This window comes from Polypterus senegalus, chromosome 3 (genome assembly GCF_016835505.1).
Source record: "Polypterus senegalus isolate Bchr_013 chromosome 3, ASM1683550v1, whole genome shotgun sequence".
NCBI classification, from domain to species: Eukaryota; Metazoa; Chordata; class Cladistia; order Polypteriformes; family Polypteridae; genus Polypterus; species Polypterus senegalus.
In genome coordinates, this window is record NC_053156.1 from 65,329,472 (window position 1) to 65,473,650 (window position 144,179).

Here is a 144,179-nt window from a genome sequence, read left to right on the forward strand (position 1 = left end):
CTAGAAACCTGGTGTGCAAATAAAAGCATAGCATTTGTGAACAATTGGGATGATTTTTGGGAAAGGCCTGGATTTTTCAGAAGAGATGGTCTTCATCCTAACTGGAGGGATCTTATGTATTATCCCAAAATATGGCAGCAAAACTGCCTGGTTGACTGATTAGAGCACCATCCAGGCCGCAGTCATGTGATCTTAAATCACAGGCTGTTGTTTATCCCACCTGTTATTTTCCTGAAGCTGTTACCCATAATCCCTGTTGTGGGGCATCCAGTAAATTTAGTCTTGATACAAACCATAAATTAATTGATAACCAAAAAATAAGGTGTATAATTAGACCAAGGAATAAAACCAGACCTCCACCAGGGGCATCTGTAATAGAAATTTAATTCAAATTAAAACAAAAAATATATCAGCAGTTCAGAAAGAACCATGCAGTTTTAAATGCTGTTTATTGAACATTCGCTCTCTTGGCACTAAAGCTGTTTTGGTAAATGATATTATATTAAGTACAAAATCTGATCTGTGTCTTCTTACTGAAACCTGGCTTAGTAAATATGACACTGTTCCCTAGCTGAGCGTCACCAGATGGATACTCGTTCCTTCATAAGTCTAGAGATTCTGGTCGAGGAGGAGGCCTTGGAATAATTCATTGTAACAAAATGCAAATCACTCCTAAAAATTTAGGCAACTTTACATCCTTTGAGGCATTCATTTTAAATATTAAAACAGATTCCAACACAATTATAGTGCTAGTCTACAGACCACCAGGGCCATATTCATTGTTCATGACTGAATTTAGCAACCTTCTGTCTGATTTGGCTATAAATTATGATCACGTAGTTCTGATGGGGATTTTAATGTACACATTGATGTGGAAACTGACACTTTTAGCAAATGTTTTACTTATTTGTTAAATTCAGTAGGATTTTGTCAGATTGTCAAAGGTCCAACTCATAATCATAACCACACATTAGATTTAATTATAACTTACAAAGTTGAAATTCAAAATTTAAATATTACTCCATTAAAAGTTATTTCCGAACTTCTTAATTACATTTGATTTAGTTCTGCCCATGCCAACGCACTCACAGATTAAAACAAAGACAGTGTGACATCTAGATTGTAATTCTGCTTCAAAATTTATAGATACCTTGAGTAAGTCGAGTGTAATTGTGGAAAACCATTTAGATCAGTTAACATCAAATGTAAACGTGGAAAACAATTTAGATCAGCTAACATCACATTATAATGTGACCTTGAGAGATGCTCTGGACACAGTGGCTCCCTAAAACAAAAGTGATCAAAGCACATAGAAACTCTCCCTGGTTTAATGAAAACACTCGAGCTCTTTAAATTAGAGTGTGAAAACTGGAGCACAGATGGAGAACAACAAAGCTACATGTCTTTCAAATTGCATGGACAGAGAGTGTTAAATAAATATAAAAAAGCCCTCTTTAAAGCTCGCTCAGAATACTATTCTACATTAATAGATAGCAATAATAAAAATCCTAGGGTATTTTTAGAACAGTGGCTAAATTAACAAATGGAAATTCAGATCAACAGTGCAAAATACCAACAGATATTAGCAGTACAGACTTTATGAACTTCTTCAATGAGAAAATTAAAAATATAAGATCCCAGATCTCAGCATCACAGTACAAACCAAATACTAGCTTAGCAGACCCTGTCTCACATTGCATTCAGCACTTTAATAATTTTAATCCTGTAACTGAGCAGGAAGTCTTAACTTTAATTTCTAAAATGAAGCCCACTACTTGTTCCCTAGATCCAGTGCCAACAAAACTAGTAAAAGTGCAATGGATGTTCTTGCAGCCTATTCTAACCATTATCAATAGTTCATTATTGCATGGCACAGTACCTGATGCACTAAAAGTGTCAGTCATTAAACCTTTACTTAAAAAGTCAGACCTAGACCCACACATACTAAATAATTATAGGCCTATTTCAAATTTACCATTTCTCTCTAAAATACTAGAAAAGTAGTCGCCAGTCAGCTTCAGTCACACCTTACGCATTACAATTTATTTGAGAAATTCCAGTCTGGTTTCGCACTGGTCATAGTACAGAAACACTAACACTAAATGACATTCTGATATCCTCTGATGAAGGAAACTCCACTGTAATTATGTTGTTGGACTTAAGTGCAGCATTTGACACCATTGACCATTCTATTTTACTGCACAGGCTAGAAAATGATGTTGGGCTTACAGGCGCTGTGCTCGCTTGGTTTAGTTCTTATTTATCAAATCGATTCCAATATGTACAGAAATGTGCTGACAGTACTCCATCATTATACACAGAAGTTCAATATGGTGTCCCAGGGCTCAGTACTGGGACCTTTACTGTTTTCACTTTACATGCTTCCACTGGGATCTCTCATTAGGAAACATAATGTTAATTTTCACTGTATGCAGATGACACCCAGTTATACCTTTCATTTAAATCAAATGAAGTTTCTCCGATGTTGTCTTTAATTAGTTGTGTTAGTGAATTAAAGGAATGGATGAATGAGAACTACTTGTCTTTAAATACAGATAAAACAGAGATGTTAATTGTTGGAGGGAATGACGCTGATCACAGCAATATTTTGTCATCATTTAACTCAGTTGGAATCCCAATTAATTTTACTGAATCAGCCCACAATCTAGGAGTTATCTTTGACTCTAGCATGTCATTTAAAGCATATTACAAAGTTGTCCAAAACATGTTTTTCCATCTTAAAAATGTTAGGAAATTAAGGCTTTCTAAATAAACAGGATTGTGAGAAATTAATTCATGCATTTATCTCTAGTAGGATTGACTACTGCAATGTGGTGTTCACTGGCTGTTCAAACTGTTCTTTATACAGCCTCCAGTTAATCCAAAATTATTACAAGAACAAGAAAATAGGAACACATAACTCCAGCTCCCGGTTAAGTTTAGGACAGATTTCAAAATCCTCCTTTTAACATATAAAGCAAAATATAAAGCATTAAATAGCCAAGGCCCCGCTTACTTGTATGAACTTATCATGACTTACAAACCTGAGCACATTAAGATCTCAAGATGCCGGTCTGCTTATGATTCCAAGGATTAATAAAATAACAGTGGGAGGTCGTGTTACAGGGCCCCTAAACTGTGGAATGGTCTTCCTGCTTCCATAAGAGATGCCCCTTCAGTCTCAGCCTTTAAATCCCGGCTGAAGACTCACTACTTCAGTTTAGCATATCCTGACTAGAGCTGCTGATTAACTGTACAGACTGCATCTCTGTTGTTAGTCATTAGCACTAAAGCATAAGTAACATGATAGTTATAATTGGATACTAACCATCACCTATTCTGTTTCTCTTCTCGGTACTCAAATGTGGCATTGGTGCCACGCCCACCTGCCAAGTTGTTTGCCTGCCTATGGTAAAGTCATCCCTGATGGGGGATCGCAGGAATTGTGGGAAAGAGGGGTCTTTTCATCGGATTAGCGCAATTTCAGCTGTGGAATGGCCAAATGGGAGAGGCAGCTTGATGTATGAGGTCTCCAGGTCTCTAAACAAATCCAAATCATATTATGTGGTATCATCTACTGTTAAATTCTGTTCTGTACTTCTAAAATTTTTATTTTTATACTGTATTGAGGATTTTTTCTGTTCTGTGTATTGTATTGTATTGGTTTGACCCCCTTCTTTTTGACACCCACTGCACGCCCAACCTACCTGGTAAGGCGTCTCTCTTTGAACTGCCTTTCCCATGGCTTCTTCCATTTTTTTCCCCTACAAGGGTTTTTTTGGGAGTTTTTTCTTGTCTTCTTAGAGAGTCAAGTCTGGGGGGCTGTCAAGAGGCAGGGCCTGTTAAAGCCCATTGCTGCACTTCTTGTGTGATTTTGGGCTATACAAAAATAAATTGTATTCTATTATAAGACGATGACGGTGCCTCAGTTTGACAGGTGTAACTCCTCATAAAAACACATTGGCTGCTAATATAGCCTGGGCAGTTTGCAAAACATGCAGATAGGCCTAACTCACCAGTCCCTGAATCTCTGCCGCAAAAGGACCAAGATTCTCCCATCAGCCTGGTCCATGAGTGCAAGTGTTGTTGTAACCTCAGGGATGATTCAATTCAATCGAAGCAGCGCTCACTTGCATCGAGAGGCCACTACAGTTCTATAAGGTCCTCGGCCCATTTTCTATAACTTTTAGTGCATCTCCTTCTAAGGCCACCACCAACTGTATTGTTGGCTCCCTTGGGGACCAACCATTTGCAGCAGCTGAAACTTTGAATCATGCCTAGTAAATCTCTTATGGTCCAGTTCCATCAAAACGACCCGTTTTTAACTTGGGTAATACTATCAGTATAACCGTCTCTCCACTCGGCACACCATAATGTAGTCCACTGGTCTCAGCTACTGACCCCAGCTTTCTCCAAGTCACCTTCTGAAAGTTCCATTATCTTGACATCCAGGACATAGGATGGTGGTTCTGGCCAGCCTTTTTCATTCATTTTAACCTAGGTCACTTAGTCTGCAGATCCCACTGCTGACACCAGTGTAATGACCTTGCTGTATAATGGAGAGCACAGTAGGGCAAAGAAGTGGTTGCAGAATAGTTTATTCATTATAGTCCAGGAAGATTACACAAATGTAAAACAAAAATGAAGGAAATTGAATTAGAACTATTTACAATTAGCTCTAAATCTCTCATTGAAAGAAAATTCTGGCTCCCTATACAGAAACATGCTCGTACCTCATCTTTATATCCCACACCTTCCTGTCATTCCCCCAAACCATCCAGAAATCCCCGCCTCCATTTCCAGTTCCTCCATTCAGGGTACCACCCCTTTCCTCATCAATTATATCCCTGACACAGTCCTCCATGCAGGCTGTATGAGCTCCCCACTAGACTCAACAATTCCTTACCATCTAGGCTTCACCCCAGGCCGGAATGCTACAATATACAGTATTATTACCCAATAATAACAACATATTTTATTCATATAGAGCACATTAGCTCACACAAAGCACTTTACAGGTACTAATCCTTAAATCAGTTGCATTCATTTTACATGACAAGACACAGGCAGGTTAAATAACTTGCCACAGAGGCTAGAACTGAACCTTCAGTCTTGTGGCTTAAAGTCATCTCTTCCTCTGTTATACTATTCCTAGTTAAGAACTGGGAGCAGAAAAACACATTTTAATTAAAAATGGACTACAGCTGGATATGAGTTGCTGCTGGTCCTAGTGGCTTTTACTAATACCCAGATGAAGCCAGTACTGTAGTCCACCCGAGAACAATGGATTCTGCAAAGCTTCTATGCTGCCATCTACTGGGAATTATTAAAAAAAATATGAATGCTTTTGGAGAGAAGGGGATGTGAATTTTTTTCTCAAACTAGAAGTACGTTGCCGTCTTTTGTGGAATAATTATACAGTGATTCACTGCATTTGTTGAATAACTGTGCAAAAATTCAAGCTTAGAAGAAAAGCAGACAGAAATGTATTACTCAGGATCCATTTACAGTATATTGCATTGTACTTAATAGCTTAATTTTGTTTCCACAGCAGCTTGGACAAACAAATGCAGTGACTTTAGTGAGAACAGGATATTTTTCACATTTGTGCTGGACTAAAATGAGTAGGAACACTTTCAATTTTTTTTTTTTTTTTCTAATTTATGGCTTCTGAGAGAATTTCTAGCATGTACACTCAAAGACCTTTTCCCAGTCCAAAATGCTAAGATTTAGATTTTGCTTATACATTTTGGTCTTATTTGAACCTACATGTTCATCAAACAATATAAGTAAAAAAAGGGAGGGCTTAAGAAATATTGATATGTTCTGGTTTTAAAAATATTTGAATAGTGCACTCAGAAAAAGACAATCAAAAATGATAGAATTGTTTGCTGTGACAAAATGAGAACATTAACAAGTTATATGTTTTGTGAACAGGAGTTGGCTTATAGTTAAGATATTTAAGTAAGGAGGTCCTGATTTAGCTGGTCAGGTGTTGGATAGCTTTCATCTCATTGTTTGGCTGCTGGATAAGGAAAAAAAAGTTCTCTGAATGTTAAGAAAAACAAGTCAACTAAACTTAAGATAAAAGTAGTAGCAGTTTTAATTGATTACTAAGCAGTTGAAAAAAAAATCTGCAGCCATGGCTACCCTACAGAATCCAGGGTTAACCACCTTCCTCGATGCAAAATGAAACCTCTTCTACTTCAGTTGTGTTACGATACACAATTTCTCAGCCATTTTTTATTGAACTGGTTTGATCCAATTCAAAGCTGCAGGGACACCTCTCATGTTGCTGTTCTCTGTCCTGGATCCCACCATGTTGGGACCCCATCTTCCTACCTGCTTCCTTGGTCTCTCTCACTCTTTCTCCAGGTTCGCATTTCACCTTCTTCAGCTGCCAAAGTGAAACCATTTCTTGGACCTCCTCTAGCCCTCCATCCTACTCTGAATAAAGTAGTTAGCAGTACAGATGTAGCCTGACTTGTCCTCATCTGTTTACCAAATCACTCACTTCACTTCACTCTCACTTCACATCACTTCACTTCTATTTTACTCCTTCTCCCTTTTATTAAGTCTTTACACTCAGCTGGTGCCTCCTAATTATCTTGCAGCTGCTGCACAGAAATCATCATGTAACACAAACAGATGTACTGTATGTCCCCACACCAGTTTAAGCCACACAGGTTGTGCTGCCACCAATAAAACCAAACAGTTAAAACTATTCATTTCAATTCATACCCCCTTCATTGTCTCAAAGTATTGGCGGATACCTTTATCCAAGGAAACTTATAATATCAGGGAGATACATTTGATTACTTCTTACTTCTGATTATTTCTTTTTCTAGTTGAAGCACAAGCAGGTGAAGTAACTTGGTCATGGTCACAGTGTGTCAGAATTTAAACCCAGGACCTCAGGTTTTGAAGTCTAAAGCCTTAAGCACTGTGCCACACTGCCTGAAATAGATCATTAACCTAAAATGCACAATTTTTACAATGTGAGGAGAAGCCCAGGGAGAATACACCAGACACGAGGAGAGCATGCAGACAGCAAATGGACAGGCTTTCAAGCACACCACTCTGGTGTGCTGGCCACTGTTCTGAACCAAGAAAAGCAAAATTGAAGTACTGTTTTGACCATGGTTATGGTGGATTAGAATGAATACTGTATATGAATGAATGGGCCCTGTGATGGACAAGCTCCTCGTAAGGGGTTTGTTCTTGTATAGCTCCATCAGCCAACCAACATAGAACCAGATTAGGCTGTTTAGAGAATATTATTTTATGTTACCTTACAGTGCAGTACACCTTTACATTTTTTTATGTTACTTTGTGTTCTTAGATGTTTTTATCAGTCACTGCATGATAACGTGCAGTGAACACACTTGACTTCAGCATTCATAGTTTTATCCTTTTTCTCTGTACGTTTAGCATTCGTTTGCTCATAGGTTGATGTGCTTGCAGCTTCCTGATCAGCTCTTCTTTTCTCCACTCTAGCAACCCGCTTCTTTTACAACTGATTAAGTCAGTGTTTGTGTTGCAATTACTTAGTATGTTTTCTTTAATTTTTCACTAAAGCTGGCACTTAAGTCTTCAATCTTCCTCAAGAATGATTTAAGATATAAAGAGTTAGGGGAAGTGACGGCGAAGGTGGTAGGGAATGAGAATGGTGCCCGTATGCATGTGCCGCACGGCCGCCCTGCTGGCCGCTGCCAAGAGCTGATTTTACAATAAAATAAAATAAAAAGAAGAATAACCTTGGAGGTCAATCATCACCCCGAAAGCGAATAGTAGACATCACATAATATATGTGTACCAAATTTTTGGTCAATAGGTCAAACGTTTTGTGAGCTACAGGTGATTTAAAATCCTGGACAGACAAACAGACAGCCACATTAGTGTATTATATAAGAAGATTTCAAGTCTCTTTATGTGTGTACACAATCTTTGTTAATAAGGCCTCAGGTGTGGACAGATAGCAGAGGGCTGTCTTGTAGTGATGACTGAAATAAGTGGTTCAGAACTGAACTGACACAGACATTTTGGTGTTTCAAAAAAAATAATAGTAAAATAAATTGCATTTCATATTGAGTGAAATTCATGCCATTGACACAAGAAAAAAATGTTTAGTTCCTCTTTGGAACCGTTTACATCTATGAATTCCACATATGTCTTCCATTTCTTTTTAGTACTTAAATAAAGATCTGTGTTGAAAAATAAAACAAAATCATTTGACTCATTTTCTAATTCCAGACATAGACATCTCTATTGTGCCGCCAGATGTGTTCTGATGCAATGACCCCGACTTTGCCAATTATGATGACAATCTTGGCAACTGCAATCCTAAAGGGGCATATGAGACAGAAAAGAAACTTGAAGCTTCGAAGTGCTTTGGGACTAAATACCTGTAACCCCTTCTGCAGGAATAAAGAAACAGCAAAGGGCAGTTGTTGGCTAACACCATTGTGAGTTGGGGCAGGGGGCAAGGGTGGCAGTTTCCCATATAGTGAAATTTTCCTGTGGAGAAAACACAGCCTTGTGAACAATGAGCTGTTTGGGTATGTGGCAGCACATCACATTTAAATAAAAGCTCTTCATGTCTGTGGTCATGTGAGTGAGAGGCAAAAATAAAATTAAGATATGCTCACTTGAAGTTCAGAATGCATGTAATTGCATTGTGCAGCTGTAGAAAAGAACACAGATAAACATAGAAGTGAGAATAAAGATTTTGATAGACAAATACACTTGGTTTTCAACCAAAAAAAATCCAAAAAATGCTTTTTTAGTGAGAGTTGCATTTCTCAATTGCAAAATCACCTATATGTGAATTTTAGTGTTAGTTTTCTGAGGCTGTATGCAAATTATTGTCTATACTGTATAATCTTTCATGAAAATACCTTTTATTAAAGTGAAGGCAACTGATCTATAGTTACCAAAATTATATATAGTAACATTTTATTCACAATAAAACAACGTTTGCTAGATTCCAGCCTTTAAGAATTTCTTTAGTTTTGTAATTATGTCTGAAAAACAGTCATTAAACACCCTGAGGGCATTTTTCAACAATCTTCACTTGAATTTGGGGGGGGAGTAACCCAAAATAAACCTTTATTATTCAAAAAATAAAGGCAGGACAGTCAATTTTTCACTAAAACCTGACAGAAATCTTCCCAAATGTGATAGAATCTGTATTTGTGTCAAGTTTAAACATTCCTTTACTTAGAAACTGCTGCTAAATTAGGAAAATAAATAGGCACTCACAGGATTATTTTCAAATTTTTCTTTTGTGATACAGTATTTTTTATGCACAAGTAATGCCAGGGCAGTTTTTTTTTTTTACCTTTGAGGCGTTCCAGACATGTCAACACTACCTATCTAAAATTTCATGTTGATAACACAAAGAATTAAATAATTACAGCATTTGATACCATGGGTCCCCCTCCCATATTCAAAACCTCTCCAAATGGATATCAAGGTTTAGAACAATTTTATTGCACATAGTGAATCCTATAAAAATCATTATTGCATAACAGTGAATCATATAAAAACTCCCATCCCCTAACACACTCTTAAATCTAAGTACCCTCCTAGCCCACCTACACATTTACATGAAACTATTTAGATTGGTTGCTCCTGATTCAAATTGTGTATTTTTCATTATGCACACCCTCAGCTGCAGCTCATTATGTTCATATAGACCACATCATATCATTGGAGACGTCACAGTCGCTGCCATCCAGCGGTATGAGGTTTCCCGAGTGTGTGACCTATTGGGTCAGAGCTAATGGCCCAGAAATGTGAGGTGGTACTTGGTAAAGGTTGCTTAATGACTCCTCTTATTTGGATTGATGCATCGTACAATAATGAGCTTGGACTTGTTTTGACCGTGTGAATCTACTGTAAGTACTGAAGTGTCACTTATAGATATTTGCAGTTGTTTTGTGAAGTAATATGTGAGAGTACACAAAAAATAAGAAAAGCAGTCTATAGCTCGCATTTGCTCAGTTGGTGGGAGGGTTCGTAACATTGTTTAAAATCCACTGATCAAGACTTTTTGATTCATACATAACACTTGGGTAGACCTTCTACAGAATAATCAGTATGATTTAATCACATATTTTCTGTGACATTTTATGAAATACCACACGTATAATTTCAAACCAGATTAAAAGTCAACTGTAAACATTTTAACAATTTGATTACTAGGTGTGTGAAGTCAATACCCTCGCTTGCAAATGAGGTATTGCTTGTGTCGGTGTGTGACATACCTCACCTGTATGATATAGTGACAGATTTTTAAACAATCGGTCTGCCTGGTACTGGGCTGCTGAGGGTGTAAGAGGTTTTTTAAGGCTTTGTATATCACTGAGGTCTTTGAGCATTCTTGAATAAACCATCTTGTTCTGTTGTTTAATTTAGTCCTCTTTAGTTATTTGGTTATTTTCTTATCTTAAGAGTGCTTTGAACACTATAGTGTTAAAATCACTTAGAATTTTTTAAGTATTACTTTATGCTGTTATATTCCGCAGGAGGAAACTTCAAAAAATATGTATGACCTTTTCTGCAATGTTTTTCCTCCGTGCTGTTCTTGTTGAACTTCAACTCTTCCTTCATTGTCCTTTTGCTGTTAAAACTGTATTTTGGGGATAACTAAACTCCATAAAGGCAATTTTTGCATCTGTTATTCTTTAACCAGGTATGTGCTACCAGACATTTGTGTGAGGAAGTACTTTCTGGCTTCAGTCTTAAATGTGATTGCTCCTCATTTCCAGTTGTGTTCTCAAGATCTGATCTCACAAGTACATTATAGAGAGTGAATATAGTGTCCATTGAATTATACTCAACAGTTTTTACAATATAAAATAGCATTTTACTGTTTATATTGCCTCTTGACATTGCCTAGATCGGGGTGTCCAACTCCGTTCCTGGAGGGCCGCAGTGGCTGCAGATTTTCATTCTAACCCTTTTCCTAATCAGTGAGCAGTTTTCACTGCTAATTAACTTCTTTTCCCTTCATTTTAATAGCACTGTTTTTTAAGGATTCAGTCCTCTGAATTGATTAAATGGCAGCTAAACAGAAATGAGAAATGAAACAAGCCAAAAGATTAACAGCTAAATCGGGGCTTCAAACTTCAGCCAATTTAACTCCAACCACTTTCTTAATTAAAAGCCGGTTCTTGCTATTAATTAAACCTGTTATTTAATTCCATGGCTTGTTGCTGTTCTCATTCTGCCACAGCAGACATTTCCAAAACTGTTGATTTTCTGTTTTTTCTAAGAACACCGTGAAAATGTTTTAGTGACCTGAGCAGATTTAACTTACTGGGACCTTCATCTCACTTTATTTCAGATACGGTGGTTAGCTGGTCAGGTGGTGACTCGTTGTGTGACATTATTGTTTGGCTGCTAATTAAGGAAAAAGAAACAACTGAGAGGTCTGAGTCACGTTAACTCAGAAAGTCTTGTACCTTCAAAATAAATTTTTCTTATAGAACTGTATTAAAGCCTGCTTGACAGTTTTAATAACTAATGTTTTGCTCAGGAAGGTAAACTTGGTTAATAAATATTTAAATAGAACAGTACTGTAAACACACTGTATTTTACTCTATCTTACTATAATAGTAATTATTCATTCTGTTTCTTTTTTTAACCCTTCAAAAGATTTTTTGGATCCCAAGTTCCCAATCAGTGTTTTTTGTTGTTGTTGCATGTATTATGTATCTTGTTTCATTATGCAATATGTTATTGCATGAAATATCAATATTTTGAAACGTATAAAAAAAGTACAGTATACCTGAATGACCCTATTTAATGATTTCATAATTTTAGTCTAAGATATTGACTGAGGCAAAAACTATATTATTGACCTGCATTTCAAGGTTAAACAATAAGAATTTAGAAAAAGACAAAACTGAACTATATACATTAACTAGGTAAGATATCAGTCTTACTTTTTACCATCCACCATGGTTTATTCATGTTTCCTTCTTCTGGGTTGTTCTGTTGATCTTCAATATCATTTTTTCACATGATGTCACATCTCGTCCTTTCTTACCTTGTCTTTTTCTTTTTTGTGAGCTGTGTAGTCAATGATATTGCAACAACTCTGGAAGTGTGAGAGATGGAGGAAAAGATTCAGCCACCTTACGTGAAACTGTTGGTGTGGCCCTAAATAGGACCATTGGCTTCTTCAGTAACAACTCAATCACACTGACAGATTTTCTTTGGTGTCACACACTCTGAGTTGCTTTATCCCCTCAGCCTGCATGCACACATGCCATTCAGCTCTGCCACAATCTGCTCATCTAAGGTCAGAAGCAATGCCAAACTCTTGCCCTTCAGGGTAACACAAACTCTATTCTCTGGGACATTCAAGGGGTGTGAGGCAACCTGTTCTGTCCAGTGAAGACAGCCATTTATAAGCATGGTTAAGGGGCCCACCAGCATTAGTACTAAACTATTCCTCTGTTTTGGGGTCATTAGTAATCTCTATCCCACTGCTGACATCACTGTAACAACCTGGGGGGTGCAAAAGATGGAGGAATCGATTTATCCGCTTTATGTCAGACTGTCCTGGGCATGATGTTAAACTGCATTGTACCCTGCAAGTGGTCCTACAACTTGCAGAGAAATCTTGGTGGTTGGTGGCAGGATTAGCATTCCAGCCACCATAAAAACTTCATGCAGCTCCTTTCTGCTCCCTGTGGGAGTAGTTCTACTGCAGCCGCTGATAGTAAGGATGTTTGTATTATGATGGGGAATGGAGGAAACCCTCTGGAATCTCATCCCCAGAAGAGTCAAAACCGCTAAAGAGCGAAAGGAGTCAGGCCTGTTGGGAATTGGAACTGGTGTGGTGCTGAGGTGTTGCTAGGCCATTGAGGTGGCCCATCTGAGTAGGCACGTGGAACATCTTGTCTTTCTGGCAGGATGATCATCTTCCTCTGCTGTCGGAGGAGCTTTGTAAACTCCATATTTAGTGGCAGCACTCTCTGAGGTGCTCAGACCTGGGACTGGCCAAACCTCTGCAGGTGGGTACACATTTCATTGGTCTGGTCACTTTGATGACTGTCATACTAAGGGACTAGCTGTTGCTGTGGCGGATTGGCTCCTTACAATGGTGTCCAATGTCACTCCTTTCATTGAGTGTATAATGAGACACAGATTAAGGCACACTCTGGGTGCCTTGTCTGTGGTCTCAGTGTATGTTCCGACCTCACTGAGTGATGACTTGGTGAGAGAGACATTTTAGTAGCATCTTTGCTTGGTGGTTGATAGGTGCCCATGAGGTGATACTCCTCTGGTCATGGGTGACTTCAATGCGGCCACTGGCTATGAGGATTGTGTTGGTCCCCATGGGTCTGGCAAACATGGTGAAAGTGGCTCCGCGTATCTTGACTTTGCCGCATTGTTGGACTTGGGATTGCAATGCTGGTGGAAGGATATTAAACATATCCTTGTGGGCAGATGCTGGAGGCTCTTACAGAACTGCAGGGTGTACAGAAGTGCCCAGTTTATGAATTTTGAACACAGAATTGTTGTTGCTACTCTTAGGACCCAGTAGGCTACCACCTACTAGAAGAATGAGGCTGGACCTGGCTAGACTACAAGATCAGGCTGTTTCTAATGAGTTTGCATGCAGTTTGTGTGAGGAGCTTGAAGACTTGGGTGCAACTGCTGATCTTAATGTGATATGGAAGACCTTCCATGACAAGACCTTGAAGGCTGCTGAGGGATTTGTTGGTGTTGCTCTTGTTCCCAGAAAGAGGTGTTTCATCTCACAGGGAACTCTTGTCTATACTGGGAACTGAGGACAGTTGTGAGGGCTCTTAGGGCTGATAAGGATGTGTTTGTTAGATGAATATATGAGCAACTGACACACCCTCTATTGTCTAGTGACCCATATCCTGCTTACAGAAGAATCGAAGCATTAGTCACATCCGAATCTGTTCCTCAAAGAGTCACAATCAGGACAAGTGATGGAATGGTCCTTATGGATGATGCTGCAATTGTGACCCACTGGACTGGCTACTTTGAGCAGCTGTTTAAAGCTGATCCTCCGGCTAAGAAGTTGGACATTGAGACTGACCCCTCAGTTAGCCGTGAACCACCCAGTCTCACTGAGAACCAGCTGAGGGTAGGGAAGGCTGCAGGGATCAGTCGTATCCAGTGTGAAATTCTCCAGGCCAGTGGTAAGGCTGTGCTCCTTTCATTGCAAGCAATTTTTGCTTTGTTTTGGGAGATGGGTTTCAACCCAACTGACTGGAAAAGAGGACTTGTCAACCCTGTCTGGAAAGGGAAGGGTGGTCACCTGGATTGTGGTAACTACAGGGGGATAACACTGCTGTCAGTGCCAGGTAAGGTCCTTGCTAGGATCTTCTGACACTCCAATAAGTTCCAATAAGATCTGTGATCTCTTGTTCACCTTACAGTGACTGGAGCAGTCTGGTTTTACGCTAAAGAAGTCTACCATTGACTGCATCCTAGCAATGAGGGTTCTTATGGAGTGCAAACGTGAGTATCAGCAGAGTTTCTTTGCAGCCTTTGTTGATTTTCATAAAGCATTTAACTCAGTTGATCGAGGGGCTCTGTGAGACATCCTGAGACTTTGTGGGATCCCCCCAAAGTTGCTAAATACAGGATACAGTATATGTGAGTACTGTGCAGAGTGAAGGCAGAACCTCTGCGCTTTTCCCAGTTGTTTTTGGGGTATCTCAGGGGTGTGTTCTTGCTCCTACTCTGTTCAATGCTTGCATGGACTGGGTGTTGGGCAGGGTGGTATGGTCCAGCAGCTGTTGGAAATCTGTTGGTGAAGACGGATTCAGTGATCCAGACTTTACCAACAATGCTGCGATCTTCGCAGAGTCAATGAAGGCACTCATTGGGGCTCTTGAGAGACTGAGCAAGGAGTCTGAGTGTCTGGGTTTGCGAGTGTCTGGGATAAAAGCCAAGATCCAGGCCTTTAATGACTGCTTGGGCACAGCCATCAGCAATGTGATGTCTCTGGAGAGAATGTTGACCTTGCTGGCCTTTTCAAGAAGTTTACTTAGCTTGGCAATGACATTCATGTCTCTGGTGATGATGCTTCCTATGACATCAGTAGATGGTTTGGGAGAGCATGAAGGGTCATGAGGTTTCTGGAAAGGGGTATGTGGCACTCCTGATACCTTTGCAAAAGCATGAAGGTCCAAGTCTTTAGAGTCCTAGTGCTTCCTGCTTTACTATACGGTTGCAAGACATGGACCTGAGAAGAAGACTGGACTAATTTGGTACTGTGTCTCTTCATAGAATCCTTGGGTACAGTTGGTTTAACTTTGTGTTGAACGAGCGTTTGCTTACGGTGTCCCAAATGAGGCTCATTATCTGCCTTTTGTGGAAGTGTCAGTTACGGCACTACAGCGTAATTCCCCATGAGGGTGCTCTGGCTCACAGGATCCTCATGGTTGAGGACCCAAGCAGCTGGACCGGGCCAAGGGGATGCCCACAAAACACCTGGCTGCTGCAGATAGATGGTCATTTCCTTTGGGGTGAATGGACCATGTGTTTGCCTGGGGGGTTGCCAACTGGGATCCTGACTTGTTTTGTCATGTGGTGGGTGCGGCAATGAGCTGTACCAGTGCACCCATTTCCATGCTCATATCAAGATGTATAAAAAGTAAACTTGGAGTAACACTACACACATTTTCACGGCAGCCTCAGAACATGCATATGCATGTTTCTGCTTGGTTTTGTAAATGGGCAGCACCCAGCATCAAAGCAGGGCTACTGTTTTGTGTGGTTTCCCTTTCTTCATTAAATACACTGATATTACTTGCATATCATTTGCAAATTTAAGGTACTTGCATGTAATCAATCTGTAAAAATATAATGGTGTAAAGAATGGCCAAACTATTCCAACTATCATGGCTGCTTTAGCATTCTTAAAAGACATTGTAAATGGAAGAATTAGAAGAGCGTGCATATTTAGAGATAATACTGCATTCTTATCCCATGATGATGACTGGCTTCTAAGTCGATTTAAATTAAAAAAAAAAACTATACTGTTTGAGCTTTGTGCTGAACTGGGGCTAGCTTTACAAAGACAGACTTTGAGGAATTGTGTCTACCTGTTTCTTTGAAAGTTCTATCCATTCGCAGGTTTTTAGCCACATGACCTTTTCCACATGAACTGGCTAACAGACTGGGTATTTCTCAGTCATCACTGAGTCACATCATGCTAGCTGTATGGGATGGTATTATCTGTTTGTCATTCAGATATACAGTATAAGATTTCCATACACTGTAGTTGAAAAAGCAAACATCAAAGCATAATTCGCAGCAACATCTGGTTTTCCAAATGTAAACGGAGCAGTAGACTGCACACACATTGCTGTTAAGGTACCTTCAGATAATGAATTTGCTTATGTAAACAGAAAGCATTTCTACTGTATTAATGTGCAATTTATTTGTGATGTGAAAATGAGTCTCAATGTTGTGGCGAGATGGCCTGGCTCAACTCGTGATGCATTCATTCTGAGAAACAGAAGTGTTGGGAATAAACTTGAAAATGGTGTTGTGTGTGGCTGGTTTCTTGGTAAGATGATATTTAATATTATCCCATTGGTCAAAAATATAATTTATCTGTATGATGTAACCATATAACACGATTAATTAGGTGACAGCAGGTACCCACTGAAGACATGGCTTCTAACCCTGTTCACCAACCCACTGACATAACAAGAGCAATGTTATAATGACCTCCACTCTCAGGCTTGGGTGTTGGTAAAACACTGGTTACAAGTGTTTCGCTAATAATTGCAGCAGCTTGCTGCTTAAATGGTGTGAGCCCTGGAATTCTGCTGCATTCTCCAGTGGTGTTGACACTTAGATGGTGGACTGCAATTTGCCTTTTCATGTTGACTTTGATATCTAACCACTTCTATTTTATTTCGGGCACTGTGTGACTTTCTGAACTTTTGTGTTCCTCAGCTGCACTATGCACTTTCTTTGCTTATACCACTACTTAAACCACCAAATATTATGTTTTCCATGCCTCTGCTTCACTGAGCAGGACATCCATTTCACATTCATTGAAATTCTTCTTTTTTACACATCCTGTTGCCATTGTCTTTTAACAAAAAACTGAATGGAAGGGGCTATTTATATTGATTTGCATATTCAAATAGAAGAAATTCTAGGAGGAGCATAAGCATTAAAATTCAAGTAGATTGGGATTTATAAAGGGAATATGAGTAGAACTTTACTTATGCACAATTTTATGTATCTGAATTTTTCATTTCTTTGTCCATACTCCATGTTTTAGTGTGAATTCTATACAAGGCGTTATATATGACACCCGAGGACTTTACCTGTGCATTATGGTTGTACTTTGTTATAGCTTTCCCTTGAAAAAATAAATACCCTACATTTGTTTCCAAGTTCCAGGCCTTTGGAGACATACAGTATGCTATTCTGATTACAGGGCCACAGTATGACCCTCAAATAAGGACTTTCAATTTGTATTTTATAGCTGACTCTCTAGAAGTGGAAGATCCAGAATTCTCTATTGCGTTATAAAACTGTCTTTATAGTTCTAATGTGCAACATTTAGTTTTACTATTTAATGATGTTTTTTAACACAGCGTTTCTCAACCTTTAAGTATTTGTGACCCGAGTTTTCATAAAAGTTTTAATCGTGCCCCCCTTAAAATTTTTTTGAAATGTAGATGCATATTTTATTATACCTATTTAACTTTTATCGACATTTATCTAACTCTATATTTATTGTTCTAGTATCAGAATGTACTGTAGTTTAAGTTAATTTGTTTTGGTTTCAACAGATTTTTTTTCTTGTTTTCTTTTTTCACATCTTTGCGCCCCCTTTTTGTTACTTCGCACCACCCTAGGGGGGCCTACCCCACAGGTTGAGAACCACTGTTTTAACATGTTATATTGTTTTGTGTTCAAAAGCATTACATAGGAAAACTTTGAAATCACTTTTTTTTGGTTTGGTACCTTCTGACTTCTGACCAGTATGAGAAAACCCCCATATATGATATACCATTTGACAAGTCTTGACATCCAGTCAAGATGTGTTGAACATTTTGGGGTTACAGCTTGTTTTTTGCCCTGTAGACCTGAAAAACCCTACTTTTCCCATTTTTGGACCATGTTTTGAGCAGGAAATTACACCTTTAAGATAACCCATCAGGTGTCTATGGCAACATGATCAAAAGAACTTTGTGGAGAACAATTTGTGCATGCAACATCAACTTATCCTAGGGGTTCGCCCTTAATAGGATATGAGGGGTCAAAGTTACACCTTTCCACAAAAATTCAAAAAATAATGGATTGGTAATACATGGAGTGTTGTTGTATAAGGTTGCTGATCATGTATTTAATATTTTTAATATCTGATATTTTACTGGTAGTCTACATCCTCTAAGAGCCACTCCCAAAAGGTCAAAAATGAGTAATTTCAAACATAATCATATCAGGTATTGTTTGAGACTATTTCAGGGTCAGTGGTTACAAACATGATGTTATTTTTGATCTTAGGGATTTAGTCCTTAATGGACCTCTATCAGAGGGTGAAAAATGTCAAATTTCTATTAAAATTGAGAATATTATATTTTAAATATTTAAATTGAAGAACACATTTTAATATTTTATATATTGGATTCAACTATTCTTTTGTTTATTATGTACTTTTACCTCATGAATTAAATCATTACATTTCTTATGAACACTGTGAATTAGGGTAGCTTATGTTACTCGGGCTTTTTACGTAATTATTACATAAACGTCTACCTATCCATTTTCTAACTAGCTTAATTCAAAATCATTGTATCCGGTCCGCTTGAGTCTGTTTTGGCACAAGGCAGAATTAAAGTAACCCTGGACAAGACCCAAGTTCATCAAACGATACACGCACGCATACTGGGCCGATTTACCACTGAAAATTAACCTTACGGTGTTATAGTACTAAGACAATTAACTCGAGCTAGTTCAACACCATGCTGCCCTACTTTGGTTAAAACTCACTTTTAAAATAACGAATTTCCTAAAACGTTTGAGAAGTATTCTTTGGTGGCAAATTACGTCTTATACCTGGAAGCTTGTATTAAATGTGAACGTAGCTCCGCCACACCTTTTTTAATACTGTGTCACTGAAACTCGCCAAAGTGTAGAGATGAAACTGCGTCTGAAGACAAGCAGCGTATTGTTGCCATGACAGCATGTTCGGCACTTTCCGGAAAGCAACCGCCAACGAACTCTAACACGCATGCTCAACGCGCATTCGCCCCGCCTCCCCCTCCTTCTTTCTGCTTCGCTTCACCGTATAGTGATGGCTGAATCAGACTCCAGGAATTAACCTGTTTCGTCCAATACGGAACCACCGCAAAGAAGTCTGAGAGACGGATACGCACGAAGTGCGGAGAACTTGGGCGGAAGACAAGATGGTAAGGAAGAGTTTGGGTGGCCGTATTCGGGGTTCCGTTCCCCTTTGTCACACGAGGAGCCGGAAGCGTGACCGTGCAGGTGAGTCCGCAGGTATCCTCGCGCGGTTTGGCAGGTGAGCGACTTAAAATAGGAGGTGGCAAACCCATGGCTACGGGGGTTGGCACTTAAGGCTTCAAGGAAAGTCGAACAGAGAGAAGCCTGGCCAAACAAAGCTGCGGTTCGTTCTTTTATACCTTGGTCGTGGAGTGTAACTGGGCTGAGTCGTGTCGACGCGAGAGATACATACCTTTATTTAAAGGGGACTCCTAAACTCGGCAGCATTTTCTGTCCCTTCACTTCTGACGTGGGCATGCGGAAGGGGAAGGATTTCTGATGAGGCAGTAGCGGCAGGTGCGGTAATTGTTACTTGAGTTGACAGCTTTTATACAATCGGCAGTATTAGTTCAGTAAACTTAGCTTTTGAATGAATACCATTTTATCGTGATTACTTTGTAGCTTTTTTTTTGCTGAACATCTCCTCGACACACTTTGCGAACAACGATATCTGTTAATCTTGGAAGTGTAGGTCGCGACTTGAGATCACAGAAGGAACACGTAGGATCCTGAATATAAACACCATGACCACTTTTCTAAGTATTGTCACCAGTTAGTTATTCATCGTTCATGGCAATTTTTTGACCGTGCTGCTAGCTGTATTTCATAAAGTAACGAAGGACTTGCATTCAGGCTTGGTTTTAACTTTGTTCAGTTTCTTATAGTCCAAATGTTTGGTGTGCAACATTTTCTAAATTCCATTAACTTTTATAGAACAATTTCATTTAGAACACTTGAACACTGAGGTTTCATTGTATGTAGTTAGTTGACAGATTGCATTTTTTTCACTTATGGTTTTATATCTTCATATTTTTTGTTTATTTTTAGTTATATACTTACGTTGAAACCAGCTTAATCCATTGAATAGATTCAACCCTGACAACACAGGCAACAAGGCAGGAAACACCCTGGAGTGGCTAACAGCTTAAAGCAGGGCACACACATAAACATTCACAATCACGCACGCTAACCTCAGCAGTACACCAACCAGGCATTGTTTTGGGGATGTGCCCTTGCAACATCTTTACAAAAGTGTTGAAAAATGTTTAAAAGAATTAAGCATGAAAAGAAAAGCATTTGATGTTATTTGCAGGTGTATCTCTTCAAATCACAGTATTACAGTATTTAGCAGTAAATTGTATCAAATACTTACATTAACACTGTAGCTTATACTGCATCTGCTAAATTGGAAAAATAAAAGTAAAATATTTTACTCCTGGGTAAAGGGGAATGATTGTGAAAATGGGAAATGTTAAGCAAGTCTTTATTTGTAACTATAGACCATAACCTCAGATTAAGAAAGTTGTTGAGGTGAAAACCAAGAGAAAGTGTGTTGCTTCAGGCCAAGATTGAAACATCTGTATGCTGTGTAGATGACCAGACCAGAAAACCCTATCATTTGAGTCATGTCCAGTATATTTTAACTCTAGAGCCTACAGGAATGGGTAAATTAAAGGATTACTCAGGACTCCAATGCTTATGTTTTAAAGTAAAGAACAGTTTTTCAAAGCTGTATGGAAAGAAAAGCTATTATAAGGATTTTGAGGTTAATAAACTTTTTTAAACACAGTGCTATTGTGTATATTAAAAAAAATCTCCTCTTAGACTTATTCTCAATAAGAGTATAATCCACCTTACGGTCAGAGCTTCTTGCTGGCAGTTAGCATTACTGTGGAGACCTTTCAGGCTTCATGTCCCTGACCTTTCCAATGTAAATTTTAAAAATTGCTTTAGGTGCCATTGTTTTATTGAAGGTGAGATACTGTAGATAACAGAGGACTATATATTAACAAAAGTTCTTAAACTTGATTCAAAGATCCAAGTGTGGGTAGGATATTATGAAGAAATAGAAAAAAAAACCAGTTCAGAGAGCTGATATTACCCAAAACGATGTTGCCTGCTGAGTATTATGTTGGTTTGCTTATTACCCATTATAATCTCCTGGCTTTGTCCTTTTAAAGTCCAGGGGCCTCATGTATAATACCGTGCGTAGAACTTGCACTATAACATGGCGTAAGCACAAAAGCCGAAATGTGCTTACGCACAGAAAAATCCAGATTCAGGAATCTGTGCGTACTCCAACTTCCACGTTCTTCCGCTACATAAATCCCGATCAGCGTGAAAAGTAACGCTCGTGCACGCGCTTTATGTAACACCCCAACTCTTCCCAGAATTACGCCTCTTTGAATATGCAATTGAATATAAATCGCCCTTAAGCTCAGCCTTCTGTGAAAAGACAATGGGAAAAGCACAGGGGAAAATATAAGAATTTCAGCGAATACCAAGTGGAGGCAAAGGAAAAACATACTATTTGTTCAAATAAACCGTGGTATAATCACCAAAAGGAATTTGATTTGAGTGACATAGCGTGTTGGAGAAACTTGAAAGCTCACATTCGCAAAATCGCACAGTGCCAGAAATAAAAAAGAATTCACATATCAAAGTCGCCATGAAAAGGCGAGTTGTAGCCCACTGTCTGAGTGTCATATGAAAGCTTATTAGGGTACAGAGAAAAAAAGGCACACAGTGGGGAAAAAGCACGAAATGTCAACTTCAATCTCGACATTTCCACTTTAATCACGTAGTTTATTTTGTCATTAAAGTAGATCATAAACTTCATCTTAAAATCGTTTAACCAGTTTTTCAAATCACATCGTAATTAAAGTAGCACGTTAAATGCTTTGTTTTGAATTTGATCTTCTATGTGCTTTATGTGTGTGAATTACTACTTGCTTCTTAAACTGGCTCTCTTCCTCCAACTGGACACAGAATCCATTACATTCATGATATTACAGCTCTCTGAATAACTAAAATACTGAGATGTATACATGATATTATTTTTATGATGATAGGAGTTAACGCACGTTATTAAACATGTGTTTCACTTCGATGAAATAATTTATTGCAGCAGTACTCAGGGGTTGCTCTAGGCTTGTGGTGGCACTGGGCAGAGGAAGAATCGGTGGCTCCTTCAGCCGCCAATGTCAGTAAGGTAGCTTATGCACGGTGGATGGCCACGTCCATTGCAGACACTGCATAGCCGCCTCGTGCTCGTGACACAAGCATTTAACTTTTGCCGAAATTTGTTGTTGCGTTTTTAGCTGTGTTGTTATTTTCTCTTTCTGTTTTATATTCAATATTTATTGGCGTAGCCGCCACTGCAGTCTTTGCTTTTCTTTCCCCAAATACCCAATCACCACACAATCAGCTCTGTAATAGAAGTTAAGCCATCTGTAAGCTTAGAGCGCCGATTTTTCAAAACGTTTAAAGAACATTGAAATATCTTCGTAGTACATGTTTAATTATTCTATCCTTCACGACACTCCCAGTGAAGAATATAGATTATTTAAATGAAGTTAAAGTTTTATCTGTATAATATTATAAACATATTTTGCTGCATTTCACCTTAAAAATGATATCGTCATCATATGTAAATACGAATCTGTACAGGAAAGGCTTTGAAACGTTTTGCCATGGCTGAGGTAGCGTGTACTTGATGCTGTATACTCATAATTCTCTTTCCGATCAGCTGCTGCTGTGATTTTCACACTCAGATACAGTGATATAAATACTCCGAGTGGTGCAATGAGAGTAATATGGAAAAAGATGATCCGCTGTGGCAACTCCTAACAGGAGGAGCTGAAAGAAGAAGAAGAAGGTGTAGTGAGAGTAACAACGCTAAAGCAGTTATGGTATTTGGAATACTATGGCTAATCCCTGGACCATTATATTGTTACAAGTTAATTACAGTCAGATGCGTTACATTAATAAACAATATGTGGTTAGTTTCAGTGTATTTATAAAGCCGCGTCAGGAAAATAAGGTGTAGCCACACAGGAACAGTAACATTGCTTTGATGCTGGGTGCCGCCAGTCTGCAAAACTGAGCGGAGAACTTGCGTACGACGAGGTATGAGGTACCGTGGAAAAGTGCGTGGCTTTACACAAAGTGTAGGTTTTATACATCACGATTTGAACGTGGAAAAGTTCTTACGCAACATTTCTGTGCGTACGCACCGTTTATACATGAGGCCTCAGGTGAGGTCAGTAAAAGATAAATGAATAAGTAATTTTATGTTCCAAAATGGTGTTCCTATGGGCATACTATGAAATTTAACCAGTAATAGCTCAGTGTGATGTTAAAGATCATTCAGGCAAGTTGCTTTTTTTTTTTTCTTCAAATCGCACTGCACTAGGTGCTGTACTCATATAAACATTTAGAACTTGCACTATTATTACAGAGTCTGTATGCAGTATAATTTTAAATGGTACATATGTTGTCTCTAAGGAGGTATAATGCTCTGAAAAGTACACATAAACAATTGAAAGGTAAATTCATATGGAGGTCTCGATCAAAAGTGTGAGCTTGGAATGCTAGAGACCAATGCTTGCCGATAGCTTATGTAAGGCAACTCCAGATCAAGGCGTCCCTTGTCAAGCAACTTGGTTCCAGAGGTGAAACACTTGTAGTATGTCACAAACTCCAATGTTAATTTCTTCTCTTTCAGTACCAAAACAATAGTCAGTATTACAAGATCCAGTTTCTACTGTCTAGACATAATCTATCTGAAGCTCTCATACATATGTACTTTATTTAAAAGGCTTTGACTCTGCCTCCCAGGTGCAGAGCAGCAAGGAGGGACTTTTTCTCTCTCTTCTTCATGTTGAACCTGATTGGGCTTAATGAGTAAGCTAGGATAGCTTGGTATAAGCAGTGAATACTGCCATCCTACCCAGGGTCTCCTCAATAAAACTTTGTGGATTTGAGCATGATAGTATGTGTATGCCAAAAACCGGAAAATGTGTACATCGGTAAAAAATCATATTTAAAAAGCCTGGCATATGCAGTTTATCCTTTGTAAATTACAGTCATCTTATAAATGTGTATATGTGAATGTGCCTTGAACCCCGCCTGGTTGCCATCCAGAAACAACTATACAGTTAGTCGTCGACTTACGACCTATGCATCTTACAACCATTCAGCTTATGACCACTACGACATCTCGCAGGCACATGACAGTTTTTGCTGTGCCAGCTCCATATGCCGTGACTCATTCACCTTGATATGAGTTTATTATTACTGCAGCGGTTTCATCTACTGTACATTCAGTTACATTTGTCATACAATAACTACAGAAAAAAGGCAATTGATCTCAGTCCAAAAATGAAGTTGACCAAGCAGTATGAGGGAAGTGACTTCAAGTTATCCCATTGTAACTGGTGTTCACCACACATGGTGTACTACAGCGCCCTTCCTTTGAATCCTGTTAACCTCCAAGGCTTCAGCATTGTTACTCACAATGTGCTACTTTGTGCAAAACTCCATGAAGGGGTAATTAAACCATATTGAACTCGTTTATCTGTTAATGTTTATTATTAAGAGGCTGAAATGTTAAAACAAAAAACATACGAGTGCTCAAACTCTGTGGGTACAATTATTCTTCTCACGGTTAACACATTGAACACTGGGAGAGGCTTACACTGATGACATAACACAGACAAAGAAAGGATTCATGAAGCTGTTAAAGGTTCTGCACCGATGTGAGCAACAGCAATAACAAAATAAAATAGGATAGAAAATCTATGCAGTGTGCTAAAAAAGATAATAAAAATGAATAATAAACAATATGACTTAAAGGACTTCTTATATAGTACCATACATAGGGTCAGGTTTGAATACATATACCAGTCTGTCTTATGTCCAAATCTACAGTGGTGTGAAAAACTATGTGCCCCCTTCCTGATTTCTTATTCTTTTGCATGTTTGTCACACAAAATGTTTCTGATCATCAAACACATTTAACCATTAGTCAAATATAACACAAGTAAACACAAAATGCAGTTTTTAAATGATGGTTTTTATTATTTAGGGAGAAAAAATCCAAAACTACATGGCCCTGTGTGAAAAAGTAATTGCCCCCTTGTTAAAAAATAACCTAACTGTGGTGTATCACACCTGAGTTCAATTTCTGTAGCCATTTCCAGGCCTGATTACTGCCATACCTGTTTCAATCAAGAAATCACTTAAATAGGAGCTGCCTGACACAGAGAAGTAGACCAAAAGCACCTCAAAAGCTAGACATCATGCCAAGATCCAAAGACATTCAGGAACAAATGAGAACAGAAGTAACTGAGATCTATCAGTCTGGTAAAGGTTATAAAGCTATTTCTAAAGCTTTGGGACTCCAGCGAACCACAGTGAGAGCCATTATCCACAAATGGCAAAAACATGGAACAGTGGTGAACCTTCCCAGCAGTGGCCGGCCGACCAAAATTACCCCAAGAGCGCAGAGACGACTCATCCAAGAGGTCACAAAAGACCCCAGGACAACGTCTAAAGAACTGCAGGCCTCATTTGCCTCAATTAAGGTCGGTGTTCACGACTCCACCATAAGAAAGAGACTGGGAAAAAACGGCCTGCATGGCAGATTTCCAAGATGCAAACCACTGTTAAGCAAAAGAACATTAGGGCTCGTCTCAATTTTGCTAAGAAACATCTCAATGATTGCCAAGACTTTTGGGAAAATACCTTGTGGACGGATGAGACAAAAGTTGAACTTTTTGGAAGGCAAATGTCCCGTTACATCTGGCGTAAAAGGAACACAGCATTTCAGAAAAAGAACATCATACCAACAGTGATGGTCTGGGGTTGTTTTGCTGCTTCAGGACCTGGAAGGCTTGCTGTGATAGATGGAACCATGAATTCTACTGTCTACCAAAAAATCCTGAAGGAGAATGTCCGGCCATCTGTTCGTCAACTCAAGCTGAAGTGATCTTGGGTGCTGCAACAGGACAATGACCCAAAACACACCAGCAAATCCACCTCTGAATGGCTGAAGAAAAACAAAATGAAGACTTTGGAGTGGCCTAGTCAAAGTCCTGACCTGAATCCAATTGAGTTGCTATGGCATGACCTTAAAAAGGCGGTTCATGCTAGAAAACCCTCAAATAAAGCTGAATTACAACAATTCTGCAAAGATGAGTAGGCCAAAATTCCTCCAGAGCGCTGTAAAAGACTCATTGCAAGTTATCGCAAATGCTTGATTGCAGTTATTGCTGCTAAGGGTGGCCCAACCAGTTATTAGGTTCAGGGGGCAATTACTTTTTCACACAGGGCCATGTAGATTTGGATTTTTTTTTTCTCCCTAAATAATAAAACCATCATTTAAAAACTGCATTTTGTGTTTACTTGTGTTATATTTGACTAATGGTTAAATGTGTTTGATGATCAGAAACATTTTGTGTGACAAACATGCAAAAGAATAAGAAATCAGGAAGGGGCAAATAGTTTTTCACACCACTGTATTTAGAACTGGCCCGTCGGAACTGAATGTGGTTATAAATCGATGACTACCTGTATATGGACTGTGCTAATCAACATCATAAATAGGCAGTCGTAATGCTACAGACCTTTGTCGTCTGGTGGAGCAGCCTCACACATGACCCATCTTGATTCTCTGGTGCGCACCACAACTGAGTGCACAGGAGCATGCACTGCATTATAGCTCTTCTCTTTTTTTGAGTGAATCGGGAAAAGGCATAATTAGCCAGTATCCAAGCGGGTGGACATTATCACCTGCCAAATGTAATGACCCAGTTTGTTATAATGAATAATATAGGCCATATGAAACATTGAGGGGTCAGCCTGTTACCTTACCAACAAGCCAGACATCACATGTAGCACCTTCAAGCACTTTCAGGCATCTGGCAATGCTAGTTTGCCTAAAAATACCCGTGCTTCGCAGCAGCGAAGTACTGCCTTAAAAGTCTTATTAAGAAGAAAATTAAACCTTTTTAAACTGAGGGAATATGTACCAATAATTATTTGTTAAGGATCTCTTTGTTTACCACATTGTGAGTTCGGCCCTCCGGTTGTAATATGACCAAGCTGTGCGCTGAGCTTACTCTTGAGCATGCAACATACAGTTGGCCATGTGAACAGTAATCTTGTTTCAAATCTCAGAGCTTGGATTGCTGCTGTCATAATCGGTTTGAGTTTCATGGTTTGTTTCAATTACGACAGTATTTGTAGGACTTGTGTTGAAGAGACATTCGGCATCTGTCAAGCGTTGTAAGTATACAACTAGTTTCATCGATAACTTCACATCCAGCTTTTGAGAGTTTAAACATTCATAAACATCAAAGTGTCCACTACTGAAATCGTCATCTGTGAATCTAAGATGCTTAAGAGGCATTGGTGGTTGTCCAAAGGTGTATTTGGCCATTTCGGTACACTTGAAAGCGACAACCGAACAATTCAGCGGCAGCCATCAACTCACATGCAGATGCATAGGTGAAGGGCTTAAGCATTTCACTCTTCTAGTGCTCCTGTGTAGAATAATTATCTCCTGTACTGTCATCAGTCCACACCTTGAACCTGTCCCAGTCATTCAGTACATAAGACACAATGTTCCTCCGGATATCAAGAGTGAGCCTGATATGGCCGTGCAATCCTCACACGGTGACTGAGCTGCAGGCTATGGACGTATATATGTACGTAAGTAGGATTCAGTTAGCGTTGGGAACCCACGTACCAAATTTCTTGAAGATGGGCCCATAAGTAACAAAGACTGTTGAAAAGTTCAATATGGTGGCCGACAGTGGAATCATACCACCGAAATAATTACCAAATTTCAGCCTTCTACCTACACTTGAATTTGGAGAATTAGTGACGTTGGAAAGTTTAATATGGCAGCTGACAGTGGTGTCATACCACCGAAATAAGTACGTACATTAGTTTCGGTTAGCGCAGGGAATCTGCCAACGAAATTTCGTGAGGATGGGGCCATAAATAAGAAAGTTCAACATGGTGGACCTTGTTGACCGTTATGACCGTTACGCGTAGAATTTCGAAATGAAACCTGCTTAACTTTTGTAAGTAAGCTGTAAGGAATGAGCCTGCCAAATTTCAGCCTTCTACCTACACGGGAAGTTGGAGAATTAGTGATGTTTGGAAAATTCAATATGGCGGCCGACAGTGGCGTCATACCACCGAACTAAGTACGTACATCGGTTTCGGTTAGCGCAGGGAAGCCGCCTACCAAATTTCGTGAAGATGGGGCCATAAATAAGAAAGTTCAACATGGCGGACGTTTTTGACCGTTATCGACCGTTATGACCGTTACGTGTAGAATTTCTAAATGAAACCTGCTTAACTTTTGCAAGTAAGCTGTAAGGAATAAGCCTGCCAAATTTCACCCTTTTACCTACACGGGAAGTTGGAGAATTAGTGATGAGTGAGTCAGTCAGTCAGTGAGGGCTTTGCCTTTTATTAGTATAGATATACATTACTTTCAGTTTTAGTTTTAGTAGTTATACAGTAGTATGGTTAAAGAGCTACTATGGAGTTTAGTTTTGTGTCACTTTCCGACAGAACTGTATACTTTATAGGTTTGGATTTAATACATTTTAAGTTTAATGTTAGTGGAAGCACTAGGTGGTTTACTATCTAGTATTGTTTTTGGCTGATAAAACAAGCATAATCAAAACCAGATGCTGAATATGAAAAATGTTACACAATTTTATAATTTGTTTCAATATTTTCTATGTCATTTGTGCTGAACAAATGTGCTCCGACTGTTGGTACATATCATCTTTTCCTTTTCTTGTCCAGAATGGGCCTATTTGTGATGAAATTTAGGTGAATTTTAAGGTTTGAGGGTTTTTACTTTAAATGTATAACAGCACACAACATATCCTGCTCCAAGACAATGTGCTTACAATTAATGCCTTCAATACTGTAAATCTCCAATACTGTTCATTATTTTCTACCAGTCATATTGATCTCTGATTCCATCTCAGGCACATACAATTTATAGACAGCATTTTGCGACCTGCAATCCTAAAAATATATCAAAATCAGAAAATAGACTGTACTGTATTCTTAGAGGTGTTATCATGAAAATCATCGCGGCTTAGGAAGAACAGGGCTCTTAGGCTTGAATCAGTGTACAGACACCGCCTAGCTGTATTGAGAGAAATAAAGAAAAACAAGCATGTAGTGTTAAGGATAGGAGTAGTGAGGCTTGAGTAAGGGCAGATAATGGGAGTATGGATAGCCATGAAATGACAAAAACAGCATCTGAGATTAGGCACGATATTTGCATTTTCTAAATTCACTTATCCAGTACAGGATCGCAGGAAACCTGGAGCTTATTCCAGCAGCTTTGGATGCATGTCAGGAAAAATCCCTAGACAGGGTGCCAGCCTATTGCAACAATACTACATATATGCAATATGTATGACATGACTGATGTTAAGAACAAAAAGAATATGACATTTCAACAGTCTAGGTTTGAGAGAGACACCTGACACACAGACACCTGAGAAATAAACTGAAACGTTACTCACTCGTGATTTTTCTATCCATATGGTAAAGGTATCTTTGACCAGCACATTCCGAGTTCAGGTGTTTGAATTACATCATTATATACAAGAAGCACAAAGAAATGCAGCAGCTCATCATAATGGACATCCAACTAATGCAGCCTGGAATTTAGTTTAGTGTGTGCTGCTCAATTAATTGCTGTGTACATAATGTATCTTGTACTCAGTCAGAATTACAGCTAACATGCTGTAATTTATGAACAGATTGAAATTCTGTAAGGGATTAGCTGTATTTAAGACTTCTCAGTTGAGCCCCAGAGATGTAGTGAATGACAGGTTTGAAAGTTGCTGAGTACATTTAAAACAAAAACATTACTTTGGTATGCTTCACTAACACTTGGACCAGAATCTATTATGCTGTCACTATCAGCTCCTGAAGAACTGTCATTATTATCACAAAGTAAATCACTTTCTTTGTCAAGTGCTTTATGCACCCATATTCAGCTTGCACTGTCACTGAAAATGCTGTGTCAATACCCACCCTCCATCACCAGCCACCATTCACTGGATGACTATATGCGGTCAGCTCATATTGGATGACTTTCTGTTTTAGAGTTAATAGTCACAAGTGTTAAAGACTAGCAGTAGAAATGTTTATATAAAAACCAAATTTGAAATTCATATAAATATATTTTCACTAATTTCGGGAAACCTTCAGCCAAGGTTAGCCCTTGCATAAGTCCGGTTGTTACGAAAACTAAAACTATTTTTTTATAAATAATTATTGTATTTTAGTTAGTCTTTTCAGCTAATTTAATAGTTTCATTTAGTTTTAGTTTTTCATTTTAGTTTTGTTAATTATTTCATTTCAGTTTATGAAAATTATTTTTTATTAATAGTTTCAGTTTAGATTTTAGTTTTCGTTGACTATAATAACCTTGGTGCCGACATTCACTTCTGCCTTCCTTATCAGGTGGTCCCTGGATTTCCGTCAGTTCTAGCGCCAAACAAGTTTTCTCCTGCTTGTATCCAAGCCTTGAGAGTCAGCTGCAGGGCATTCTTCTCAAAGAGACCTGTGTCAGAGAAAGCAAAGGGGAAGTCAAGCCACTTCTTGATATAATAGCTGTGCAATTGATCCTGCTGACAGCAATTGATGGTACCTTGCTCACTTTAAATGGCCATTTCACATACTGGTAAAGTGTGTACTGATAACACAACACCTTGTATTTCCCTGGAAGCAGATAGCTGTCGATCCTTTCTGCCAACTGTTTCTGCACCAACTTCCCAACCTTTTTTGTCTGACAACTCTGATGTATATTGTCTCCCAGACTTCTGATAGGTTGATATGCCAACTGTGGGATTTCTTTGCCTCCAACAACAAACACAACGTTATCCTTCCTGATGCCCTTCCTGATTGATAGGCCTTGAGAACTGGATGAGTTGATCTTCATCCTCACCCATGTGGTCAGGTCATCAAGCAGTTTGATCAACCTTGTTGTACAAGGGGCAATCTGGAGGATACTAGTGATGCTGACCATGCAAATTCTAAGAGGAGGAAGCCTTTCACCAGCTGGTAATTTCATGCCTCTTACTACCTGTCTAGCTCCAATGAGAATTACTTCAAAGACAGCCACAAACAGTATTGGAGAAATGGCTCATTCCATAGCAATGGCAGCTTCCAGTTGTCGCCAGTCCTGTCATAAAGCCCCTTACAGCAAAGCACATTTGAAAGTTGAAATAATGTTAGTAATGCTTCTTGGCACTTGGAAAAATTCTAGAGCAAATTCAATCAACTTGTGTGGCACAGATCCATACACATTTGCCAAATCAAATCAGAATTGCCATATTGAATACTTTGTATTATCTTATTGGGTGTTTCCTGCTGTGCAATTACTATTGTTTATTCATGCAGAGCATTACTTTAAAATACAGCACAGTAGAGTCTCGCTTATCCGACATAAACGGGCTGGCAGAATGTTGGATAAGCGAAAATGTCGGATAATGGGAGGTGTTAAGAAAAAGCCTATTAAACATCAAACTATGTTATAATTTTACACATTACGAACCTAATACAGTGGAACCTCGGTTCATGAACGTCTCTGGACACGTACAAATCGGGTTATGACCAAAAAGTTCGCCAAACTTTTACATCTGTTCACGACTACACACTAGGTATATGAACGAGCCAGTTTCCATTTCGGTTTGTGCGTGCTGATGATTTCCGCACGTGTTCAGTCTCTCCCTGTGCATTCTCTATAGAGAGAGAGAGAGAGACACAGAGAGACACAGACACAGACACAGACACAGACACAGACACAGACACAGACACACACACAGACACAGACACACACACACACACACTCACTCTGACAGACGCGCGCGTAAGCGTAAGAAAGAGACACACACACGCGTGCGTGCGTGCGTGTGTGAAAGAGAAACATAAACACACATGCGTGAGAAAGGGACACACACACACACACATGAGAAAGTGACACACACACACACACAAGCACGCGCAAGAAAGAGACACACACGCACACGCGAGAGAGAGACGCACACACACACACGCACGCACACGCGAGAAAGAGACGCACACACACACACACGCACGCACACGCGAGAAAAAGATGCACGCACGCACACGCGAGAAAGAGACGCACACATACACACACACACGCGACGCCACGCTCAAAGCGAGAAAGAGCGACGCATGCGCTGCGCTGGCGCGAAAGAGGCACACGCACACGAGAAAGAGGCGACGCTTAGCAGCGCTTGTAAAGAGACGCACGCACATTACAGTTTTTATTAAAACTGTATCTGATTGCCCTTTTCATTAATGTAGTAAATATTGGAAAAATTTCCACTAATTAGGTTTTTACTTTTGTTTCATTAGGGCACAAAAGCATTTATTGGACTTCGTATATATAGCTTTGTATCAGATATGCCACTATGTAAACGAACATTAATATTTTTAGGCTATATCACCAGTTCTTATACGCACCATGTAGTGAGAACCATATTGAATTCCACAGTTTGTTTTGTTGCAGTTTAGGGCTAATTCACATCAATTGTAAATAAACCTGAAATGTCTAGTTGCAACAAGTTACAAGTCGATATGTGCTTAATGTTAAACTTTACATTAGTGTCCCACAACATTTTGAGCTCTTCTTCTTAGGTTTTCTTAATGCACACAAGTTATATAATGGCGCTTTTCCACTGCATAGTACAGCACAGCACGGTTCAGTACAGCTCACCTTGGTTCGGCTCAGTTCGGCTCTGTTTGCGTTTCGACTGCAGTTTAGTACCGCTTTAGAGTGGGCGGGATTATTCACGTGTGGTTATAGTTGTGCCGCCTCTACTGCCGTGACATCATCGTAAACGCGCCACAAACAAACACACAACAATGGAGCATATCGACGGAATGGTGTTCTTCATTCTCGGCATGTGGATGTTTTTAACAGCAAGATGAAGGAGTTTGTTTCAAAAGAGGCAAGCTCAAAAAAAAAACTTGGATCAGGTTCTAGACTTGCTCTGATTTATTGATAATTGTGCACATTTTTTATGCAAATTGTGTCATGTTTGTACCTATGAGCATGCTTACTTTTTTTTACCTTTTTATTTAATGTTTCATGTTATCCCGTGACTCATCTATACTAATAAAAGGCAAAGCCCTCACTGACTCACTCATCACTAATTCTCCAACTTCCCGTGTAGGTAGAAGGCTGAAATTTGACAGGCTCATTCCTTACAGGTAACTTACAAAAGTTAAGCAGGTTTCATTTTGAAATTCTACGCTAACTGAATCCTATTTATGTACATATATACATCCATAGCCTGCAGCTCGGTTACCATGTGTGCGTCCCCCATCCCCACACCTCCCACTTAATTGGCTCCCTGCCCATATAAGGCCGTCTGTCGCTCCGATCTCTTCATTCCCTTCCTTGCTTCGCCATGGTATTCATGTCTCCTTGATGATAACTGCAGCCTTTTTATTTAATCCACGGCTTTTCCGCTGTTTTATTGTGCTGATAACTGCAGCCTTTTTATTTAATCCACGGCTTCTCTGCTGTTTTATTGTTCGTTTATTATGCTTACTAGCCAACCCGCGGCGTACCATACGCCGCATAATCAGGCCGGTTTTTTATTGAATTTTAAGCACAGGGAGAAAATTAACATTTGAAACACCGGTAATGTAATAAATCAGCAAGAAAAGCAACATTGTAACAATGCACGGAACGAACCAACACACAATCGTCCGTGACTGAAAACCGGCGGATCGTCCTCGCGCCTTCTGCTGCCAGACAGAAGGATGGGGGTTCACGGCACGGAGAGTGGAACGGGAGGAGAGAAGGACGTCCATTCAGCTCCGTCCGTCATGCTAGTCTGCTGATTTCTCGTTCAGTATGTACTGCCCGGTCACGTGCCCACCTCCAACTTGTCACTTGTGTCGTCGTCTTTACACAGTCCAGATGCACATGTGACTGACGTGGACTTTTCATTGCTCTGTGCGGTTTTGGGCGCTTTTCTATATATAATCCACCAAGACACCTGACCACGGTAGTAGCGAGGTGGGAGGGGGGTGCGTAGAAAGTGCAGGAGCATCTAAGAAGACGCACGTTTGTCGCGACGCAACCAGTGGGAGCGTCAGGACCGATCCGGGGTAGACGGCCGCCTTTGTGCGAATGTGGTTTCGCTGCCCTACGTACCTATTTTCTATTATGATATTACGGATATTACTATTACATGTACTACTTCAAACAGGATTATGACGGTGTTAGGGTTAGAGTCGGGATGTATAAATAAAATTTAATTTCAAGCGATTAATTTCAAATCAAACCAGCCTAGATTAGAAAGCGGTTTATTTAATCGTTCTAGCGACAGGCAGCTCTGCACACAGTGACAGTCAATTCAGAGATCGCCGCAGCTCCGCTGTCTTTTGCCGCTTCTCTTGACTCGCAATCCCGTTGAGGAGCGTCGCGCGTCTCACATGAAATCTATCACCTTCGCGACGCAACTATGAAATATGCAAGTTGAGCGTTGACTAAGGGACTACACACATTTAGAGAGCGTGCGTAAACACATGGTAAGCAATGGAACCGTTCAGACAGAGCGTGCGATGAGCGGCGACCATCAAAGGCTTTTCGCCGCTCGCGAGCAAATCGCTATGTATGTGGAGTCCCTAATAGGCATCAACGCATCGACTACAATACACGCCACTTTGTCAAACTTTGCTCACTGCAAACGCCGCCGCTGCTATAGTCGCCGGCGGCGCTCAGACTTTAAAATTCAAAGGCGGACAGCCGCCGGTCGCAGCGTCGCCGGCTGCTGCGATCTCCTCAACGGCCGCCTTTGAGTTTGGCCCCACGCGTGCGGGCACGCGTTTTGCCCGTCGCCAGGATCGGCCCTGGGGAGCGTATGAGTTGCACTTAGTGGGAATTCCACGGTTTGCAGCCGAATGGGGCTCAACGGCTTACCCACGCCGGGTAGACACACGGTCAATGTCATGCATAATTATTTATTGAATGCTAAACACTTCTGGAAAGACACCGTTGTCTAAAAGGGAGGGTTTGAGGATACAACAGAAAGTGAATGAAAAGATGGAACTGTAGACTTTTCATTGCTCTGTGCGGTTTCGGCTGCCTTTCTATATATAATCCACCAAGACACCTGACCACGGTAGTAGCGAGGTGGGAGGGGTGTGAACAAAGTGCAGGAGCATCTAAGAAGACGCATGTTTGTCGCGGATGCGAATTGCTGTATGTAGCGTGTAAAACAGTTTGCCATGGAGCACGTGGTGGAGCGTCGTAACGAAAACTTAGTTTTAAAGACTGCTCACTTCATTGTGTTTTAACCTCAGTTGTAAAGGATTGTTTTAAGGATCCCATGGGATACCCCTCGCAAACCGTTTGACACGCTGCACCATAGAGTCGGACGTATTCATGTAATCAGCGTATTGTTGAGCAGACTGTATAATAATGCCTCTGTGACTAAGAACAACGGACACCACGTCACTGAAGTTATCCCAATGTTGGCAAACAAAGCTAAGAGCCATGTCACGAAGTTTGAGAGCAACAGTTTCGTCAATGACATTTCTTCAAAAAAAACCCGACTGACAGAAACAAACAATTACCTGAAGCAGGAATTTCCATAACATTGAAAGAATTGTTGTTTCCATGAAATACATTTGAAGCGGCAGCCATGGAGGGCAAAAGAATAGTCAACGTGGCTCACAGCTGGTTTGGACCGGAGCACAGACCAATGCGAGTGAGTATGTGTTTGATGAGCTGTTTGATTTGGCGGGCAGTGGTCTGAGGTGCGTTCCTGAGCACGTGGGAGGAGGGGTAGAGTTTCTGGGCGGGCTTCGTTGTTCCTTTCGCATGGTTTTCATGGTGTCGAAACCAAAAGAATAATGAAAAGTCAACGTGGCTTAGGCGTGCATGTGGACTCCTAGCAAAGGCGAAAGAGGCTAACTGGGTGGTGGTGAGTTTTGCGTCCGGGCACATGGGCAGGCAGTGTGAATGCCTAGAGAGCGAGGGATGCGGGCCGGTGAAAAGGAGTGTTGGTGGGTAGGAAAACGTCTTCCGTGTTCCTGCAGGAGCATCTAAGAAGACGCATGTTTGTCGCGGATGCGAATCTGTATGTAGTGTGTAAAACAGTTTGCTATGGTGCAAGCGGTCATGCGTTGTAACCGAAAAATCGGTTTTTAAAGACTGCTTACTTCATTGTGTTTTAACCTCAGTTGTAAAGGATTGTTTTAAAGATCCCATGAGATACCCCTCACCTGCTGCATATGGCGATTCACCTCCGCGAGAAACTCGCCTCTATGAACAGTCAACGTAGCTCGGAGGTGCATGACATTAACCTGCCCTGCACCGCATGTGGCCTCCTCGACAGACGAATATAAATGACGCCACTTTTTCTGTGTCCTCGCGTCCGACTTGGTGGGCGTGGCCCTGCGAGTTGTCGCCGTATCCAATGGAGTTGGTGGGCGTGGCTCCTTCCTTCGTGCGCCATAGGTGTCTCACTTGTCGGCGGCTTAGTGAATCCACGCCCCTTCCGGCGTGCTTTTCATGGTTGTCTTGCCTTAGTGAATTATATATATAGATAGTTATTGTGTAGGTATTTTAGAGGTAGTTTACATTGCTCAGGTACCCATTACCGTACCCCCATTAACATGTCTATCGAGGTGATCACCATCGATCAAAGAACTGTCACTTGCCGAGTGGTTTCAATGCCCGGAGATGCTGCCTGCCTTTTCCATTCTCTGTGTTACATATTGCACGACCATATCAGGCTCACTCTTGATATGCGGAGGAACATTGTGTTTTATGTATTGAATGACTGGGACAGGTTTAAGGTGTAGACTGATGATGGTACAGGAGATAATTATACTACACAGGAGCACTATAAGAATGAAATGTTTAAGCCCTTCACCTATGGTTCTGCATGTGAGTTGATGGCTGCCACTGAATTGTTCGGTTGTCGCTTTCAAGTGTACAGAAATGGCCAAATATTTTACACCTTTGGAGAACTGCCAATGCCTCTTAAACATCTTAGATTCACAGGTGACGATTTGAGTAGTGGACACTTTGATGTTTATGAATGTTTCAACTCCCAAAAGCTGGATGCAAAGTTATCAAAGAAGCCGGTTGTATGCTTGCAATGTTTGACAGATGCCGAATGTCACTTCAACACAAGTCCTGCAAATACTAACGTGATTGAAACTAACCATGAAACTCAAACCGATTATGACAGCAGCAATCCAAGCTGTGAGAAAACAGTAAAAAGGAGGGATGTCAGACGTCGTGGTACATTTTCTGATGCACCTAGACAGAAACAACTTTGTGACGCTGCCGCCAAATACTCGCAGAAAAATCCACAAGTTAATAGACACGCTGTCGCTAAATATTCACAGGCAAATCCACAAGTTCATAGAGACGATGTCACTAAATATTCGCAGGCAAATCCACAAGTTCATAGACACACTGCCGCTAAATATTTCCAGACAAATCTACAAGTTAATACCGGGAATGCCTGTTAAACATCTTAGATTCACGAGTTGCGATTTGGGTAGTGAACACTTCGATGAATGAAACCTGTTATCTTTACAACGGTTGACAAACACGGAATGTAACTTGAACACAACACGTCCTCCAAATATGAACCTAATTGAAAGAAATAATGATAATCAAATCCTTGATGACAGCAACACTCATAACAGTGACAAAACAATTACATTGACAATCATGTTACATTATTTTTAAAATGTTTCCTTTTCTTTTTCATAACTTCTTTAACACACTACTTCTCCGCTGCGAAATGCGGGTATTTTGCTACCTTTGCTATAAATGAGACACTGTAATTACCAACATCTAAAGACTAACTTGACTACCACATCATGCACAATTTCACCTCATGCACAGTAGTTTCTGTAGTTAGATCTATTCTGTCACATCATGTTAATACCTCATACAAACTGCTCCAGGTTTTTCTTGGTGCTGCACTGAGATCACCTTTTCCAAAGGATCCCAGTCCAGTTGTTTTAGTCTGCTCTTGAGTATAATTGGTATGCTCATATCTATCTAAAAGAAATATACTTTTGGAGAAATTGTACCAAAGTTTGAAGAGGAAAAAAAAAACACACCAAACAAACTAGGCATGAACTAGGCATTACTCACTAAATATGGTTACAGGTATTCTTGTGTGTACTGAATTAGTGACATATCCATATTTATATTCAAAGATACTATTCTTTTTTATGTAATTATTTTACATGATTTAAATATGGAGTTGTACTTTTACCCACCAAGTCACAAATTTGTAATTTTTGGCTCCAGCAAAATGACCTGTGACAAATTTATTTTTGTTTTTGGAAGTGAGTACTTTTGCTTACTTGCCCACTGTATATTTTACTAAGGATTAAGATACTCTTTTGCCTTTGTTTGGAAATGGAAAAAAGTTTCATTTGATCTGTATCAAGACTAAAAGGTTGGGAAAACTGTGAGACTGGTGGTTATCGAGTTTATCCTTGATACAAGTTTGGAGAGAGAATGTGTGTCACATATTAGAAGAAACCCTGTTAAAGGCCTAGCAAATTGCGCAATGGATCCTGTGTCCTAGATTTGAATCTTGCACACTCTGTGTGTATGGAGTTTGAATGGGTTTTCACTTTGGGTACTTGGATATTAGAAGTGAAATGTTATTTTAAAGTTCTGTAAGGTATAGCCTATAACATATGCACTAAAGCAAGCTGTAGAACTTGAACTTCACTTACAATAAGTGTCTATAAAGTCTCAGTAAAGCAAAGAATAGAAGAACATCAGTACCCACTGCCTACAGCACAAAATTTGTTTGCTGATTTTGCTAGGGGTAACCAGTTTAACAAATTAGATATGTCACATGCATGTCAGCAGTTGGAGCTGGATGATAAGTTAAAACAATAGCTGGTAGTAAACTGCCATAAAAAACTACTGTTTCAGCAGATTTTCATGTGGAGGTTCTAATGCATGTGAAAAATATGCACAAAATGAAAAAGAACCATTATTGTTAATGTTTAGAGTAAAAAAAACACACACACTGGATAATTTATATGGTCATAAATTTGCATTTCTTACAGACTAAAAATCTCTTTAGCAATTCTGGGTCTTTAAAAAGTAATATCTGCCTTAGCCAGTGCTAGAAATAAAAGTAGTTCAGAATTTCCCCAGTGTATAACTATATCATTCAAATCATGAAATCTGCAGAGAATGAAACTGCTGATGTTTTGTCAAGATTGCCTTAGAAGCAAAAGGAGAGCTTAGATATTGGAACTTTGGACATTTTGATGATTTCTAGCATAGCAGAACTTCCTGTGAAAGCTATAAACATTGCAAAATAAACCAAAAATGGTCCAGCTTTATTGAGAATTCTTGATTTAACATTAAAAGGGTGGTGACATAAGATGCAGAATTTAATGTTTCAATGTTGTTTTAACCACAGGCATCCACTCTCAAATGAGCAAGGATGCAAACTGATTATCATGAGCACTTACTTGAAGAACTGCATGAATCACACCCTGGAATATGTAGGATGTAGCTCTAGATTATATAAATAATTTGTGGTGGCCAAATTTGGACAGTAACTCAAAAAAGTAAGTAAATATAATGCTTGTCCTGCAGTATGCATCTGGACAATACCAAATTGAACATGTCATAGAGTAGACTTCTTGGAGAAGAACCAGAAGGATTTGTTAATCCTGATTGATAGTCATTTTGAATGGCTTGAGATTTTTTCTCTGACTAGGCTGATGATAATTCTGACAGATGAGCTGTTGAGGAGGACTTTGTTTGCAGCGTATGGACTTCATGTAGTGTTGATATCTGATATTGGACCACAATTTGTATTCTGTACATTTTAGAGAATTATGCAACTAAATGGTATTAAACACACTTTATTCCTCATTCCATTGCTGCTATATATAAATGGTGCAGGTAAATAAGGTTTATATCGAGTTTTCTTATAAAGTATATAAGCATCCTTCACTTGGTTACAAGTTGACCACCTGAAGAATTATTTCTTTTAAGAGAAATTCAGACCAGACTTTTACTTCTTGTCGCATCTTGTGAAAAGATGCAGTTTGATTAAGAAACTGGAAATGGGAGAGGAAAGTGGATTAGTAGAACTGTTTGCAGAAAAGAAGGTCCAGGAAGTTTTGTGGCAGGGTCATTTGGATCATCTTCATAGAGATGAAGAGACAAAAATTAAAACCAGGAGCCTTAGACTTTTAGTTCACCACCTTCAGTGAATGGCATAAAATCAGTAACATCTGATATTCAGGATAGCCAAAGTAATCCATTTATGTTGAGTCTTTCAAATGATCAGACAACTGAAAGTCCCATTACATGTGGTTCAAGAAACTGAATGCACAAATTGCTGAAACAAGAAGCAGGGCCACCTGTACCTTTAAAGCCCACAAAGAGAGTGAAGGCCTCCACTGAAATTTATTAAGGTTAATGTTACAGAAACCCAATTCTCTAAAACCAAAATTACCCATTGAGCTGTGGGTTCAGCTTTGGAGCAGTTTACCTCCATCCTGTAGATAAAGACTAATACATCTTAAACATGGGAAAAAAGGACTGGTAGACTTAGAGCAGGAAAGCTAGATGAAATAATATGGGAAGGGGCATGTGCTTGTAAAATAAGGATTGAGCCAACAATTGCAAAGGTTTGGACCTCCAGCTGGTAATTCCGTATTTAATGTTTGTGTGGTTTTTTTTTCATTCAAAGCAAAATGCAAGAATAATTCCTGATTGGTGATAAAATGTGACCAGGAACCCTCTGGTGGAGCAATGAAAGAATTGCAAGAGCATCTGCACTGCTCAGTCTCTTCTAGTCAAATGACACCTGATTGCCTCTTTTTACTCCAGTTGGAAGGAAGAGGCAGAGGTGGAGACAGGGCACAATAAATAATGAAAATTATTATTTCCATTCTAAAAAAGGAAATAGAGACTGTGAACAAATGTTCTAGCCCTCTAGTACACCCCCTCCATACTCATAATATTGTGTAAAAGACTTGTCAATCCTGTTTGTTCTGACAGTGTGCATTTAAAAAGAAGTTTGAGTTAGGAAAGGGTAAAAAGCTTGTGAGTATGAGGTGTAAAGAGCAGTGCAATGAGTGATACCTTAATCTTTTTTGTTACTTTATTATTGATAAATAAAGTTCCCTGTTTTTTTCATCACATTCTGTGATTGTTAAAAATATAATAGAGGTGAAACAATATGAATCGTTAAGTGTTGTGATTGTGACACCTTAAAAAGCATCTATGTGAGATTGTGAAACTTATCAATTTTAAGTACCAGGCCATCGACAAGAAAAAGTATACATTCATTCATATTTATCTCGAGCTCAGAACACTTATGAAAATTGTCCATTATCTATAACACATAATAATAGAATACTCCAAGTAACAAATATAGAGTTGCATGCCTTCTGTTGCAAGTGTATTGTTATGGTTTTTATCATTAAAATACTAGAAACCTCTCAACGGCAGTAGAGAAAAAAGAGAGTGGCCTTGTATTCATAAGAATAGCCTAGTTTGTTCCATGTGCATATTGAAGTTTAAGAATTAGAATGCATTTTAATCCACGCTGTGACTGTGGTGCTGAAGAAAAAAAAAATCCGAATGTATACATTTTGTCAAATAGGTTTTCTGAATCTAAGGATAAAAACACTATAATCAGTAAAGCTACTGCAGTTTTATAGTAGTTTTTAATAGAAATGAACAGATTCCTTAACTATAATTGACAGGACCTGTGATTTTTTTTTTGTGAATGAAAATGATTCCTAAATGAGAATTGTTTCAGTGTCATTTAGTGTTGTTTTATATGTTCAATGGCGAAAGTACTGTTTAATATCCTAACATAAATAGTTATGAATTAATTTAATTAAACCTCATGATCATTCTTTGACAGAAGTGTTGTTGCAGACATATTTAAGCACCAAAATCAGTTTAAAACATATACATTATAAATTGTAGTTGAATAAGCTTCTTATACTGTAATGCATAGCTGTGCTAGAAAAACTATTTTTTTTCAAGATATTTCTCTTTGGAGCCAGCTATCGTGGCCAGGTGTGTTTTTTGACCTTTTAATACTTATTACTTAGGGCATCCTACAATAATTCATTGCTGGTGTCTATATTTAAATGCAATAAGGTCCATTAATGTTAATTCTAAGGCTTATAAACCTTTGTTACATCAAGTTCCATTGCCAGTAATAGCAACTTGGTCAAGGAAGCAAATGGAACAAAAAGTCGATGAGTAGGATATGGCTCATATTTTTATGAATTCTTTTTAATGAAAAACATATTTCTACAGGTAAATAGTCAAATGAGCAGCTATTATAATGTCATGCTATGTGCCAAAGTAATTTGTCTTCAGCTTTGATTTAAATGCTGAGATTAATGGGCTATCCCTTATCTTTTCAAAGTGTGAAGCCCTGTAGCTAAAGTTGTATCTTCTACAGTAGACATTTCTATCCCTAGAATTTTAAGAATGTTTAAAATTGCAAGAATTATCAGAAATAGAAGTTGTGCTGCTAGCACATTTTGAAAAAGGAAAGGCTTGTATATATGGATTGTATTATATATATTATATATACATTTATATTGGCTGTAAAGTGTGCTTGAATATTATTTTGTAATTTATCATTTTATTTCTGTCTTGATAATGAATACTGTTAAAGAGAATATATAGAACAGGGACAGAAAGGCATTTTGTATTGATGGAAGATTATTGGGTTAAATTAGGATGAGATTTTTGTAGTTTCAGTAGATGTATGTAAGGATTTGTAAAAACCTGCTATTAAAATTGTGTCATTCTAGTTCTTTAAAACAACATTTTACCACCTTCATGACTACATAGTGAAGTCATTTTAGCAGTACTGTATATGCCAGAGAAAAATTGTTTTCGATAACAAGCACATTTATTGGTTTAATTAAACCAACAGTTTACTCATAAATCAGAAAATAATTTAGTCTCCAATTCTACGATTGTACATTAAATTTTTTCCAGTATCATTTTTTAAGTGCAGAACAATTCAAAAGGGGTAACATGCAGTCATAAAATCCTATACAATGCTTAAATACTTTTTTTTCCTTTTGAGCTAATGATTGATTTTTCCAATAGTAGAAAAAAAAATTCTAAACTTCAAATCAGAATAACAATACCATGTATCTAAAAAATGTAACAGGTCAAGACACAGTATGGCTTTAGGAATTTCTTAGTTTGTTTCCTTTCCTAGTCAATACAAGTTTTCATTTGGAGATTTAAACTACTAGATGAAAGAGCACAATCAGGCAGGCATGTCTCATAGTAACAGTGATATGCAATATTGAAACATTTCCTTGTATCATTCCCTGTATCCTTGATTATTATTTTACAGCTGTGAATTTTTAGGTCAGGGTATAAATATACTGAGTTCTATTAGAATAATCATTCAATATGGTGTTAGTGGCACCTTAGCATTGAAAATACAGTAAAAATGCTACATTCACTCATTTATTTTATTACTTTTTTTATTCAAATAAATCATAACCGCAGTGCTGTGAAAAGTATATGCCCCCTTCCTGATTTCTTATTTTTTGCATATTTGTCACACTTCAAATGTTTCACATCATCAGACTAATTTAAATATTAGACAAAGATAACCCAAGTAAACACAACATGCAGTTTTTAAGTGATGATTTTATGTATTAAGGGAAAAAAACTATCTAAACCTACATGGTCTTATGTGAAAAAGTAATTGGGATCTCACCAATTTCCCCTTCCTAAATCATGAAGTAACTGCGGTTAATCACATTTTTTGGAATGCTGAGTTCAATTTCACTAGCCACACCCAAGGTGAGATCCATTATCCACAAATGAAGAAAACATGGAACAGTGGTGAACCTTCCTAGGAGTGGCCGGCCTATAAAAATTACCCCAAGAGAGCAGCGACAACTCTCCCTTGAGATCATATAAGAACCCAGAACAACTTCTAAAGAACTGCAGGCCTCACTTGCCTCAGTTAAAACCAGTGTTCATGACTCAACCATAAGAAAAAGACTGGGCAAAAAAATGGCATGCATGGCAAAATTCCAACTTGAAAACCATTGCTGACTAAAAAGGACATAAAGGCTCATCTCACTTTTGTCAAAAAAACATTTTGATGATCCCCAAGACTTTTGGGAAAATATTCTGTGGACTGACAAAACAAAAATTGATCTTTTTGGAAGGTGTGCATCCTGTTACATCTGGCGTAAAAGTAACAGTATTTCAGAAAAAGTACATCATACCAACAGTCAAACATGGTGGTGGTAGTGTGATGGTCTGGGGCTGCTTTGCTGCTTCAGGACCTGGACGACTTGCTGTGATTGATGGAACCATGAAGTCTGTTCTCTACCAAAAAATCCTGAAGGAGAATGTCCGGCCATCAGTTTGCGACCTCAAGGTGAAGCCCACTTGGGTTCTGCAGTAGGACAATGATCCAAAACACATTAGCAAGTCCACCTCTGAATGGCTTAAAAAATAAAATGAAAGTTTGGGAGTGGCCTAGTCAAAGTCCTGACTTGAATACAATTGAGATACTGTGGCATGACCTTTAAAAAGCGGTTCATGCTCGTAAACCCTCCAATGTGGCTGAATTGAAACAATTCTGCAAAGAAGAGTGGGTCAAAATTCCTCCACAGTGATGTGAAAGACTCATTGCCAGTTATTGCAAACGCTTGATTGCAGTTGTTGCTGCTAAAGGTGACACATCCAGTTATTAGGTTTAGGGAGCAGTTACTTTTTCACATAGGGCCATGTAAAATCAAATAAAACTCATCGAGCTGCTGATTTGACTATGTGCCAAAGTAATTTGTCTTCAGTTTGGATTCAAATGCTGAGAATAATTTGACTCTTCCTTTTTAAAGGCTAGCATTCCAGTCTTCTCTTTCTGTGGTAAAATCTGTCTTACTGCTCTCTGTTTACAGGATGTTTGCAGCAAAAAAAAGACATGAACTGGCTCAACTGCCATGATACCTCATTTTAAAGGAGTACTACAACTAATTTAACATAAAGCCTAGAAAAACGCTGATGTAAATTTTTTTTTTTGTGAGTTGCCAATTTAACATTCACCAATTGAATCTTTTGTAGTGAAAATCGGCTAATTTAGATTGGCAACTGATTGATTGGATCATCACTAGTTCTATATCACAGGGTCAGAGCAAGCTGGAATTTGTTGGACACAAGGAAGGAATCAATCCTGTGTGGTTTCTTACTTGCGCCTAGTCTGTCATACTGGAAAAATTTGAAGCCAATTAACCTAACATATATGTATTTAGAAGTGGGAGTGAACCACAATACTTGGAATATCTATATGGTTCAACAAAGATACCACCACATAGAATGTTCTTGCCCATATCAAAACAGTTCCGAGTATTACTTTAAATCGAGCTTAAAATGTGTGCCATTAACTTAAACATTTCATCCCTCCATAAGCACTGGTAAATATGACATGGCTTAAAGGATTTCCACAAAAAACTTGTAGCAAAATATTCTGTAGGGTACAGCCAAGTGCCACCACAATTGTTGCTTTCCTACTGTTATGAATTTGTTTTTTTTATTTTTTTTTGAAAGGTGTTTCCATATAAAAGTAAGAATCTGTTGACAGAATGCTTTGGAACATTTACTTCAACATTGCACTGTCAGAGGTTTTATGAACAATGGATTACCATCCTGTTCAGGGTTGCCTGGTAATGACAAAAGCACTCCATGGTTCTGAACCAGAACAAAATTTTTTTGTGACATTTATGGATGTATGAATACTTTTGATGGTACTGAAGGTTTGAGGAAGTATCTGGACTATTGTTATAAAGTATACCCAGGACATACATTTGAAATTCAGTTTAAGGAGAAAGAAAAGATGCAGTAATTGTCAGTGGAATAAGATTTAGATGTGCCTTTTGTATGTTGTGCTTATAAACTAAATTGAAGTTTTATTTGGAAGTATACACACTATTATTATCACTGTCTTAAGTCCTTAATCTGGATTTATCCAAATTACTTTGGTGCTCCCATTGTCTTTCTTTTGAATACACAGACAAGGCTTGAGCACCAAGAATGCACAACACTCCCTCACTTTTTATCTTCTTCATCTTTCAAGGCCTTTCCCAGGCAGTCTGATGCCAGGAATCTGCCCATGGTCTTTCTCTTAGTGATTTTTACCTTGTGTAAATCTTACGGTTAGACCTTCAGGAATCCTCATTAGATTCCCAATCCACTCTAACTGTCATCCCTTAGTCTAGTGCAGTGTTTCGTTTCCCAACCTCAGTCCTGGGGGCACATTGTGGCTGCAGGTTTTTGTTCCAACCAGATTCCTAATCAGTGACAACAGCTGGTATTATTTTTCTTTTATTCTACACTAGCAAAATACCCGCACTTCGCAGCGGAGAAGGTAGTGTGTTAAAGAAGTAATGAAAAAGAAAAGTAAACATTTTAATAATAACGTAACATGATTGACATTGTCATTGTCATGAGTGTTGCTGTCATATATATATATATATATATATATATATATATATATATATATATATATATATATATATATACACATAAACATATATATACATATACACACATATATACAGTATATATACATATACATCCACATATATACATATATATATGTGCACAAAACCACGCTTTTATCAAGGCTTCCGTCGGGTAGTCTTTTGAAATGAAATTTTCCTCCAATCAGTCGTAGCAACGCGCTTTCTTCCTACTCTAACTTTTGTAGCTCTGATGTGTGCATCAATGTAATCGGTGTACCAGGAAATCATGCATTGACAGAAGTTCCCCTTTGCTTGGAATGCAAAGTGTGATTAAATGCGTTATTTTTTAATGCGTTATGGAGCACATGCATTGAAGCTTCTCAGCTGTGCTTGTGCTAAGAAAAGGAAACATTTTAAAAATAACGAAACACGATTGTCAGTGTAACCTTTTGTAAGTAGTGCCTAGAGGATTCAGAGTGTGGAGAAACTCTAGAGACAGCGTGTGTATTAACTTGTGGATTTTTCAGTGAGTATTTGGTGACAGCATCACAAAGTTGCTTCTGCAAGATTGGGTTAGCTGCGGAGCTCAGCTCAGAGTGAAATGAGGTGAATGGGAGGGGAGATGATGACATGACTCCCCCACCCGCCTTAACTGTCAATCTCTCCACAAGCACAGTCTCTCAGAATTTGCATAAGCACAGCCCTTCACCAGCAATTTTAACTTAGTTACAAAGTGATCAAAACTCTCGTTTATATCCTGCGTCCTCTCATTAAACTTGTATCCCGCATTAGCCGTGGGCATGACAAGCGTCAGCATGTCTATGAACTTAATTTAAACTTTAGGTTTACACCGTGCTTTGTTTCCGAAGTAGCTGCACTCATGAATATGGTTGTATGTATCACTCGCTCGCTACTTATTGTTTCGATGCCTTCTCAATTGTATAATGCACGTTTCCTTCAGCGCTTTTTGGAGCTCTTCCTTGTTTTCAACGTACTGCGTTGACAGTCAGTTCACGTGATTACATGGGAGGTGTGATGATGTCACACGAAACTCCGCCCCCCACGGCCATCGAGCTCAACTCCATTACAGTATATGGAGAAAAATAGCTTCCAGTTTTGACCATTACGCATAGAATTTCGAAATGAAACCTGCCCAACTTTTGTAAGTAAGCTGTAAGAAATGAGCCTGCCAAATTTCAGCCTTCCACCTACACAGGAAGTTGGAGAATTAGTGATGAGTGAGTGAGTCAGTGAGGGCTTTGCCTTTTATTAGTATACAGCATATATATATATATATATATGTATGTGTGCGTATATGTATATATGTAGATATGTATGTACAGTATATGTATATATGTTTAAATATGTGTGTGTATGTATATTGTGAACGGCACCCGGGCACAGACAGGCGGACATGTTGTTTCTCAAACCACCACACGTTTATTTACAATATTTTACAATTAATTGGTCACAAAGACCCCCAAATAATGGTCACAAAGACCCCAGTCTATTTGGTCACCCAGACCCAGTTTAGTGCACAATACCCCCAAACAGTCCTGGCCACAAATGCCTTTCTTCGGGCCGCCTCCACTCTCCTCTTGCTTCGTCCTCCTTCCACCCGACTCCAGCCTCGAATGAAGGGAGACGGCCCCTTTTATACAAGTCCCGGATGAGCACCAGGTGTTCCCGGCATTCCTCTCTTGGCCACGCCCCAGCGTGGCGGAAGTGCCGGCTGTCCTCCCGGCTGCTCTCCGGGCGCCGTCATAAATCTTCCCCCCAGCACTTCCTGGTGTGGCGGAAGTGCTGGGGCAACAAGTCCCCAAGGCACTGGGGTGCCTCCTGGCGGTGACCACGGGCCCCTACAGGGAAAGGCTTCCATGCCCTTGACCCGTGGCCCCCAAAGCAACCCGGAAGGCAAACCCCACGTGATCCAGGCAGGGCTCTGACCCTTTTCCGGTCCCTCCTGGCGTCCCGGCCGGGTCATGGCCCCTGGCATCCCTGACAATATATATATGTATTTGTCTGTATATATGTGTGTATATGTATATATGTGTATATATGTGGATGTATGTGTATATATGTATATATATGTATATGTATATGTATATGTATATGTATATATGTATGTGTGCTGTCATATATATATATATATATATATATATATATATATATATATATGACAGCAACACTCATCACTCACAACAGTGACAAAACAATTACATTGACAATCATGTTACGTTATTTTCAAAATGTTTCCTTTTCTTTTCATTGCTTCTTTAACACACTACTTCTCCATGTGCGTATTTTGCTAGTATATATATATATATATATATATATATATATATATATATATATATATACAGTGGTGTGAAAACTATTTGCCCCTTCCTGATTTCTTATTCTTTTGCATGTTTGTCACACAAAATGTTTCTGATCATCAAACACATTTAACCATTAGTCAAATATAACACAAGTAAACACAAAATGCAGTTTTTAAATGATGGTTTTATTATTTAGGGAGAAAAAATCCAAACCTACATGGCCCTGTGTGAAAATGTAATTGCCCCTGAACCTAATAACTGGTTGGGCCACCCTTAGCAGCAATAACTGCAATCAAGCGTTTTCTAGCATAAACCGCCTTTTTAAGGTCATGCCATAGCATCTCAATTGGATTCAGGTCAGGACTTTGACTAGGCCACGCCAAAGTCTTCATTTTGTTTTTCTTCAGCCATTCAGAGGTGGATTTGCTGGTGTGTTTTGGGTCATTGTCCTGTTGCAGCACCCAAGATCGCTTCAGCTTGAGTTGACGAACAGATGGCGGACATTCTCCTTCAGGATTTTTTGGTAGACAGTAGAATTCATGGTTCCATCTATCACAGCAAGCCTTCCAGGTCCTGAAGCAGCAAAACAACCCCAGACCATCACACTACCACCACCATATTTTACTGTTGGTATGATGTTCTTTTCTGAAATGCTGTGTTCCTTTTACGCCAGATGTAACGGACATTTGCCTTCCAAAAGTTCAACTTTTGTCTCATCAGTCCACAAGGTATTTTCCCAAAAGTCTTGGAAATCATTGAGATGTTTCTTAGCAAAATTGAGACGAGCCCTAATGTTCTTTTTGCTTAACAGTTGTTTGCGTCTTGGAAATCTGCCATGCAGGCCGTTTTGCCCAGTCTCTTTCTTATGGTGGAGTCGTGAACACTGACCTTAATTGAGGCAAGTGAGGCCTGCAGTTCTTTAGACGTTGTCCTGGGGTCTTTTGTGACCTCTCGGATGAGTTGTCTCTGCGCTCTTGGGGTAATTTTGGTTGGCCAGCCACTCCTGGGAAGGTTTACCACTGTTCCATGTTTTTGCCATTTGTGGATAATGGCTCTCACTGTGGTTCGCTGGAGTCCCAAAGCTTTAGAAATGGCTTTATAACCTTTACCAGACTGATAGATCTCAATTACTTCTGTTCTCATTTGATCCTGAATTTGTTTGGATCTTGGCATGGTGTCTAGCTTTTGAGGTGCTTTTGGTCTACTTCTCTGTGTCAGGCAGCTCATATTTAAGTGATTTCTTGATTGAAACAGGTGTGGCAGTAATCAGGCCTGGGGGTGGCTACAGAAATTGAACTCAGGTGTGATACACCACAGTTAGGTTTTTTTGAACAAGGGGCAATTACTTTTTCACACAGGGCCATGTAGGTTTGGATTTTTTCTCCTAAATAATAAAACCATCATTTAAAAACTGCATTTTGTGTTTACTTGTGTTATATTTGACTAATGGTTAAATGTGTTTGATGATCAGAAACATTTTGTGTGACAAACATGCAAAAGAATAAGAAATCAGGAAGGGGGCAAATAGTTTTTCACACCACTGTATATACACTGCTCACAAAAATTAAAGGAACACTTTAAAGAAACACATTAGATACATCAGATCTCAATATGAAGTTGGATATCTATACAAATAACGACAGGGCAATGTCTTAGGAACAAAAGGATGCCAAGTCTTTTAATGGAAATAAAAGTTTTCTGCCTACAGAGGGCTCAATTGTGTAGACACCCTAAAATCAGAGTGAAATGAAGATGTGGCAGGCTAGTCCATTTTTTCAAAAACTTAATTTCTGCTACTCAAAATGCTTTTCAGTATCTTGTGTGGCCCCCACAAGCTTGTATGCATGCTTGACAACGTCGGGGCATGCTCCTAATGAGACGACGGATGGTGTCTTGTGGCATTTCTTCCCAGATCTGTATGAGGGCATCCCTGAGCTGTTGTACAGTCTGAGGAGCAACCTGGCGGCGCCTAATGGACCGAAACATAATGTCCCACAGATGTTCTATTGGGTTTAAGTCAGGGGATCGTGAAGGCCATTCAATTGTTTCAATTCCTTCATCCTTCAGGTACTGCCTGCATACTCTTGCCACATGAGGCCGGGCATTGTCGTGCATTAGGAGGAAACCAGGACTTACTGCACCAGCGTAGGGTCTGACAATGGGTCCAAGGATTTAATCCTGATACCTAATGGCAGTCAAGGTATCTTTGTCTAGCTTGTAGAAGTCTGTGCGTCCCTCCATGGATATGCCTCTCCAGACCATCACTGACCCACCACCAAACTGGTCATGCCGAATGATGTTACAGACAACGTAACATTCTCCATGGCTTCTGCAGACCCTTCAACGTCTGTCACATGTGCTCAGGGTGAACCTGCTCTCATCTGTGAAAAACACAGGGTGCCATTGGTGGACCTGACAATTCTGGTATTCTATGGTAAATGTCGATCGAGCTCCACTGCGCTGGGTTGTGAGCACAGGGCCCACTAGAGGACGTTGGGCCCTCAGACCACCCTCAAGAAGTCTGTTTCTGATTGTTTGGTCAGAGACATTCACACCAGTGGCCTGCTGGAGGTCATTTTGTAGAGCTCTGGAAATGCTCATCCTGTTTGTCCTTGTCCAAAGGAGCAGATACCAGTCCTGCTGATGGGTTAAGGACCTTCTATGGTCCTGTCCAGCTCTCCTAGACTAACTGCCTGTCTCTTGGAATCTCCTCCATGCCCTTGAGACAGTGCTGGGAGACACTGCAAACCTTCTGGCAATGACACACATTGATGTGCCATCCTGGAGAAGTTGGATTTCCTGTGCAACCTCTGTAAGGTCCAGGTTTCGCCTCATGCTACCAGTAGTTACACTGACCATAGCGAAATGCAAAACTAGTGAAAAAAACAGTCAGAAAAGATGAGGAGGGAAAAATGTCAGTGGCTTCCACCTGTTAAACCATTCCTGTTTTGGGGGCCATCTCATTGTTGCCCCTCTAGTGCACCTGTTGTTAATTTCATTAACAGCAAAGCAGCTGAAACTGATTAACAACCCCCTGTGCTACTTAACTGACCAAATCAATATCCCACAAGTTTCATTGACTTGATGCTATACTCTGATTAAAAAGTGTTCCTTTAATTTTTTTGAGCAGTATATATATGACAGCAACACTCATAACAGTGACAAAACAATTATATTGACAATCATGTTACGTTATTTTCAAAATGTTTCCTTTTCTTTTTCATTACTTCTTTAACACACTACTTCTCCGCTGTGAAGCGCGGGTATTTTGCTAGTAGCATTATAAATGCAAGTTGCAGTTTTTTTATTTATGTATATAGCTTAGCTTGAAGCAAGGTCCATATTAATGCAGTTTGCCTAAATGATGGTTCAGTTGGTAAAGATGTCATCACCATGTTGCACTTGTTTTATTTTATTTTAATTTGGTGAATACTGTGTAATGCACCTGGGCTTGAAGTCTTCAAGTAATAGTGCAACTCTCAGTAATAATACAATTATTTATTTTATTGTTATTATTTACTCCGGTAGGCTGGCGCCCTGCCCGGGGTTTGTTTCCTGCCTTGCGCCCTCTTTTGGCTGGGATTGGCTCCAGCAGACCCCCGTGACCCTATAGCTAGGATATAATGGGTTGGATAATGGATGGATGTTATTATTTATTAATTTAAATATTATGCAGTTTAATAATGCTAAAGTTGTTTAAAAAGTCACTTTAACGTGTCAGTGGACAGAGATTGTTAACATTGACAAAGTAACATTTACAAAAAATATTTACTATTTATTCCTTTTCTAAGACATGTTCAGTGCAATACAACTTTTGAAAAGCACCTCTGGATATTTTACTAAGTCTAAATGCCTCTTTGGATGGTTAAAAATATGTTGTCAAAATTATAGTTTATGTTTTTGCAAAATTTGTTCAAAAAAAAGGTTCTATATATTGACTGCATCTGTCATGCAGTGTGATTCCTTCTCTTCATTAGTGCCACCACCTTAAAAACTATCACTTTATGGAGACATGCAAACCTGTATAAATACTTGTGTGCACATTAAAATATTTTTTTTATGTACAATGCTCATGACAGTGGAATAGGTTATTCTTAGTCAGTCTACTGCAGTAATTGCAGTGGAAAATTTGGTTAACATCCACTAATGCATGGGAAAAAAATACCGTCGAATACCGTGAAACCGGGATAATTTAGAAAAATACTGTGATATAGAATTTTGGTCATACCGCCCACCCCTAATCTACAGTTTGCTTATCATGACAGCTTGTCCACAGAGGCTGCCCTATTCCTTGTATGTCATACCTTCCTGTCACATCTATACAATACACTGCTTTTCCCAAATTTTTATTTTCTGTAGACTACAACTCAGCATTTAACACTGTTGTACTTTCAAAGCTGACCACCAAATGGATTCTGTGACTCCCTCTGCAATTGGATTTTGGACTTCCTAACGAGCAGAAATCAGCATATGTGTTTTGGCAGTATCACATTCTCCACACTGGCACTCTAGGGTGCTCAGCTCCCTTCTGTGTTCCTTGTTCACCTGTAACTATTTGGCTAGACACAGTTCCAACTCCATGATTACATTTTATGATGATGCCACCATCATAGGCCTGAGCACAGATGACCTTAAGTGGCACAACACATTTTGCCTTTTGTGAAAAAAGCTCTCCAGTACATCTACCTCTTCAGACTTATGAGGACAGCTTGCATTTCGGCATCTCTTTTCACTAATTTCTATAGAGACATAATGAAGTCTGTCCTGTCTGGATGTATCACATCCTGGTACGGGTACCTGCTAGGCTCAAGACTGTAAAGCAGTACAGAGGATGTTGAAGGTCACTCAGAAAATGCCGACACTCAGTTGCCTTCTTTTTAGGAAATATACAACACTTTCTACCTTAGAAAGACATTGTAATTAAAGACCTTAGCCAAAGTACAAGACCATTCTCGCTCATAGCAGTAGACTTCAGAATAGGTTCTACCTTCAGGCCATATTAATAAAAAGGCAGCTGTAAGAATTCAAATATTGTAATATAACAATTATTATGTATAAAGTTATAATACTTGCTAAGACATATTGTGTGTGTGTATATTGTGCCTTTTCTTCAAGTTTAGAGGAACTAAGTGATTTACTGTTTTTTTGAAACATCAGTTACATCACAGTTTGATACAAAGAAAACAGTAGTCAAGCACTAGAACTTTCATGTTAACGTTGTATGTTTTTTGTCTTCATTTTGATATACAGTACACTTAACAAACATATTTTTTTGCAAAAATTGTGTTTACTATGTAAATAATAAACTTCTATAACCTCAAGTGCTGTTAGTGCTTTGATGCTTGTAAGTATTTTAAATAATGGTGTTTCTTGACAATATACCATGTATATAGACAGAACCCTTTTAGCTGTCTAGAAAAGTTCCCTTTGTATTTTTTAGTTGCATATTTTGTTCCTGACGCTGTAGATAGTGCAGTACTATATAGTGTAGACTCATAAGTTACATCCTTTACTGACACTTTGCCACTCACTCTAATTCATCAATTTTATCAAAGTGGCTGATGGGGATATGAGCAAGACTGCAATAAATATCAGAAGTAATAGAAGTAGTATTGTCACGTTTACGATGTACAGTGAAATTCTTACTTAATTACCCAGCAGATGTATTCCATGTTGCCAGTGCCCTGTGCCATTATAAATAAGAATGAAATTTATAATGCATACCTTGATTTTACTTATTAGAAAAGACAAATCAAATATAAAAGATGAAAGATATGTTATAGCTTCTATTCAAAGGTTTTGACTAGGGCTTCTCAATTCTAGTTCTTGTTTTGACCTTTGCTTTGCTTGTTTTTCTAACTTTAGATTATTGGGCATTCACAAACATATTTTTTGACTTCCACTATGTTTTGACTTGTCCCTCTGGCCCCTTGTTTTGATTGCACTTATTATCTTCTAGTCTAATGCTTCTTTTTAAAAAACATCCATGTGTCAACTAAATTTGAGGATCATGTATATCTGGATTGTTTGCTATAAGCACTATTACAATTTCAAAAACAGACTTTTAATGATAATTAGCAGGCACATGCTTGGAAAATAGGTGGTGTGAAGTGCACCTTCCCCTTTATAATATTCACTGTCAATAAGTTATTGAAATATAAAAGATGACTCTTATGCGATTTCATTAAAGTCAATTTATGAGTTCTTCAAATAAACTAGAATACACCATTCAGATTTAACAGATCTTTTATAATAGTGGAAAAGCATAAAGCATTGAACTAGTTATAGAAAAATAAATGGCTAATGTGAACTAACAAGTGTCCTTTTAAACAGTATTCCATAAGGATTAGAGCGGTTAGATTAAATCAGTACAGAGATGTTTATGGATTCTTTCATGTCAATTCAAGTTTGTGAATCTGGGCATTAAAAATTGACTTTCCAAATCTTAAAGTAGTTGATAAATCTACTAGTTCATTAAATATGTTAAGTGATTTCCCTACACAAAAATTTGTGATGTGTAAATGATTTTTAGTCATCCTTTTAGCTTGAGGCATGCAGGCAAAACACAGTTTGATTTTAATCTAGATTACATTAAGATCAAATTTAAGACTGAAAGTTCTTTGCAGGAAACCAAAATAATATTTACCATACACTATGTTGTGGTGAGCACAATGAACTGTACTCTGACAAGCAGTTCTGTTCTTTTGGGTGAAGTATTTCTTTATTTTATTTTAGTGATACTTCACAATTGGGAATCAGCTGATTATTAGACAGTGCCTGCCTTAATTCTAGTTATATTTTAAATAAGTATAAATTCAAAATATTCTTCAATTGTTGCTTTAAATTAGTCCTAATATCAGTGTAGTTATTGACTGGAGCTGTGGGGTTCAAGTTATGCAATATGCGAGCAGCTCCCAGGTGACACATGAGAGAATGCACATAAAAAAAAAACTGAAAAAGTGGGCCTTAAAAAACACAGCAGTTGATTTTGTTTCACTGCACTCTGCCTTGTTTCAGTTCCACTACACCACTCTATGCTGAGAGACCTCATTCCCATTTCTCCCACCCCACAATGTTGTCGTCTTCATTGACCAGTGCCCACCTGTGCCAGTTCAAAGTCTTCCTCTGCTTACTTGGGGTCCAAGGTGACCCCCCCCCCTCTTTGCAGCTCTGCAGGTGAGTGCTATCTTTCTCACCCCCTCCTCTCACAGAGTGCATCTCCGTCTCTCTCTCTCTCTCAGGTCCATTCTGCCAACATTACAATACTTTTAGTTTTGGTAAACGTTTTTAGTATACCATCATTTTTATAACATTTGGAGAAATTGTCACAAGAATATATAACGAGTAACAAAGATAAACATTATTTATTATTATTAATGAAATAAACATAATCTAACATTAGATAGTTTTAGTGTTTACTAATGTTAATCAACAGTGGAAAGCTTTTGTTTCAGACAGAATTGTCAGCATTCAGGGTCTGCCATCCTTCCTTTTAAAATAAATACAGGAACAGGGAGGACCTATAGGGTATAGAGAAGAAGCAGACTCAGCCTAAACATTGATTTGAAGATATTTTACTCTTTGTATTGTGAACTTGGCCCGGACACAGACAGGCGGACATGTTGTTGTCAAACCACCACACGTTTATTTACAGTATTTACAATAATAATAATGGTCACAAAGACGCCAGTCCATTGGTCACACAGACCTTAATCACATGCACAAACCCCAAACAGTCACAATCCTGGCCACAATGCCTTGTCTTCGGGCCGCCTCCACAGCTCCTCTTGCCTCGTCCTCCTTCCACCCGACTCTAGCTTCGAATGAATGGAGACGGCCCCTTTTATAGAGGACCCGGATGAGCCCCAGGTTTTCCCGGCATTCCTCCTCTAGCCACGCCCTAGCGTGGCGGAAGTGCCAGCTGTCCTCCCGGCTGCTCTCCGGGGCCATAATCTTCCCCAGCACTTCCTGGTGTGGCGGAAGTGCTGGGGCAACAAGTCTCCAAGACATCAGGGTGCCTCCTGGCGGTGACCACGGGCCCCTACAGGGAAAGGCTTCCATGCCCTTGACCCGTGGCCCCCAAGGCAACCCGGAAGGCAAACCCCACGTGATCCAGGCAGGGCTCTGACCCTCTTCCGGTCCCTCCTGGCATCCCGGCCGGGTCATTGCTCCTGGCATCCCTGACAGTATATAAATTGTAAATACTACTTTTGAACTGAATTCACATGTATACTATTCAATGTATAATTGTTTTGTATACTAAAGGACTTTCAGTTTTTTATATCAAACCACCTATTGTTCTTACATTAAAAAATAAGAAAACTAAAAAACATATACCCACATCTACACAAAAACTATCAGTAATCCCTTGTTAAAAATCCCAAAATACAGTCTTAGGTATGAGGAATTTAAGTAACATCACCTTTAGTTGTTTGTAATTAGGTTTCAGTACTTAACAATTCATAACCGAACATATTGTGGTATTTTGAAGCATTCAGTTCTTGGAGGGAGTATGCTAAGAAAAAAAACAACGAGAACCCCTTTTCTAGATATATCAAATAACAGTTGATCACATGTGTCATTAGTCTACTGTAGTTAAGCATCAACTTTGATTTTGATAGGTCTATTGTTATCCCAAATCATAGTATGTTACTACGGTTAGCAGTACTTGAGATTCAATATCCTGCTGTACTTTGCAAGATTGGCTTTATATTAGTGGGGGGCACTGACCAGATGTTATAATGCTTTGAGAGACCTTTGCTTGAAAAAATTTGGGAACCCCCACAAGTAAACTGATCACATTTAGTCAAATAATACTTGTATTAAAATGTTACACTGTAAGTTAAGAGAGCATATTTAAAACTAAGAAATTATAGCTGCTTGTTTTCTTAGTCTCAACATTTTCATTTTGAACATTTTCAATATTACTGTTGAGTTATTTAAGAACTATGTGAGATAATTTAAGAACAATCTTTAAAATCTTTTTTTTAAGAATGTCAACCATGGCAGGGCTGCTGCATTCCCCTCCCCTTTCTTTTGCAAACCCCCAGTTTATTGCAGTCTATTAAGGACTAGTTTATGTAGTCAGACTTGTTTACTTACAGGCACAGGTGTTATTATTTTGAATTGAACTGAACTACAAATCATCAGGTACAAATTGAAAACCAAATTGAAGCGACAAGCCACCATCAGTTCATGGCTATAATAAGGATGTAACCTGCAAGTAATAAAGGACAACATTGGGAGAAAAAATCAAACATTTTAGTAATTTAAAATCTTTTGATTAGTGATTTAACATCTTGAACATCGGTTTGACTAGTCTTGATATGTTGTAATATACTGGAAAGGACATTTTTGTTGGAAACATGTAATAATAGTATACAGTATTGTATAATTTCTATTCATTTGTAGCTAACCTACTAATGTGTAGTAAGCCAGAGCTCAGAACTTGTTAAAATGGGCTGCAGTAAACCCTAATGCTAATTAGAGAAGAGTTAATTTATGTATATGTAACTAAACAGCTCTGTTACTTTTTGCTTATTTTAAAGTACACATTTTCTTATATTATGAAAATCTTGACTCACTTGTGTCTGCCTTTTTTTACCACAGATGCGCTTTATGCTGCTCTTCAGTCGCCAGGGAAAGTTGCGCTTGCAGAAATGGTACACTGCAACGTCAGAGAGAGAGAAAAAGAAAATGGTTCGTGAGCTGATGCAAGTTGTCCTTGCCAGGAAGCCCAAGATGTGCAGTTTCCTGGAGTGGCGAGACCTCAAGATAGTTTATAAAAGGTATATGCTGAATAAAGAGCAGGCTTTTAAAATTAAAAGTGTGATTTTAAGTATTCTCTTACACTAACGACTTCCAACGTGTATTCAAACAGAAAGATACAGACAGTGGTTAGGTTTTTTTTTCTGCATTTTTTTCTAGAATTCCTAGTAAGTCAACTTGTCTAGTGTATTTTAAGATTGAAGATAAACATTATGTCTTAAATGTACATCCAGGCTTTTACTACTTGAGGTTTATGAGATTCCTTACACTTGCATTGGAACTGTTTTATATTATACAGTATTAGATTTTTTAAAAAAATATAGCCAGTAACTGTTTATTTCCACACAGATTTCTGAAAGTAATACATGTATATGTGCATTCATATATAATCTATGGAATGTTTACTTTATTAACACTAGAATTACCAAAGCCTACAAAAAAACTTGTAGATCCGTCCCACCTTAAATCGCTTCGCACCTCTCTGTCAGCGCCTTTTGTCCTGTAAATGTGTCAATAAGCAGCAAGCACCCTGCTATCACATCCCCCCACCGCTGCACAGTTTTCTCAGCTCAAGTCTGTTTATCTGCGTGTCAGTTGCTTAGAGTTGTGTAGAGTGAGAAGTCAAGCAAAATGACGCATTTTATAAATACTATGTCGTTATTTGGAACACATGCATTTCATGTTTGTTCCATGTCTACAACAATGTATGTAAACACATTGTTAAAACGGAAACGTTTTTCATGTTTTAGTAATAATTGACAAAATGTAGACATGAAGTGTATAATGTGTAAAGCCTGAAGTCCAAATATCAAATAAACACTTTCACAAAAGGTACAAATATAACAGAACAATTGTGCTTCTATCCAAGAATATCACTGCAGAAAAAGAAACCGCGTTATGGTGCGACATTGACACCCCTTTGATACGATCGCTTTGGTGGCGTAACGGTATCAACTGTTGACTGGTAATCAAAACTTCATGGGTTCGACCCCGAACCAGTCTGTTTTGAGAAGTGAGTTTCTCTTATTCTTACTATTTTAGATTAAAAACATACATTTGATTTCAGTCTCTAACAGCCTGTGTAAATTTATGATACTTGGAAAGGTTGGCTTTGTTTTTTTTTTTTTATTCAGTTTTATCCTCTTAGTCGCGCTCATGATCCCACCCATCTGACACTGCAAACTTCATGCTTTATTTAAGGTAAACCACTAGCAATTTATTAGTCCTACTTCTACCCTCACAATATATCATATTATTTTTGTGGCACAGTAACACATCACAATGTACTGTTTCATAAAAGCAGCCTATCAAATACCTTTTCTGGTATTGCCCCACCCATATCAGCCATCCAGGACTTTTCTTTTAAAAGCTTTTTATTTTGCTCTGATCAGATAGGTTTATAATTGAAAGATTGAAGTGGAATACATATGTGTTCTGAGCTGCTGTGAGTGCTTATTGGTGAAAACTTTGACTTTATTCTGTTATTTAGCATTTTGTCTTGCATATGTTAAGGGCCTCTTAGTTTTTTCAGTGTAGTGCTGGTGTTGGCTTCCAGTGAGTTGTAAACAGCAATTACAAAAATACTAAAGAAATCTCTTGAGGAGATCAAATGAATGGCGCTTAAAAATGATACACTCCAGAGGTCTCATGCATAATGCCGTGCGTAGAATTCGCACTATAACATGATGTAAGCACAAAAGCCAAAATGTGCTTACGCACAGAAAACTCCAGATGCAGGAATCTGTGCATTCTTCCGCTACATAAATCCCGGTCAGAGTGAAAATTAAGGCTCGTGCTGTCCCGCCCCAACTCCTCCCAGAATTACGCCTCTTTGCATATGCAACTCAATATAAATAGCCCTTAAGCTCAGCCTTCTGTGAAAAGACAATGACAAAAGCAAGAGGGAAAATGAAAGAATTTCAGTGAATGCCAAGTGGAGGCAAGGAAAAACGTACTATTTGTTGGTTTAAACAGTGGTATAAACAACAAAAGGAAGTTGATCGACCGACATAGTGTGTCGGAGAAACTCGAAAGCTCAAGTTCACAAAGTCGCACAGTGCCCTAAATAAAAAAGAAGTTGTCAGATATCAAAGTCGCCGTGAAAAGGCGAGTCGTAGCCCCACCATCTGAGTTTCATATGAAAGTTTATTAGGGCACAGAGAAAAAAAAGGCACACAGTGGGGAAAAAGCACGAAATGTCAACTTCAGTCGCCAAATGTCCACTTTAATTGCGTTGTTTATTTTGTCATTAAAGTAGAACATCGTAAACTTCATCTTAAAATCATTTAATTTACTAGTTTCTCGAAACCCATCGTAACTAAAGTAGCACGTTAAATGCTTTGTTTTGTATTTGATCTTCTATGTGCTCTATGTGTGTGAATCACTACGTGCTTCCGTCCTTTCTCCTTCTCCGACAGGACACAGAATCCATTACATTTGTAATATTACAGATCTCTGAATAATTAAAATACTGAGATGTATACTTGATATAATTTTCATGATGATTGGAATGAAAGCATGTTATTAAACATGGGAACACGATGGCACAGTGATTGTTCATGTTTCATGCAAGAAGCTGCTCTGCCATGTGTGACCTTTGATCAAATAATTTATTGCATCAGTACTGTCCCATTCAAACGTACTAACCTACAATTCCTGTTCTTACTTTTCTTTCCCCAATTACCCAATCTCCACACAATCAGCTCTGTAATAGATGTTAAGCCATCTGTAAGCTTACAATGACGATTCTTCAACACTTTTAAGGAACATTGAAATATCTTCATAGTACGTGTTTAATTATTCTATCTGTCTGTCCTTCCAGTGTCATGCCAGCCTCAGTAAATATATAGTGCGAGGCAGGAACAATACGTGAACTTGCTAGCACTGTGGCACCCTGTCCACACAGGTTCAATTATTAACAATACAGATTATTTAAATGAAGTTGAAGTTTTATCTGTTTAATATAATCAACATATTTTGCTGCATTTCATCTTAAAAATGATATCATCATCATATTTAAATACGTGCTTTATAAAGTGGCGCAAGTTGTGCAATATTATAACTGTAGTGCAAGTTTACAGTGAGGTGAGTAATAATAATAATAATAATACATTTTATTTATATTGCGCTTTATATTTAACAATCTCAAAGTGCTACAAAATAAGAATAAATTAACAAACAAGATAATCTATAGAAATAATTTAACAAAATGCCTTTCTAAAAAGATAAGTTTTTAGGTTTCGTTTGAAAGCATCAGTCGACTGTGGGGTTCTCAGGTAGTCAGGGAGAGAATTCCACAGCCTCGAAATTCTCCGAGCCACCGAAGAAAAGGCTCTATCACCCATACTGCTACGCTTAGTTCTAGGAACTTGAAGAGTGTTAGTATGCACAGAGCGGAGGGTGCGTGAGGAAGTATGAGGGATAAGGAGTTCCTGTAGATACAGGTGAGCAGATCCATAGATGCACTGATGGGTAAGGAGGGAAACCTTGTACTCAATTCTAAGTGGTACAAGGAGCCAGTGAAGGGTTTTCAAGATAGGAGTGATGTGGCTATGCTTTCACACCCTCATCAGGATCCTGGCAGCGCTGTTCTAAATGTACTGGAGTCTCTGGATACTCTTGCCAGGAATCCCAATTAGAAGTGCATTACAGTAATCCAGCCTGGATGAGACAAAGACATTGACAAGCCTCTCTGTTTTTTCAGTAGAGGTCTGATGACAGCAGTTTTTAGTGCTGAAGGAATATGGCCGGCCAAAAGGGATTGGTTTATAATCCTGGTGATAAGTGGAGAAACAGCAAAAATGTTGGCCTTCAGCAAGGCTGAGGGAAAAGGGTCCAGGGAATTGGTAGACGGTTTCATTTTCCTGATGACGTCCTCCACCTCTTCCCGTGTGGCAACAGAGAAGAAGCAAAGGGGCTGGACAGTCTCAGGCAGCGGGTCGACAGTTGGGGGTAACAGAATATCCATGGTAGAGAGGTTTAAGCGGATGTTATAAACCTTTTGTTTGAAAAAATCAATATGCAAATTACACCTCTCATCAGTGGCCTCGGAATGAGCAAATGAAGGAGGTTTAAGAAGATGATTTATAGTAGAAAAAAGGTTTTTTGAATCCCTGGAGCTATTTGTAATGATGGTAGAATAGAACCTGGACCGTGCAACCTTCAAAGCTTCTGCATACGCCCTCCTATGTTCCCTATAGGCCTGTTTGTGAACAGTCAACCCAGAAGCCTTGAGCGACACGCCCAGCCGCCTTCATTTTTCGCAGTTCGCAGGTGTACTATGGTGCTGAGCACGAAAATGAGACAGACCTAGACTTTAAAGGGGCGTGAAAGTCAAGGAAGACTACAAAGAGACTGGTTGTAGAGATCCACGAGGTCAGCAACAGAGCTGGAACTGGTAAGATCAGTAGAAAGAAGTTTACGGTCCAGGGCCAAGGCATCCACATTGATTTTCTTCAAATTTCTAAAATGAATCTGGCGTTTTGGTTTGGTACGAGGGGAGAAAAAGGGTAGCTCCATTGACACTACTTTGTGGTCTGAAATACCAAGATCATAAACCTGTAAATTACTAATTAAAGCAGAGTTTGAAATAACCAAGTCAAGTGTATGATCCCTAGAGTGTGTGGGGACATCACCATATTGTTGTAAGTTGAGGGAATCTAACAACTCAAGAAAATCAACAGTGAGATAACCTTTAGGATTATCAACATGAATATTCATATCTCCCAGGATTATGATGTTGGCAGAGGTGGCACACAGTGTTGTGAGAAGATCAGTCATTTCCGGAATAAAAGCAAAGTTGGATTTTGGAGGTCGATAAATAAGAAGAACAGTCATGGGAAAAGGGGGCTTGCATTTAAATGCAAGACACTCACAGGAAGATGTTACAGGTAACGAAATAGGGGACACCCCCATTCCCTGACGATAGATGATGGCTAAACCACCACCACGCCCAGTGCTGCGAGCTGCTTCCAAATAAATGTAGCCAGATGGACACGCTTCATTTAAGGCAGAGTAAGCCTCTGACTGGTGCCAGGTTTCTGTCAGACACATGAAGTCAAGTCCTTTCTCCCTGATGTGTTCTTCAATCAGTGTGGATTTATTGCTGATGGATTGAGAATTAAACAATTCAAATTTAACGAGCGATTGTGGAATAAATCTCAGTACAGGTCTGAAAACATTAAAGTCCACTCCACGCAGGTTGGAATCCACTCCACAAAATAAATCCAGCCGGGGATGTGAGGATCTCGCAGTATTTCTCACAGTGGCTCAGGTGTTTCCTAAGCTAGAGTGCAGAGATCTCGCGATACTTCTAATGTTGATAGTAGTTGAAACAACGGTGCTCTGATGACGTATCCCACGTGCGACAAGTGACCAAAAAGATGGAATGTTGGTAGCAGAGCACTTTTGCTGTTTATTGAAAATGAACAGCTTCTATGAATGTAACAAGGATGGCGAAGAAGTCCAAGTTCTTTAATGATGTGGATGTTAATTCCAAGAGTGGTTACAGGATTTAGTCGGCGAAGTTGTAAACTGGAATAGCTGAGCACCATTCCACGACAAACAGTAAAGCAGTATATCCCGGCGGCAGGTGAGTACACAAAATCTTGATAAAACTTGATAAAAATCCGTAGAATCCACAACAAACAATAAAACAGTATGTCCAAGCAACAGGTGAATAGACAACAAAAACTTGATAAAAATGCGTAAAATCCACGACAAGCGATAAAACAGAGCAGGAAAAATTTCAGAAAAGTACGAGACGTATTTACTATCACTAAAAATAGTAAATTTACAATATTAAATTACAGACTCAGAGGGAGAAGCGGCGAACATTCAACGCCAGCATCCTCTCCCATAAGACAACCGTCCGATGACATGAGGGACAAACCAGATTGCCTTGTTGTGCCCCACACTAATCTTCCAGTTCTACAAGGAGCAATTGATTGAGTGAGTTTATAGTTTTTGGGATGAAACAGTTTCTCAACCGCAAGGTCCGTACAGGAAAGGCTTTGAAACGTTTTGCTGTGGCTGAGGCAGCGTGTGCTTGATGCTGTATACCGATAATTCTCTTTCCGATCAGCTGCTGCTGTGATTCCCCACTCAGATACAATGATAAAAATACTCTGAGTGGTGCAGTGAGAGTAATATGGAAAAAGATGATCCGCTTTGGCAACCCCTAATGGGAGCAGCTGAAAGAAGAAGAAGAAGAAGAAGAAGAAGGTGCAGTGAGAGTAACAACGCTAAAGCAGTTATGGTATTTGGAATACTATGGCTATTCCCCGGACCATTATATTCTTACAGGTTAATTACAATCAGATGCATTACACTAATAAACAATGTGTGGTTAATTTCAGTGTATTTATAAAGCCGCGTCAGGAAAAGAAAGGATAACCACACAGGAACAATAGCACTGCTTTGATGCTGGGTGCCGCCAGTCTGCAAAACCGAGTGGAGAACTTGCGTACGACAGGGTATGAAGTACCGTGAAAATATGTGTGGCTTTACGCCAAGTGTAGGTTTTATACATCGCGATTTGAACATGGAAATGTTCTTTCGCAACATTTCTGTGCGTACGCACCGTTTATACATGAGGCCCCAGATGCGGCGAAGTGTGTTTATTTAATATAAAACAACACCTTTACTTTCACATAAAGAGTTGGACCCATTCCTAGCACTAGGTAAAACAAATTCTAGTTGTAGCACCGCCTCCATTGTCTTGGGGGGGGGGGTTAGCCAGTTTTCTGAAAAAAGGAAATTGCAGTAGTCTCTGATGTGTCCCTTTTGAACCCAGCTTATTTTTTTCCCTCTCTCAAATATGATCTTATTTGTTAACCTGGGACTAAAGTTTGGTCAAAAAGTGCTGGGCAGAGGAAGTTGATCGTTGCTGTCTTTTTCCTCACCTGAAAGTCTATTTTTAAAAGTAATTTTCTTCAATCATCCAGTATGTCAGCTGCTGTAATCATTTGCATTTTTCATAAAAAATTGTGGCTATAATCCTTAATTGCAACATGTATAATTCTTTTTGGACTTTTTGGTGCTTTCATGATAAAAAAATGCCACTGTCACTTTTTTATTTCAATGTGTGTATGCTAAAAGTAACTGTCCTTACATGGGGTGGCAGACATTTGGAGAAGGGAATGGGGGGGGCATTTTTAATATTTATCAGTTTATTAGAGAGTATGGCAAAAACTGCCTGCAGTGATCATGGCTTCATCACTTTCTTATTTTGCGAATAAATTTATTATTAATAAAAGCAAAAACAAAAAAGGAGCACCAAGATATATTCTGTGCAAGAAATATGAAGCCCAAACTTCATCTATCACTTGTCTTGCTACCGTAAATGTCAATGATAACAACTTTTCATACCATCACACCTAACCAAAGGACAAGTGCATCTATAATATCTTGTATTGTTAAAAATGATATTTAGCATAAATGTGAGGATGCTGTGAGAAAAGGAAGTAAGACTTAAACATAGTAAAGAGTAGAGAACAAATACTGGATTTCTGTGAAAGGATGTGTTTCCAAGGGAGAAAAGAAGATGACTGATAGAGATTGTAAGTGCTGAATGTAGTTGCAGATATGAATGAAAAGGACAGGATTAAATGGCAAAGCTGGATTGAAAATTGTGGGTGAATTTGGAAGCTGAACTGCCAAGTTGATCAATCAGTGTGCTGATGCAAAACTATATCCAGTCAAATACCATGCTGGGATCTCTAAATAGATATTCACAATGGTCCGCTCTCCATTCCACAAGATCAGATACTTCACTAATAGTTAATATTTATCAAAACATAAGAGATTTGACAAACGAGAGTAGACAATTCAGTCCACCCAACTAATTTGTTTACCTAATAGCTAAACTGTCCCAAATTATATATTCTCACACTCACATGCTTTACCTGTTGACAATCTAGTTAAGCTAACATGCTCATCTTTGGAATGTGAGGGGAAAAAAACAGGACATACACTGGGAGAATGTAAGAATGTAGTAAATATGTTGACAAAGCCAAGATTTTAGACCTTATCTTCTGGGACTTTTAAACAGCAGTCATTCAGCCCCTCCTTTTTTCCAGTCATAATGTGTGCATTATCACATAAACTCCAAAGTAAATATTTTTACATTTTTGAATTGTGGTTGAATATGCAGGGTTTAGGTTGGGATGGGGGGCTATGATTGTCAAAACAGTCTATCATTGCATAATGGGAACATCCCTTTTCTGCAATATATGCAGGAGAGATCAACATTTTATTATATCTTAAAGAGGTCTTTTTGAACTGTTATTGATCTTAGACCTTTGCTAGGAACTTTATTGGTGAACACACGCAATTGTATACTACACACAGTAATGTATTGTACAACCTGCCTTAACTCTTTTTGGATTACCTTTCACACACTAAATTTTAGTGCTTAATTTTTCCCCTTTTAACTCTCCTCTGTACATTTAAAAATAACAGAAAATATGATCAATTTCATATTGAGAAATTGTTTACTAATATAGGAAAACTGGACAGGTAACATTTTGCAGCTCCAAATATACAGTGTATATTTATATTGGCAAAAATGGAAATGAAAATATCATTAGGACATTGTCTGATTTTCACCAAATTTGTTGTAAATGAAGGGACTTATTTACAGGACAAATGATTGCAGGCCCACTGATTGATTTTTCAATGTTTTGTTGCAAAAAATCCATAAGTAGTGTGTTTTCTACTGAATTATGCTGTTGAACATAATGTAACTTTGAGAAAGTGATGGTCAGTATGCTTTTCTTTTGGAACTCATAACAAACTTGTTTGATATTAAATATCCAAATGTCATATAGTTGTGCCTAGGTAAAGTACACAAGTTTGACATCTTAGAACAATGTATTTAGTTCAGATCTTTGTAGGCCACTCAATTGTTGTGATGTTTTGAATGACTTCAGAGTCCTACAATGTTGGCAACTATATAGTTACAAGCTGTCCTGCTGAAATACTTCACTTTCAGTTTTTATGGCCAATGAGCATACTGTTGATCAGTGATGGGAATTTCAATGATGCCATATGAAAAGTAGCAGCTACAAGACTGGTGTTTTCTTGTGGACTATGGATCTCCTGCATTCATGAACTCTGATAAATTACAAGGTATCTTAACTTTTCATGGGAAGCCTTTTCTCTACTGTAACAAACTGTGTCTCACTTTTCACACACTGGAACTCACTGATAATTACGAGGTTTAAGTCTGGTATATTCTGGTAGTTGATTCCCTTAAGCAACAGAGAATATATTCTAATCATACAAACATAAGGTATCACGTCCTGATGAGCTGAATGACTTCACATGTGATGAAGACCATGGAGCGGCTGCTGCTTCACCACCTGATGCCACAGGTCTGCCACACCCTCGACCCTCTGCAGTTCGCATACCAAGAGAAGGTGAGAGCGGAGGATGCCATCATCTATATGCTACAATGATCCCTCTCCCACTTGGATAGAGGCATTGGTGCAGTAAGAATTATGTTTCTGGACTTCTCTAGCGCCTTCAACACCATCCAATCTTGGCTCCTTAGGGACAAGCTGACAGAGATGGGAGTAGATTCATGCCTGGTGGCATGGATCGTGGACTATCTTACAGACAGACCTCAGTATGTGCATCTCGGGAACTGCAGGTCTGACATTGTAGTCAGCAGCACAGGAGTGCCGCAGGGGGGGTGCTTTCGCCGGTCCTGTTCAGACTATATACATCGGACTTCCAATACAACTCGAGTCCTGCCACGTGCAAAAGTGCACTGACAACACTGCTATTGTGGGCTGCATCAGGAGTGGGCAGGAGGAGGAGTATAGGAACCTAATCAAGGACTTTGTTAAATGGTGTGACTCAAACCACGTACACCTGAACACCAACAAAACCAAGGAGCTAGTGGTGGATTTTAGGAGACCCAGGCCCCTCCCGGACCCCGTGATCATCAGAGGTGACTGTGTGCAGAGGGTACAGACCTATAAATACCTGGGAGTGCAACTGAATGATAAACTGGACTGGACTGCCAATACTGATGCTCTGTACAAGAGAGGACAGAGCTGACTGTACTTCCTTAGAAGGCTGGCGTCCTCAACATCTGCAATGAGATGCTGCAGATGTTCTATCAGACGGTTGTGGCAAGTGCCCTTTTCTATGCGGTGGTGTGCCGGGGATGCAGCATAAAGAAGAGGGACGCCTCACGCCTGGACAAACTGGTGAGGAAGGCAGGCTCTATTGTAGGCATGGGGCTGGACAGTTTGACATCTGTGGCAGAGCGAAGAGTGCTGAGCAGGCTCCTGTCAGTGATGGAGAATCCACTGCATCCACTGAACCGTATCATCTCCAGACAGAGGAGCAGCTTCAGCGACAGACTGCTGTCATTGTCCTGCTCCACTGACAGACTAAGGAGAGCGTTCCTCCCCCACACTATGTGACTCTTCAGTTCCACTTGGAGGGGGGGCTAAACATTAACACTATACTAGATTATAGACTGTTATACCTACCTCGCACTCTCCACCTTGCATTTTTTAACTTGCATTGCGTTTTTATCACTCTTCAATTAATACTGTTTTTATCAGTATGCTGCTGCTAGAGTATGTAAATGTCCCCTTGGGGATTAATAAAGTATCTCTCTTTCTTTCTCTCTCTCTCTCTAAAAGTCTCTAATGAAGTTAATTATGCAATGAAAATAAAAGACACAGTATTTCTGATAGGCAGCAGAGTTTAAATGTATCCACAAAAATAAGCACATTGAGGTTATGATTTTATGTGCATGGGACATCTTTTACAGTAACAGCTATAAAGAAAGCTTAAAAATAAAAGCAGATTATGCTTCACATACACCTGACCTCCAAGGAATTCTTGTGAAATTGCTTTTCAGTGATTTCTATTATGATTGTGCAAACTTCATTGGGTGTTTTTATTTTAGAAAGTAATATTAGGACCAAACAGTACCGTTAAATTACCATCCATGTTCATGGATTCATATGTTTACTCTTTGCTCCTGGGGGAATGCTTATTCGAATTTCATCAGTTTAAGGTTCAGTTTTTGGTCAGGTTATGGTTATTTCTTGTGTTGAGTTTCCTTGTAAAGTCATGAGGCTTTTACGTGATAATGTTTTTTGTTAGCAGTAAGGCTCGTTGCACCTTGATTTGTGAGTATATAATGTTCTTTTACCGTAGAATGCACCATTGCTGGATATTGAACTGTATTCTTTCCAGGCGGCTCTTGTTTCTATTTATTGTAAAAATTAATTTAGGCTTGTTTTGTTCTGAGCTGAAAGTACTGTTCAACTAGAAGCAATCTCAATATTGTACATCCTGAAAAAGGGTTGATATCCTGACTTGTTTATAACAATGCTAGCATTTAATTAGTTGGTCTAAAGGACTCATTATGTATCTTATATATTTCTGAAATATGTCCTGGGCTTTATTCCACTAATGCATTGTGAGATTTTTGCTTGTACTGTTTTTAAAAACTGTTGTAGTTGAAGTCTTCACTCTTTTCAGTAGTTTATTATTGTATTGTTTTACAGGAGTTACATTAGTTCAGTTGCATAATAATGTTTTTCTCTCATTGTCAGCGTCTAGTTACGCAGTATTAAAGGTTTTCCACTAGTTGAGTAAATTTACTGAAAAAGGTTTCACGTGGCAGTAGGTGGCAGTATTCATCAAGTCAAATTCTATCACTGTAAAGGATGAGACATGGTTGGCCTAGACTTTAAAGAAAAGAAAAAAAAAAAACACACACACATCGCAAGTGCTTGTTTTATACCACTGCAAATTAATGTCATATTTTTATTCCAGATATGCCAGCTTATATTTTTGCTGTGCTGTGGAGGACCAAGACAATGAACTGATTACTCTAGAGGTCATTCATCGATTTGTGGAACTGCTAGACAAATATTTTGGAAGTGTAAGTATAATAATCAAAGGGAACATAACATGTCATTTTTTTTAATATGAGCATATATATTATGAGTTTGTTCCCCGGGGGAAAAAACAGTTAATAGTTAATGCCAAAAATGATAAAACTTATATGTTGCTTAAGGGGTTCCAAGCTTTTAGAGCTTTACTTTCCACACTGGTGTCGACTAACTAGTGCATTTTTATAGAAATTTTAATTTGTAAAACTTGTTAAATTATTTTATAGTGTATCCCCTTTTGTGGGTATTTTTTTTTAAGTGTGATAGTAAAGAATATGAAACAAATAGGACAATTTCAAAGAACCAAAAAAAAAAAATATATACATTATATATATATATATATATATATATATATATATATATATATATATATATATATATATATATATATATATATAAACTCAGTACTAACTTGTGTGCATTGCCCAAAACTGATTTGGCATAATTATCTATAAATATCATGCTTAAAACTTTTTTTCTGTAAAGAACAACAAATAATGAATATAGCAGATAAACCTGAAGTGACAATATTGTAGTATTGGGAGGATTAGTACAGTTCTTCCAGAAGAAAGGAAGTACATTTACAGTTAAAGTGATTTAAATGCAACAGCTGACAGTTGAGAACACTGATGAAGCTTCACAGAGAGAGAGAGAGCGTAACTTGCTGTCTGACAAAGCCAGTGCCTATGTGTAGGTTCCTAACAGAACTTTACTGTGTTGCTCAGTTTCTACATGACGAACCAGCTGTAACACTTCTTACTATTTGGAGTGCTTTTCAGCTCTTGTAACGCGTTCAGCATTCAAGTTACATTCACTTATAACTCAGTGCTCCGTCAAAATACTGATGTGAAAACAGTTCTGCATGATATAAAACATAGTTCCCTAATGGGTAAGAACTGTTTGGATGGTTTCCTAAGTGTTACTCAGGGTACACTTCAACATGTCACACTCACTTGTTTTCCCTATTGAAACGCATTGGGTGAAACTGAGGTGGAATGTTACACCTATAACTCAGTGCCCCATCAAAATACTGGTGTGAAAAAGGTTTCCTGAGGGATATCCAGAAAAAAAGGTTACAACAGCTGTTAAAAATCGAAAAATGAATATATTTTAACCAAAGTTACAGGATATGTTCCAAAATATGTGTTTATTTCTCAACATGATCGATGTCAACTTCGATGCACTACTTCAGCCTGGGCACCAGCTTTTTTATACCCTCGTCGAATACGCTCCGCTCCACCTCCGAAAGCCACTTCTACTCTGTCTCCTTCACCTCCTCATCGTTGGAAAAACGTTTCCCACCCAAGAGTTCTTTCAGTTTGGTGAAAATCTGAGGAGGCAAGGTCTGGGGAATAGGGTGGGTGGGTAACAATATCCCATCCAAAGGACACAAGCAGGTCCTGTGTCACACGAGCGGTATGGGGGCGTTGTCGTGAAGGAGGGACACACCACGAGTTAGCATTCTCCTCCTTTTGTCTTTAATCTTTTTTTTCAATTTTTTTAGGGTCTCACAATATGTTTCAGCATTGATGGTGGTCCCTTTGGCCATGAAATCCACCAACAAAACCCCTTTTCTGTCCCAAAAGACAGATGCCATAATCTTCCGTTCTGAAAACTGAACTTTGAATTTTTTGGCTGATGGGGAATGGGTATGGCGCCATTGTTGGGACTGCCTTTTGGACTCAGGAGTATAGTGACATACCCAAGTTTCGTCTCCAGTCACAATAGAGTCAAGGAACACCTCACCCTCGATTTCATAATGCTGAAGAAATTCACGTGCAGCCAAAACATGATTTTGGCGATGTTCTGGAGTAAACATTTTTGGCACCCATCTTGCACTCAGCTTCCTGTAATCAAGTTTTTCTGAGACAATTTCACCCATGAGACTTTGTGAAATGTGTGGGAACATTTCATGAAGGGTGTCAATCGTCACACGACGATCACTGCGCATTTTTTCATCAACTTGCTGCAGAAGCTCTTCTGAAACGAGAGACGGCCTCCCACTCCTTTCTTCGTCATGAGTGTCAGTGTGACCTTCTTTGAACGACCTAACCCACTTGTAAACATGCTGACGTGACATTACCTCAGGTCCATAAGTTTCCACAAGCTGACGATGGATCTCGGCCACGGATTCGCGGCGCAAAGTGAGGAACTTGATGACCGAACGAATCTCGCATCGGTGGTAGGTGGAGCAAACGGCCTCAGCAGAGGTTGACGAACTCGCTTGCTGCGATGACATTTCACAACTGACTGACATGGTCCCGGGCTTATTTGACCGTTAGGACCCCCCTACACGCAGGTATGCCAACCTTCGAAAAAAAAATTCCCTGCCACCTCCAGGGCACTTGTAACCTTTTTTTCTGGATATCCCTCGTACATTATATAAAACAATGTAGGAATAAAGGGAAGACCTGTTTGGATGGTTTCCTAAGTGTTACTCATGGTACACTTCATCATCTCACATTCACTTGTTTTCCCCATTGAAACGCATTGGGTGAAATTGAAGTGGAGCGTTACTCAATGTTCCTTACTATGTGTTGAAACCACTTGTATCACATGTGAAAGTAGGTTCCTTACAGAAACTACTTTCTGTAAGGAACAGTTCTACATGATATAAAACATAGTTTCCTAATGGGTAAGAACTGTTTGGATGGTTTCCTAAGTGTTACTCAAGGTACACTTCAGCATCTCACATTCACTTGTTTTCTCCATTGAAACGTATGATGTCTTGGTGAGGGAGACATTTTATTCGCAATTTTGCTCGTGGTGGATGGGTGCCCATTAGGTGACACTCCTCTGGTCATGGGTGAATTCAATGCAACCACTGGTAGTGAGGGTTTTCTTGGTCCCCATGGGTCTGGTGATCATGGTGAAAGTGGCTCCATGTTCCTTAACTTTGCAAAAGGTCAGGGGCTCCGAATCGCTGGATCCTGGTTCTAGCGCCCGGAGCCACATCAGTGGACGTGGTACTCCAATACTGCTGGTGCGGTGAAGGAGATCAGTCACATCCTCATGGGCACACGCTAGAGGCTCTTGCAAAACTGCAGGGTCTACAGAAGTGCCCAGTTTGTGAATTCTGACCACAGACTTTTTGTTGCTACTCTGAAGATCCAGCTTAGGTCCAGTAGATTACTACCTTCTAGGATAATGAGCCTGAACTTGGCCAGACTCCAAGACCAGGTTGTTTCTAACAAGTTTGCATGCACTTTGTGTGAGGAACTTGCGGATTTTGGTGCGACTGTTGATCCTAATGTGATGTGGGAGACCTTCTGTGACAAGACCCTGAATGTTGCTAAGGGTTGTGTTGGTGTTACCGGTGTTCCCAGAAGGAAGTGTTTCATCTCGCAGGGCACCCTGAATATCATCAGGAAGAGTCACGGGGCACGACTCAATAGAAACTCTGTTTTGTACCAGGAACTGAGTAGGATGGCTGTGAGTGCTGGCTATTTTGAGCAGCTGTTCAAAGCTGATCCTCCGGCTATGACATTGGATGTCTCTGGGTCCTCGATTGTTGATTCTGATCCTCCAATTAGCTGAGAACCACCCAATCTCACTAAGATTTCACAGGTGCTGAACCAGCTGAGGAGAGGCAAGGCTGTAGGGATCTGTGGTGTCCGGGTTAACTTATCCAGGCTGGTAGTAAGGCTGTCCTTCTGGCATTGCAAGCAATCTTTGCTTCTATTTGGGAGACTGACATCATTCCATCTGACTGGAAAATGGGATTTGTCGTCCCTGTCTGGAAAGGGAAGTGTGATCGCCTGCTCTCGGTGCCATGTAAGGTCATTGCTAGGGTTGTCCTCAATAGGATCTGTGATCACTTGCTCACCTACCAGCGACCGGAGCAGTCTGGTTTTACGCCTAAAAATTCTACCATTCACCACATCCTGACACTGAGGGTTCTCATGGAGCGCAAACACGAATATCAGCAGAGTTTCTTTGCAGCCTTTGTCGATTTTCATAAAGCGTTCAACTTGGTTGGAAAAACATGAAGTATGATGAGGTCACTGGAAAAGGGGTATGTGGCGCTTCTAAAATCTATGCAAAAGGATGAAGGTCCAAGTCTTTAGAGTCCTGGTGCTTCCTGTCTTGCTATATGGTTGTTCATGGAGTACAAAAAGAGGCACATTACCTGCATTGTGAGGGAGCGTTAGTTACGGCACTTCGGTCATGGGGGGTGTGTGTGTGGGGGAGGTGGTGTTACTGGGATCCCGAGCTGTTTCATTATGTGATGGGTGCGGCAACACACTGTACCAGCACATGCTCCCCAACTTGACTGGACTTAAATCTTATTTCCACATTGAATGACTGATGCAATAAAGGACTCTGAGACCCAAATTTAATAATTACATTTAGTAAACCTTGAAGTGTGTTTTTAATGTTTGTAGCCACCAATGTAATGAAATCAGGCACGGGTAAGACGCGTGTCAAAGAAATCTCACAGTCCAAAAGTTTGATTTAAAATATTTAGTGAAAGTTAAAAGCAAATAATCCACACAAGAATAAAAAAAAAAATAGTTACACACATAGAATAAAGACAAAAAAAAGGGAAAAAATGTATCTTCTATAAACTTGGTTATTTCTATACTTAAAGGTTCTTCTTCTGTATGCATTAAACATACGGTTCAACACTTAAATCTTTTATTTTACGAGTTACTTCACACTCAAAAGGCCTGTTGGCCATTGGCACATAGACATGTGCCCAGGCACGGTCACATGCGCAAGCACGAACGCGAGCACAAACAAGAACATGGTTAAAAACCGTATGCCTCTGTACCTTACACAAGGCGAGGCTAGACACTAACTGAAGAACATTGTTTACTCAAAACTGTTAGAAAATAACAGGAAAATACCAACTCAATTCTATTCACGGGGGTTATAGGAACCTCCCATATTTTATGCATTATCATCTAGTAAATATTCATACATTTTATAGAACTAGGAAAATGGCTCTTACACATCCAGCCCCTAATTGTTTATGCTAGGGCAGAAATCAATTACTTAACTTTACTTAATAAGAGCCTTCATTACTTTACCAAACTTAAAACAAACCTTAAGAAGCTTAAACTTAGTTTCTACTATAAAAACACAAATACTAAACTTTAAAGCTCAAACTCTAACGTATAAACACAAGCACTAAATTTAAAAAGCTTTAAAATTAGGCATGCAAAAAGAAAATGAGTCAATTTAATTATTTAATCCCTCCTGGATCAGGCACAGTTTGTTCACGGGTCTGTCCAGTGTACTGTTTTTGGTTTGCACACAAACTCTTCTGACTGCACCTTTGGCATCTGGCATTGTCTTGGTGACTCGACCCATTACCCAGGAATTGCGAGGTGTAGCTTTATCCACAATTAGAACGATGTCTCCCGGTTCAAAGTTTCTTCTTGGTGTAAGCGATTTTTGACGTTCCTGAAGTATTGGCAAATACTCTTTAGTCCATCTTTTCCAAAACAAATCAGCCATGTATTGAATTTGTTTCCAATTGAAGTGGGTCTGAATACTATATATATATATATATATATATATATATATATATATATATATATATATATATATATATATATATATATATCTATCAGACCCCCTTCAATTTTTCACTCGTTATATTGCAGCCATTTGCTAAAATCATTTAAATTTATTTTTTTCCTCATTAATGTACACACAGCACCCCATATTGACAGACAAAAAAAATAATTTTTGAAATTGTTGCAGATTTATTAAAAAAGAAACTGAAATATCATAATATACCATATTATGGTCCTAAGTATTCAGACCCTTTGCTCAGTATTTAGTAGAAGCACCCTTTTGAGCTAATACAGCCATGAGTCGTCTTGGGAAAGATGCAAGAAGTTTTTCACACCTGGATTTGGAGATCCTCTGCGATTCCTCCTTGCAGATCCTCTCCAGTTCTTTCAGGTTGGATGGTAAACGTTGGTGGACAGCCATTTTTAGGTCTCTCCAGAGATGCTCAATTGGGTTTAAGTCAGGGCTCTGGCTGGGCCATTCAAGAACAGTCACAGAGTTGTTGTGAAGCCACTCCTTCATTATTTTAGCTGTGTGCTTAGGGTCATTGTCTTATTGGAAGGTAAACCTTCGGCCCAGTCTAAGGTCCTTAGCATTCTAGAGAAGGTTTTTGTCCAAGATATCCCTGTACTTGGCCGCATTCATCTTTCCATCAACCAGTCGTCCTGTCCCTGCAGCTGAAAAACACCCCCACAGCATGATGCTGCCACTGCCATGCTTCACCGTGGGAACGGTATTGGACAAGTGATGAGCAGTGCCTGGTTGTCTCCACACATACCGCTTAGAATTAAGGCCAAAAAGTTTTAGCTTGGTCTCATCAGACCAGAGAATCCTTCAGGTGTCTTTTAGCAAACTCCATGCGGGCTGTCATTTGTCTTGCACTGAGGAGAGTCTTCCGACAGGCCACTCTGCCATAAAGCCCATGGAGGGCTGCAGTGATGGTTGACTTTCTACAACTTTCTCCCATCTCCTGACTGCATCTCTAGAGCTCAGCCAAAGTGATCTTTGGGTTCTTCTTTACCTCTCTCACCAAGGCTCTTCTCCCCCAGTAGCTCAGCTTGGTCGGACGGCCAGCTCTAGGAAGGGTACTGGTCATCCCAAACGTCTTCCATTTAAGGATTATGAAGGCCACTGTGCTCTTGGGAACTTTAAGTGCAATAGAATTTTTTTTTGTAACCTTGCCCAGATCTCTGCCTTGCCACAATTTTGTCTCTGAGCTCTTCAGGCAGTTTCTTTGACCTCATGATTCTAACTTGCTCTGACATGCATTGTGAGCTGTAAGGTCTTATATAGACAGGTGTGTGGCTTTCCTAATCAAGTCCAATCAGTATAATCAAACACAGCTGGACTCAAATGAAGGTGATCTCAAGGATGACCAGAAGAAATGGAAAGCACCTGAGTTAAATATATGAGTGTCACAGCAAAGGGTCCGAATACTTAGGACCATGTGATATTTCAGTTTTTCTTTTTTAATAAATCTGCAACAATTTCAAAAATTCTTTTTTTTGTCTGTCAATATGGGGTGCAGTGTGTACATTAATGAGGAAAAAAATTAATTTAAATGATTTTAGCAAATGGCTGCAATATAACAAAGAGTGAAAAATTGAAGGGGGTCTGAATACTTTCCGTACCCACTGTATATGTGTGTGTGTGTGTATATATATATATATATATATATATATACATACATACATACAGGTATATACATACTGTACATACAGTACAGGCCAAAAGTTTGGACACACCTCATTCAATGTGTTTTCTTTATTTTCATGACCATTTACATTGGTAGATTCTCACTGAAGGCATCAAAACTATGAATGAACACATGTGGAGTTATGTACTTAACAAAAAGGTGAAATAACTGAAAACATGTTTTATATTCTAGTTTCTTCAAAATAGCCACCCTTTGCTCTGATTAGTGCTTTGCACACTCTTGGCATTCTCTCGATGAGCTTCAACAGGTAGTCACCTGAAATGGTTTTCACTTTACAGGTGTGCCTTATCAGGGTTATTTAGTGGAATTTCTAGCTTTATCAATGGGGTTGGGACCAGCAGTTGTGTTGTGCAGAATTCAGGTTAGTTGGACGATCATTTATTTTTCAACAGGACAATGACCACAAACACACCTCCAGGCTGTGTAAGGGCTATTTGGCCAAGAAGGAGAGTTAAGGAGTGCTGTAAATGGTCATGAAAATAAAGAAAACACATTGAATGAGGAGGTGTGTCCAAACTTTTGGCCTGTACTGTGTGTGTGTATATATATATATATATATATATATATATATATATATATATATATATATATATATATATATATATATATATATATATATTACATTCATACATACATACATACAGTGGGATGCAAAAGTGCAATTATTGCACACTTTCTGTAAATCCAATAAACTTCATTTCACTTCTCAAATATCACTGTGTGTGTCTCCTATATGATATATTTAACTGACATTTTTTATCGTAACAACCAACGATTTATACAGGAAAATAATGACTATTAGCAAGGTTGCCCAAACATTTGCATCCCACTGTGTATATATATATATATATATATATATGGCCATGTAGTATCTAGGTCTTTTGTAACAATTGATAAAGGAATCAGTTTTCAAATGTATTTAAACCACTTGGTGCCTATAGTCCCTAATTATTTTGGTATGTTTTTGACAATATGTAATGTTGGATACACAGGTGTCATGCTTATACAACATCAGTGAATCTTTATGTAGAAGTACCCAGAAGCAAAGGAAGACCATATTTATCATTGCTTTGCATTCATGTCAATTTGGATCTAATTTCCTTGTGTACAGTGATCCCTCGCTATATCGCGCTTCGACTTTCGCAGCTTCACTCTATCACGGATTTTAAATGTAAGCACAACTAAATGTATATCACGGATTTTTCGCTGGTTCGCGAATTTTTGCGGACAATGGGTCTTTTAATTTATGCTACACGCTTCCTCAGTTTGTTTGCCCTGTTGATTTCATACAAGGGACGCTATTGGCGGATGGCTTAGAAGCTACCCAATCAGAGCATGTATTACATATTAACTAAAACTCCTCAATGCTATAAGATATGCATCCCGCGCGGAGCTTGATTGTTTGCTTGTCTCTGCCTCTCTCTCACCCTCTCTGACATTCTCTGCCTGGACGGAGGGGCTGTGAGCAGAGGTGCTGTTTGCACAGAAGCTGTTTGCCTAGTGGATACGGATGCACCTCTAAGAAATGCTGCGGCAAACTTAAAAGCACACTTACTGATTTTTTGATGGTTTGCTTTAATCTCGCTCTCTCTCTCTCTGACGTTCTCTGCACCTGACGGAGGAGATGTGAGCAGTGGAGCTGTTTGCACAGAGGCTGTTTGCTTAGAAGATACTGATGCTCCTCTAAAAAATGCCGCGGCAAACTTAAAAGCACACGTATTGATTTTTGATTGTTTGCTTTTCTTTGCGAGCGCTCTCTCTCTCTCTCTGAAATTCTCTGCTCCTGAAGAGAAGAAGATATATTTGCATTCTTTTAATTGTGAGAAAGAACTGTCATCTCTGTCTTGTCATGGAGCACAGTTTAAACTTTTGACTAAAAGGTGTTATTTCATGTCTAGAGGGCTCTAATAATGTTAACAGTGTGGGAGAGTTCATAAGGGCTTAAAATACAGGGTGGGCCATTTATATGGATACACCTTAATAAAATGGGAATGGTTGGTGATATTAAGTTCCTGTTTGTGGCACATTAGTATATGTGAGGGGGGAAACTTTTCAAGATGGGTGGTGACCATGGTGGCCATTTGGAAGTCGGCCATTTTGGATCCAACTTTTGTTTTTTTCAATAGGAAGAGGGTCATGTGACACATCAAACTTATTGGGAATTTCACAAGAAAAACAATGGTGTGCTTGGTTTTAACGTAACTTTATTCTTTCATGAGTTATTTACAAGTTTCTCTTTGTTTACAGCCATTGACATGTCACAGAGGTTAACACGTGAGGAGCGGATAGAAATTGTGTTGATGTCTGGTGAACGCAGTAACCGGGTCATTGCAGCAGATTTCAATGCAAGACACCCTACGAGACCACCCATCTCCCATGCTACAGTTAGCAAACTGCTTGCTAAGTTTCGTGAAACTGGTTCAGTGTTGGATTTGCCAAAATGTGGATGCATGAAAACTGTCACTAATGAAGAAACATCAGTGGCTGTCCTAGCTTCATTCAGCAAGAGCCCACAGCGTAGCACTCGCCGCATGTCACTGGAGAGTGGCATTAGTCGAACATCCCTTCGGCGGATATTAGCTACTCACAAATGGCACCCTTACAAACTCCAGCTACTGCAGCATCTCAATGAGGATGACCCAGATCGGCGCACTGAATTTGCAGAATGGGCAAAACAAAAATTGGAACAGGACCCTCAGTTTATGCAGAAGATTTTGTTCAGTGATGAGGCAAACTTTTATGTGAATGGTGAAGTTAACAAACAAAACCACCGCTATTGGTCTGACACTAACCCACATTGGATAGATCCCTCCAAGACTGTTGGAACAAAAAAATTGATGGTATGGTGTGGTATATGGGGTACAAAGATAGTGGGGCTATTCTTCATCAATGGAAACCTCAAGGCCACTGGATATGCAAAATTGCTACATGATGATGTGTTTCCCTCTTTATACACTGAAGCTGGCACGTTCCCTGAGTTTTTCCAGCAAGATGGTGCACCACCACATTATGGGTGTCAGGTCCGAGCATTCCTAGATGAACAGTTTCCTGGAAAGTGGATTGGTCGTGGGCCAGTTGAATGGCCCCCAAGGTCTCCCGATCTGACCCCCTTAGACTTTTATCTTTGGGGTCATCTGAAGGCAATTGTCTATGCTGTGAAGATACGAGATGTGCAGCACCTGAAACTACGGATACTGGAAGCCTGTGCTAGCATTTCTCCTGCGGTGTTGCTATCAGTGTGTGAAGAGTGGGAGAAGAGGGTTGCATTGACAATCCAACACAATGGGCAGCACATTGAACACATTTTATAAGTGGTCAGAAACTTGTAAATAACTCATGAAAGAATAAAGTTACGTTAAAACCAAGCACACCATTGTTTTTCTTGTGAAATTCCCAATAAGTCTGATGTGTCACATGACCCTCTTCCTATTGAAAAAACAAAAGTTGGATCCAAAATGGCCGACTTCCAAATGGCCACCATGGTCACCACCCATCTTGAAAAGTTTCCCCCCTCACATATACTAATGTGCCACAAACAGGAACTTAATATCACCAACCATTCCCATTTTATTAAGGTGTATCCATATAAATGGCCCACCCTGTATATAAAATTAACCATACAAACATATGGTTTCTACTTCGCGGATTTTCATCTATCGCGGGGGGTTCTGGAACGCAACCCCCTGCGATTGATGAGGGATTACTGTATACAGAAGAAAATTGCTATGCTTACTTCATTGTACTAAAGTATATGTTTAAACTTAACAGTTCCCACATAAGCTACTCTATTGTAATGTTCATTCGCATCTTACAAGCTTTGAAAGGGGGGCTCCATCCCTGACCTCTGAAATTGTTTACATTTACATTGCGTGTCTGCTTAATTTGAATGGGGATGCCCTACTCCTCTGCTCTCCGAAATACATTGCATCGGTACTTGTAGTTAGCTGGTACTTCCCAGTTTTTGTGGTTTTGATTACTGGCACTCTTAAATGCGATGTAATAGCTCTCATTATGATTATCCATTCTGCTCCATCTACCTCCAGCTCACAGACATAATACTCATAACTTGAAAGGCGATTCCAGCCAAGCACCTGACCACCCTCCCTGCAATTTGCTGGTGTTACCTAAAATGCACAATACCACAACATTTGTCTTTGATTGTGTCACTTAAATTTATAATGGGGAAGCCACAGAAATTGTGCTTTAGTGCTCAAAGCTACTGCACGTAGGGTACTGGCACATTCCTGACTAAAAATATTGGCATCCCTGCACTTCTTTCAGAATATTGTTGCAATTCCAAATACTTTCATATTGACTTCTTTTGTTTGCATTGGAACAACACAAAAAGCAAAGAAAAAAATCAAATCTGATATCATTCTACACAGAACTCTAAAAACGAACTGGACAAAATTATTGCCACCCTTTCAAAAGTGTAAGAAGTAATTGAATTTCAACCATTTGTATTTAAACTCACTATAGCAAGTAACAGGTGCAAACAATGTATAAATAACACTTGCAGCCAGTTTAAATGGAGTAAAGATGACTTTGTCTCCATGTGTACCACACTATGCACAGAGAAGAGAAAGAAGAAAATTGTAGAAAAGCATACTCCAGAGAGCTTAGTGTTCCTATGGCCACTGTGCACAACACCATTAAGAAGTTTACAGTTAACCTACCTAGATGTGGACCAAAGAGAAAAATTGGTGGAAGATTGTAATTTAGGATTGTTTGAATGGTGGATAAAGAACTTCAGTCAACCTCTAAACAAATTAAAGCTTACCTGCAGACACAGGGTTAAACCTTGTCAGCTCTTATTCTCTGTCACCATCTGAATGAAATGGGATGCTATGGTAGGAGACCTAGTAGGACCTCACTACTGACACAGACATAAAAAGCAAGACTGGAATTTGTCAAAACTTACATAAAGAAGCCAGTTTTCTTTTGGGAGAATGTCCTGTGGATAGATGTGACCAAAATATAGTTCTGGTAAAGCACATCATTGTACCGTGTGCAGAAAATTAAACAAGGCCTTCAAAGACAAGAACATGGTCCCTGTGGTCAGACATGGTGGAGGTTCACAGATATTTTGGGGTTTCTTTACTGCTTCTAGACCAAATACCTTGACTGTGTGCATGGCATCATATCATGAAGTCTGAAGAGCACCATAAGGTAGAGCCCCCTAGTGTTAGAAAGCTTAGTCTCCGTTAGAGATCATGGATGTTCCAGCAGGCCAATGACCCAAAGCACATTTCAAAAAGCACCCAGAAATAGTTTAAGACAAGTGCTGGAGAGTTCTTAAGTGGCCAACAGTGACTCCAGGTCTAAATCCCCTAGACCAACTGTTGAGAGATCTCAGAACAGCTGTTGGGAAAAGGCACCCTTCAAATATGAGAGACCTAGAACAATGGTCCAGAATTGCAGTAGAGAGATGTAAAAGACTTATTTATGGTTAAGCGAGCAATTGATCTCCATTATTGTTCCCAAAGGGTGTGCTACCAAATGTTAAGTTGAGGATGTCAATAATTTTGTCCAGTATATTTCTGGAGTTCTGTGTGGAATGACATTAGATTTGTTCCAACACAAACAAAATAAATGAATGTGTGAATACCAAAGCAGTTGTGATTGCAACATTTTTCTGGGAAAAGTGGTGCATTGTCTGAAAGAAGTGCAGGGGTGCCAATATATTTGGCCATTACAGTCCATCTAAAACTGTGCATTGCATATATATTTGCATCTTTAGCCTTTAACATTAGAATTACCAGAGCCTACGAGAGAACTCGTAAATCTGGCCCACCTTAAATCCGTTCGCATTTCTCCGTCAGCGTCTTTTGTCCTGTAAATGTGCCAATTAAAACAAGCAGCCTGCTATTCCATCCCCCACTGTCACAGAATGCTCATTAAGTTCTCCCAGCTCATGCCTTGTTTGATTATCTGGGAGTGAACGACTGGAGTTTTAGAGTGGAGATAATAGATCGTTATTTGGAACACATGCATTTCATCTGTGTTCCGTTTCTACAGTAATCTGTGTAAACACATTGTTAAAACAGAAACTTTTTCATATTTTAGTAATAAATGTTACAAAATATAGGCATAAGCTATAGAACGTGTGAAGCCTGAAGTCCAAAGATCAAATAAACACTTTCACAAAAGGTTCAAGGATAATACAACAACTTCCGTGGCGTAGCGGTAAGATTTGCTGACTTGTAATCAAGAGGCCACCGGTTCAATCCCCACTGCCTCTTATATTTACTGTTTTCAGTAGTGAGCTGCTTTTATTGTTATTATACAGTACACACATACATTTGGTTTGCGTCTGTAACAAACCGTGTACATTTATACTGTACTTGTAAAAGTTTAATTTTTTTTTTCACTTTTATTCTCTCACTCACGATCACGCTACATATTGTCGCCCTAGGGATCTGACGCTGTTAGTTTTTATTTGAAACTGGGAATAACTGTAGATGTGAGTAGTGTTTTGAGGCAATGGAACTGGAAATTCTCTGACCTGGAGGAATGAAAGCTGACACACAAACGCTGGTGAATCTGCCTTCTTCGTATCTCACTGTCACTTGATTTTTTTTTATTCAGTTTTATTGAGTGTTCCTGCTCACGCAGAATTAGTATGCACCTTATGGTGTATGATGTCAAAAAAAAAAAACACAGAAGTAGGTATATATGATCATTTGAAGAAATCATTTTATGACCTGAATAGTACAAATCAGAAAACACCATTGCACTAATGCAATATTATTTGAAAACGAACAGTGTCAGATCGTTTGTGAATTTACTCTGGCCCTGTTACTTAGAGTCAGATCAGGAGATTGAGAGAATTAAACTGAAAAAAGCTAACTTTTACAAGTACCGTAAATTTATTCTTTTTTTTCTCTGTGCCATTTCCCCAGGAAAGTAAACTGAGTGTCAAGTGCCAAGTGTGCGCATTGCAACAGGTACACACGTCATAAATGTAGGAAAGACAGTTCTTGTAGCACAGGGAAAAAAAAAGCAGCCCTAACTGCAGCCACATTATTGCAGAATAATAGAAAGTGGCCATGAAAACCCAAGGGTTTTGTTCTCTGTAGTTAATAAATTACTTAAACCTGCATCTGGCCCAATTACCTCCTCTACTGAAGTCTGTGAAAAATTCACTTTTTCCACAATAAAATTGAAGATCTCAATAATTTAACTAACATAAATCCATCATCCATTTATATCCTTCCCTGTCTGCCCACTCCATCCAGCTTCTTTTCTAAATTTTCACCAGTCACCTCGAGCAACTACATCACTGTCTGGTTTGAAAATTGCACAGTCAGGGATTGTAAAGCCCTACAACAGATAGATAGATAGATAGATAGATAGATAGATAGATAGATAGATAGATAGATGTCTGTCTGTCTGTCTGTCTGTCTGTCTGTCTTTCTTTACTAATCCCAAGGGGAAATTCACAAAAAGATAAAGTCATATACGGAGCTGCTGGAAAGGCTGCCACTCGGATGCGGCGCCGGAAATAATAAATAGTGTATGATAGTTGAGAAGTTCATCTGTGTGTCTCTTCTTTCCTCATGGAGATTTACACCACACGCTGCATTTGCAAAGCCACCAGCATTGTAAATGACCCAACACAACCTTCAGACTTACTGTTTACACTCCTGCCATTGGGGAAAAAGGTACTGAAGAATTTAGGCCATTACCACCAGAATGTGTAACAGTTCTTTCCCCCAAACAGTCAGATTCCTGAACCCTCATGGACCAGTCTGATATCTGATACAGTCATGGCCGAAATTATCGGCACCCCTGGAATTTTCCCAGAAAATGCACCATTTCTCCCAAAAAATTGTTGCATTACATATGTTTATTTCCTTTAGGTGCATTGGAACACCACAAAAAACAGAGAAAAAAAGCCAAATCTGACATCATTTCACAAAAACTCAAAAACCAGGCTGGACAAAATTATTGGCACCCTCAACTTAATATTTGGTTGCATTCCCTTTGAAAAAAATAACTGAAATTAAGCGCTTCCTATAACCATCAACAAGGTTGTGACACCTCTCAACTGGAATTTCCGACCACTCTTCTTTTGCAAACTGCTTAAGGTCTCTCAGATTTGAAGGGCGCCTTCTCCCAACAGCAATTTCGTGATCTCTCCATAAGTGTTCAATCGGATTTAGACCCGGGCTCATTGCTGGCCACTTCAGAACTCTCCGGTGCTTTGTCTTCAACCATTTTTGGGTGCTTTTAGAGGTATGTTTGGGGTCATTGTCCTCCTGGAACACCCATGACTTCTGACACAGACCCAGCTTTCTGACACTGGGCCCTACATTGCGCCCCAATATCTTTTGGTAGTCTTCAGATTTCATGATGCCTTGCACACAGTCAAGGCATCCAGTGCCAGAGGCAGCAAAACATCCCCAAAACATCTTGGAACCTCCACCATGTTTGACTGTAGGTACTGTGTTCTTTTCTTCGTAGGCCTCATTCCGTTTTCTGTAAACAGTAGAATGATGAGCTTTACCAAAAACCTCTACCTTGGTCTCATCTGTCCACAAGATGTTCGCCCAGAAGGATTTTGGCTTCCTCGAGTACATTTTGGCAAACTCCAGTCTGGCTTTTTTATGTTTCTGTGTCAGCAGTGGGGTCCTCATGGCTCTCCTGCCATAGTGTTTCATTTCGTTTAGATGTCAACGGATAGTTCGAGCTGACACTGTTGCACCCTGTGTCTGCAGAACAGCTTGAATATGTTTTGAAGTTGATTGGGGCGGTTTATCCACCATTCGGACTATCCTTTGTTGCAGTCTTTTATCAATTTTTGTCTTCCGTATTCGTCCAGGGAGATTAGCTACAGTGTAATGTGTTGTGAAATTTTTGATTATGTTGCACACAGTGGACAAAGGAACATGAAGATCTCTGGAGATGGACTTGTAGCCTTGAGACTGTTGATATTTTTCCACAATTTTTGTTCTCAAGTCCTCAGACAATTCTCTTCTCTTCTTTCTGTTCTCCATGCTTAGTTTGGCACACTCGGACACACAACAGAAAGGTTGAGTCAACTTTTCTCCATTTTAACTGGCTTCAGGTGTGAATGCTATATTGCCAGCACCTGTTTCTTGCCACAGGTGAGTTCAAATGAGCGTCATATGCTTGAAATAAAACGATTTACCCACAACTTTGAAAAGGTGCCAATAATTTTGTCTGGCCCATTTCTGGAGTTCTGTGTGACATGATGTCAGATTTGGCTTTTTTTTCTCTGTTTTTTTTGTGTTGCTCCAATGCACCTAAAGGAAATAAACATGTGTATACCAAAACATTTGTAATTGCAACAATTTTTTGGGAGAAATGGTGTATTTTCTGGGAAAATTCCAGGGATGCCGATAATTTCGGCCATGACTGTATATGTGTTCTGCTCTGCAATGTTGCACATGGTTGCACATGTTTGCACATTTGACTCACATGCACCTTGTTATATATTAGGTGTCTTTACTACAACAATAAAATGTATTTATATAGCACATTTTTATACAAAAAGTAGCTCAAAGTGCTTTACATAATGAAGAAAAGAAAAGTAAAAGACAAAATAAGAAATTAAAATAAGACAACATTAGTTAACAGTTATGTTATGTGTCATGGATTCTTCGTTGTCCTGTGTTCTATGTAGCACCATGGTCCTGGAGGAGCATTGTTTCGTTTCACTGTTTGCTGTACTACTGTATATGGATGAAATGATAATAAATATTCTTGAATCTTGAATTTGTCATTGACCTGCTTTTTAAGATGAGGCCAGCTACTTGTGTACTGGACCCCATCCCCACCAAACTTCTTACTGTTACAAAAATAATCAATACATCACTCGACACTAGTGTTTGTGCCAGCCACTTTTAAAATCCTTCTGTAACCCCCATGTCAAAAAAATCTGGTCAATGGTGACGATCTTAACAATTTTCGGCCTACTTCCCACTTGCCTTTTCTGTCAAAAGTTCTTAAGCATGTTTTAGCCTCCCAGCTCACCAGTTACTTAACCTCTAATAATTTCAGTGAACCCTTTCAGTCTGGCTGTGAAACTGCACTTTTTCGGGTGACCAATGACTTGCTTATGACAGCAGACTCTGGACAAACCAGCATATTAATTCTTTTAGACCACAGTGTAGCATTTGACACTGTCAGACAGGACATTCTACTGTCCAGAATGGAGAATATGCTGGGTATCTCTGGCAGTGCCCTCCAGTGGTTCAAGTCCTATCTGACTGATAGGCAAGAGTTTGTTAGTCTTGGCAACAGCAAATCCAGCTCAGTGCCAGTCACACAAAGAGTTCCTCAGGGCTCTGTCCTTGGCCCTCTTCTCTTCTGTATTTATATACTTCCCCTTGGCCATATTATTTGTAGCTATGGACTGGGTTATTATTTTTATGCAGATGATACTCAACTCTATTTCAATGTCAAAAGTGCGACTTCATCAGAGTTTTCAGGGCTCACAACTTGCCTCAGTGAAATTAAAACCTGGATGGAGCAGGACTCTTTAAAATTAAATTGCAACAAAACTGAACTCCTGCAAATTGGCACTAAAGTGCTACTTAAGAAAATTAGCTCCTTTTCAGTCACTCTTGACGGAGATCTCATCAGACATTCATCTGATGCAAGGAATCTTGGTGTCATTTTTGATTCCTCCCTTTCTTATTCTGTCCACATAAACCACATTAAGAAACTTTCTTACTTTCACCTCCATAACATATCCCGTGGTCACTCATTCCTCTCCTTTTCTAATGTTGCGAAACTTGTCCATACTTTTATCACATCCCGCATCAATTAGATAGATAGATAGACAGACAGATAGATAGATAGATATTTATTGTAACTTGCTGCTGGCAGGTGCCCCTTCTAATCTTATGTCACAGCTCCAGTTGATTCAAAACTCTGCTGCAAGAGTCCTTACACAAACCAGCATTAGTGAGCACATCACACCCATCCTGTTTCACCTTCATTGGCTCCCTGTATCTTACTGGATTGAATATAAAATTCTATTAATAACCTACAAAGCTTTAAATGGCCTTGCACCAGACTACATCAGTGACCTTCTAAATGACTATGCTCCTGTTCACCTGCTAAGGTCCTCTGATTCTGGTAATCTTGTTGTGCCTCACATTAACCTGCACTCTATGGGTGACGGGGCCTTCAGCTCCATAGCACCCAGACTTTGGAATGACATCCCGAAATTAATTAGATCAGCCGACTCCTTTCATATTTTTCAAAAAACAACTTAAAACTCATCTATTCAGGAAGGCTTTTAATTTAACTTAACATTCTGCACTTTCTTTAGGTTTACTTCTCTGTCCAGGTGCTCAGGATAATTTGTGTGTCTGTTATAGTGCTGGCCGGTATACCAGTTCGTACCGAAAACCGTTTTTTATGATATGGATTTTTCTTATACCGCAACACCAGTTTAAATTGCCTAAACAAAGTTCAGAACAGGGTGCAGCGGGAACCTGTTTAATAGGGACCTTTTTCACTGCTACACCGCTAAACACATGGCACAGAGGTGTTGCGAAGGGCCTCTTTTTCACTGCTACCTGGGGACCCCTTACTGCGAGGGAGCAGCACTACCGCCACACTACCATGCATGTTTAATACCTGTTTTAATGCATTTCATCATGAAAAATTATCTTGGCATTCTACATTTTCATAGAGCAGGAATATCATGAAGTGAATGTATTCTGTGCGGTGATCGCTGCCTCTTAGTGCAAGAGGAAGTCAGTTTAAGAAGAGCATAGCGATTAACAACTGGGTTGGGGGACACTTAAAGCATTTAATATGCTACATAACTTATAACGGGGTTTGAGAAAATCTAGTGAATTAAACATTGATTTTAGGATGAAGTTTAGTTTACAACATTCTACTTTAATGACAAAATAAGCTATGAGAATAAAGTGGAAACGTTGACTTAAACTCGACATATAGTTTTTATTTCTTCACTGTGTCTGTATTGTTTTTTTCTTCACCGTGGCCTTAATATGGTTCCGTGGGGCTATACCACAAACAACAACATAAATGCAAGTTGCAGTTTTATTATTTATGTATATAGCTTAGCTTGAAGCAAGGTCCATATTAATGCAGTTTGCCTTATTAATGTTCAGTTGGTAAAGATGTCATCACCAAGTTGCAATTGTTTTATTTTATTTTTATTTGGTGAATACTGTGTAATGCACCTGGGCTTGAAGTCTTGGAAGTAATAGTATTATTATTACTGGAAGTTGCACTATTACTTATTTATTGTTATTATTTATTAGTTTGAATATTATACAGTTTAATGATGGTAAAGTTGTTTAAAAAGTCACTTTAACATGTCAGTGGACAGAGATTGTTAACATTAACAAAGTGTAGTTGGTTTACAAAAAATATTTACCATTTATTCCTTTTCTAAGACATTGTTCAGTGCAATACAACTTTTGACAAGCACCTCTGGATAAATGCCTCTTTGGATGGTTGAAAACATGTTGTAAATATTGTTCAATAAAAAGGCTCTATATTTTAACTGCATCTGTCATGCAGTATGATTCCTTCTCTTCATTAGTGCCACCCCCTTCAAAACTATCACTTTATGGGGCCATGCAAACCTGTATTAATATGTGTGTGCACATTAAAATGTTTTTTTGTACAATGTACAATTCTCATGACAGTGGAATAGGTTATTCTTAGCCAGTAGAAGTGGAAATGTGGTTGACATCCACTCATGCACGGGGAAAATAATACCGTCCAATACAGTGAAACCGGTATAATTTTGAAATTGTAATTTTTCAAATACCATGATACAGAATTTTGGTCATACCGCCCAGCACTAGTCTGTTATATCACAAATTAGGTTATTTGTTAAGTTTTTCTTTTAGTGTTGAATTTAGTATTTTACTCTGGTTTATTGTCCTTTATTCTATTTAATGCTTTGTTATCTGTTTCATTGTTCTATTCAGGAAAACATTTGTATCCAATGTTACATGTACCCTGCTGTTTTTTCTAAGACTTTGTAAAGAGCCTTGAGCATGGGAAAGGTGCTATATAAATAAAATGTAGTATTATTATTATTATTATTATTATTATTATTATTATTATTATTATTATTACCTTAGAAGCAACAAAATTATATCAGTTGGCAAGAATCTGACCAGAAGCAGAGTACCCAAGCATAAATTTCAAAATATTTGTGTTTGTGCCAGGCTGTCTTATGAAGCACAGATCATGTAACAGTCTGGACAGAGCCTGGCACTTGTGAGTTGCCTGGTAAAAGCTTATGAATGTATTGCTTGTGAACTAGTATATAGTGCTTTTGGAGGCCCTATTATTAATAAAAGCATGGCTGAGATATTGCTTAAAAGTAAAAGATATGATTTTGTGGAATCATTCTCCCAAACAATAGTGAGGTTTATTATATGAGTAGTATCATCAGTGGATCCCTGACTTACCAGAATTTGTTTTAATTAAGAGTAAGCCTGGAGATAAATGAATACTTAACACTATGCAGCGCATGAGCTTGAGGACGCTGCTGCTACACAAGCAGTGTACTGTCCATACTTGCACACGTACTTTAAGTAAATCTAGTGGATTCTACCAGGTTTCAGTGCGAGAAATCATCACAGGAAGAAATCATTGTTCGATTTTGCTGTATTGTGAGTTGAGGGAAGAAAGATGTTAGAAATAAAAATTATTTGCATTCTGATACTTTTGTGAACGTGCAAAAATAAAAAAAAAAAAGGAATATGTGATGCTTGCATTGCCTATGTGAGAAATGGATGAAGAAAAGCACCATTAAGACATTTTCATGTCATCATTTAAGTTTGATGATTTGCTTCACTGTATTGAGCCGTTCATCAAGCATTGAAGCTCACAGATCGATTCTGTTGGTGCTTCCAGCCAGCCATCACATGTTGATAGTAAACTATGATGCTGACGTAATGTAACAAAACTTGAACACACACGCCACCCATATTTTTGCTGGTACTGCAACTCACATTCATTTCTGAGGATGTGCTCAGAGGACATGTCATAAGAATGCTGGGATTGCGTGCTAGCCGTGATGCATATGCATACACGTTGTGAGCATGAAGTATAAACCGGCCCTAACAGTATTCAGTATGGACAGGAATATTTTGATTTACTTAAATAAAAAATAATTTAATCTGAATTCTTTTGCTTTGTTTCAAAATTTACTGGGCTTTCCCTGTTCACATTTGCACAATTAAAATAATTCAATTAACCACATAATCCAGATAAAAGCTTGTCTTGTTAATAAAAACATTCATAATACATTACCGTTTTCTTTGAAGTGGAGTGGAGCTCTTGCCCCCGTTAGCCTAAATATCACTCATCATCCAAGTGAAGCAGACTTCTACTTAAATTCTGTGTTTTGTTAGCTATACAGATTTCTGAGCCTGTGTGATTATTCTAAATAATGTGCTATGAATGGTACACAAATACTGTCACTTAGATTTAGTCAAAGCTTTTCTTATTCAGTTTCATATGCCTTCTGGTATATCATTTCATTTATTACAGGCTGAACTACTAAACATTACTGGATGCATAATTCCTTATAGGATTTTTCTATCAGGGATATAAGTTTTCATATCCACAGCCCCATAGGCTTCATTCATCTGCTCCCTTTTATAATTATTACTTTGCATACTTGGTCAACATTTTAACTTACTTACCCAGTTGCCTGCATATTATAGTTTATAGTGCCTCCTTCATGTTGCTCAACTTTTCCTGATTAGTATTTCAACATTTGGCTGTTTTTAGCATGTACTTTTGTTTGTTCATCCTCAAACTTCCTTGTCTTCATTTAAAATATGGCCTTAATGTACGCAGTGCATGTATAATTTTTTTGCTTAATATCTTTAACTACCTTTTAGGCTTTTGCCTTCACAATTGAATATTTATACTTTTGTAAAAATTAAAACAATCACATGGTTTTCTCCGTATTTACAACACAAGTGCTAATATACAAAAATATATGCAAGATGAAATGCCATTAAAAATTATTTTTTCACACTTTAGTCTGCTTTTTTTCTTTTTCCATTTTTTTTTTTGGATAAATGTTGCCCTTATTTTTTGGCCTAAATTTAATGAATCAATTCATCAGTGACTACATGGATTTTGTGTTAATTTTGTTAGTCCTGGCTTCTTTCATTTAAGACATTAAATATTAGAGGAGATGTGCCTTCATCTTATAGCTGAGATGATCTTTGGACTAGAATCTCAACTAATAAACTTAAGGTGGCGAGTTGTAAACTATAAGCAGAAGCACTTTTTTAAACAATAAAAGTACCTGCCGCAAGCAAATCGTTATCCTCTTAATTTAATAAAGCCATACAAAATATTATCGATATTTCTTTGTAATTAGAGTTTAGATACTGTGACAAGTGCATATGAAAATTCTGAACTTTTACATCTCAAAGCTTAATGCATATTGACAAATTTTTGAAAAGGAATGTGCTAACATGGTGGTGCTTGTTTTGTCCAACGTGCAGTGCTTGAAATAGGCCGGTACAAGCAGAGCTTGAAGCTTCATGGGGATCTTCCCCTTCTCTGTGGTGTAAAAGCAATAACAAATTGAGAGGAGGAATAAGAGTACTGCCAATAATTACGTTCCACTTCAGGTACTGCTTGCTGGGAAATAGGAGTTTTATTGTTCTGTATATATGAGATAATAAATCTGAAATAATGGGGTTGGAGGGGGGGAAATATACTCATTTCCAAACTGTGGTTTACAAATATGGCGATTATCAGATCGCCAGACTAATTAAAAATCGATTTTTAAATTAAAAAATGCTGCCATTTCAATCAACAAAATGTAGCTGTAGGCAAACATGCATAAGCCATACTGTGTGATTAATTACTATAAACAATTAAATACAAGTTGCATGTAACCAGCCATTTGCTATTGCCATGACAACATTTAACTGTTGTAGTTATTCTGATTAGAATTCATAGTACATACATTTACATATGCTGCTGCAATAATGACCATACGTGGTTGCCGAATTTGGACACATTTTTCTCATGGAATGTGCACCCTAAAAAAACTGAAAAACAAGAATGTAGCTGATCAAGATTTATACAGTGGTATCGCAAACTAAAGCTAACGATGGACTCACTTTAAATTTCACAAAGTAAATAGAAAACTTAAGATGACTATGGCCATATGCACATTTTGTCTCAGTAAAGTCAAGTATTATACAGGGTGAGGCAGAAAGGACGGACGTTTTTTACAAAATCACAAAATTGTAAATTTTTTCTTACAAAGAAATTTATTGAAAGATTTAAGTTCATATTGAAATAGCATTTGACAATTTGTAGGGATGGAATTGCAGGTCTAAATGCAAAATTCGCCTTACTGAACGATTACTGAGGCCAAGTTCAGAAGAATGCTTCCGAGCAGATCGACTTGGACTACGCAGCAGGGCTAGTCGTACGCTTTCAACATTTTCAGGGGTACGTGGTATTTGGGGAGCCCCCGGCGGTATTTTGTTCATTAGTGTACCTCGTGTACGAAGTGCTTAACCCAACATAGGATAGTGTTACGAGCGGGAACAGCTTTATTTCTGTGGATATTGAAATGGCAACGAAACTCACGCTGAACTGCGGTAATAGATTGGTTGTTCTTGACAAAACAGTCGTATGCAAAAACGCGGTGTTCTTTCGTCCACGGCTCCATGGCTTCAATTAAAAAGAAAATTAAAAAATGCTAAGACTTTGCGAACCTAACGCCACCTACCGCACATCTGTCACTCCACCCAGTGGTGAGTTCTAGCCATTTCAAAGACGTCCGTCCTTTTTGCCTCACCCTGTAGAAATTCCTCAAATATTTGCATACATCTTGTTTAGCATTACATGGAAATAAACCCACAGCTATTCCAAGTAATTAACAAACTCTGGACACAACTTAAATTCTCCAGATGTTACAATAAGGAAAAACAGAAAATTATGTCTGTTATAAATTTTCTTTTCAAAACATTCAATTATACACTGTAGTTGAAAATCCCATCCTTGTGATGTCTGCCTCCAGGTCGCGTCGCCAGGTGTTTCCTTAGGAGTTCCATCTAAGAGCCTATCTGGTGATGCTAGTTTGCAGTTTACCTACGGTATGCCCTATCCATCCCCATCTTCCAGATTTCTGCTTCTACTGAAGGTTGGCAGGTCCTTCCCCATAGGTTGGTGTTACTGATGGTGTCTGGCCAATGAATGTGGAGGATCTTTCTGAGACAGGTGTTGATGAATGTCTGGATTCTTCGGGTGGTGGTTTTGGTTGTCCTCCAGGTTTCGGCCCCGTACAACAGTACTGATTTCACATTGGCATTGAACAGACGTATTTTGGTGGTCAAGGTCAGTTCTCTGGAAGCCCAGATGTTCTTGAGCTGGATGAAGGCAGCTCTTGCTTTGCCGATCCTTGCCTTGACTTCTGTATCTGTTCCACCCTGCTGGTCGATGATGCTTCCCAGGTAGGTGAAGGACTGTATCTCTTCCAGGGAACTTCCATTCAGAGTGACAGGGTTGTTGCTGTTGGAGTTGATCTTAAGAATCTTGGTCTTCTCCGTGTGGATGTTGAGTCCAACCTGTGATGATGTGGCTGCCAACTCACTGGTCTTCTCTTGCATCTGCTGCTGACTGCTGGAGAGAAGTGCGAGATCATCAGCAAACTCTAAGTCTTCCAATTGGCTCCACAAGGTCCATTGGATTCCATTCCTGCGTTCGCTGGTAGATGTCTTCATGATCCAGTCGATAGCGATGAGGAAGAGGAACGGGGATAACAAGCATCCCTGTCGGACTCCCGTCTTCACTTGGAAGCTGTTGGTAAGCTGCCCTCCATGGATCACTCTGCAGGTTATTCCCTCGAATGAGCCCATGTTAAGTTTGACCACTGGCTGGGATGCCGTAGTGCCGGAGGAGTTTCCACAGGGTCCCTTGATCCACATTATCAAACACCTTCTCATAGTCGACAAAGTTGATGTACATCAGTGTGTTCCACTCCAAGGACTGCTCGACTATGATGCGCAGCGTTGCAATCTGGTCCGTGCATGATCGATTCTGCCGGAAGCCTGCTTGCTCGTCTCATAGTTGTGGATCAATGACGTCCTTCATCCACTCTAGGAGGATCCGGTTCAAGACCTTGCCTGGCACTGACAGAAGTGTGATGCCTCTGTAGTTGTTACAGTTACTGAGGTGCCCTTTTTTAGGAAGCTTGACTAGGTAACCCTCCTTCCAGTCAGTCGGTATCTCTTCCTCCTCCCAGATCTTCTCGAAAAGGGGGTACAGCATCTCCACTGATGCTTCCAGGTCTAATTTAAGGGCTTCTGTTGGTATGTCATCAGGTCCGGCTGCCTTCCCGTTCTTCATCAGGGTGATGACCTTCTTGATCTCTTCCCTGGTCAGGGGATATGAAAAACGTTTCTGTTTTAAAAATGTGTTTACACAGATTACTGTAGAAACGTGTTCCAAATAAGGATCTATTATTTCCACTCTAAAACTCCACTTCACTCTCAGAAATCAATCAAGGCATGAGCTGGGAGAAGTTTGTGCACGTTCTAAGTCGGTGGGGGGATGGAATAGCCGGCTGCTTGCAGCCTGATTTTATCAGCACATTTAGATGACAAAAGACGCTGGTGGAGAGCTGTGAACGATTTTAAGAAGCGATTTAAGGTGGGACGGATTTACGAGTTTTTTTGTAGGCTCTGGTAATTCTAGTGTTAATGATTCTTGACTTTAGTTCTTTGTTTATTTGTTCTGTGCCTTGATTTCTTGAAACATTAAGACAATAAACTGCATGTATTTCCATAAAAACCTGCAGTATTCTAATATTTTTGACTGGGATATGTATAATGTGTGTGTGTGTGTGTGTGAATACTATACAGTGGAACATCGAGATACAAGTTTAATTCATTCCAGCACTGAGCTTGTATAGCGAATTTCTCATATCTAGAACAAACTTCCCCATTGAAAATAATGGAAATCCAGTTAATCCGTTCCGCACCCCCAAAAATATCAACATAAAAATCTATTTTCCTAACAAATAACACTGCTAAATAATACTGTATATACAAGTGGAACCCCGGTTTGCAAGTAACTTGGTTTACGAGTATTTTGCAGATGAGCTAAATCTTTTAATTAATTTTGACTTGATAAAACGAGTGATGTCTTGCAATACAAGTAGTATGGATACACTTTGTCTGCTGAGCGTCATGTGAGCATAACTGAGCTGATGGTTCTTCTCTCTCGTGCGCATCTCTCTCTCCTTATCTCTCTCTCAGCGCGCTCTTTCTCTCTCTCTCGCTCGCTCGCGCATGCGTCTCTCTCTCTCCTTATCTCTCTCGCTCACGCACGCGTCTCTCTCTCTCTCTCTCTCTCACTCTCCTTGGCTCTCTCGCGTGCCTCTCTCTCTCTTTCTCTCTCCTCTTGAGGGCAATCGTCTCCTATTCTCTGCATGTCCGCGATATTTTTGAATATGCTTATACAGTGAAACAATGAAATCACAAGCCCACAAACGTGTAGATCCTCACGCTACGGTAGAACAAGGAACACTGAGTGAGCTGATGGGCTGGCAGCGTCAGCTTCGGTGAATCCCCGAGTCGAGGCGGATCGGGAAACACGTCATGCATAACCACAGCCTGGCTCGTTATGCGAGCCAATGCTCGTATTTAGATCCAAATTTTTCGCTCATACTTTCCTCTTATCTTGAATTTCTCGCATACAGAGGTGATCGTATCTAGAGGTTCCACTATACTACTACCCATCCATCCATCCGTCTTCTTCCGCTTATCCAAGGTCGGGTCGCAGGTGCAGCAGCTTGAGCAGAGAGGCCCAGACTTCCCTCTCCCCAGCCACTTCTTCTAGCTCTTCCGGGAGAATCCCAAGGCGTTCCCAGGCCAGCCGGAAGTCCTTCCAGTGTGTCCTGGGTCTTTCCCGGGGCCTCCTCCTGGTTGGACGTGCCCGGAACACCTCACCAGGGAGGCGTCCAGGAGGCATCCTGATAAGATGCCCGAGCCACACACACACACATATTTATTTATTTATTTATATATTTATATAAATTTGAAACCGATTAATTCAGCCCCAAAACAGGATTATATGCTGGATGGGATTGGAGCATCCAAGTAAGTGCATTCTGTCATTTTGAAAAGTATTACATTTAAAAATAGAAAAATGCCCTTGCAATAGAACAGATTCTGTAAGTTCTAATCTGTTATTTGCCAAGCTCCATAAATCATGGCATTTTGTCGATGGAGGTTGTCAGAAACCCAGGTCCTATTTAGAGAATAAAACTGAATAACTAGATATAGATTTTCTTTGTAACGGGTGCCTAGTAAGATTGTTGCTGTCTCATAACTCTGCCAAAGAAGAACGAAGTTTGTCTTTGTGAATTATGATGTTGCATATCCACTAGTGGTGAATATCACATATAATTGATTATTGATAAGATAGTACATTGGCAGACACTAGTGATCGTTGTGCATCTTAATGTTTTATATACAATACATGTTTAAATTCTGTTAAAGCAATTTTATATAATTACAAAATTTAATGGACTAGTTATTATATGAAACAGCTGTATTTTTTTTGCACTGTTGGATATTGTCTTGCTTTTCTATAGGCTATGCTTTTCATTTTATTAGATTTCATGTATTTACCTTTTAATTATATTGTTACTGAGGAAACAAACACAAAAATGGGTGCTTGATTACATGAAAACCGCAACAATGACAAAACATCAATGCCATTTGCCTTTTTTAAATTTGTTATAAGACAAAATTTGGCCAAGGTTTAGTCTTTGTATTAATAATCAACACTTCCAAAGAAGAACATACCAGTTTGCATGGTTTAGTGATTTTTGTAGAGAATAATTAAAGTTACCAATACTACATTTAATAAAATTCATACCGTATTGTATAAAGTTGTGTTGTAGGTTTTAGCAATCCACACAGCCATGAATTTTCCCTAACTTAAAAGTGCAACACAATCATCCCATCATCTTAATCCATGTTCACCTTTCATGTGTAGCCTTTGTTTATTTACACGTAATATAGTAATTGACCACTTGTCTCATTTTCTTTGTTAATGTACATTTTCCCAGTATTCAATGATTTCTATAAAATACACTTCAAGGGATTATATACAGGTGGAGTCACAAGTATGCATCAGCTGAGAGAATCACATAGCACATCTTCTTCTTTTCTTCTTTAGACTGCTCCCATTAGGGGTTGCCACAACAGATCATCTTGTTCTATATCTTCCTGTCCTTGACATCTTGCTCTGTCACACCCATCACCTGCATGTCCTCTCTCACCACATCCATAGATCTTCTCTTAGGCATTCTCTTTTCCTTTTGCCTGACAGCTCTGTCTTTAACATCCTTTTTCCAATATACCCAGCATCTCTCCTCTGCACAAGTCCAAACTAACACCATCTCTCTTGTCTGATTTTGTCTCCCAATCGTCCAACCTGAGCTGACCCTCTAATGTACTCATTTCTAATCCTGTCGATCCTCGTCACACCCAATGCAAATCTTAGCATCTTTAACTCTGACACCTCCAGCTCTGATTCCTGCTTTCTAGTCAGTGCCATCGTCCCCAACCCAAATAACAAAGCTGGTCTCGCTGCCATCCTGTAGATCTTTCTTTTCACTCTTACTGATAACTGTCTGTCACAAAAAACTCCTGACTCTCTTCTCCACCAATTCCACCTTGCCTGCACTCTTCTTCACCTCTATTCTATAATCCCCATTACTCTGTACTGTTTCCACCCTGCCTGCACTCTTCTTCACCTCTATTCTATAATCCCCATTACTCTGTACTGTTGATTGCAAGTATTTAAAGTCATCCACCCTCACAAACTCTACTCCCTGCATCTTTACCTTTCCACTGACCTTCCCTCATTCACACACATGTATTCTGTCTTGTTCCTACTGACCTTCATTCCTCTCCTCTCTAGAGCATATCTTCATCTCTCCAGGGTCTCCTCAACCTGCTTCCTACTCTCGCTACAAATCACAATGTCATCAGCAAATATCATAGTCCACGGGGACTCCTGTCTAATCTCATCTGTTAACTTGTGCATCACCATTGCAAATAAGAACGGCCCAGAGCCTGATCCCTGATGTAATTCCACCTCCATGTTGAATGCATCCATCACTCCTACCACAGGCCTCACCACAGTCACACTTCCCTTGTACATATCCTGTACAACACTTACATACTTCTCTGCCACTCCCGACTTTCTTATACAATACCACAACTCCTCTCGAGGCACCCTGTCATATGCTTTCTTCAGATCTGCAAAGACCCAATGCAATTCTTTCGGGCCTTCTCTATACTTCTCCAGCAACACCCTCAGAGCGAACATTGTATCTGATGTGCTCTTTCTTGACATGAAACCATACTGCTGCTCACTAATCATCACCTCCCTTCTTAATCTAGCTTCCACTACTTTTTCCCATAACGTCATGCTGTGGCTCATCAATTTTATCCCCCTGTAGTTATTACAGTCCTGCACATCCCCCTTATTCTTAAATATTGACACCAGTACACTTATCCACTCCTCAGGCATCCTCTCACTTTCCAAGATTCCATTAAACAATCAGGTTAAAAACTCCACTGACATCTCTCCTAAACACTTCCATGCTTCCGCAGGTATGTCATCTGGACCAGCGGCCTTTCCATTCTTCATCCTCTTCATAGCTATCCGTACTTCCTCCTTGCTAATCCATTGCACTTCCTGATTCACTATCTCCACATCATCCAACCTTCTCTCTCTCTCTCTTTTTGACACCCACTGCATGCCCAGCCTATGTGGAAAGGGGTCTCTCTTTGAACTGCTTTTCCCAAGGTTTCTTCCATTTTTTTCCCTACAAGGTTTTTTTTTTTTTTTTTTGGTGGGGAGGTTTTCCTTGTCTTCTTAGAGAGTCAAGGCTATGGGGCTGTCAAAAGGCAGAGCCTGTTAAAGCCCATTGCGACACTACTTGTGTGATTTTGGGCTATGCAAATTGTATTATATATTGTAAACCTTATGGAACATTCTTCAATAAGAATAGGGATGTTAATATTAAATGCCTTGTACTTATAAAAATAAAGATGGAACTGTAAAAAGTATTATTGTAGATTTTTTAGTTGCAGACTGTGTATAACAGCATTGTGTTTGCCTTTTTCGCTTTTACTTTCTGCCAATTTGTGTGCCCCCTTGCACAAACTTAAAAAATGAAAGTAAGTGTAACAATTGGTTTTACTTAAAAGAAACTCTTTAAGAAATGACTGTGATCATGTTTGTGGTGCCATTATGATTAATAAATAGATGCATTGATAATGATAGGAGTTTAATGTAAAGATGGTATAAAGACCACACCTTTTTATTTCACATTTTGACTTCTGTTGGGTGATATGACACAAAAATCCGTATTGGTAGCACATCCTGCCCAGATAGTTGGGGTTTTGAATGTTTCATGGCCAAAAGTGTGAAGAAGGACAATGAAATTTGCCAAGCCTGTACTATAATGTATACTAAATTATTCTGTAAAAAATTATAATGGTGGCTAGGCACCATCCCATTGCAAGGAACATACCCCCTTCACACACTCATAGTTTTTAGCATTTGGGCATATTATGAGACCTTCACAGACACATGCAGACATTTCACACTTTTTTCCCCACACATGGTCTTTGAAGCTGTGAGACTGCAGTGGTAATGAATCCATTCAAACATTATAATTTTATTTCTCAAATATATCTCAAATAACAATAAATGACCCAGTATTACTTGGAACCAAAACTAATTTATTACAACAACAACAACAACAAGATTTATTTATATAGCACATTTTCATACAAACAGTAGCTCAAAGTGCTTTACATATTATAGAATAGAAAAATGAAAGACACAATTATAAAACAAAATAAATCAACATTAATTAACATCGAATAAGAGTAAGGTTCAATGGCCAGGGGGGACAGAAAAACAAAAAAAACTCCAGACGGCTGGAGAAAAAATAAAATCTGTAGGGATTCCAGACCATGAGACCGCCCAGTCCCCTCTGGGCATTCTACCTAACATAAATGAAACAGTCCTCTTTGGATTTAGTATTCTCACGGAAGGGCTTGATGATGATGATGGTCACGTAGACTTCTGCCTTTTAATCCGTCCATCATTGTTGGAGCATCATGAAGCTTTGAGTAGCAGGCCACCACCACAAAGAAACCGGAAAAAGAAACAGAAAAGAGAGTAGGGGTCAGTACCGATTTTAGAGCCACCATGAATAGTTATTTTGAGGAAATTGAACATATAGAGTATCAGGATTAAGTTAAATTAAGATTAAAATGAAGTTATAAAAAGGCCATGTTAAAGTAATGTGTTTTCAGCAGTGTTTTAAAGTGCTCTACTGTATCAGCCTGGCGAATTCCTATTGGCAGGCTATTCCAGATTTTAGGTGCATAGCAGCAGAAGGCTGCCTCACCACTTCTTTTAAGTTTTGTTCTTGGAATTCTAAGGAGACACTCATTTGAGGATCTGAGGTTACGATTTGGAATATAAGGTGTCAGACATTCCGATATATAAGATGGAGCGAGATTATTTAAGGCTTTATAAACCATAAGCAGAATTTTAAAGTCAATCCTGAATGACACAGGTAACCAGTGTAGTGACATCAAAACTGGAGAAATGTGTTCGGATTTTCTTTTCTTAGTTAGGATTCTAGCAGCTGCATTCTGCACTAGTTGCAAACGATTTATGTCTTTTTTGGGTAGTCCTGAGAGGAGTGCGTTACAGTAATCAATTACATTTCATCTGCCAATATTTAGGTTTACAGTCAATAAGTTACAATGCATGTTTTTCAAACTAACCTTTACCTAATAAATTTTAAGGTAGTTTTGCAGGTTAATGTAACATTGTTCATACTTACTGCTATGTCATACCTGTCCCCAAAGATTGACATATTATGTTAATTCCTGATGTACAATTGGCCTAATTGTGAGTGAATGTGGGTTTAAACATAGGTGTGCTCCTCAATACACAGCCATGGTGTCCAGAGTTTTTCAACTTGTACGCAGTGGGATGGGCTTTGGAACTCCATGATTATTATGTTTCTTTTACTCACTGCTGCATCTGCAAAGCATGAAACGCTTGGGTCCCATTACAAAAGCATTGTGACAGGTCTTGCTTGCTGCAAGGACAGCAGTGTAAGAATGGGAAGCTGGGTTGGGATGAAGCCCAGTGGAGGGTACTTTGTGAGGGTGCAGGGTGTCTCCGTAGGTAGAGTTAAGTGAAGAGCTGAGACATAAGATTGTGTTTCTACAGCATACAGGCTGAACCATTTAAACTAGATGCCAGTACTAGAATGAAAACAAAACTATGGTGTTGATGCCTTCTTTTTATGGGGTGAAGCTGCTCAAGACTTTGATGCCTCTTATATTTAAATAACATTTGACAGAGCACTGCTAGAAATTTGTTTTTCTGTTGGTGTTTTTCTTGCTGTAGCTGCCACTAGAGCCATTAACCACAATAGTAACTTATTAAAACCATGTAGAAACATTCATGCAACACCAAAAATCATTAATATAAGTTAAAATATACAGTATTTAAATATTTTCTTATTCTTAATATGAATTTTCAAACCTTAAATTTGGGTTATTTGACAGCTCTAATCCCATTTACTACTGAGTATTTTAGGTGCAAAAAACTTTGACACTGTATTAATTAGGGATGCTTCAATTAGCTTTAATTTTTCTTTTTTGTAGCCAGTAACGAAAATGGATTTATTTCATGTCACTTGAATTGTCTGATCTTGATACCAATTTCTTTTTCTTTTTTTTTTTGTAAAATCTTTACATCCAATAATAAATCCCATAATAAAGTGTTGCCGTTTTTATTTTTGCGAATTAAAATAAAATGAAGACCATAGGTTTTATTTAATTTATATGAACAAAATGAAATGTTGTATACCAGTTATTCACTGCCCTAATGTAAAATGTATCTCTCTACTGTAAAAAAATATGAATATATTGTTCGGATTTAAACTTAGTCAGAGATTTGTAGGTCATCTCATTCGTGTTGCTATCAGGGAATAAACAAAGTAGTGTTTCTTCCCAATGAAGAGGTGTATTCGTGAGAATTAAAAGATTTGTTGTCTGGTGAAAGTGAAATCCTGTGAGAGAAAATTTCAAGCCACATTAGACAAGAGGTTGCGCAAAGAGATTTGGAAAAGTCCTACCCACATAACCACTGTTCAGTCATTTCTTATTTGTGTGAATGCTATTGTCAGACACATTTCTTGTAGAGAGAAAGAAACGATATTCACTCACGAGCAGTTGTAAATTGCATTGTCACAATGTAATTCCAAACATGGAATCAAAATTCAATGCAATATTGATGAAAAGGTAAAAGCGAGTAGAGATTGAATATATGGACATAGGTTATATGACAGAAGTATGCAGATATTGTTTGGCTTTAAACTTTAAGTCGGAGACTTGTAGATCATCTAATTCGTGTTGCCATCAGGCAAAGTAGCGTTTCTTCCCAATGAAGAGGCCTATCCATGAGAATTAAAAGTTTTGTTGTTTGGTGAAAGTGAAATCCACATACGTGAGCGACAGAGACGCGAAGTTGCTGGTGCATTGTGCAGGCAGGGGGGTTAGCAAACGAAGCGAGCAGGGGTGGTTGCCCCCTAGTTTACTATAGTAAACAGTTTTAAAACATGCAGTATACACAGAACATTTACCCATAATACATAATATTGGAACAAAAACAACTTCCAGTGAAAGGCTCATCTTAATCATTATCCACAATTGTTATAAAATAAAATGTTCAGTGTTTATAACAATGAGATAACCATGCAAAAATGGCTGAATTAATCTGCATAAGAGTTTTCATGTACAGTATATTGCTGATGGCCCAACTTAAAATATAGACTCCATGTTGTATCTGGGAGAGGTTGTAATGGAGTTGGGCAACACAAAAACCAGAGTCAATATGGAGACTGCAATTTCCATTTGTAGCGGTAGAGCACTGGGAGTAATGGGTGGACAAATTTATCAGCGCTTTATCAGAGTTTTATACCAGGCAGAACAGGATCACAGGATCTATGACTGCAGGTACAGTATTTGTTCTTTTTTATTTTTTAGGATGGATTGTGTTTAGCAATATTGAATTTCTGCATTTATTTTTATTTAAATCATTTGACTAGTCTAGAATAAAACCAATACTTATTTAGCAAGTATGCAGATACATCATTTCAAGCATTCTGTCAACTTTTGTCTTTGAGTATGCATACAATACAATTTACTGTTACTACATTTTATTTATTATTTATTTTTTCTCTTCTTAGGTTTGTGAGTTAGACATAATCTTCAATTTTGAAAAAGCCTATTTCATTTTGGATGAATTTTTAATGGGGGGAGAGATCCAAGACACTTCCAAGAAAAGTGTCCTGAAAGCAATTGAGCAAGCCGATTTATTACAAGAGGTATGGGAGAAAATATACACTTTTACAATGTGTAAAATTAAGTTTTGTTGTGTGATAACAGTAGTATTTACAATGCATCCGGAAAGTATTCACATTGCATCACTTTTTCCACATTTTGTTATGTTACAGCCTTATTCCAAAATGGATTAAAAAATTTTTTTTCCTCAGAATTCTACACACAACACCCCATAATGACAACATGAAAAAAGTTTACTTGAGGTTTTTGCAAATTTATTAAAAATAAAAAAAAAAACTGAGAAATCACATATGCATAAGTATTCACATCCTTTGCTCAATACTTTGTCGAAACACCTTTGGCAGTAATTACAGCCTCAAGTCTTTTAGAATATGATGCCACAAGCTTGGCACACCTATCCTTGGCCAGTTTCGCCCATTCCTCTTTGTAGCACCTCTCAAGCTCCATCAGGTTGGATGGGAAGCGTCGGTGCACAGCCATTTTAAGATCTCTCCAGAGGTGTTCAATTGGATTCAAGTCTGGGCTCTGGCTGGGCCACTCAAGGACATTCACAGAGTTGTCCTGAAGCCACTCCTTTGATATCTTGGCTGTGTGCTTAGGGTCGTTGTCCTGCTGAAAGGTGAACCGTTGCCCCCATCTGAGGTCAAGAGTGCTCTGGAGCAGGTTTTCATCCAGGATGTCTCTGTACATTGCTGCAGTCATCTTTCCCTTTATTCTGACTAGTCTCCCAGTTCCTGCCGCTGAAAAACATCCCCACAGCATGATGCTGCCACCACCATGCTTCACTGTAAGGATGGTATTGGCCTGGTGATGAGCGGTGCCTGGTTTCCTCCAAACGTGACGCCTGGCATTCACACCAAAGAGTTCAATCTTTGTCTTATCAGACCAGTGAATTTAGTTTCTCATGGTCTGAGAGTCCTTCAGGTGCCTTTTGGCAAAATCCAAGCGGGCTGCCATGTGCCTTTTACTAAGGAGTGGCTTCCGTCTGGCCACTCTACCATACAGGCCTGATTGGTGGATTGCTGCAGAGTTGGTTGTCCTTCTGGAAGGTTCTCCTCTCTCCACAGAGGACCTCTGGAGCTCTGATAGAGTGACCATCGGGTTCTTGGTCACCTCCCTGATTAAGGCCCTTCTCCCCGATCGCTCAGTTTAGATGGCTGGCCAGCTCTAAGAAGAGTCCTGGTGGTTTCGAACTTCTTCCACTTACGGATGATGGAGGCCACTGTGCTCATTGGGACCTTCAAAGCAGCAGAAATTTTTCTGTAACCTTCCCCAGATTTGTGCCTCGAGACAATCCTGTCTCGGAGTTCTACAGACAATTCCTTTGACTTCATGCTTGGTTTGTGCTCTGACATGAACTGTCAACTGTGGGACCTTATATAGACAGGTGTGTGCCTTTCCAAATCATGTCCAATCAACTGAATTTACCACAGGTGGACTCCAATTAAGCTGCAGAAACATCTCAAGGATGATCAGGGGAAACAGGATGCACCTGAGCTCAATTTTGAGCTTCATGGCAAAGGCTGTGAATACCTATGTACATGTGCTTTCTCAGTTTTTTTATTTTTAATAAATTTGCAAAAACCTCAAGTAAACTTTTTTCACATTGTCATTATGGGTGTTGTGTGTAGAATTCGAGGAAAAAAAATGAATTTAATCAATTTTGGAATAAGGCTGTAACATAACAAAATGTGGAAAAAGTGATGTGCTGTGAATACTTTCCGGATGCACTGTATATAATGTACTGGTGTACGGATAGGAATGAAACGTGTGTAGTAATTCTAAGCATGTGAGAAGGTAGCCTCATATCATATACTCTAATGATAACATTAATGAAATATGGGATATGCATACATGTGAAAAGAGGTAGGTGCCTGTTATTATCTATGCAACACATGACGCTGGCAATACTATATGAAGCCAGTGAGACAGTAAAAATCTAATGAAGATTTTAGAAACTCTTGCCCTCTTTTTATAAAGCAATGAGAAGTGAATCAGACATGTCTCTTCATCAATAACTCTTAGTAATTATTGAGTTAATAAGGCTAGTAACATTTTAATAATCTATCTATTAAAAATGCTAGTAGCATAATAAACCAGTCAGAAAATTAGTATGTGTAATTGTAAAGGGAGTCAGTGAGGCTAGTAGCATTTTAATTATTGTAGTAGTTAAACAGATAAAAGAAAATATAGCTAATTGTAACTAATAATTACAAAGAAGTGTCCTTAGGCCTAGCAATTACACAAGGCAATAACTTAATGTGAAATTGTGAGAATTACTGGAAGTTAGTTATTCTTCTAATTAATTTTGAACTATAACAAATTTTGTGCTAGATTTCAGGATATGTGATTGATTTTGTTTTGGAGTAGTGTAGTGAGCAAATAATGCAAAGTATATAATAAATAAATGAAATTACCAACCCTGTATTATCTCAGGAATTAAAAATTTAGATGTCCTAGCAAGAGCAATGGCTCTCATTTTTTCTGTCAATTTTACATTCTTTAGTCAAATCAGTGTCTTTATAATCTATCAAAGTTAGGAGATAAAATATGGAAGGGGGTATATGTCGGTAATACTCTCTTATAACTCAATAAGAATTGAAGGTTTATTTTGAAATTTGTTTCGAATGAAATAATGAATATGGTATGTAGTAACCTTTGAGGACTGGTGTTGGGAGTGATGTAGCCTAAAGTCTACAAACTCACATGTTTTCTACAGTCTTTCTTTGTATAATCTAGTTGACAAGAAAAATTTAATTTTGCATTTTGTTTGTTATTAATATGTGATATTGTAAAGGTTTTTATTCATATGCTAAGATCTTCTTAACAATTAATGTCTTATCACACTCAAAACACAAATGATTGTAAAATAAATTAAGGAAGAGTTATTTCTTCTTTAGAATCAATTAAGCAAACCATACAATTTGAGCAAGTATGTTTTTGATGTATTTTGATATATTCTGAGCTAACAAACAAATCAACATTTGAATTGCTTGTAGCCTGATCTTCGAACAAAAGGCTTCCGAGTGCCAAATTAGTACTGTAGTTTCTGCCTGAGAGATTTTAACTGCTGAATTTATTATAGTTTTTAAGTACTGTACAAATAAAATAGTGTACACTTCACAAAATAATATATTTTGGTTGACTTTTCCACCACATTTTTGTTGCTGTTATTTTTGCTGTGGTTGTTGATGCTTTTCAACACAGATAGGACCCCTTTGAAATTCTTTTTGCAGCTTTTACACCTGTTTTATTTTTTTAAATTTTGCTGCTTCTGTTTATACCTACTTTTTTCTAATTCTTCTTTTATTATATTCTTTCTTTTGAAGGAAGATGAGTCGCCTCGAAGTGTCCTTGAAGAGATGGGTCTGGCATAGCAGAGCAATAATTTTCTTTTTTCAATTTTTCTTTTTTCTTTTTTTTCTTTTTCTCAACTAATGGGACCAGTCACTTTGCTCTGTGAGGAAAAATACAGTCTTCTGGGCTGTCACATTTCATGGTTGCTACTACTCATGTGAAGTTCACATAGTAAATAGCTACTGAGTGGGTTGTATGTAGGAGAACAGATGGCTGCTACTACTCTTGTGAAGTTCACATAGTAGACAGCTATTAGTGGGCTGTCTTCACTTGGTTAAAGATTGAGTACTAGGATAAAAGACCACAGGGATGCCCTTCCACCTTTATGTTGTTGACATTTTGCCTAACAGTTATATTTCCTGTACATTTTACAGTCTTCCCCTGTCATTCCCACCCATATCAAAGCATATGTTATTTTGTCAGTGATGACAAAGTGATTGCCTTTGTGCTGTTTCCAGCATTATTTGAAGTATATATGTTGGCTCCTGCAGAGCACCTAATACAGAAGGCAAAAACTTAGCAGCATGTCATATAGCAGCCCTGTAATTACCTGCTGCTCCTCAGAAGTTCTGACAACCAAATACTGATAATTGCTGACTTTTTTATACTAGAGTGTGTCAGAATAAACAGACTTGGCAACTCAGAGCAAACAGTTGACTGAAATATATGTTGTCAATTGAAGTTACAAAGAAAAAAGACTGCTTATTCAGTTACTACTCTATACTAAAGGGAATTGTGTGAATGTATTTCTTATTTTATTGGAAATTATAATATTCAGCCATTGTCTGCTTAGGAAGGAAAGCAGCAAAGCTGGGAGTATTAGTTGATACTTTAATACACAAGATGGGGAAAAAGGATGAATTAATGTGTTCTTTATTTTGAAACGTTTATGATTTTAATGTTCTTCAATTTTTGCTTTATTCTCTTCTTCTCCTGTAAAGCAATTTAATTTTAATCTGTGTTAAATTAAAATGAAAATAAAACTGATTTCCACATGTGCAACTGGACATTTTCTTACCCCTTGCATCTTCATTCTTTTCTCCCTGCACTGCATGTAATTGTGTTGCACCCACGCCAGCTGGCAGGGCGCTGCCTGCTTTGTCTTCCCTCCTCCCTCTCTGCCTGCAGTCTTTCCTACCTGATGATGGTGGATGAGTCACCAGCTCTTGGTGATAATGAGAATCAGCCATTCTGAGCCCAAAATCAGAATTTTGCTAGAAGCATCTTGCAGTATATGGGGTAGGGGGTTAAGTGTTAAAATTCTTTGTCATAAACAGCTCAGTGCAATCTGTTACCTTTGCTGAGATTATGTAGAATGTTGCTGCGATCAAGGTTTAGTACAGTTACTGTTGAAAACAGTTAATGCTTATGCAGAAATTGAGTGATTTTTTCAGTAATGTCCCACAAGGGGTTCTGGCAGATGGCAAGTTGTGCAACAGAGTATCTTGATAATAGCAATTTAATAAAGGTGATACCCATCAAACATGTTGGACATGCACAAGATATACAGTATATTGTTAGAGTTTTAAATTAATGAACTTGTTTTTTTTTAACTAGTGACCAGTTATGCCTATGCTGCAACAACTTTTTTTGTCACATCATAACTGGCAACCTGACTTTAATAGTTGTGTTAAAGGTAAGTATTTCAGATTCTACCAGGTAAACCTTAGTTCTAGTTAAAATAAGCTGGCCAAGGGTTCATAAAATGTTCCCTAGGAGAGCCAGAATATTATCTTCTATTTTCCACTTTTAATATATCCACTAGCATAATAAGTTATTCCTTTGGCATTGGCATAATTGGTTGAATTCGGTTGTGGTACTTACCAGTCTTTATAAAAAGCCATTCGTTTTCACCCTTCAGTGGTATCTTTTGTTTGAAATTAAAGGACATAGCAAAGCAATTTATCTACTGTATGCTTTGTGTATTGTTCTGGAGCTATTCGTCTTCCTTTTTTTCTGACCAGAGCCCTTGTACCTGCCAAAGAAAATCAGTCTTATATCATAGTGATGTTCTTGCAAATGAGATTTATAATATGTATTCATGGACACTGGTATGTACAGAGAGTGCAGAATTATTAGGCAAGTTGTATTTTTGGGGATTAATTTTAATATGGAACAAACACAGTGATATCAGTCAATCCAAAATGTTAATAAACCTGAAACCTGAATGTTTCACAACGGAAATGTGAGTGTGAACATCATCAGGGGAATACATATGTGCGCACAATTATTAGGCAACTATTAGTGTGCAGATTTATTATGCAACTAAAGGAAAAATTAAAATTTTCCCATCTCACTTGTTTATTTTCATCTGTTATAGTGAGAATAATAAACAAACACCTCAAAATTTACAAATAAACATCTCTGACATTTAAAAAAAAATAAATCAATCAATCAATGACCAATATAGCCACCCTTCTTTCCAATAACAGTCATAAGCCTTTCCATTCATGGAGTCTGTCAGTTTCTTGATCTGTTGACGATCAGCTTTTTGTGGAGCAGTGACTGCAGCCTCCCAGACACTCTTCAGAGAGGTGTATTGTTTTTCTCCCCCATAAATCTAGCGTTTAAGAAGTGCCCACAAGTTCTCGATAGGGTTTAGGTCAGATGAGGAAGGGGGGCCATGTCATTATTCCTTCATCTTTAAGGCCTTTACTGGCTGGCCACGCAGTGGAGGACTTCGATGCAAGTGATGGAGCATTGGCCTGCATAAAAATCATGGTCTTTTCCTGTATCACTGTTTGAAGAAAGTGTCTTCAAAAACTGGCAGTAGGTTTGGGAGTTGATTTTGAGTTCATCTTCAATGCAAAAGGTCCAACTAGCTCATCTTTAAAAATACCAGCTCATACCAGTACCCCACCTCCACGTTGGAGTGGAGCTCTGTGCCCATTACTGATCCACAGGTCCATCCATCTGGTCCATCAAGAGTCACTCTCATCTCATCGGTCCATAAAACCTTTGAAAAAATCTGTCTTCAGATATTTCTTGGCCCAGTTTTGACGTTTCAACTTATGTTTCTTGTTCAGTGGTGGTTGGGTTTCAGCCCTCCTTACCTTGGCCATGTCTTTGAGCACTGAACACCTTGTACTTCTGGGCACTCCAGGTAGGTTGCAGCTCTGGAATATGAAAGTACTGGAGGATAATGGGTTCCTGGTAGCTTCACGCTTGATTCTTCTCAAATCTTTGGCAGCTAATTTGCTCTTTTGTTCTCAACACGCTTCTTGCACCCTGTTGACTATTTGCAACAAAATGTTTGATGGTTCTGTGATCACACACCAATATCTTAATTTCAAAAGTGCTGCATCCCTCTGAAAGACTTTTACAATTTTTGACTTTTCAGAGTCAGTTAAATCTCTTTTTGGCCCATTTTGCCCGAGGAAAACTAGCTGCCTAATAATTCTGCACACCTTGATATAGGGTGTTGATCTCCTTAGGCCACACCCTCCCTCATTACACAAATACACATCACCTGACGTGCTTAAATCCAATAAGCATTCAAGTTAATACAGCTTGGAGTTGGAATATACGCATTAAAAATGATGATATGGTCAAAATACTCACTTGCCTAATAATTGTGCACACAGTGTATTGGCTTTGTCCCAAACATTTATTTTGTAATTAAAATAATAAATCCTACCTTGGTGCCACCACACCAAAATACACTTTTCTATATGATTTTGAGTGACTGGGTGTGATTATTAAAAACTTACTCAGGTTAGGGCATTTTTTTTTTTACCAGAAGTGGCTTCCACTGGCTTGCCACTTTACCTGTAAGCTCAGACTTGGGTAAAATGCACAAAATTGTCATGGTATGCAAAGAGTGGAAAGTTGCTGTCATAATTCTGTACATAATTTTTAAGGTTGCCTTTGGCCCACTTAACTTGATTAAACAGTTTGTTCCTTGCCTAGTCAAATATGTAGAATGATTTGTCTGTGTGGGCCATTTGCTCTGCACAATGGAACCAAAAAACCAACAAACCTTATAAGAAGACCTGATTTTGTAAAAGGCTAATGACAACCACTTTAATTCATGTTGGGCAAAGACAAATTAGATTTGAACATTATTTGGAATGTGATTGAATTGCTTAAATGAACAGAGCTACAAACCCTATTATAAAGGTAATTAAAAAATGACTTGAAATATCACATTGAAACAAATAGACCCTTTAATCAATACTTAATTTTATCATCTTTGGCAGCAATTACAGCCAAAAGTATAACTCAACAAGCTTCAAGGATATTGAGGATTTTCTGCCATTGTTTTCTGTGGATCCTCTCAAACTCTGGATAGACAACTTAAGGATATTCCCAGAAATGTTGGAAGTTGAATATTAAGCCCAGTCTGAGATCCAAAATGCTCTTTGTTTTGCTCCATTCAGCTTTCCTTCAATTCTGTCTAGTCTTTCTGCCCCTACTGCTGAAAAACAACTCTGAGGCACGATGCTGTCACCTCCCTGCCTAACCTTTGAAATGGTATTAGGCAGATGGTGAATAATGCCTGGTTTTCTCAAGACCTTAAGCTAATCTTGGTTTCATTAGATCAGACAATCTTTTTTTCTCATATTGTCAGAGTACTTTATGCTATGTTAACATCATACGTATTTGTGAGACAACTCGTGGTATTAAAACTGAAAAAATGGGTGTGCTAGTAGCCAGTTTAAACATCACATTTTCCTCTGGATGGTGGCAAACAGCTTGTCAACTGTACATGATTAGGGTAAGAAGGTTAAAAAAAGAAAGCCAGATGGCTAGCTATTGCTGGCACTGCTGCACCTAAAGATGTGTGGTTATGAGCAAGAAACCAGCAATGGCGAGACTGTGACAGTTGTCACAACTGCAGCTCTCCTCCACTGCTTTTTTTTCTCTTACTTCTAGTGCTGGCTGATGATAGCAGTGCTCAGTCCATGCATACAGGGAAAAAAAACACATGAATTCTGATCTGATCATACTTGTTCATGCCACATGGCCACAAATTGGATGTTTATTCAATCTAGAACCACTTATGAAAGTGACTCAATTCTGATTTGAAAAGATTGGATCTCTGCGTGCACACACAGCTGAAAACGTCAGATTTGTGTCACATTAAGGCAAGCAATTTGAGTAACTTCAGCCTGGTTATGTAAACATAGTCGTAGGTTACTTTTTACAAACTTTCTGTGTGCTTCCTTGTGTCACAGATCAGTGGAGTGTTGGAGTGATGGTTATCCTTCTGGATGTTTCTCTCATCCCCACACAGGTTCTCTGGAGCTCAGTGAAAGTGATTATCAGGATTTTGGTCATCTCTCCTACCAAGGCCTATCTCCCATGATTACTCAGTTTAACCAGGCAGAAAGCCCTAGGAAGAGTTGTGGTTGTTCCTAACTTTTTTTTTTTTTTATTTTTATTATGAAGGCAACTGTGCTCTTGGGGACCTTCAGTGCTGCAGGATTTTTTGTAGCCTTCCACAGGTCTTTGCCATGACACAGTCTTGTCTCTAAGCTGTCTTTCCTTCAATGCTAAGCTTGTCTTTTGTTCTTCTACACATTGTCAACTTTGCAACCTCATATAGACAGGTGTGTATCTTTACAAATCCTGTAAAATCAATTGAATTAACTATAGGTCGACTCTAAAGAAGATGTAGGAACATCTCAGTGATGATCAATTCAATAGGATACATCTGAGGCAAATTGTGTCATAGCAAAGGGTGGGCTTGGAGCATGAATGAGTAAATTCAGCACCACAAAAGTTTCAGTCATGTGCCATATCACTGCTACCAACTGGATATTTGGAAAACACAGTACTCAGTTTCTTTTCTCAAGCAATGGGAACATCAACAGTGAACACTGCCATAAATTGTACCAAAACATCCTCTGAGAGCAACTTCTTCTAACCATTCAAGAACAGTTTGGTGGCATCAGTGCCTTCGCCAGCATAATGGAGTTATAACTAAGTCGCTCAGGGAACAAAAAATCAAACTTTTGAGTCCATGGCCAGGAAACTTCTCAGACCATAAATCCCATTAAGAACTTTTGATCAATTCTCAAGAGGTGGGTGGAAAAACAAAAACCCACAAATTCTGACAAACCCCAACCATTGATTATGCAAGAATGGGCTGCAATCAGTCAGGATTTGGCCCAGAAGTCGATTAACAGCATGCCAGGGTGAATTGCAGAGGTCTTGATAAAGAAGGGCCAACACTGCAAATATTGACTCTTTGCATAAACTTAATGTAATTGTCAATAAAAGCCTTTGAAACTTATGAAATTCTTGTAATTATAATTCAGTATACCATAGAAACATTTGACAAAAAGATCTAAAAACACCGAAGCAGCAAACTTTGTGAAAACCAATACTTGTGTCATTCTCAAAACTTTTGGCCACGACTATACATTTTCTCCTATGCCTGTATGGATTATCTGCAATATCTTATAGAAGTGGTAGGTTGAGTGGTAACTCTAAATGTGGAACAAATGTGGCTCCCTTGGATGAACTGACATTGTACCCAGAGTTGGTACTGGACTTGTACTCATTCTTGAAAAAGGCTCCATCTCCCTTTAACCCGGTAATGCAAAGAAGGGTCCGAAAATTGATAAATGAAATAGAAATATGCTGCGACCTCTTTTCATGGTTGCATCCAAATTCTCTAAATGTTCCTTTATCCTCAACTGTAGGTTTAATTTCTGCCACCCCTCCTCACCTTGAATGGCATTTTTCCTAGCTCTGACAGACACTTCTCTCTGTTTATGCTGCCCTATGCCCTCTCAGATCCTCCATGTTAAAGAGACTGTTTGCCCAGCTGGGCTCAATCAGACCAATTAGTACCAATTAACCCATTGCCATGAACATAATAATTAGGCTAATGAGGGTCAATTAAACCATTTAGCAGCTGCCTCTACTAACAGCTGCACCTCTGCATTGGACATAGCCAAGCATTAAAATTAGCTGCTTTATTATAGGTTGTGTTAAAGGGATTAAGTTAATCTAGTTGTCCATTTCTTGAAGATGCCATTTCCAAACAGGCTGTGTCAGTAACACTGGGTGATGGCCAGGTACAAATACTAGATGGGATGCCTGTCCACAACAAAGCAAACCTATGCATAATTAACCAATTTTAGAGTTGCCCTAAATGAACACAAGGAGAACAGTTTAGTTCAAACATAAGACACCAAAAGAAAGTCTATCTTGAGACATGTCTATTATGCATCTTGTCACCTAATGGAATAATACATATTTTTATTTATTTTTTCCCTTTAACCTAGATGTTCATTTCAAATAACACTTAAACTTAGATTTGACACTCAACTGCAGTGCCTTATCTGTGAACTTAAAACAAGTATATTTACACTAGTTTTACTGTGTTCATGTTTTTGTCCAGCGTTGAGAAATAATCATAACTTAATAAGGCGTTTTCAGACTTCAGTAATAAGAAGTAAAAGGTTAATTGACTCCCCCAGATTCAGGCATTGAGTCAGTAGGGGAGACTGAATTGACAGCCTTCTGCTGCATTGCAAATTCTAAAGCCTACTTTGTTCATGTAGACTAGGACAGATCTCCTCATGTTTGTGTGGGTTTTCTCCAGAGAATCTAGCTTCCTCCCACAGTCTGGCTGAGTATGAGTTTGCATACAAGTATACTCAACAGTAGATGCTTTTTCCATCCCCTGCCTTGTGCCTGTAGCTGTCTGAATAAGCACCACTCTCCCAGAAACATAACCTAGAAAAAAATGAAAGACATCTACTGTATGTATTTTCATTTTGGAATAGATTGTGATATCTTTAATTTGCTACATTACTTTTGTTTGGATGTGTATAGACAGGTCTTGACAAATTAGTGTAAAGAAAAATCCCAGACAGACTGAATAGAATGTTCCCTTTACTGTGCTCTCTTTCTCTGTACGGTTTCTAGTCTAGGTATGTGTTTTTATGGTGCATTAACAGAATAAATATTCTAGTACATTTTCCTCTTTTTATATAATCACAAATGAACTTTTACATTCCTTATATCTTCTTAATCATATCTGTTCTGCCAATGTATGACAACATTTAATGTGACCAAGGTGCAAGAGATCAATAATGTCACTCACTTATATCACCAGAGAAGCCCAAGAAATGAAAATATGTATTATTGATTATAACTGAAAGCAGAAAAGCTAGTTTATTAATTCAGATGAAGCAGATTTAACTATAGTTTTCTTGTTAGTCTGGCAGAATTGTTTTTAACACTCCATTGGTAATTCAAAAGCACATAGGCATGCATCACAATTAAGACAAATATAAGCAACTATATCTGCAATTCTTAAGTCACTTAATTGACTTCCATAACTGATGCTCAAATTCTCTTCTTGTGGAGTTGAGTATTAAGTTGTCATTTCATACATTCTTTCCCTGTGGTGCCATGGTAATGCTGCTGCCTTGCAGTGAAGAGATCATGGGTTTGTGTCTCAGGTTCTTCCTGCATGGAGAGTGCTTTGAGTAGTGAGAAAAGTGCTATATAAATGTAAAGTATTATTATTTTTTCACTTAAGTGATCGATACCTATATGTCAGCATTCAAATTTCCATCTCCAGATTCAGATCTGCTTAAAACTCTAATCATTAATGAGACCTCTCCAGGAAAGACAGCAGATCATTTAGTTACATGTCCTCACTGGAATGATCTGCATTTCAGTATGGTAGAACTTACATCAGTCTTGGCATTTGCACAAAAATAGTTATTTTAGCAATACAAATACTTGTTAGGGCTGTTGCAGAGGCTTTTAGACCAGAACCTTTACAAATGTGAGGTGGTCATTCAGTCTGTCAAACTATAGTTAGCTAATAGCTAAATTGTTCTTTTTGTTCTGTTAGTGTTATTTTTTTCTTATTTTCTTTAATAATATTTTGATCATTATTATTTGCTTTTGCTAATCTCTTGCCCATTCTCTGTTTTTATTTTTTTGTTTTTTGCAGTGCCATTTCATGTGGATGTCTGTTTATAAAGTTAACTTTCTGGATCTTAGCACAGGGGCTCTAAATAGAATGGAAGCTCTACAGTAAGCTTGTAAATGGGAAGTGAACAACTGTATATACAACGAAACTTAACTGAACATGCTGGTGCAGAGGGTACTGCTGCTGCCTCATAAACATGGTGTCTTTGATTTGAATTCTTGTCCCAACATTGTCCATGCCGAGTTTGCAAGTTCTCCCTTTATCTGCATGGGTTTTCTTCTAGATTCTCCAGAGGCGCCCCCAAATCTCTAAAAACCTGCTGGTTAGGTTTATTGCCAATTCCAGAGCCTGCAATGGACTGGCATATTGTCAAGTGTTAAATCCTGTGTTACACCTGCTACTGCCAGGATAGGCCATAATGTCCTTCATCCATCCATCCATTATCCAACCCGCTATATAGGGTCACAGGGGTCTGCTGGAGCCAATCCCAGCCAACACAGGGCACAAGGCAGGAAACAAACCCCGAGCTGGGCACCAGCCCCCCGCTGCCATAATGTCCTGTGATCTTCTAATAGAATAATGGATTAATGTGATTTTATTAGTTGGTCGTATAGTAAGGCCATGATTAATCCTGCTATCTCACAGCTATCATAACCATAATTTTTGGCTCAGTTATTCTATTATATTATATGTCTTCATAGGTGTTGTAAGATATGGCTGGCTATGTACCCCGGCCAATACCCCCAAGCCGCCAGGTGGAGCCCTCCTTGCAGCATGGAGGTCCCCAGAAGACCAGCAGGGCATTATGGACCATGTAGTTTTTATGCACCTCCCTGCTGGATGCCATGGGGGCCACGAGAGGGAGCTGCAGGGAGGACCAAGAGTTCTTCATGCCCTATGACCCGGAAGTTCGCATAGGAAGAGCGACGGGCTTCCGGGGTGAGAAAAACATTATTTACCCTGACCCGGAAGGAATAAGGACTTGTGGACTGTTGGGAAGGAACACCTCCGGGTCAGGGAATATAAAAGGACTGTGGGAGCTCCCAGACGATGAGCTGAGTTGGGAGGCAGGGTGGCTAAGCGTCTGGGAGTGGAGGATTGTTTATTATTGTGGTTTATTGTTATTGTGAATTGTGGAGAGGAGCGTGCTTTGTGCACTTATTATAATAAATATCATCTTTGGACTTTTACCTGGTGTCTGACGTATAGTCTGAGGGTACAAGGGTGCGAGAAAGCACTTATTCTGTTACAATTGGCGTAGCCGGCAGGATTCTCTGGCCGTCAGTTTGGCAGAGGACCTGAATTTAAAAATTTATTGTGGACAGAATATCCCGGGAAGACAGCGTCACGACACACACAGAAAAATCGCCAGAAACCTCATCTTTATCAAGTCCGTCATGGGGAAGAAGAAGACAAAGCAGAGCGCCAGCAACAGCGGAGGTCTAGCGCTCGGCATTGCCTGCGCCAAGAGGAGCTATGGAGCTGCTACGCATTTCGGGAGAGATTTCGAGGAGGACGTCACCGACGAGGTATGTACGGGGAATGTACTGAATAATCTTTTTAAATTAACACATGATGTCCCATGTACATACCTCCCAGATGTCCATCCAAGGCTCTGCGGAGGCAGAAGACAGACCCGAAGGCGATGGCGCGCTCTCATTCAGGCAAACGAGTAACCCGAAGCACTTCCGCATTACGGGTGCCGGCGAGGACACGTGACCTACCACAAGGGATTCCAGGAAGGTGACGTTCCGATCCAGCTGTTTGTGGCTTCGCCCAAGAAAAGACGGACTTGAGTTTTTCAAGGGGAAAGGGAGGCGATCAAGTACCGCTCTCCTACAAAAGGTAAGGAGGTCCGGAAATGATTGATCGGTCCGTCGATAAATTGATACAGACGGATCACAGTCAGCCAAAAGCGGCACCGCGGTCCTCCAAAAGAACTCCAAATCCCAGGCTCCCTTTGCGGGACCTGTCTGAGCCCGCGCCAGGAGCGGCCGTGTTTATTGGCTCCCACCCGGAGGGTAAGGCTAATGATGGCTCGAGCATGCCTCCGGGTGAATTAAGTAACTTTTTGGACGTGCACGAGCTGGAAAAGTTGCTTCAGCCCGTGCACAAATTTTTACAGGTGGTGGAGACAATAAAGAAGATCACTGGGGATCTGGGAGCAGCGGCCGAAGCGCCTTTAAGGAGGGTGGATGAATTCCTACGGCGATTTGGTCAGGAGTCTCCCATTATGATTGATTTGGCGGTACAGGTGAGTTTTACCGTACCGCATACAGAATAAGGGGACACAGAGTGACGCGGGCCCGCGTTTAATTAGTAGCGGGTGCCAAGTCACTACGAGCCCTACAAACGAGTGTGGTGTGATGACAGAAGGGCGGTGGAAGCACTGATCGTACCAGAGCAGCTGAAAAGTGCTGTCTCTCGAGCGATGCGGTGCTGAAGACGCCGCTCTGGTTTCTTTAAAGTCAACGGGCATGCAAACAGCAAAGAGGCTCTCTTTCTAATAGAGAGACTCAAGCTGTCGCCGACAGAGTAAGCAGGAGATCCCCGAAATACACCGTGGGTCTCCTGACAAGGTGGGAAAAAGGGCGGAGAGCAGCGAGGCGGCCAGAAAACCCTCCTTGGCGGGGGAAAGGGTGGAGCTGACCGAGTTCCCGAGATGTTTCAGGTCTCGGGAAAAGAGCCAACCAGGAGGACTTCGTCGGTGCTACAATTGCCAGCGACCGGGTCACGAGTGGCGCCAATGTCCCCGGGGAGACAGGAGGTACACCGTCCCCCCAAGGTTTGCTCGAGGACAGAGGCAACGCAGTCAGAGCCCGGATGACGCGTCCTCTTGGAGGAAGACTTCCCTCTCGGGGCAGGCCGCTCCGAATCTTTATAATTCGTCGCTGGGGAATACTGTAAGATATGGCCGGCCATGTACCCCGGCCAATACCCCCAAGCCGCCAGGTGGAGCCCTCCTTGCAGCATGGAGGTCCCCAGAAGACCAGCAGGGCATTATGGACCATGTAGTTTTTATGCACCTCCCTGCTGGATGCCATGGGGGCCACGAGAGGGAGCTGCAGGGAGGACCGAAGAGTTCTTCATGCCCTATGACCCGGAAGTTCGTCATAGGAAGAGCGACGGGCTTCCGGGGTGAGAAAAACATTATTTACCCTGACCCGGAAGGAATAAGGACTTGTGGACTGTTGGGAAGGAACACCTCCGGGTCAGGGAATATAAAAGGACTGTGGGAGCTCCCAGACGATGAGCTGAGTTGGGAGGCAGGGTGGCTAAGCGCCTGGGAGTGGAGGATTGTTTATTATTGTGGTTTATTGTTATTGTGAATTGTGGAGAGGAGCGTGCTTTGTGCACTTATTATAATAAATATCATCTTTGGACTTTTACCTGGTGTCTGACGTATAGTCTGAGGGTACAAGGGTGCGAGAAGCATCTTATTCTGTTACAGTGTTTACCACATACTATTTTCCCTACCACATCTCAGACATATGATTTTTTTTACTATAAATTAGTCCAGTGTGCACAGATGTGCCCTGTGATGCAGTAACAATCCATCCAAATGTGATTGTGACCTAAACACTCAACCGCAAGGGTACATTCTTGTTTTCCTCAACCATGTAAAGAATAAAGTGGATTCAGAAAAAAAGATGGTTATATGTTATTATTGTGCAAAGTGATGATTCAGTGGTCAGTGGGTTTGCAATGTGTAGTTAGTATTTCACCTTTTACCTATGGGGGTTCTTCCAACAGTTCCCTTTCCTCCTACACAAAGATGTCCACACCTTCTGGGACTGAGAGTTGGTGTATTCATGGAGGTGTTCTGCCATGTGTTCATCTTCCAGGGATTGTTAATGCCATTTGCCCATGGGCTCCTCCAATAGTTGTTACCACCCCACAGTCATGTGTGTTGGAGAAAGCAGTTTTAAAAAATGTTGGAAGGATTTTATTGTCAAACTTATACGGTGGTGATCGCTGCTGCATGTTAACTTTGACTCCAGGGACTTTGAATTCAAAACCCTTGTTCACTCACTGTAGAATCTGTATTCTCTCACTATTGTCAATGTACATTTTCTCCAAATATTTAGGCTTTTTCACACATTTCAAAGTTATGTGAATAAGGACAATTGGTAACAATTACTTGACCAGGTATGAAAGTTTGTCAGAATATTTTTTATTACACTTTTTGCTTATGCCTTTATCCAAGATGACTAGTATATTCAGGATATGTTGAGAGCATTTACTGATATTTTTTAGATTTTGAGCAGAGTCGGGTCTATTGACTTGATCATGGTCACACAGTGAGTGACATAAAGGAACTAAACTGGCACCCTTTGACTTTAAACTCCTTTGTTGCAGCCAGTACACTGCATGAGTCTGCCCTGCTTTCTGCCTAATGCTGCTATTATACGCTGCAGCTTCTTTGTTACAATGTACTGTAAAAGAAATATAAAACCGATGGATGTTATTTCTTAGTTGTGTTAATGTTTGCTTTTCTTTAATAATTTTATTGCAGTTAAGGGTGATTTCAGTAGTTAATATCTCACAAGAGTTCATTGGTTTACATACATGACAGACACATATTAAGTAGTGCCTAGTAGGGCAAAAATGTTGTTAAAGACTTTATCAAAGCTGGGTTCAGCCTGGTTAAAATATTCAGTGAAATAATGATAGAAATAAGCATTTACATCCAATTCATTTTGTCACAAAACACTTTTGATGCTCGTTGCTCCTAACCTGAAGTTATACTACTTACTCCAACTATACAGTATGTCAAGATCTGAGGTCATCCTTTGAAACCAAACTTTTTAAAACTTTACCAAAGTAAACATTTTCCTCCTGCCATTCATCATTTTGGTTGAAATTTATTTATTTATTTTTGTTTCCTGCTTTGCCACACCCAAGGAAAGCAGGGCATCTGAATCTATAGCTCTCTGTTAGCGCTCTTGACATACTCAGTCTTTTAGTTCTCCAGTCACACCATTTTTCTGAAATGAAAAATAGATTATGTTATTATGCCTGTTTAAGTGAGCTTCTCCAAAGCTGCTTCGGGCCCATCTGGTCAATTTGGAGTCTTAGGTTCTGCTTAACCCATTTAAAATTTCCCTTTTGTAGATTGTTATTTTCATTTATTCACAGGCATATATTACATTGACGGAATGAATGGGTGAATTTAAAAACTAAACGACTATCTGGATTCTGTTCAGTAGTTTCAAAGGAACTGGAAAACTGAATTTTAATAAAATAGTTGCTTTTATTTATATTTTAATAGCAAAACTAGTAATAAACATGCTATTTACATCAAGTCAATGCATTTTATTAAATACAAGTACATCTATAGAACACCAAAACAAGATTCTTTTACAAGACTTACAAGTCAGGGTTTTTTTGTAATTTTTCTTTTACATATTTGTTTTTAAAGAAGCAATACGCTTGCCACAGTAGTTGACGGATGCAGACCAAACACACGTGCAGTCTTCTTCAGATCTCAGTGTTCTAAATAGCAAGACAGTCCACAGGGTCTTTCTATTGGTAGTGGATTTGTTTTCCCTTTCCAGTGCTGGTGATCCATAGACTTGGGGGGAAATAAAGCTAACACTGTTACACCACAAAACAGCATGCCTGACTAGGGCTGCTGGGTACCACTGACTGCACTGCTGTCAGACACTCAAGCCATACATACCTGAGCATGATACCAGCTCCCTGCCAACACTCTGGGGCTACTGTAAGGCAACTACTTTTTGGAATGTATGATGGTTCCTTTTTTTGTCTTTTCATCATCAAGAGCAACTGCATAATAGTATTCAGAGTAATGTTTCTTGACAAGACTAATTCACAATAACCTTGGCAAGCTTTGATTATTTTAACTACTACCTCAGGCATTCTGAGAAGAGTGAAGACTGGAGGTCATGCCCAGTCTACAACCTTGTAATACTATGCCTTACAGGATACTCATGTCAATGATAACATAATACTGGGAAAGAAAATCTGTGGAATAAAAAAGGTTGGTTTTTGTTAATATTATTAAAGGCATTACGACAAGGGCATTGTTGAGAATGTGCAGTTTACAAGGTGTCTTGAAAGCAGAAAACCAGATATACCTAATAGTTTTTAATTTGCAGGATAATTGTTTTCTGTGTTTATGAATTATTCTTGAACAGTTTAAATATGTATAATTAATCTGCCATATATATCATCTGGCCATGGTCCTGTCACATTCCACCACTGATTACATTAATAGATGCATTCATCTCTTGTTATGTTGTAATCTCACAATGGATTAGCAGTTGATTGTGTCATCGCTAAAATGTATGATTTTCCCTATTATTGTTGTTATTATTATTGGACCTGTGTAATAATATTTAGCTAAATATCTTCAAATAATAATGGACCACTTTATTTCTATAATAAATGTAGCATTTGTAGTGGTTATATGTCATGGTACTATTCTAGATGCTCCTTATGGGCTGCACGGTCAAATTCACCTTATTTCACCTGCAGTAGAGTATGTTTAATTCAACCAAGCACATTATTACTGTATTATGGTAAGAAATGTCAACTGGTTTAACGTTATCTCATGAAGTCAATTTGAATTAAATGCAGGTAATTAACACATGTAAGAAATGTTTTGTTGACAATTGCATTTAAGTAAACTAAGTCAGTTAACTTAAGAAATTCTTACTGATTGAACAATCAGACCATTGTTATCTTGCATATTTGTTCTAAAAGAAAAAACAAAACCCATCACAGATGCTTGGTGGAATGGTGCTGACTTTTACCAGTAGCAGAAATGTCAGGAATCGTCTGAGGTATAGCTGTTTCTACATTAGCAGATGGCATCCTCAGGGTTATCAATGTTTAAATGACGTCATTCATGGGGCCTCTATTTGAGAAGGGATAGAATTGAATAGCATATTGGTTTCTTTTTCATTTATTCTATTTTTAAGTGAATTGGTTTGGCACCTGAAAACTACACCTTCTCATTTCTGAATTTGTTTTAGAAAGGTTCAAGTTAACATCTGTGTTTGGATTAATGTCCTTCTCTTGTCACTGAATTTGCTTCGGATTGGAATGCCCAGTAATGTTGACTATCTCATGCATAAATTACCTGATATAATTCCACAGACATTTAAAAAAAAAAAATGTATCACTCCCACTTTTTTCTAACACTTTTGGATGCATTGAATTCACTGAAACACTTCAGGATGCTTGAACAGGATCTTTTCAATGAAGTTCTCCAACTCTTCTTCGTTATCTTGGGTCTCATCATAATAGTCTTCTTCTCTCTGCATGAGTGCAGGACGAGGGGGATAGTAGTACTGTCGACGAAACGGAGGCTGGTATGTCCTAGGTCTGATGTAGTTGGAGAACGTGATCTGCTGGGCCTGCTTTGGATGGTATCGTCTTGGAATTGCCATGGGTATTTCATCGTAATCTAGGTTGTTATCTATTCTGTTGCTCAAAGAAATATCTGTATTGATGTGATGCCTAGACCTCTGTGGTGGATATTTAGGGTAATACATGCTTGCAGGCATGTGCTGAATTGACTTTTGTTTTTGATGCTGATGTACTGGCTGTGGCTGAGCTATCTGTGGAGCTGATGGAGCTCTAATATGGTCTTTAGGAGTGGGATGGTGTTTGGGCTCAGCCCGCTCTGGGGCATCTTTCTTCTTCTTCTCTACATCATTGATAATGTCAATTACATCATCAGCAGGGAGGTGAAGCTTGCTTGAGATTTCGATAAGTTTGTCAATTGTTTGAGGATCAATATCATCACCACCTTCCTCCCCATTTTCCTCATTTGATCGCTTGTCTTCAGCTGCATTGTCATCATTTTCTTCCCCTCGTCTCTCCTCCTCCTCTTCTTCCTGTTCTTCTTCTGTTAGCTCTAAACTCTTTTTAGACTCATCCTGGTAGCCGTCTTCTTTTCCATGGTTGTCCTTATCCTCAGAGGTTCCTTCTTGTTTCAGGAGGTATTGCAAAAGGAGGTCTGAAGCCATATCTGTTAACTTCTCCTCCTCCTCCCTAGCTTTTTCTGCTTCAGCTACTTGCCTCCTCACCTCCTCTTCCTCAGCTTCTGCCTCCTCATCTGAATCATAGTCTTTAAATCCTTGGAAGAACTTTGCCATTGGTTTAGTTTTCCCTCTTTGAAGTACCTCGCGTTCTTCTTTGTTTTTTGCTCCTTTCGCATGTTGACTGCCAACAAGCTCTTCATAAGTAGCCAGTTCCTTAAGAATATCATTCTCTCCAGAGTCAAAGTTGTTCTGTTTTTCAGTAGTGTATCTATCCAGTGAAAGCAAACTGTTAGGTTCTTTGGAGGCTCTCTCCCTCTTGGTGGCTGTACTGAACTTCTGAAGCTCTTTTAGCATGACTTGCAAGTTTTCTAACTCTTGTGGAGTTAGCCCTTGCTCGTCAGTAGTTTTTGAACTCTCTGCAAGCTGCTGCCGCTGCCTCTTCCATTCAGGTCCATCCTCTCCTCTCATTTTAGTTGCACTTCCAGCCCAGGTATGACTTTTCACATTCTCTGTCAACCGGTCTTCATCTCGTCGTTGAGCTTCTTGTTGCTGTACTAGTTCTGCTAAAGTCTCTCCTTCCTTCTGCTCTTGTCCTGCACCTTGATTCTCATTAAGAGCTTCAAGAAGAACTGCAGCTAATGTTTTTGGGTCAATGTCTTTAAATAGTTCATCACTATTGCTTTGACTGTTCTTGGATCCTGGGTAATAAGAGAGAGATCTGATCTGTAGTTCCCTATCATTTTCTTTACCTCTTTCTGGTACATCTTTCCCATTTTCTTGAGGTTTCTCCTGGTTTGACTTAATGTCAAGGTGTTGTATGTTTTCATTGGCAGGGGGAGACTCGTGCATATGTCCTTCTTGAATCTCCAGTGCTACAGGGGCAAGGCTAACATAATGTAAGTTGACGAGGGTCAGGATAAGCAGAAACACAGCACTTGCAGTGTGCTTAGACCAGACCATATCTGTAAAGCCCCTAGGGGAAACAAAATGGACAGAAAAAAAATTTAGTTTTATTTTTAATATTCTTTTTTTTTTTGTCATTTTTTTAAAGGCACAATTTTAAGAGAATGTGTGAAAAAGAAAAGGATTCCATGTACATTAAAGAAACTGGTGAATTATACACCTTACCTTCCAGTACAAACTAAACCACAAAAACAATGGATGATCAGTAGGAATCTTATTAAGAAATAAATATTTCAATTAAAAAATATACCGTATAGAAGCATGTGCCTGGTTATATGATACAAATATTTAAATTTCAAAATTACACAATTTCAGCAGAGAAGAATAACATATTTATATGCTAGTTATTAATATGAGATTCCATAAAGATTGGTGTTTTTTAAAAACTGAAAGGTCATTCTAAACTTTATATTTTGTATACTATGTACGTTCTTCATTAAAGATGTAGAACTGGAATATACCAGTGATTATATCACAAATATTTACGTCTTGTGTTATACTTTGAATGTAAAGAATTATATAGTGATTGTGTACATAAGATGTGCTATGTCAAACTTGGAGTGGATAATGCGTATAAGGGAGGAATGTGTTGGTCAGTTGTACTCCATCACAGCTCATAACCTGCAGGTACAATCCCTGTGTCTGTCACAGTCTAACTGCAGTATGCATAAACTTTCATCTGCCCTGCATAGGTTTTGTCCGGATGCACTATTTATCCTTTACCACCCAAAGAAATGTATATTAAGCTAACCGGTCTCTCTAATATGATGTCATATAAGAGACAGTGGATGTGCATGAATGAGTGGACAGTCTGGTGGTTTAGCATTTTGCCTGTCAATATCCAAATCAGTTGTAGTATTGAGCCACAAAAGTGAATTTACTTATTATACAATAATTTCTCTACTCTGGTGCTGAAAGACATTTTTTGTTCAAAAAGAAAGTAGTTTATGTGTTTCATTCATTATGTTTGTAGTAACATATTTTTTTTCGCCCTGGCCATAGCACCAAAACAGCCCTGGTCAGGGTCACAAATGACCTTCTGATGTCAACAGATGCTGGTTCTCCTTCTTTGCTCATTCTCCTTGACCTGACAGCTGCTTTTGATACAATTGATTATAATATTCTTCTTCACCATCTGCAATACACCATTGGACTTTCAGGAACTGTTCAAAATTGGTTTACATCTTATTTGACCAATAGAACTGTCGCACTTGGCAGCGCAAAATCTCACACCCATAATGTTACCTGTGGTGTTCCACAGGGCTCTGTGTTGGGCCCCATCCTTTTCATCATTTATATGCTCCCCCTTGGAAGTTTTATTAGCAGACATGGTTTTTCTTTTCACTGTTATGCCGATGACACTCAGCTTTATCTTAGGACTACTCCCACCTCCTCTACTGCTCATCTGCCAACATCTACACTGACTATTTGTTTGGAGGAAATAGAGGCATGGATGAGGCTCAACTTCCTTCAGCTAAACAGATCTAAAACAGAAGCCATTTTAGTTGACACACCACACCAGCTTCGTTCCACTACCATCACCAGTATCACTTTTTTCTGGAAAAAAGATACCTCTTTCTACATTTGTTACAAACTTGGGTGTTAAAATGGATTCTCAACTAACTTTTGACACCCACATTAAACATCTCTGTAAGTCATCTTTTCACCATCTCAGGAACATTGCTAAACTCCGTCCAACAATTACCCTGGCAGATGCAGAGAGGCTTGTCCATGCCTTTGTCTCGTCCAGGCTGGATTACTGTAATGCGCTCCTCATTGGGATTCCTGGCAAGAGTATCCAGAGACTCCAGTACATTCAGAAAAGCGCTGTCAGGATCCTGATGAGGCTGCGAAAGCATAACCACATCACTCCTATCTTGAAAACCCTTCACTGGCTCCCTGTACCACTTAGAATTGAGTACAAGGTTTCCCTCCTTACCCATTAGTGCATCTATGGATCTGCTCCCCTCTATCTACAGGAACTCCTTATCCCTCATACTTCCTCACGCACCCTCCGCTCTGTGCATACTAACACTCTTCAAGTTCCCAGAACTAAACTTAGCAGTATCGGTGATAGGGCCTTTTCTTCAGTGGCGCCGAGGCTGTGGAATTCCCTCCCCGACTACTTGAGAGCCCCACAGTCGATCGATGCCTTCAAACGAAACCTAAAAACTTATCTTTTAGAAAGGCTTTTTGTTAAATTATTTCTATAGATTTTTGTTTGTTAATTTTATTCTTATTTTGTAGCACTTTGAGATTGTTAAATATAAAGCGCGATATAAATAAAATCTATTATTATTATTATTATTATTATTATTATTATTATTATTATTATATGGAAAGTGATACTCCACCAGATCTCAAAGTGAAGGCTGTAAGTATTCATTAATAACTTTGTCAAAGTTTTTGTAGTGTTTGATCAGAGACATCTGTATTTAAAAAACATTAACCTTGATGATGTTTTGAAGAACCAGCAAAGATTTTTGCATATAGAAAAAATAAATAGGTTGGTAGATTTTTTTCATACTCGTTTATTATCCATGTGAGGACGTTCATCAGAGACCAGCAGCTTATCCTGTCAGAAACCAAAGCAAGGCAGATAAAACCCTGAAGAGGATCCTATAGTCCATCCTTAGGCATACTCTTGGAGTAAAAGACGCTATGAAAGCAGGTTCCCAAAGTGGTCGCAGAATAGACTTTCTTAATTTAATAAGACAGCTTCGTACAGGAAAAACCTAGCAGGTACCTATAGATACTAAGGAGGGATTTAGGAGATTTATTATCACAACTTTAGATTGATAGTGATGTTCTTGCTAAAGCTATATTCATTAAATGCAAATGTGTAAAAAGTAAACTCACTTTGGAAACATTTTGTAAAAATCGTTCAAAATGCACCGCGTTCTGTTGTTTCTTGAAATATACGTTGCATATGAATAGAGTAGCGCAGGGTAGAAGCCAGTTATTTTTAGTAGACAAAGAAAATGTATTTCATTAATTGTCGCACTGTTCGCTCAAAAATCACAATACTGTCCCTCGGCATAAATCCTTGCTCACTCTATACTTCAGGGGTTTTTAATTCGCTGATAATGAACCTGGCTAAATCTTGTTTGCAGGCTCAATCTGGTTCTTTCACATGGGATTGATAACAATTGAGGAGCATCGTTCTGCTCTTCAAGAAAAGTTAAGATGTAGCAGTATACTTGACTCTCCTTACAACCTGACAACAAACAAGCTTTGAAACTGGGACCGCTCTTCCATGACTAATGCGTTTGGAGATCCCTGTAAAGTAAGCGCATGTTTTAATTACATAAACTGTAACATCTTTGTTTTAAATAAAATGTGTGTATGTTATATATAGTTTCACGATAGACTAATCTGCTACAATGAGAAAATACGCTTAACTGATTATCGAACCAGAGCCCTTGGATCTTTTATACCGAAGTTCATCCATCCGTCCATTATCCAACCCGCCATATCCTAACCACAGGGTCACGGGGGTCTGTTGGAGCCAATCCCAGCCAACACAGGGCGCAAGGCAGGAAACAATCCCAATTTAGGATCGTCAATGCACCAAAACTGCATGTTTTTGGAGGAAACCTGCACGTAGAGAACATATTAACTACACGAAGGGGGGACCCGGGAAGCGAACTATGATCTATACAATTAACGCGTAGTATTGTTTATGAATACCCAAGGTGTAAAGTTACGTCAGGTGATGAATTATTTCTATATCACTAAACAAAAGACGAATAGGTTCATAAAGTAATTTTAGCATGTAAAGTATAATACTGCTGGAAGTTTTAAAACTTTTGCAAAATCCACCCTTAATTAATTGAATTCATGACCAATTCAAGACTAGAAAGTAAAAACAACAGATTGTGAACTGCGGTTTCTATAAATCAATAAAGGAGCATCCCAATTTAAACTCGTAGTCGTCTTCTTCACCTCGCAGTATCCGAGAGCAAGCGCTTGGCGGTCTTTTCCGCAATACTGAGTCACCAAAGCAAAAGGTCAGCATCTAATGTGGGGGTGGCTGTGGGCTCAAGTCGTTGTCCTGGCAACCCAGATACTTGGAAATTCCAGTTCTCCGGAGACCCTTTGGAACGCCCATAGGGTACGTCTGTTTCTATAGCAACTCCATCAAATCCTTTATTTAACAGATTATTTTAAGTATTTAGGTATTCTTCGCTTACTTCTATAAACTGGATTTTTTGGTTATGCAAACTAGCAGGAGTTTCAAGCGCCATCCAATAAGCCGTTTTAAGTACGTTTAACATCAATTACACCCTCCTGTTAGCGATCCATCAACATCTAAATACTTATCCTTTGGTCTTACTTTTTGTTCATTTATGCCTCATGTTTTCCGACGTCAAAAGTGTACCGGTTAGTCTGCACGCGTCATGTACAAAGAAGTTCCTTTTCATTTTTATTTTCAGTAAAGTTCCAGTTTACCTGTTCTGTCTATTTATATCACCACCACCCGAAGTCCATAGGAGTCTTTATGTTCTTCACGTATGCTTTAAACTAATTTTGTTGTATCCCTTGTAAACCTCGACTTTCTAAATCACAAATTGTAGTTATGTATAGAAGCTAAATGACATTGCATGGTTAATAAAATAAACTCTCCAAGCACGATCTAAAAGTATTTAAGAAATCATATTTATTGCAAAAGGATAGTAGCTATACATTTACCAATAAAGTACATCATTATCCTTAGGAAATGGGCACAATCCAAGTCGATGTCGCGTGCCGCTGCCATACACACCCAAACTAACAAACACCCCCAGTAAATAATACTATTTAAGAAGCAAAACTTCATGAAGCATGTATTGAACGACTTAAAATCTTCACGTTGTTCAGAAGTAATGTTTTCTAGCTGATTAAATTAAAGCCTTATCTTTACAAGTAAAAAAGTTAAATAACTACGGTAAAAACATGTAATAAACATATTAGCGTCTCGAGAGCGAATGTTTACCGAGGGACGAGAACTGTTGTTTGTAATCTGCATGATGTAACAATATTCAAGCAAAATATTTGTCATAGTTAACAGTTTACTGAGATGTGTGCTAAAAAGATGTTATCTAAATTGCTTTTCCATCATGTTGATATAATTGACTCCACTAAAACACTGATAAAAATCGACTCCTGTAAGTTAATACTAATGTTGTACATACATAAATAATGTATTATTATTATTATTATTATTATTATTATTATTATTATTATTATTATTATGTAGGTACATCCATCAACTTATCTTTTCCTCTTACCTCAAAACAAGTGAGATTGGCCGCTTTTCCTCACTGCAGAGTGTCTTTTGTTGAAAAGCCGATGCGCTCGTTCAGATCTACAGTAGCTTGAGCGTCTGACTTCAGCACCGCGGACAGCACCCGTTGCTTTAATATTTAATCAGCCGCCCATGTGACCTGACGTCCACATTCCGATTGACGTCAGCGCTTCATTGATAAGAGTTGTGCCATGATCAAACTCTATTCTTCGCCACACTGCAGTGATTTGATGAATGAACGGAACCGGTGAATGGAGTAGTATTTTCATTGAGGAAGCGCTAAAGAGGTTTCCCATCTGATGTGGGGGAGGGGTAGGGTGGGGGCTCGCGCGCACAGCCTTTGCAGGAGCCCGTGCAGCCTTGTACAGATGCTATAAAAAGGAATAATTCAGCTGTAGGTTCTCTTTTGCGCAATTTCTAGAACCAACTATGTTTACCCGGAGTTACGATCGCATAGGCATACGGTATTGTGTTGATGTGTGGACTTGCTTCGGGAATGGCTTCATTAAAGAGAATACATAAATACATACATTCATACATACATGCATACATAACGAATTGAAAAAAAAACACATGGAAAATTCAGCGATAGATCGCGTGGATCAGACAAAGGCATCAATCCACTGACTAGGGCTGGGTCTTTCAGTTAAAAATGAGGTAGCGTTAGTAGCTTGGGCTGCATTTTTTAAATTGCGAGATAGACTTATTTTATCCACCAAGCGCTATTGTAATCATTTTCTATTGCAGTAAAAAAAATGTATATAGACCGATAGCCGAATCACATCGCTCACATGATAAGAATCTTTCAACTGCCATTTGTCTTGTCCTTGTCGTCAGCAGTTTTTAGCTATTCTATTTCTATGTGAAGAGAAACTCTTTAAAATGAAGGTATTCATTATATTACAGCAACACTTGTATTGTACGTATATACGCCCTGTATGTATTGTCGTAAATTTGAGATCAAACGCAAAGTGGACTAAAAAAACAGTTCTTTATAAAAACGGAATAGTTTCAAAGATTCAAAGATTTTTTTACTTAATGCACTGAATAACCCATATATATATATATATATATATATATATATATATATATATATATATATATATATATATATATATATATATATATATATTTCATTGCGGTCAAATCAAATTAAGTTATAGATATATCTTTATGATATACAGAAATTCAGTCCTAGCAATTTTACAAGCATTTTAACAATAAATCCTTTTTGTATAGTCTAGCTTACGATCTAGTTCATTTTTAAAGATTCGACGTCTAATTGATGCAATTCGAAGAGTAAATTGATAAACTATGAGGCTTTGAACACCTCCATTTTTCTAGGAGAAAATCGGCCAGTGATTAAGAGGAAAAATGGAACGATACAGATCGTTTGACTCCAATATACATTTCATTTGCAAAAAAAAAAAAAAAGATAAGATTGTGAATCAGTGACGTCATCATTTGCGTATTTTCCATCCATCAAAGGCTCCCTCGCTTCCTAACTCTTTTTCTCTCTCTCTTTATCAAATGTATTTTCTTTAATTCCTGATTTTTTTTTTACTACTGAAATGAACTAGGAAGATCTTTCTTTCTTTCTTTCTTTCTTTCTTTCTTTCTTTCTTTCTTTCTTTCTTTCTCATAATATATGAACGAGGGGAGCGACGATTTAGGGAAGAGTCCAAAAACACTTATCTAAAGAATGATGGGGCTCCGTCCACGCATCTAGATAGAGAATTGCCAGGTTTAATGACTGGAAGATTGAAGTATGCATGTAAGATAAATAGAATGAATACAAAAAAATAAAAAACTGAAACAAAGCAGACACGTGAATAATAAGTGTTTTTGGAAACTTTTTAAAGTAATCAAACAATGTTATAAATCATACTGAATTTAGCACTTTTGCTGTGATTTCTAGTGGTCATACGATTATGCTTTTCTTCGTGACAAACTGCCTGTTGCAGTTTATAGTCAAGACATAAAACACTAGGTAAATGTAAAGCCATTTCATTGCTACGTGTATGAGGATTATACTTTTTACAACTTGCTGTGCAGTAAACCAGCTTATTTTTTTCTCTTTTCCTACATTGATAAATGCCTCTCATATATTTTTGCGGTCTCTTCACGTTGTTTATTTCTCCAGTGATTCACGATGTTTGAATGATCGTGTAGTTCACTTTGAATACTTGTTGTGAACTATATCTTTATGTACTATGTAGAGTGCCATGGGATAGCATGCTCCTTCAAAGGTGATGTGTAACATGAAGATTGATAGATAAATACATCTTTTGATAAACCTCTAGTTAGCAGGTACACATTATGCGTCCATATTTTCCATCAGTTACTCTTCTATGTTCAGTAAACGTCCACCATTGCAACAACAGCCCTTCAGCTACAGAATAACATACAGGCCTCTCTAAAACAGCAAACATAATCTTTGCTGACCCTAATGTTCAAGTGTGGATTAAAGCCTGAACATGTACAGCATTGTTAGAAGCACATACTGTACTCAGAAAGGAGTATCAAACAAATACTGAAGTATTTTATTTATTTATTTTTTTTACGAAGTATTATATCATGTGTCTCACCCCAACAAGCTATATTCACTCTTAAATATACTTGTTCTTTAATGTATTTTATGGTTCTTTACTGGGTGGTATTGTTCCTATACCATTGCTTGACAAAACCCCATTTCATTCCTGGAAGTGTTCTTTCCACACGAAGTTGGTTATTTGTGCTTTGAAAAGCTTCCTAGTATGTAGAAAAACAAAATTAAATCTTTAATGTAGGATAGGCCACCCAGCAGGACACTGACAAATTGAGAAAACTTCAAGTTAACCTGTAAGTATGCAACAAGAGTCCTTTTGAAGTCATAAGCCATTGGTGTTTCACAAATCTGTTACCATCTATTTGTGGCTATTTAGTGTATTGAGCCTGTTATGGATAAGTAAAGGTTCTCTATGGAACCTTCATGTAGATGGGTCTTTTGGGAACCAAATCATTACTCTATGGCATCGCTCTAAAGAACCAGTCTGATATCTTTATTTTGAGGAGAGTACTTTCAAATAAGGCGGCACGGTGGCGCAGTGGTAGCGCTGCTGCCTCGCAGTTAGTAGACCCGGGTTCACTTCCTGTCCCTGTGTCTGCGTGGGTTTCCTCCGGGCGCTCCGGTTTCCTCCCACAATCCAAAGACGTGCAGGTTAGGTGGATTGGCGATTCTGCATTGGCCCTAGTGTGTGTTTGTGTGTGTCCTGCGGTGGGTTGGCACCCTGCCCAGGATTGGTTCCTGCCTTGTGCCCTGGGATTGGCTCCAGCAGATCCCCGTGACCCTATTCGGATTCAGCGGGTTAGAAAATGGATGGATGGATAGTTTCAAATATGCTGCTTTATCCAAGAGACCACAATGGCTACATAAAATTGCTTATTAATAGAATCTTAAGGAAATTTTAAATCACAGCTGTTCGAGCAATCCTTACTCACCCTCGGTGATTTAAAACAACACTGTTGCATCTCGAAGTCTCCACGTTATAATTTGGGTTATAGGTCTGATATTTGCAAGAAACAGTTAAAAGAGCCCCTATTTGCCAAATACACACACACACACACACACACACATACATACATGAGAAACGTGTTCAATTGACAAGCAAAACTTTCTTCTGATAAAAAAGAGAAAATGTAAAATGAATGCTGGTAACAAATTGATGGAACAGAAAGGTAACTGTGGGCTTGGCTAACATCAAGAGGATGTTGTAAACTTTCTTCATCACAACAAACTTTCCGTGGCTAATCTTGGGTTGAACTACAGTGGAACTGTAAGTGCTTGTTACATAAACTTCTTTTCTTGTTTAATAAACTCAAATAGTACAGTATACTCTTCCCAGATTCACTGACTGTTTCGGCGAGTGTGTGTGTGTGTGTGTGTGTTGAAAGCGTTTCTTTTGTCCTGGTTATTCTAGTTTGAAACGCGTTGGAATGCCCTCTAAGTACATTAGGAACATGATGTGAATGCCTTCTTTTACTTTCTCTGGTAATGCTTGCCATTCAGAAGATGACAAAACTGCGAAACGCACAGGAAAGAATGTAAACACTCACAAAGACTTACTAGTCCATTTAAAAGGGTAAAAAAGGAATGAAAAAGACGGGCGAACACTTCTATACGTTTATGAGGTGACCATGTTCTGAAGTCTGTTATTCTCGCAGCCGGATCACAGCCTGCCTGTGGGTCGGTGGGCCTATCGTTCCATGTGCTTCCCACCCCAATGCCAAACACTTGCGTGGTTACCTGCATGTGACCGTAACCGAGTGCACTCTGCGTGTCTCGTTCACGGCAGGTACTCCATTATCTTTCGAACGATTCTGTCGTCAGCCCTCGGCGAGGCTCCACGAGGCACTAAAACGGAGAACACTGTTTCTGAAAGCGGATATATGGACCAGAAGTTTAGTAAATACATCTTAAAGTGTTTAACGGGTGCTTTTGCATTGAGTCTTTCAAGGAATATTTTCTAAGCACGCCCAGATTTCCTTTACACGCCGATTTACGTAATATTTCGCCGTTTTCAAAGATCTTCACTGAGAGTGAACCATACAAATGAACTTCTCTTTTAATATAAATACATATATTTGAATTCCCATTTAAAGTCCATTATGAATGACGTTATTTATCCTACAGAGCATCTTTATTAAAAAAGACAAGCCTATAAGCCCTGAGAGTTAATTAGAAATACAGTACGTATAAGCATGAAAAAGCTATCAGTTTTTAAAAAATACGCAAATTAGCCATCTTCATGACTCAATGTAATTACTAAGACCAGCGCCGTGGATAACCAGCTCTGAGATAAGACCCACTTCTACTCACTCTTGTAATTAGCATGTGTTTCTAAAGGGCAAATAAAAGAAACATGAAACAATATTAATGCAGTATAAAAAGACGACTGGACCCAGAGCCATTATCTTTAATTATACACGTAAAACTATAACGTTATTAGAAAGGAGTTGATTAGACCAATAAAAGCAGCGTAACCTTTCACTCTAATAGCCAACCTTCTGGCAGCAAAGCATAGCAACGTCTCTTTAGGTACCACTCAAGTTTACTGGCTATACCAACAAAGATTTTCAAAATCATTTTAAATGTAACTGAAAAGAATGTGACTTCAGACTTCACTAGAGGTTACCGAATCAAATAAAAATTAAAGCAGCTGTTCCGCTTGACAAACTGGAACTGTTCTCCCTTATCAGAAATTCATGTTAAAGACATTTTAAGGGAGCGATTAAAGCATGAGTCATCAGCTTCATAAGTGTGAGGCGATAAATAAATGGACTATAAAAGAGCCTTTTTTCTCACTTGGTATAGGCACCTTAAGCACCCAAATGTATTTTGTTTATTGGCAGGATTTTTGAAAGCTTGCCCTTTTTTAAAATAAAAAAGACACTTGGAGGAAAATGAATACTGTTTGAAAACTCAAAAAGGTAAAAGAAAAAGTCTGGAAAGTAGTCGGATCTGATGCGAGATGTTTGCCTTTATTTAGGGATTCAGGCAGGTGCATCACATAGTTTACAGCACATTAAGCCCATCTGCTACTGTATTGTGCCCCAGTAGAGACTGTGGGGGCAAAATTTGTATTGACTAATTCTTCCATGCACGTTCTCTGTGTCTTCATGTCTCTTTCTCGAGGCGTTCCACTTTTCTACCCACATAACCAAATCGGTGCATAAATTGGGTAAAGACTACTTTTCTAAGCTAGTACTATAGATGTGAGTGGGCCCTGTGATGAACTGGCGCCCAGTCCAGGGTTGGTTCTTGTCTTATGCCGCAGGTGCTGCTGGGATAGGCTCTCGCCCTGCGCTACTCATCCATTTATTCATTATCTAAACCCGCTTATCCAGAGAAGAGTCACCGGGAAGCTGGAGAACATCCAGTCTATCTGTGGCTTAAAGCTGGATTAGACGGCTTTGTAACGGAATATTAATAATAAGAAGAAGAGTTCTTTATATAGCGCCTTTCCCTTTTTACCTTTTCCAAATAATCATATAATTACATAAATAAATAATTAATTCAGAGGTTCTCTGGTCGCTACTCGAACACCCAAGGGTCGCATCCTCTTCCACCGAGCGCGGCGCTTCGGGAGGGGCGCACGTGGAGCGTTGAGGGAGGAAGGGGACACCCGCCTAGCCAGATCAGCCGAATCAACCCTATAGCGATCAATGGTGAGTTACAGATGTCACAGCCAGTTCGCCCTCACATCACACATGTGATTGGTTCCTGCCTTCTGCCCTGTGTTGGCTGGGATTGGCTCCAGCAGACCCCCGTGACCCTGTGTTCGGATTCAGCGGGTTGGAAAATGGATGGATGGATGGATGGAACAATTAATTCAATATACCCAATAGACAAAAAACAATATTATCATCTCGGATTTATCCTATGAGTGAACCCGACGCTTCATTCAACCATAATATTTTATATGTGGCAATGATGGTTAAAAAAAACACATTAACTCGATTCCATGGCTTATTTGCCTTCCAGTATGTTCTTAAAAGTCCGATTTCAGTCTTGTTTTAAATTAACAACACTGAGGCCAATCGAGTTACCACCCCTTTCCTACTCCATTACTGATATGCAGCTAACCAACTCATTCAATAGCCATGTTTGTAAAGGTATCTGGTGCGAAGATATTAGAGGGTCTTACTGCAAAATGTTACCTACTCTTATAAAGATCTTTTAACTTGGCACCATACCAAGTCTGCATTGACGGCCCGAATGTATATAGTAGCTACAAAAAGTACATACAATTAAGGAAATATTCAGATATGTTATTGACATCACATGACAGATTCTACCGTACATGCATGTGTTTTTATCTTGGTACATCACCACTTTCTGCACCTTTACCATATTAAGGATTCGAGTACTGTACAGCAGAATAAATGCCATTTCCCCCTGCACCGACTTAGCCCTCTTTGTTTCCCCGAGTGTCGCCTTATTCCCGTCTCCCGGTAAAGTGTTAAATGTAAGAAATGAGACTCACCGAAGTGGCACACGCGCTGCCTTTGTTTTCTAAATTTCAAGTTCTTGGTTGGTTTCGACAGTCTGATTGTGGGATATTCACTCTGCAAGTCGAATCAAGATAGAATAAAAGGGATACACTGCGATCGGTATCGCTAAATCCTGTAATTAAAACACGAAATTGGAGGTTTTCATTAACAGTAAGTCTGAACAAATCTGTTAGACGTCGCCCCCGCAAACCAGGAACGCGCGCGCCTAACACGTCTTCTGTAGGTGTTAATGAAGTGAAAGAATCATCTCGTGTCAAATTTGAAATTGGTTTATTCCCAAGAAAAAATAAACATTAGCAGCATTGCTGTGTCTATATCTAGCGATTATGGCAGACAGCCAGTAGTCCCCTGACTTATTTTATTGATTTTTGTGTTCTGTCAGTTTTGTTTATATAGTGCCTTACAATTACAATACTATCAAGAATCAACATCTTATTGCTATGCTCCAACACGGAGTGATACATCTGTAGATTTCTGGTCGAACAGAAGCGCTAATATGTTATCAGTCATGGCGTTCTTCTTCTTGTATACCCTGTGCCCATTTTATTGGGTTGATCTCTAACCTTTCGCTGTTTTAAATCTGTGGAAGAGAAATGAATGCATGGATGTGTAAATAGATGGACAGCGTGGCCAAAAATACATGCATTTTGTTATCATTTTCACAGGCATATCATTTTTTGTAAACTACTGGTGAACATTTGCTTTTAAAGCTTTTCTTTGCCGCCCATGTGTAAGCTCTTGGACCCCGACCGCTAGTCTTCTATAAAAGGAAGATTCAAAGATAAAAAGAACCTCAGTGACAACGTGAATATGAATAAATGGATATAATCATGGTCATTTAATACTGATGTTCCACACCTCTCCAGTCTCCCCAGATTGATTCCATGCTCCATTCACGATTACGCTTAGCTTACATCTACCGCTGTAGGGGCTGGTTTACTCCACTTACCGTCGAGAACACAAAGATGCATGTCATAATATCTGAATCCTCTAAATTGTAATGGTATGGGTGATTAAAAAAGTTTGCGAGGTCCTGTTTTTTCTATGCGCACGGTGCGCTCCTTTGTCGGCGAAACTATTAGACGTGTTTGAAGATGTGAGAAACCAATAAAGAGCACTCCAAAGTGGTTCTTCAAAGCGATGCCATATGGGAATCATTTTTGTTTCTCAATCGAATCAAACACGTGATCTTTTTTATTTATTTAGAACCATAACAGGTTCCTAAATTAACCATAAACCAATGGGTTCGTGATTTTAAAATGATGGTTGATGCATACCTCCGGCACAGTTCAGTTTTTTTCTGTTCTGGTACTATCCTGCTTTCCTACTATTCAGAAAAAAATTCAAAGCCCAATGAACAAATTTCAACAAAAAAAAAAAAAAAAACTCAGAATGAAACAGGTCTTTGTCAAGCAATGGCTCCGAGAAACCACACAACCCAATGAAGTGCCTTCAAAGAACCGTTATTTTTAAAAGTGGTATAGCGCCACGGGGCTTTTGACTTTCTAGCATCACGTTTACTGCTTGTGCTTTCTCCTGGCTCGCTTGGTGACCCTGAGCGGGTAACGAGCTTGCTGTGCGTCTGAACTCGTAAAACATGTTGTTCACGGGAAAGGTGCACTTTACACAATATATGCTATAAAGTGAGCAAATGTTAGGATGGCAATATTTTAATAAGGAGACCTAAATGTTTCTTTTCAAGCTGAGAGAGGTATGCTTGCTCTTTCTGCGTTTTTCTTTATAATGTCTCTCATAACTGTCGCGAGGAGAACTCAAACGAAGCAAGAAACTCATGAGCTTCAAGTTTGGCACGGAAAAATCCACTTAAGGATACGAAAAAAACAATACATAGTTAAGGATGTGTTTATAGAACGAACAGCATAAAAATAGTAGCTACCAAAAATGTGAAACTTAAAAACGCACATTGCACCATGTAGATAGATAGATAGATAGATAGATAGATAGATAGATAGATAGATAGATAGATAGATAGATAGATAGATAGATAGATAGATAGATAGAACTTTATATGTATCAAGCTCTTCAAATAAATATGTAAATATAGATAAACATATTGACACATTCACAGTAAGGGCTGAAAACGCACCACACTCCTAAAATAATGGCATTTCATGGTTCTTTATTGGGTTTTGTGGTTCGTCACAGAGCTATTGCTTGATAAACCACCATTTCATTCTGGGACGTGTTCTTTACATGAAGTTCGTTCTTTGTGCTTTAAAAAACTTCCTAATATGTAAAGAAAGTTCCTAAAATCTTTAATATTTCTAGACAGGACACTTACAGATTAAGAGAATCGGAGCTAGCCTGTGTTATATAACAAGTGTCGTTTTGAAAACATGAGCCATCTAGTCATAGTTATTTACTGTATGAAGCCAGTTATGTATCTAAATAAATATTTTTTATTTATTTATTTTTTTTCTGGAGCCTTCATGTTGATGGATCTTTTGGTAACCAAGCATTGTTCCCCTATGGCATCGCTGTGGAAAAACCGCTATGGCACCTTTACTTTTTAGAGTGAATTGCTATAAAAAATAAATTTTAAAAAGAAAGAACACTTCTGACTTGACAGCCATGCATTGTCACGGTGAGTCATTATGGAGATGTATTGCAGTTGGTATAAAGAAGCCCCAGCGTTTCTTGGCACACTTCTGCTGAATGATTGTCCTCAGTGTTGGTGTGTCAGAGAGGGGGTGTGCAGCGTTGTTCATTATATCACTCAGTTTTGCTTTAATTCGCTCCTTCGCTTAAACCTCCAGGGGGTCCAACTGCGTCCCAAAACTGAGCCTGCCCTTTTAAGAGTTACAGAAAACGTGAAGGATATCACTACCCAATCTAAAGGTACGCAGCCTCCTAAGGATTTATTTCCTCTGTATTACGAGACCAGTCCTACCTGTCGTTGATGTGGACGCCAAAGAACTTGTAGCATTGTACTACCTCAAAATCCACTCCATGAATAGTGAGGACATAGAAGGTCTTTCGTGCGTTGAAAGTTAACCAGTTTCTTGGTTTTGCTGATGTTAAGTTGCAGACATTCTCTTTGCACCAGGAAACAAAGTTCTCCACCTGACTTTTCTGTCTTGTTTCTCTTATCAATGCACTCCTTAAGATTAGAATCAGCAGAGAATATCTGTAAGTGACACGACCTGGTGTTATAGTCCGAGGTGTACAGATTGAAGAGAAAAGGAGACATGGAATGTATCTTGTGGTGCTCAGGCGTTGCTCACATTTGTATCAGAATCGCAATCCTTGAGCCTCACAAGCTGCGTTCTGCCCGACCTGCGTGTCTCTGAGCTCTTACCCTTTAATAGAGAGGGCTGGGTGGCACTGAAGACACTAAAGAAAAAAAAACAACAAAACAATTCTGACAGTGCAGCATATATAGAGTGAAAGGAAGAAGAACAAGAAGAAAACCCAAAGGATTCGCACGAATACAAGGGCATATCAGGGAAATGTAAAATGTGTCCCCGCTGCAGGCAAGGAGTCCCATCTCGGGTTTGTTCATTCTTTGCCCCTGATGCTTCGCGCTTGCGTTCCTGCGACTCTGAATCGAAGTAAACGGTTTGAGGAACGGTATGGATGGAGCAGGCTGCGTCATCAGTAAAATGTCAAACATGATTTCATTTTATACGGAGTCAGTAAATGAGGACTTGTCATAGATGACGAATTTCCTTTAGTGTATGTTAGTAATGAGGTCAGATCAAATGCTTTATTGTTCTCTTTCGATTGAGCATTATTTGTTTCATTACGCTCTGCAAGCTGGTCTATGGAAATCCTTTAGTGCGCATTTTTTTGTGTTTGCTATTCAGCTGACTACTCGTTTGTTCAGTTTTGTTGTAGACCTAATTAATCATTCACAGCCTTCTGTTTAAAAAAGCAACACTTTTCACGGGTATATAGTGGCATGTTTATCTTCTTCTTCTTCTTAGTGAGCGTATATGCCACTGTCAGTGAGATGTAATGACAATAATAAAAGTGTCACTACTGCCGGCTATAGCGCAATAGCGCCTTACACTTCTTGGTGTTCCTTCAGTAATGACATTCTGAAAAACAGCAATCGAATGACATTTAGCACTTCTGAGGACAGAGGATGGCGAAGCATTTTGCTTTTTTGCTTGGGGCCAAACTGCACTGAAAGTTAGAGTATATTTTACCCAGATGTATCCATTAGCCTCTCCTTGGAGTTTTCTTTGCTTTATTTTCCAGCATAGGGGCTGAAGAGACCGCACCTTCTAGGAAAGGCAACAACTTCTTCAAGTTAACAGTTTCTGCCTGAGACCCAAATTATTTGTGTCGTACACATATTATGCAGTATATTTTTTTTAGCAATGATACTTTTTAAAAAGCACATTGAACATTATGGGTAGGCTATTTGCTGTTACTCCCCTGACTCTCAGATGTATTTTGGTTTGTACTTCGCTTCTCTCTATCGCCGGACATAGTAAAAGAGCCACATAGAATCAACACGGTGTTAATTTTCTTTCACATCCAATAAGCTGCAAGCCCTCGACATTCCCATCATCCTCTTCTCTTCTGGAAGGCACCGTATTATCTTCTCTGAAACGTGTGCCGATGACCACCTCACAAGTGTTTTTAAAGATGGACTTGTTCTGTTAAGTGCTAAGAGGCGTGCAGCGTATGCTTGGTAAAACGGCTTGTTAGGTTTCTTTTTGTACTTTCTGGATTGAGAGGGATCGGTAAATGGGTGAAAGTTCCTCATAATTTAGAAACTACTCTACACTCTTTAAAATAAAGGTTCTAAATGGCACTTTGCTGGGTTGTGTGGTTCCTCGCTGACCTAATATCTGAAAAAGCATCATTTGATTCTGTGAAGGGCTCTTTACATATATGAAATTGGTTCTTTGGATTTTGAAAAGGATCCTAATATTGTATGTGGACAAATAAGATATTTTTAATTGTAATATACCTAACAGGATACTAACAGATAAGGAAAACCTTCATTTATAGTTC

At 39.0% G+C, this 144,179-nt stretch overlaps 2 protein-coding genes across 2 annotated transcripts; one reads left to right on the forward strand and one right to left on the reverse strand.

The window, feature by feature from the left end:
- Positions 1–19,275: 19,275 nt before the first annotated feature.
- ap1s1 (adaptor related protein complex 1 subunit sigma 1) lies at positions 19,276–109,966 on the forward strand. Its single transcript, XM_039747385.1, has 5 exons — positions 19,276–19,439; positions 58,839–59,017; positions 70,806–70,914; positions 105,496–105,633; positions 108,940–109,966. The coding sequence occupies exons 1-5, from the start codon at positions 19,437–19,439 to the stop codon at positions 108,985–108,987; spliced, it is 477 nt and encodes a 158-aa protein (XP_039603319.1). The 5' UTR covers positions 19,276–19,436; the 3' UTR covers positions 108,988–109,966.
- Positions 109,967–123,106: 13,140 nt separating this feature from the next.
- vgf (VGF nerve growth factor inducible) lies at positions 123,107–132,301 on the reverse strand. The gene is made up of 2 exons (XM_039747386.1): positions 132,121–132,301; positions 123,107–126,860 (listed from the first exon to the last, which is right to left on the reverse strand). The coding sequence occupies exon 2, from the start codon at positions 126,845–126,847 to the stop codon at positions 125,060–125,062; it is 1,788 nt and encodes a 595-aa protein (XP_039603320.1). The 5' UTR covers positions 126,848–126,860; positions 132,121–132,301; the 3' UTR covers positions 123,107–125,059.
- Positions 132,302–144,179: the final 11,878 nt, after the last annotated feature.

Excerpts from the sequence above, each read along its gene's own strand:
- ap1s1 (XM_039747385.1), top strand. Across the intron at positions 70,915-105,495 it reads TAGACAAATATTTTGGAAGT|GTTTGTGAGTTAGACATAAT; the intron begins GTAAGTATAATA and ends TTCTCTTCTTAG. Across the intron at positions 105,634-108,939 it reads AAGCCGATTTATTACAAGAG|GAAGATGAGTCGCCTCGAAG; the intron begins GTATGGGAGAAA and ends TTTCTTTTGAAG.
- vgf (XM_039747386.1), bottom strand. The coding sequence starts at position 126,847 with ATGGTCTGGTCTAAGCACACTGCAAGTGCTGTGTTTCTGCTTATCCTG.